Source organism: Pantherophis guttatus, chromosome 6 (assembly GCF_059756535.1).
Source record: "Pantherophis guttatus breed Tessera chromosome 6, ASM5975653v1, whole genome shotgun sequence".
In the NCBI taxonomy this organism is placed as follows: domain Eukaryota; kingdom Metazoa; phylum Chordata; class Lepidosauria; order Squamata; family Colubridae; genus Pantherophis; species Pantherophis guttatus.
The window spans coordinates 51,674,127-51,818,305 of record NC_142068.1 but is presented as its reverse complement, the minus strand read 5'-3'; the positions used below and the strand labels follow the sequence as shown (position 1 = coordinate 51,818,305).

Below are 144,179 nucleotides of genomic sequence, written 5' to 3'. Positions count from 1 at the left end.
GTGTTAAGGTTAACTTTGAAAGTCTGAAAGATCTGATTGATGAATATTGCCAATCAGAAGGTGAGGAAAAGAAAGAGATCAAGATCCAGCAGCCGGGAATTGTTAGGATTAAGAAACAGTGGGCTCTGGAAACCCGGGTACTCAGAAAAACTCTAAAAGTTGTCTATAATAAAAGGGTGCTCAAAACAGAGGATTATTGTACGTTACCTTACGGTTATTAATTATGATGAAAAACAGGGCATCATTTGTACATCCTTTCTCATGTATTATAAGCGGTCCTTCCAATTCGGGAAAATCTTATTTTATAAAACAAATGTTAGAACACGGTGAGCATGTATTATCTGAAATGCCTCAAAACGTTATATGGTTTTATAGCTGTTGGCAACCTCTGTACAATGAATTACTTAATAAATTTCCTAATATTAAGTTTATGGAGGGCCTTCCTGACTCTTTTGAAGCTACTGACTTGTTTCCAACAAATCAAACCAATTTAGCGGTTGTAGACGATCTCATGGCAGCCGCCGGTGACAGCGAGCAAATAGAGAAAGCTTTTACACAGTATGTTCATCACAAAAACCTTAGCATTATTCTCATACTTCAAAACCTGTTTTTTCAAGGTAAGAAAATGAGAACAATAACTCTAAATGCAAAATATTTGGTGTTATTCCGCAGCCCCCGTGATCAGATGCAAGTAGTCACATTGGCACGTCAAATGTATCCGTCTAACACGCGGTACTTTTTAGAAGTATTCCAAGATGCCACTAGCAAACCTCACGGTTATCTTTTAGTTGATCTGGCTGCCACTACTCCAGAAAACTTTAGGCTGAGAACTGGCATTTACCCCCCTGAATGGCCGGTAGTTTACACTGTGAAAAAGAAGAGTAAAAAGTAACAGCTGTATCTGGAGGGCGCACAGTTCATACAGGATGTCTGAGAGGTTGCGCAGAAATTGGGGGTTATTAAAAATCTTAGTAAAGGCAGGCCCGAAACAGAGAAAAGCCATCTTATGCAATGCTAATAATGACCTGGTGGGGGCCATAGCCGAAATAGCCCTGAACACTTTAAAAGGTAACCTGCCTCTGAAGCCTTCACAATATCGGAATTTAAAGAGAAAGAAAGACTGTATTAAAAAACTGAGTGATAGTAAGCTCTCTCTGAAAAAGAAGAAACAGGTTATTCTTCAGTCAGGTGGTTTTATAGCACCATTACTAGGGGCCGCTATACCATTGCTGACTAATTTATTAGTGCAGTAAACATGGAGCACGCAGAGAAAATGTATTTGGTGTCGAGGCGTGAGATGGAGCAGCTACGCGGTCAGACACCTACAATAGGTGCCACTACCGTTAGCCGGTTGGACGATGACATGCGGGCCGTTCTTCAGAGACCTGATCTAAGTGAAGATGACAAGATAAAACTATACAACACAGTGCTGCAGAGATTTCTAAGGCTGACCAGACAAAACGACTCTGAGAAAGGTATTCTGAATCTCATTCAGCCTCCAGAGGCATTTAAACAAACACCTGTTGTACCAGAACAGACACCACCTCTCTCGCCGCTGGATCCAACAACGCAGGAGATATTAGAGGGTGTGAGCACGCGATACAAGAAAAATGCTTCTCTTTTGTTGAACAAAATGAAACAACATCAAGACATTTTGGGTTGGGATGATTATGGAACCGTTTCCTACAAGGGTACAAAGGTGCCGGGGTCTAACATTGTAGATCTGGTCAAAGGGGTTTCTCAACACCGGATGCGTACTGCGAAATATTATCCTAAGGGATGGAATGAGTTTATGTCTGCAATGGCTGAGATGAATGTACCAACAGTATTGCTAGGTTCTAACGTTGTTAAAGAGCAACTCGAAAAGCTGAAAGAGGCAGGAAGTATTAAGACTGTAAGTTCTACAAAACCAATCTCTGCTATGTCTGCACCTGCTGCAAGTTCTATGTCAGACCGTAAAAGTGTTCTAAATTTTGGTGACTGGCTCCAATTGTAAACAAATAAAACACTGTGAAACATGCAATATTTTTAACGTTTAGTGTTTATTTTATTATGTACCATACATGTTTGCATACATTGGTAATTGTTGCACGTTCCAGAAGCCCTTCCAGGCATCATATTTACTACAAAATGCTTCACCATTTGATCATTTCTGACATCTTTGACAGAATATAGCTTTAAAATATCTTCATAAGGTAGCCCTTTAAAGCGTTTAACAAGATAAAATAAGCAATGCTGTCCACAGGTTATTGCCAGGGGATGCTGCAGTTGAAGCGGTTGATACGTGTACTTCTTAGCTTGCAGTTCTAAAAACCTCACGATGCCAACGGGGAAGTCAGAGTCGTCTGGAGCTCTTCCGTAAGAGTCAAAAAATTCACCATTGCTGTGTGTTGGAAAGTAGAGCGCCAACCAGTGTTCACCAGGTAGAGTATGGGGGTGGGTATTTACAATTAAACCGAAAGGTCTCTTGGAGATTTTTCTCTTGGGTAACAAATCACTGGGGTATACGCCTAGAAAGAACGCATTTCCAGACAACACACGTAGTATCTGCATGGTATCCATCCTCACATATAATCAAACAATACATTCCTTGTGTGGCTTATTTCAATAAGATTTTCAAAGATTGCATAGAGTATCATGTTGACGGTATTGGGGAGAGGTACAGCAAATCTAATCTCTTTCTGCTCTGAGGTTTCCGTTCTTGATCAGGGAATAGTGCTCTGAGCAGCCTTGATCGGGGCTCAAATCAAAACAATATAAAGTATAGCCATTGTTAAATTCCTCACGGTTGATTAGCACAGATCGATCTTTCATTGCTTTGCCAGACGTCTGTAACAATTGCATATATTCTCTCACAAAAAGGTTATGTTCATAATCAGGCTGCAGCGGTTTAGCAGGAATTTGTTCACCGTCACAATACAGGGCACAAAAGTTGACATTATAGTGCTGGAAATTGAAAGGATTTCTTTCATAATCACCACTAAATGCGGCATTGTCCACGAAACCAATCACTAATTGTTTAGGTAACTGCCCTAGAAATAGGTTTTCCTGGTTACACACAAGACTGCCTGCAGGAATGCTGTAAACTTTCATACCAACACGGTCAATAGGATATTTGGCGTTGGAGTTCAGCAGAGCCTCCGCATGTCCTAACCGTACACCAGGTGATACTTTTACACGCTTTACAAAGAGAGACGCTGCCAGGATCTGTACTTTGTAATTCTCATTACCATCCCTCATCAGGCAGAACTCATTTTTACTTCTTGAGAGTTTAATGTTCACATCCACACCGTTAATCAATAGTTTGTCTTGAAAAAACAGATCGCTATGCAAGGGGCCTAGCAGATCCCATTTACGACTGCCAGCTGTATGTCTAGCTCGTGCTCTGAAACCAGAGTTACCGGCGGCTGTCAGCAAGGTGTTCTCCATGAGCGTAGCATCATCCTTGTAAAAGCCACCCGCTGAAAACTGGGTCCCCAAAGCATCTCCGCTGTAGTTCAGAATAAGTTCAATAAGGCCTCTGTAAGCATAGCAGTGGTGACTCTGTGTAATCACACGATCGCCTAATGTAACATCCACCTGATTGAACAGTGACGCTATGGGGTAGTTGACAAGACTCACTCTTGCTCCGTCATCGATATCCGTGCCGTCAGCCTTCACAACCTTGCAGCTCACATACAGCAGAGTATTGTTTAAATCCGTGTAATGATCGCCATGTCCCGTTATAAAAAATTCCAAAGGGGCATTGGGAGTCAGCGCTGATAAAGGGGGGATCTCGATGTATGTGCAGTTTTCAATGCTAGTTTGCGTAGGCGCCAATTGAAAAAGATCTAGCTCTGATTTGACACATTCCTCTGAAGCCTCGTGGATAAATGCCATTTTATCTTAGAAGATGTTCTGTTTGTCACCGCGCTTCCTTCCTTGTGTACGTTTCCTCTTTGTATGACGTGTTTTTTTAACAACCCGCCTCTTTTTAGGAGGCATGGGCGGGCCAACAGGCCGTTTCTTCCTGATCACTGCCATGCCAGATCCCCCCTGCCCAATAACACGTGATACAAGCTGTCCTGACACGTCTCTGGCAATATTATTAGCCGCCGCTTTTACGTGAGGTTTAATGATTTCTAGGCCTCTCCTCAGTAACGGCATTGCTTTTCGAAAAAGACCCCGGAACAGGCCCCCTATACCGGTACCATACATAACGGGGGCTCCACGGAAACCGGGCAGCCCGTTTCCAGCCTGTGCCCTGTAATAGTCTACATATGCTTGAGGACTCCCGCACTTCTTTATCACGACCATCCTTCACTTTTCTGAGGCCTGAAATGAAGCTTAACAACGACCTTACCATGGTTAAAAGCTATGTTTTCATTCTGGTCCGTTTTGATTTCTACAGTAATCGTATCAATATAATGTTTGTTGACGGTAACATAATGCGGCTGCTCGTAGGTCGTCGTGATTATTTCGTTGTCCTTACCCTGCACAGGTAAACAACGTAGTAACGGCACATAGAAGTCACCCACTATCTGCGGGCTTACAATATCTGTATAAATATACAGCGTGTTGAATCCTCCTGTAATGTCCGTGACAAAGTTGCTTTTTTTGGTACGTACATGTGGCTGTAATCCTAATATTTTTCCAAGGCCTTCAGTGACTAGGATGCTGTAGGGACCCTCTCCTTTAAGTCTGATTTTCCGTCCAATTGCATCATACTTCACGATTACTTCTGGGGGGTCTTCGTCTTCTGTCATAACCGTGTTCATATTTTCTATTACTTTCTGGATGGTTGCATAGTGACCAGCTTTTAAAGGAAACTGCCATTTTTTTCTCTCATTAGCGATTTCAAAATATTCCTTTGCATTTAATGTATTCCAAGTGTGCGGATATTGTAACTCAACCAGTCCTACCTCCCATGATCCTGGAAGCTCCAACACTTTTGCTAGTCGAATAGTAAAGTTGGAACTTTTGTTGTTGGGAAATGCAGCTGCTGATGCATTGCTGGGCAGTGTAATATAAAAACCAGCCATGTCAAAGGTGCCACACTTCGGACTCCTTAACCCAACTGTTGAACTTCTCCGGCCACCCAGACCATTTAACTAGATATTCTCTTTGTTTTCCCCTACCTCTTTTCCTGACTATTTTCTCGATTCTGTAGACACGTTCTTGTTCGCTAGGAATCTTTTGCATCTCTTCTGGGTAAAAAGTTCCCTGTACGGGGTCCTCTGCATAATCCATTAATCTATATACAACTCTTTCACCCCTCTGAACCCGTTCTTTGACAATAAAAATTTCATCTGTAAAGGTTTGATGATATCCCTTTTCAAACCTGCCCTTTAGTCTGGATATTCTAACGTGATCCCCCACCTTAAAGGTTTTTAACTTTCCGGCTGCTTTAAAACTTTTTCCATATAGCCGTAGCCACACGTCTTTTTCATTAGATTGTTTCACCATGTTGGGGGCTGTCCTGATACTGCGATGGTAAGAGCCATTGTACCCCTGCATGAGAGCCGGTAAAACATCCACATACCTATGAGTATTTTTAGCTGTAAAATGTCTCCAGAGTTTATTTTTCAGAGTTCGATTAAACCTCTCTATAACAGCCGCTTTAGTTTCACTATGTGTGACAAAATGGTGTATGCCATAACGCTCCAAAAGTGTCTTCAGAGGCTTATTTAGGAATTCTTTTCCAGCATCTGTCTGTAACTTTCTGGGGGCCCTTCCTGATTGGAAGATGGTCTGGAAGGCTTCGGACACCCCCCGTCCTGACTTATCAAGTAAACAGACAGCCCAGGCATATTTCGAAAGTACATCGATCACTGTTAAAATAAATTTCAAACCGTTGTTTTCAGAGTCAAATCCTGATAAATCCACAAGATCTGCCTGCCATTGACAGTCAATGCAAGAAACTATTGTTGCGTTCCTAGGAAAATTTATTCTTGCAGGCTTATGAAGAGTATATGTATCTTGTCCGGAAAGCCATGTCTTGACACGTTTCAAGGTTAGGTTTTTAATGCGTTTCCGTCCTGCCTTAAATAGTGGGTCTACACCTCCATAACTGCCTGTGCATTCGGGTGTATAATACAACTCCTTTAGAATATTTTCATACTTCATTCTGCACCATTCGCTCCTTACAATAAATACACTTTGCTCTTTAGCACAAGCCTTTTATTTGTAATTTACATATCCTTTACCATTCTTCACTCGCAGAATAATAACCTTCATCACTAGTAGAGCTATAGTAATCATCATCATCATTATCATCATCATCATCATCATCATCACTATCTTCAAATTCTGTAGTCACCTCACAAATACAACCAACACGCCCACATTCACATACTTTAGCAATGTTAACTACATTTGTAATGTCTTTATTTACATCCTCTGGTAGACAAACGGGGTATTCGGTAAGCTTCAGAACCGCCTCATTAATACCATTATTAACAGCCGCCGTAGGCACGTTGGTAATGGTCTTCGTAGGGCACTGACAATCACCTCTCTCCTCTGTAGATTCTTCCTCACTTGAGATGCTTCTTAAAAAAACCAGACTCTTGTCATGTTTATATCCTTGGGACCTTTCTGATTAAATATAAAAAATATATCATTACTAAATCTAACAGCAACTTTCTCCATTTATTATATAAAGTTGTCATCAATAGCTGTAGTAAAAAGTCAATTTAGTTTCATTTACCTAAGTGGCCCTCTGCAGACTCTTCATCGGTTGATAAGTTTAACATTAAGGGGTCACTGTTGTTGTGACTATAACCCGGTACAGAACCTGGAAAATATATTAATTCATTACCTATCATGATGGTAACAGTGTTATCCTGAATTACACATTTGAATATATAACCAATTTTTTACTTACTCAGGCCTGTTCCTTGGACCGGTGATAAAGAGCATCTCTTAGTCATTCCCCATCGTGACAGGTAAGACCTGGTGTGATCGTTCACGTCTTCACGTTCTATGACATCCCGTACATTACAGCATGATAGACGGCATCCAAACAAAATAGGCCTGAAGTCCTGTAAGTCTTCATCAAACATTGTACAACATATTTTGTGGCAGTCATTCAGAATAGGCCTTGCCGCGGGCCATGATGTAGAAGGGTCTACAACCTTTTTATTATTTCCTTCGTCTTGCCCCATATTATTAAACGAGGCCTAGGCTTTAAGCGGCTGAATTGTCGCCCTTCTGCAGAGGCCCTCTTTTATCAGGCTGTGAACCACAGGCCACGCCTGGGACCTGTCAGAACATGCCATAAACAAGCTTGTCGCACGTGCCATCACGCTCATCGCTCCTCCCGTTATCTAGCATCCATATACGCAGCGCATGACCGCAGGCCACCCCCTCCCTGGGGCATGCCCCAACACGCCCTGGGGCCTCTTGTAACATACAGAGCATGCGCATAACCTCATGTTTTTATTCTTTATTCTTTCTCTTAATTTTATTTTTCCAGCCTTCTAGCCCTACCCGTTACCCAAACCTTTCGGAAATATATAAAAATAAAAACATTTTGCATACAAAAAGGGCTTTCTTTGCAAAAATAGTAATTTTATTTTTACACCTCTGCAAATGTAAAATCCTCTGAGAACAAAGAAAAGGATGTGTTCAGCTTCCAAACTTTACACCTGCAAACAGGCTCCAAGTCTGCTTTTTGATAATGCTTTTTACTTCTTGGTCTGCGTAAATATATTATTGTGGGGTTTGAAGCTCAGAAATGCTTCTGCTTTTTTGTAATAGAAGGCCGCGTGCTCGGCCTGTCAATCATTTTGATTCTGCCGATGGTTAGCCTTTCAGGGAGGGTTAGCCTCTTCCATGTGCTCGGCCTGCCAATCATTTTGATTCTGCCAATGGGAAGCCTTTCAGGGTGGGTTAGCCTCTTCCATGTGCTCGGCCTGTCAATCATTTTGATTCTGCCAATGGGAAGCCTTTCAGGGCGGGTTAGCATATTCCATGTGCTCGGCCTGTCAATCATTTTCTTTCAGCCAATGGGAAGCCTTTCAGGGCGGGTTAGCCTATTCCATGTGCTCGGCATGTCAATCATTTTCTTTCAGCCAATGGGAAGCGCCTCTGAATCAGAGAAACAACTTCATAGGCTGTTACTGTCAAGCTCCGCCTCTGCAAATATGGACCAATGAGAAGAGCCTCATATGCATAATTAATGTATCAAACTGAAAGGACTTCTGGGTCAGACGTGTTTGCTGTTTCAACAGTTCCGGGTGAAAGGCCCCCGGTTCAGAGAGGGGGTGGTGGTGTGTGGTATTGTCTCCGCACTACCGGTGAGAAGGTTTATGGGTCAAGTGGGAGTGGCTCACCATGATGTAAAAGTACTTCCGATAAAAAGGGCTTGTGGGTAAAGGGCACTGGTTATGACGTCAGTCCTCCAAGGTAAGGAGGGGCTGGGGGTGCTGTGACATCACAAAAGGGTGGGGGTGTTGTGACATCACAAAAGGGGGTGGTGCTGAAAACATAAACAAAGATGTCACACAAAGGGGCGGGGCTAAAAAAGGGGCTAAAAAAGTAAATAAAATGTCACAAAGGGGCGGGGCTAAACCTATAGTCAAAAAACGGTATGAACTCCTTACTACTAGCCTGAACTTAGAAATAAAACAGCCATGACACACACACACACACACACTCACACACATATAAATACATATAAACACACACACAGAGAGAAAGAGAAACATGCAGATAAAGGGATACATACACATACTGTATAAAATATACCTTCAAGACACTGTATAATATTAATAGCCATAACACTGGGATATTTTCCTGCCTATACTGTATGTATTGGTTTACATATGGATACACTGTATAAATGCACCTGAAATAATTGCAGATTTTTGGTGGTGGTTGTTTTCTTGCAGATTCTAAGCATGTTGAAATCATTTTGCTACTATAAATATTTAAAAGTATGCACAATTGAAATGCACTGAATTTGAAGCTATAGCCAGCTTCAGATTCACTGTGTTTCAATTGTGCATGCTTTTTAAATATTTCTGCAGTTGTTCTACTTAGCCATGAACTGGGCATCCAATCAATTGTAAAAGTAATCTGTTGACTTTATTGTAGGGAAAAATTTTGTGGCTCTGATTATCTTTGAAAAGAAATTACTATAACACACATGCCATATGGCATACAATTTATGTATTACTTATCTTACTAGATTTTACTAGATTTTCTCTTACAAGGTTTTCTTGGTTTGTCCAATCTTTTTATGGAAGAGTACACTTTATCTTATCTTATTATTTTATTATCAGAGCCTGGTCTCCTAGGAATCTGCCAGAAAATAAGAAGTTGCATTCAGTTTGCTAGATTATGCAGCATAGTCAATGTCATTTTTCATGCAGCATCTATAGCTTTCAAAGAAATGCAATAGAATTGTTCAGGTGAAACCATATACTCAACAAAGCATGGTATATTTTTCCTTTAAAACATACTCCTTAATAAATCTCTGTCTTTATCAGCTCTCATAAACTTCTTTGGAAGGACTAACCAATGCAAAGCATTTCACTGGGTAAACTTTCCTGTGCATATTAATAAACTGTACACTTAATGAAATTATATCATTTCCAGAATGCAAAATAAACATGTACTCTCTAACTGCACTGTTTGTAAAGGCAAACATGTAAAATATAAATAATACTTTTTAAAGGTCTCTTTATCGCTAATACACCAAGCAAAAGACCTTGGTGTAAGACCATTTGCTGTCTTGATTTTACATGATTTAATATAATGAGTATGTTAGATGTATAAGCTTTTCCTGAATGTTTCCATTCTTAATCCAGCAATATAGATGAATACATATTGTCTTGCTTGTTTGATAGAAAACTTTCACTACAATAAGATCTTCGTTTCTTTTTTAAATAAGAAATTAAGGAAAAGCAATATAACTTTGCTTAAGTATGAAATAAATCATATTTAAGCCAAAGCATTAAAAGAACTCTTCAACAGTTTTCATAACCAACTAATATTTTGTGAACATATATGTCTGGAGTTGGTTGTGCACCAGAGCAAAGTCAATGTGTAGAAACATCCTTTTTGTCTGAGCCGCACAGAAAGATTAATAAAGGTTTCTATCTGCATTGGGTTGGGGGGAACGGAGAGGGAAAGGGAAAGAGATTAATATATTACAATGAGCTAGGGGAACAATATCACTCATTCTGCACTCAGGAACTGGTGAGTGGCTTGTAGCAGAGATGGGCCAAGCAGAAAATGCAATTCAGTTGACAAAACAAAAACCAATAAAAAGAAAAATTACATCCATGAAGGACTCTGGAATAGAAGATAGAACTAAAAAAAGAACACACTATATTCCTAGCATAGTTTTTTTCCCTTCCATGTGCCTCTTGAATTAGGTGTAATGTTAGCTGTTTCTTTCTTGGTTATGGCACAATTTCAACAACAGTTTGTTATACTGCACAATATCTTACAGTATTGTTGTGAAATATTTCTATTGCTAAGAGCACTCGCATATCTCATGTATTGAGAGTCACTTCCAAAAAGGCAGGAAGGTATCTAATCATGTATAAGTCCTTTAAAAAAAAAAACAACCACAGACTCCTAAGCCCGAACTAAGTAAAGATTCTGCCAGATTTTGGCAGCATCTCTTTTTCTTAATGATGATGAAGAGGACTGGCATGTTTTGCTGAATTAATTTAAGCCTGAAGGTTAAAGAAGAATATCTAATGGTGAGGGTGACAGCTTTTGTTAATTCTCTCACTCCCAACATTCCTAAATGGCTTCACATCTGGCACAACCAAAAGAGGCTTCAAAAGTCTGTATCATTCTGAACATCTCCGAATGTCAGGCACCAGCTGGAGGTGCTTCAAGGCACGAGTAAAGTACAAGGCAGATCAGATTTATTTATTTTTTTAAAATAATCTTTATTTACATTTGTCATTAAAAAAGAAGACAACACACCAGATAAATGACAAACAAAACAACAAAACAAATAACATACATGCCTATAAGTAGTACCTTAATAACTTAATATTTGGTACAATATATCTATATTACATTCTGGGGGAGGCAGAACAACTTAATTTACATTTATAAATCAATTAGGTCTATCCGACCTGACCTTACTTGTATAATATAAATTCTTCAATAAATATGACTCCTAATCTAGTTTGAGATTATAGTTTTCTCTTTGATAGCCAAATATATAGTTTTTCCCAGATCAGATTTAGATTCATATGTACGCACAGAGTCTCTTTGCTCCTTGAAACAGCAAACCCCAAATGTCAATCTACTTGAAACAATCCTTCTTAGCAGTGAATTCCATTTCATAAATGTATATTTATGCTGCACATTCGATGTTGCCTTGAAAGACCTGGAAATTGTTCTTCAACAGATTCTGTAATTGTCTCTTCATTGGCTCCATCAAGTATACAGGAAGTCCTTGACTTAATGACCATAAATGAGCCCAACATTTTTGTTGCTAAGTGAGACATTTGCTAAGTGAATTTTGCCTGATTTTACAACCTTTCTTGCTGCATTTGCTAAGTGAATCACTGCAGTTGTTAGTAACATGGTTGTAAAATGAATCTGGCTTCCCCATTGACTTTGCTTGTCAGAAAGTTGCAAAAGGAGACACAGCAATAAATAATAAATAAATATATAATCAGTAAATAGTCAATATGAATCAGTTGCCTGGTATCTGAATTTTTATTACATGCCACAACCGTCATAAATGTGAAAAACGGTCATAAGTCACTTTTTTCAGTGCTGTTGTAACTTTGAACAGTCACTAAATGAACTGTTGTAAGTCAAGGACTATCTGTAATCATAAATCTGCATATAGTATAAAGTAATCAGACTGTTTCTATGCAGCAAGGTACAGTACAAGGGGACAATAGATCCCTGAAGACAGAAGGGAAAATTCAGGAGAAGATTTTCCAGAAGCCTACTTGAGTGTGGATACAGGCAACTTTTGTATTCAAGTTAAATTTAGTTTTGATATTTAAACAAACAAAACACTTGATTATTTCCTCCCCCCCCCGAAAAGGTTGCTGACTATTGCCTTCTTATTGTTATCCTTATTGTTTTTCCTCCTACAGAACCACTCCTCTTTATACTCTGAATACATGGAATACAATAACCTTCCAAATACCACAATCATTTCTAAAACATGTACATGACTTAAATACATTACAGAAAACCTCAGCATAAAATTAAATTAAATTTAAAGGACAAAAAAATAACCCAAGGACAGGGTCCAATTGCCTTAATGTGTTTACTGAAGTGTAGGGATGAAAATATTGCATTTCTATTCAAACTTTCTATTATCCTCAAGGGCAGCCTAACATAGAGTTCATTTACTGTAAGACAGGAAGATGCAAGTACAGGTAGTCAGGTTATTCTTGTGCCAGACTGCCATAGACATTAGATCAGCAAAACATATGAAATATCCCTAGTGTTAAGGAGAGATGTATTCAAGTTTTATATGTTTCCTTCTTCAGGGAAAATGGCACCCCAGTTTGTAAAGGATATGTTAATTAATTCTTGACAATTTGCAGCAGATTCATTTCAGTTTTATAACATTAATTCCACATGAGTGGAGTCTCACAATGCAGGTAGCCTTCTCTTACCAACTCCCTTCTTTAGCAATTTAAGATACAATAGTTAAGAAAAAACAACTTTGCAACCATTCCTCATATTTGCAATATATGCAGCCATATTACTTTACAATCAGCAGGTATTTATGACCATTGCGTTGTCCTGCGGACACATGATCACTATTTGTGCCCTTCACAACCAGCTTTTGACAAGCAAAATAAATCTAGAAATCAGTAGGAAAATTGCAATCCCTAAGGTGTTTTTTCAAGAGGCAACTGGACTTTCTGATTTTTTTTCTTTGAAGACATTTTGCTTCTCATACAAGAAGCTTCTTCAGCTCTGAAGAAGTACCTTTTGGGATAACCAAGACCTGGATGACTGAGAATCTCCATAGACAGGAAAATTGCAAGTTGCAGTCACATGGAGTCTTGCTTAATAATCTATGATGACTTGGTTAAAACTGTTAAAATTGTTTGACCATGTACCTTCTAAGAAAGTGGACAGGATGCTAGGTAATGAGAGCTCAGCCACCTGTGTTTTAGACCATGGCCCCTACCCCAGATGATAAAAGCCTTCCAAAATGCTATTTTAGATGAGGAAGTGGTACCTCAGCTTAAAGGAAACTGTAGTTTCCTCATTCTTAAGAAATCATCACTATATGCCGCTATAATAGACTATTTCTGTGCTGTCTCCAACTTCCTCTTTTTCAGGAAAGTTATTGAGACGGTAGTCTCACTGCAACTTCAGATGATTCTGGATGAAACAGATTATCTCGACCTTCTCAAACTGGGATTCAAGCCTAGATATGGGTTAAAAATGGCATTGGTTATGCTTTTCAATGATCTTTGGCAGGAGCAGGATAGAGATCATGTATCGTCTTGCATCTGTCCTGCCCTTGCTCTAAAGTGATCTCTCAGCAACTTTTGACACAGCCTTCTAGGATGGCTCTGGGATCTGGGAGTTGGGAGCACTGTGTTGTCCAAAAATGTTTCCATTCAGTGTTGATTTGGAGCAAGAAGTTCAATCCTTGACCCCTGTTTGCGGAATCCTGCAAGGGTCAGAGCTGTCTGAATTCCTGTTTAACAATTACGTGAAACCACTAGGGTAGATCATGGGTAGATACTGGGTAAAATATCATCATTATGCTAATGATACTCAATTGTACATCGCTGCCTGTGATGAGTTAAATGATGACACAACTGCCCTCCTGCTGTTGAGGTCCGGATAAAGACCAACAGGCTAAAATTGAATGGGGAGTAATAGATTAAAACTGAACCCTGGAAACACAGAGCTTCTTGGTTCAGGGCTCCTTGGTTCTTAGTGAATTACCATCTCTAGTCATGGATGAAGTTGCACTGTCCCAGACAGATCCAGTGGGAGCTCTCTTGAATTCATGAGACCTGCTCTACGCATAAATGGCAATTGTGGCCAGCAGGGCCTTTGCCCAACTGTGTGGTTTTGCCCAGTTATGCCCTTTCCTGGACCAATGTGCCCTTCTTACAGTCACCAACACCCTGGTCATCTCCCATTTGGAATATTGAAATGCATTCTACATGGGACTGCACTAAAAAGGGCCTTCTGAATGATGGCTTCCTCCCTATGGAATATCATTCACTTAGAAGTAAAATTAGCCCCTATCTTGTTGCTTTTATAGAAGGCCCTGAAGATGTTAGCATCTTGGCCTGGGGATCCCAGATTGATACAGAGCCAATGAAGTAATCAGTGAGAATATATCTGTTATCACTGCAACAGTGTGATGGTGGGAAATTATGTTTTGGATTTTAATTCTGTAAGCCATCAGGAGCCCTTGTGTTTGATTTGGGCAGCCTTATACATTTGTTTAATAAATAAATAATTTCTCATTTCTGAATGTTAAACTCCATTGAGTTCAAAGGCGCTTATTTCTAGTTGCATATAAGCAATTAGATTCAAAAACTTTTAGATATGCTTTTGATGACTTTTGATTTTATGCAGTACTTAGAGTCTCTGGAGAAAGCTAGTTTATACATCACATTAATACATTAATTATAACTCCAGTGATTAGTTCAACTCTGCATTAATACCAAAGGACACTTCACAAAATGGCATATCTATTTGTAAAAATTGTAAACTGAGATCATTTTATAAAAGGAAGATAAAGATGGTAGGCAGGTAGGTAGGTAGGTAGGTAGATAGATAGGTAGTTAGATCGATAGATCGATACATATGAGAGAGAGAAATAAAAGAGACCTGCTATGACTGATCCATGTATGTATATATATTCTGCAAATAATTTATAAAGACTTCTTATATTCATACCTTTAGTTTACATTTGAGTAACCTTCAATTTGGGATAGAAATAAGCAAATTTCGTGTGTTAGAACTGATAAGATGGATATTCATTTCACATTTTACACTTAAATTGCAAGACCTAGTGCAAAAGTGAATCATTCAATTGCTACCAATATTTGTCATTGGTAAGGTTACCCATGGAAACAATCTTCGATGTAACATGCTGAGAGATGCCAGTTTAAAGTGCTCATGTTAATTGGAATAAGTGTTAACATTAAAGAAATGCTAGACTTGCCTCAAGAGCCAAAATAATTAAGTGCAAATCTCACATCAATCACATTGTTTATTGTATTTCATTATTCAAGTTCTCAACCTTATTTGCTTAAAATAAAATTGGCTCATTAGTTTTTCTCCAGAAGAAAAGCATATCTCTGATTTCAAGGCAAAGAATCCAATAATTAATTCCTACTGACTTCCAGTTTTGAGATTGGAAAATCTTGGAAAACTGGAAGAGGGACATTGTGAGCATGGAACTGAGAATTTTCTGTAATCAAATTCTCCCAGTATTTGTCTGTTAATACTGATTCAATTTAGGACAGTTAAATCACTGTTCCAAATTTATTCCCCTGTATAATTGGAAAGATTTTTTCCCCCAGAAAGAAAAGCAGTGTACTTATCCTCACTGCTTACAACAAGCTGATCGGCTAGGAAAGAATTGCTGGAACATTTCATTCAAAATAGCAGAACCTTCTGTTTACATACTCCAGTCCAGTTCAAGCTCTAGCAAATCTTTAAAGCATTCCTCAAGCAACAAGGAACCAGAAAAAGTAATCTCAGCAGTCCAAATTTTGTTAAACTGTTACACAAAAACATTTTATTTGTAACCAGATTCATATCCTTAAATTAAGTATCACATCTGCTAGAAGTAGTAAGACCTATTTAAAGATGGCCTACCTACATACACTTGTGCCCTCTAAACAAATTTCACAAATATATTATTAACCTTTCCAACTGGGTGTGGAGTAGGCTAATCTCCATTAAATATGAAATTTTATTAGTAAGAAATCCCTGTAATCTACAACAATGGCAAGAATTTATTTAAAAAAATAATAAAGTTGGGGATAGATAGATAGATAGATAGATAGATAGATAGATAGATAGATAGATAGATAGCAGGGGTGAAATCCAGCACTTTCTGGATTTCCGCTACAGGTTCTGGAGAACCGGTAGCGGAAATTTTGAGCAGTTCGGAGAACCGGCAAATACCACCTCTGGCTGGCCCAAGAGAGAGGTGGGAATGGAGATTTTGCCATATCCTTCCCCTGCCATACCCACCAAGCCACACCACACCCATCAAGCCATGCCCACAGAAACAGTAGTAAAAAAAAATTGGATTTCACCACTGATAGATAGATAGATAGATAGATAGATAGATAGATAGATAGACAGACAGACAATAAATAAATAAATAAATAAATAAATGGCAAAAATAACATACAGAAATACACAATGAAAGTTCTCAGCATTCATCAGAAATCATATCAATTTCCATTATATCACCTTGGTTGAAAAATATATCCTACCTAGATGCACACTGCCAGTTGGTTCAAAATCTCTCATTAATATCTTTGGCCATTATTCTAATTCCAAGTAGAAATTCAGGATTCCAAAAATATCTACCTACAACCAAAATGATGAACAGGCCATTTATTTTATTTTATTTGGACAATAGTGAATGTTGCCCTTGAGATTAATTTCTATTAAGACTGATTTGCATAATGTTGACAAGAATCAGTACCGTATGTTTCTCTATCACCACTACAGGAAAAGATTTTTTCCAAAGGTTATTTGGAGATGGGGAAGGCAGGAGCAATTGCAGACTGACATATCCCAGACTGTCCAGGATAGAAGGAGAGAGAATGGCCTTCAGGGAAGGGCTGCTATCAAGACAATAATCAGATAAAAGAGTCCAAGGCAGGATGTAACCTGAGTAAACATCTCAGCAAGCTCCACCCTAGCTCCACATTATAGTGTTAATGTTGTTGGTTACTCCAAGACATTAGAAATCTAGTCATCAAATCCCATTTAACTGATAAAAGGCAGACAGATACTGGATGGTATGAAAGAACATATGTACTGAAATATATATTAAAAAAAGAAAAGGTGAACTCTGATCTGCTTCCCAGCAGGGATCAATCTGTCAGATGTTTTAGGAGAAATATTTCAACATGTAGAAATTGTTCATATCCTTTTAACAAGGAGAAACTCCTTTTCTTTTCTTCTCTTCTGTGATGGGTGAAAATTTCTGTGATGGGTGCAAAGACTTGCAGAAAATATTATAGTTTGATTGTTTGTTTCTAGAACCCTAACCAAGAGAGCCTTGGTAGTACAGGGGTTTAAGGCACCCTGTTATTAAGCTTATTAAGACCAGCTGCCTGCAATTACTGCAGGGTTCGAATCTCGCCAAGGCTCAAGGTTGACTCAGCCTTCCATCCTTTCTAAGGTAGGTGAAATGAGGACCCAGTTTGTGGGGGCAATAAGCTGACTTTGTATAAATATACAAAAGGATGAAGGCTATTGCTTAACGCATTGTAAGCCGCCCTGAGTCTTCGGAGAAGGGCGGCATATAAATCAAATTAAAGAAAGAAATTAAAAGATCAGTTAGAATCAAAAAAATCTGGTGGCAATATAGAGGCAAATTCTTATTGCACAAGTTAATGAATTATACTTGTCCCTTTTAACACCACTTTGAAGTCCATCAATAAAAGCTTCATACCAAGTTTTTTAGAAGTGGTTTGCTCTTTCCATCTTCTTAGGGCTGAAAGTGACTGGCCCAATTGGCTTTATGCCTAAGGCAGGATTAGAACTCAGGAACTCCCGATTTCTCGTCTGATGCCTTAACCATTACAGCAAGCTGGCTCTTAAAATGAGTATATGTTGCTAAAAAAATTTTTGCTCTGTGGAGTGATAAAAAAAAATACTATCAATTCTTAGTAGGTTTTCACATTCCTGGATCCAAGTAGCATACAACTAAGAATAAACAAACTGTACCAAGGAGAATCAAATAAAATCCCAAAATCCTTAAACTCACATGCAACTGTAGTGTTTGTACAAATAGTAGCTCAAAGCTACTTGGAGGGAACACTCTAAGTGAGCAATTCCATGAAGTTTCAATGATGCGTTTGGTTAGCCTATATACTGCTGATATTCAATTTCATGTTAAGAACAAATGCAGTTAAGGAGGAAGCAATATTTTCCCCTATCATTTGCCTACAGTCTGATATTTGTCTTGGGGAGGAAGGGAGGGAGGGAAAGGAAGGAAAGGAAGGAAGGAAGGAAGGAAGGAAGGAAGGAAGGAAGGAAGGAAGGAAGGAAGGAAGGAAGGAAAAAAATATTCTTTAATCCAGGAAAGTATTAAGTGTATGGATAAGATGTTCAGTGGAAAACTAAATGAAACAGTAACGGAGAATCCTGCCATGTTGCTGACTGTAATAAAGAAATTATCTGAGGGACTTTGAACTTTCCAAAAGATGAATAAACAAGAAAAATAATGGATTACTCTTACAACTCAACTCATTCTCTAAAGTGCCAGCTAAGCTTATCCAGTTTGCCATGAACAAAGCCACTGCCTGATTCTTCACTGTGTTTTATGTTAGTAAGTGAAAATGTACACATCATAGCAGCCATACCAGCTCCTAAAGCATGAGGTTGGCTCTCATTATAACATAAGTCAGCACATAAGGTGATAGTCCAAAATCATTAAAGTGCTGTAATGTCTGGCAATTTAGGACAAAATTGCTCCAAATATACTGACTTATGATGGCTTCAGATATCAGTATAGCATGCTGGCTTCATCCTTTTTACTTCTAAATGGCCTATAACTACATAAGCATGGGATATTCCTACTTGAAGTCTTTGCCAGCAGAGGTAAAGTTGGTGAAACAAAGTAGAGAGAGGCAAGACAAAGTTACACCAGAAATAAAACGGCGGGAGAGAAACTTTATTCTTACTGAGCCTGAAATCTAATTTCAGCATTTCCATCCTTTGAAATCTGCCTGTACTATTTCCCTGACAAAGAGGTGTCCCTTCAAAACACATTGGATCTCAGTTATAGTAAAGTATGTTGATGGTTTTTTTGCTGTCTGTTTCATCCTACCTCAAAAAGAGAGGGGAGAGAGGGGGGAGGATCTTTTGAATTGTGAAACCTAGAGATTCAAGTAGGATTAGAATAAAGGATTTGTTCATTCTCCCATTTATCCTTTCCTTATATGCTTATTGTATTTTATTTAGCATATGGTACTTACATGTTTAAATTGGTTACATTTCCCCCTTTCTCAAGCATTTTTTTTTTAATCTGATGATTGCTGAAACAATTTTCTGACTACAGCTATTTGGAGTGACTTATTAACATAATTGTTTTATTTCCTTGTAGCAATCTTTAGCTTCAAAGCTACTTTGAACCTGATTTAATCATACCCCCACGTTTTAATTCATTTAGCAGTGCCCTGACATTGCACTGACAAATTTTGTCAGTCAGATTTCAACAGTGTAAGTGGAAATGAGGCACAGGCTTTTAGGAGGCCTTTATCTCTCAGATAGCCAAAAATCAGTTATTCAAGCTAATTTCAGTCCTTTTTTTAGGTTTGGAGGGGCTTTTATCAGTGGGAATAGTACTGGGATTACCATATACAAAACTTTGGAAAAGATTCCAAAATAAAGAGCCCCCAAAAATGTTTAACCCCACATCCATTTTGGTAATACAATTACCTCACCATATGACCTCCAGAAAATTGAGGAGCCGAATTATACCCTTAACTCTCCCTGACCTTTCCTAAGGAGATAAAGGAACATGGAGGTAAGGTGGGCCTTCCTTCTTCAAAATGGGTCTCATTGCTTTCAGTGGACTTTTATAATTCCGCAAACCTACCATTTATGGTAGCAGTGCAAATCTAAGCCTATGTTCCTGCCTCAATGGCTATACCTACTTAGAACCCAAAGGCTACTCTCTAGCCTTGGTTACAAAATCATTCCAATGATTTAAGTGGATTTTGGCTGGATGGAGTCTGCTGAATCCAGAGCATGGTGCTCAGTGCATAAATCTTTGATGACTTTATAAGGATTGGAGAACATGTACATTGCAGCTGCTGACTTTCTTCTTGGGTACAGAAATTTGGCAAGTAGGTTTTATTTTCTGAGTGGCAGAAATATCTTCTGAATCCCCTTGCTGAGATTCACCGGCAGAGCTTTACGATAATTATACCACAACTGTGTATGTGGTTTTACACTGATTTACCAGACACAACTCTTTGGAGAGTGCTCAGTGAGGGAAAAGATTCCATCAGCTCAACTGAAAGAGCAGCTTGGAAGCATTTAAGCAATTTGAGCATTTAGCACAGGGCTCCTGAGTATAGCTAGAATTTTAAGCACAGCCACCATTAACTACCTATCTTATAAGAATGGCTTCTGCTGTGTAATAGAGTAGTTGAACCTTGCAGTTAGGGTTCAAGGGAACTTTAGTTAGACTTCAGAGTTAGGGAAGTTCGGATGTGACATTTAATAGGGACAGCATAGTGAATCCATGTTATTTTAATAAATTTGATAATTAATTTCTAACCAATACTGTTTTATAATCCTGTAGTTCCTTGTCCCTTGATTATAACTATATCCTGTTTTGTTTCGACCTTGCCCATGGAATGATACTGAACATGCCCACGTGAGCTTGATCTGGCTTTGCAAACCTGTAATAAATATTTGCAGATTAAAGGATTCTGGTGTCTTGCTTGAGTAGACAATGAACCTTAGCTTGGATCACTTGAGAACAGAGAAAAACTTGAAGTTGTAAACAGAAGAGAAATAAATTCAGAAGTTCCTTTTTACAGACTTTTGTTCCTCTTTTCTAGTTGATCATTTTATGTCTTTTGTAAATTATAAAACTGCTTTATATAGGTAGAGATAGCTTTTTCCTCTTTTTTTAGTCAAAGCCTTTTATTTTTGCATGATGACTTTTAGACTACAAGCTTGAAACCAGGATTTTTTCTCTCTCTTAATGACCTTTATAAGCTCTTCTGGAAACCTTTCTCAGCTGAATAGCAGAGTAAAAATGTTTTAAATAAATGAGTAAATTGGGAATTATGATTTAAGGATATACAGTCCCCAGCTCCCTTCATAGAACTATCATTTCCTTACAGTTAATTAATTAAATCTAAAGTCTTATTAAGAAATCAAGTATTAGTTTAGTACCAGGAACACAGTGGCATCTAGGAACTACAAGGAACAGACAGCACATAGTATAGATTGTAAAAATTACTGCCCCTAATTTTGCTATCCATTTTTCATGCAAATAAAATGTTTCTGGGCTAAATCTTACAACCCAAACAGAGTTGGGGGTGTCTAACTGAAATAACAGATCTGTTCTGCAGTTCTATCTTTTCTAAACACTACCAGGCATTTAGCTGGACGCAAGCATTGCTTTACTCCAATAATCTCTGTTTGCACTTGACCTAATTAGTCAGCAGTTCTTCAGCAGTTTGTACACTCCAGATTAGAACAGTATTTCAAGAGACGATAAAAAGGGATGGAACTGGAAAGGAAAAATATCAAAAACTCAAACATGATTTTGTCCCAATTCTTGGCCTTAAAGAGGTGCATGAATGGATTTGCTCTGCTATAAGAAAACACAATCATATCAAAAGCTTCTTAGAGCATAATAAAGCAGGCTATTGTTCTGTTTAACATGTGGTGTAACAATGATTAAATACAAGGGACCATGGCAATATGTGCTTGAAAAGGTCAGTTCCCATTTGCTGATTAAGTCTTGAAACCAAACACAGAGATGACAAAGATCTACCATGCTTCAGAGGTGTCAATTTTATTCATTTATTTATAAATCCATTATGGCTATTTCTGTTTACATGTTACATTTTCTTAAAAAGGTCAAATGGCATGGTATTCAGGGATTGTTATACCAGATACAACTTTGATTTAGAAAGATATTCCAGAAACCACTTTATTTTTCCAGTGTAAGGCATTTGTTTACTTGTTTCATACAGTACATTTAATACCAGAACCCTAAAAATATGCAACCCACATTCTCAAGCCAAGATCTTTTACAAGGCCAATTAACTTTTCCCTTGTGCTATTTCAGACCAAATGGCTAAAATTTACAGTTTATTTCACCATAAGTCATTTTTCAGATGATAAGAAGGCTCTCTGGTTTTCTTTCTGATAGGTTTCCGGAGACATTCATCTAATTGAGTGAAAGGGTCACCCCAGAGCTGGCAATACAGAAGCCATTTTTCTGCCTAAGAGCTCAGTGTGTAATCAAGGAATTTCATTAACACAGCCAGCTATATAAGAGTTGAGTATATTTCATTTTCTCTGTATTTACTTATTATCATAAAATTGTAACAGTTCAAAGAGTCATTGAAGCATCACATCTAATTCAACACTCTGCTGCGTATATGATCCTCTAGAACAGGGGTGTCAAACTCATGTCATCATGGCAGCATCACATGACATGCGATTTTTCCATTGGCTAAACTGGGCATGGGTGTGGCCAATGTGTGACGCATCTGGTTCGTGGGCCCGGAGTTTGACTGCTCTGCTCTAGAACATCTCTGAGAGAACACTATCTAGCTTCTGTTTGAAGACTTTTGGTAAAGAAGAAATTAGGGCAACCCTATCAGATAGACTAGACACCACCCAGATCTTGTTCCAATAAAATAGTTTATCTTGTAAGTCTGAATGTGCTACCTTCCTTTTTCATCTTGATGAAAATTAACGAGAGGGGAGCACTGTCTGAGACACTTTTCAAAGTACTTTGTTGGCCTGGGCTCAGGTTTCATTTATCTAAAGATCTTCCTTTTGTCCTTCAGGGCCATTCTGTTTATCTACTACATTCTATCACTTTCCATGTATCTTACTCGAGTCACCTACAGCTCATATAGTGAGGACGTTCACCTGACATCTAATCTGAACCTAGTTCCTTGTAGTTTTAAGCCATTGATTCTGGCTTTTCCCTCTGGCCTGAGTTTTAAGCTATTCTTTTTATATCATAAGGAAGCCATTTCAAAATATTTCCCTTCCTATTATGGATAGACCATTGCAAAGGTATTATTTGTAAACATATTGAAAACATGGTTCTCAGTTTCCTATGTAAATTTCGATCTCTGCTATCTGATTACTGTGTAAAATACTTTTAGCAGTTGAATACAAACCAGTTGTTACAAACCATAAGCGGATATTACAATATTACAATAGGACCAATCTGTAAGGCTGGAAAAGCCAGCTAAACGGTTTGCGATGTCTCTAACTGAAATCTCTTATTTAGCTCCTTCAAGGCATTAGAAATTCATCAACCTTCCCAAATTGGGGTCTCCAAACATGTTGGCTTATCTCTGGAATTCCCAGCCTTCATGAACAACTCTGCAAATTTCAGCCCAAATATAGCAGGAAAACATGAAATTGGGGACATATAAAATACAACACAATGCAGACAGATTGCCTCCATCAAAAAGAAAAATTTCTCCTTATCTATGTGTCCTGATTTTTCTGGTAAGAAGAGGGTATTAAAATTCCAGCATTTCAAATATCAGTTACAACAAATAGGGGAAGTCACACAGGCTTTGCACTTTTATTATCTTGTTTTACTGCAACAGGGAGAAAGTGACTCTCTCATTTTAAACTGAAGTCAAAGAAAAACTGTATATTGACCCAGCAGCCTGATTCACATACAGTATAAGGCCTGGCCTCAATCCTGCTAAATTGCAATACCTTTGCAATAGACTTATAATGGCAGCATTATTTTTGACTGTGTGCTGGTGTATTCATCCCCATTTCCCCATCACACCCCCATTGTTTCAGCCCTTGGATACTAATACACATTTTAGAAACAGCTCCATATAAATAGTATGAATTTCCTTGCACTGGAAAATGAGTCTTTTAAAAAAGAGATTTTAAAGTCTGGGTTAAAAACACTTTATGCAAACATTTGTAATTAACTCTTTAACCTTTTTTAAAAAATGAGCTTTTAGACAAGGTAATATCTTTGTTGCTACTAACTTATTTTCTTTTCCCTTCTCTATTAGCATTCTAGTTTTAGACTGACTAGGAGTGTCAGATTCTTTTTTATTATTATTATGTAAGAGATTGGATATGTATCCTTACAAAATGAAGGCATACAAGCCTGAAGACTGGATATCCATAGTGTTCCATAGAGTAGGGTGGAATTTTTTAAAGAAGGCCCTGTCATCCATATAAAAAACTGCACAAAAAACAAGAATGTATCGACTTTACAGCTTTAAAAGGAAGAGTTTTTCCAGCATCATCAGATACGAAGTACTTAATCAAATTGTAAATTTAACTGAATATGTTGTCATAATATTGAAAATAAAATTCTGATGTTTTCCGCTTCCCTTTTAATAATACTCAGTATATTTATTTGATGAGCTGAGAAAGTTAACTTGCAATAGGTATTTCTGGGAAAACAAACAAGGAAGATAGTTAACAAAGATATTTTATCCTATGCCAACATGATTTTTTACATGTTACAATTATTCTGTTCATTTTCTTTCTCCTTTATACTCAAGTATAACATTCACTATGTGACTAATCAAAAGAGTTCTATCATCCAATTTTGCAGCTGGAAAAAAAGATTTGTATGGTTTCATATTAGGTAAAAAGGGAAAAATGAACTTGTACATGAAAATATGTTTTTGTACAGGAGAGCTAGCACAAATGAAAATGTAAAAAAAAAAATCAGTGTGAATCAAATAGCATTGTAAAGTAAACAGAGAATTTCCTCTATGGTATCTATTTACAACTACAGAAAGAAGTAAATTGCACTGAACATATCTCAATGAAAGGATCACAAAGAAAGAATACTTCCTCTTAAACCTCTGAGTCTTAGAAAGCTCAGCTTTTTTGACAGTTCCTTTCTAATTGTGAAATCCTTCATATTTGATTCTCTCAATTGGTACAGAATAAGAGATACAGCCTTTTAACAATACTGCATTTTAAAAAGACAAGACAAACATGATTTTTTGAAAAAACAAATAGATAGTGAATACAATCAAACACTGGCCATTGTGTCAAAGCTTATATTACCAGTTGTTATATCCCAACATCCAGAACCATATTGGAAATTTTGGAATTTAATACTATAATATTTGAAATCGATGAGATGGCAGCAGGGGTCCACTCAAATGTGTATCTTTCTTTTGCTTTTCATATAGAATGTGTGTCCTCAAGAAATATTTAAAACAGTTTAAAGCTAATTTTCCTACAAAAGTTAAAGATGCACAGATCTCAAGGATGCAATATCGTAACGTCAGGGACCTTAGATGGAAAATAGAAAGTGCTTCTGAAAAATATGACTTACATTTTCCTTTCCCAGCCTCATTTGTTCAATGTGCTGAAATACATAGAAAGAACACACTAAAATAAGACTTTTGATCCATCCCTGGGCACATATCCTCTTGGGTTCTGGTTGTGCACTAATATTTTAATTGTTTTATCTCACCTGAAGCCTTTGAAGAGTCAATGCTCAGTAATTAGACAAGGTGCCACCCACTTCCAATATCCCACCAGAGCTGAACCTAAGACTTGCCTTGCAAAGAGATCCCCGCTTCACCCAATTCTCTTCCGGTTTATTCTGCAGAGAATTTTTTTAAAGGACCTCCTAAAGTCATGGTTGAAAATAGTATAGATGACAGGATTCAGGGAACTATTGCAATAACCAAACCAGAAGAAGAACTTGAAGAGGGTTTCAGGAACATTGCATCTCCTACAAACAGCAGTCAATGTGTAAGTGAAGAAGAAAGGAAACCAGCAGACAACGAAAACTCCAATCACTACTGCAAGTACGAAGGTGAAGCGCTTTTCTCGGTTCTGTCTCCCTCTCCATCGTGAAGCTTTGGCATTCCTATCCTCTTCTACTTGATTAGGCAAATGGTCCCCAGGCTTAATCTGGCAGAGTTTGGTTTTGCCCTTACTTCTGGGAAGCCTTTCTGCTTTCCTAGGCTGAGGAGTGTCATTGTGCTCTGAAGAAGATGTGTCCTCCAGGTCTATACCATTGACTTCTGATTCCTGGTTTCTTCCTGCCAATGTTGTCTTCCCCCCATTGAGCTTGGTTATCGCTTGCGTATCGTCTTTGTTATCCAACCCATTCTGTCTGCTCTCTACAGTCTCCCCTTGCTTGTTGAGAGGCACTCTAGACCTCCTTTTTGCAATCTGGTAGATACGGATATAGACCAGGATCATGATAAGGCAAGGAGCAAAGAAGGAGCCTATGCTGGAACAGATGATGTACCAGGTCTCCTTGTTGATACTGCAGCTGAGCAATTTGTTCTCAGGTTTCAATTCTGTTTGTTCGTGGAGCTGACTCTCAGGCTCACCCTGCTTTATAATGGAGATAAGAGGTGGGAAAGAGATGACCGCGGAGATGACCCAAACCAGGAAGATGATGCTTTTGATGCGGCGTGGTGTGCGCTTGAGGTTGTACTCAATGGCCTGTGTAATGGACCAGTAGCGATCCAAGCTGATGGCACAGAGATGCACAATGGAAGAGGTGCAGAAGAGTACATCCAAAGCCAGGTAGATCTCGCACCACACCTTGCCAAAATACCACTGGGCCATCACCTCATTGGCAAGAGAAAAGGGAATGACCAAGGTGGCCACCAGGATGTCTGCTGAGGCCAAGGAAACCAAAAAGAGGTTCTGAGGGGCCTTCAGCATCCGGCTGGTGAAGACGGCAATGATGACTAATACGTTGCCAAAGATGGTGACGATCATGAGCAGCGTGGCCAGGAAGATGAGGGCTAAGGTAGTGGGCAAGGGGTAAAGAAGGCCCTCTTTCTGCCCGCCCTCACTTCCATTCAAGCTCCCATTGCCATCCATGTGCTGTGGGTAGCTGTGCTCCAGCTGGAAAGTGGGCAGGTGGGCCAGGGAAGCGAATCCCCCTTGCTCTGGGTACGGGCTCTTCAGCTTCAACATTAACCCAGCTTCATGGACGTCACTTAAGACAGGCACACCCTGCGAAGAGGAGGAGGAGGAGGAGGAGATCCCGCACCTGTCTCCAGCGGGGCTGGTCCTTTCTGCAGGCACCGGAAAGCCACCGATTCCAATCAGGAGCGAGAGAAGCGGCTTGGCTCAGCTTCCATAACAGCCCCCCGCCTCCGTTTCAGTCTTCGCCGACCGGCAAGGCGACCGGGTCTCTCCTTCCTACCTTCCCCCACTGCCCCAGATTTTCTCTACAAAGTCCAGCCGAGGCGGGAGGGCGTCGGGGGGGGGCTCCTCAAGAGGCCATTCGCGGCAGGCGGAGCGGGAGTCAAAAGTTGCTTCTTACCTTCACCCCGCGAGAGGAAAGGCGAGGACGGGACCTCCGCGGGAGGCAGGCGGCGGAGAGGGAGCGGAGCAGTTCCCGCATGGAGGCGACGAAGGGCGCCGTTCTCGCCAATAAACCGCGCGAAGAAACGCCAGGAGGCAGCGGAGGGTCCCCGCCTCACACTCTCAACCGGGGCGCCGCCGCTCTACAAGATGCCAAGGACCGCAAACGGAGAAGGTTTGGGGCTGAGGGTTGGAAACGGGAGGCGAAGTCTCCTCCTCCTCCTCCTCCTCCAGGAAGGCAGCGCTCGCTCTCTGGCTGAAGCTCAGCCCTTCTGGGCTCCCGATTCACTTTATAGCCCCCCGATCGGCTCGGCGGTTCAGTGGCTCAGCGTCAGCGCCACGTGGGGGACAGCCCCCGGCGCTCTTCCCCGCCTCTGTCTCTCAGCCGCTCCTCCGGCCGATAGGAGCTTTTCAGCCGGTCGCCTGAGGCTCCGGTTTTTCTTTTTTCTTTTTTTCTTTTCCCGAAAGCAGCCGTCCCCTCGCTCGGCCTCCCGCGGGGAGTAGTCCTGCGTGGAGCACACGCCCACCCGCCAACTTCTCAAACGGCTCGCTCGCACCTCCACCTAACGCGGCACGCCTCCCTCCGTTCCTCAGCCCTCGCTGGAAAGGAATCGAGCTGCACACACGCAACTTCTCTGAACCTCCTTCCCGGTATTTACACCAAGCCTTTTCCTCTCTACTCGACCCGCTTCCAGACGTGGAAGTCAAAGCCCAGTTAGTACCGAAGCGGGAGGCGGGGAGGTGTCCGAGCAAGCAGTTGAATGGCCGCCGCGCCTCCGCTGCTCTTGAACACCCCCCCCCGCCCCGACCATAATTTGTTAGCCGTGTTTGAGCATTACACGTACGCGTCGCCCACTAATTGGGCATATGGTGCATCGCATCTATCGCCATCCTCTCCGTTCCCCCCCCCCTTCAATTTCATTTTAGTTATTTTGATATATTTTAACATAATATTTCAAGGATAAGGAGTTGTTTCCTTTCTTGGCAAATCACACCGGAAAACCATTAGGTAGAAGAATGAGGTTCTAAGCACTTTAGGTTAATAACATGAATTCAGGGTGTAATTGCACAGATACCTTCATGTACATATATGCATGTGTTGGAGGCTATTAATTTCAATATTTCCATGTTTATCTTCAATTGTTGAACAGGCTGATCTCTACTAACACATATGTTTCCCGATGCATCACTGTACAGTATTCATTGGGACTGGCCTGAGGAGATGTGTAAGGTTGTGCTATGAAGCATCTTGCCAGTAATTCCATCAATCATCAGCTGTGGATTGTACCTCACCTGGATAATGCACAGTAAGTATACGCCCTCAAAAGGTTGCTTACACTGTACAGTATACGATTCAGTATTTCCTTCAACAAAATGTTCTGATTCCTTGCAGCTAAGGAGATGAACCATAATTTAATATTCCGAGAATATATATATTTATCTCTCATGAATGCTTGGTATTCAGGCAAATCAGTCATAAATAGGCATATAGAAATAAACCATATTTACACACCATTCAAGAGGCAATAAAACAGTTAAGAAGAAAAAAAAAACAGAACATCCTCTCCAGAAACCAATACCCAGATAAACGGGGATTAACACCAGACAAACAACCAAGCAGAAGGCAATATTAAGTAGTTCCTAATAAAATAACTACCAATGAGAAAACTACACTCCCATCAAGACTGGCAGGGCAAGTTATTCTATGTAAACAAGGAGCAAATCTTACACTCAATAACCTTAACCTTAACTCTAACCCTAGTCAACTAATGAAACATTTGCTAGCAAACAATCAAGCTCGGAGGGAATCAATGATTCCACAGTTCAGTTCTAAGCTATATACATACATACATACATACATACATACATACATACATACATATTCACATTAACAAGAGCTCTGAATTTATAGCATATCATACTTCAATAATAAGATCATAACATTTTTATGCACATATGATCACGGTGCAGTTAACTGAAAATTTTACTAGTATTGTGAAATCAACGTTGTTTTGATACAGATTATCACCATTGAGTTGTATAGTACAAACTTCAGAAAGTTTTTCCAGTTATGCAGCTACCTTGGAGAAGCTAAAATAATTTATTTGATGATGCTGAATTTTATAAAATGTGAACCTGCTTAACTTCCTTTGGATTATAGTCTTTGTGAAATCAAGGGATTCAATACCTTTCAGAACTACTTGTCATGCCATAATTATTATCAAGCATACATATATACATATCCATCATTCAGTTCTCTTTGAGAGTAAGTATCTTTATATAAAACACACACAAAAACAATAACAACGTAATAATGAGCAAAAAATATTTTAAGACCATATTTAAGAGAAAAGGATATTTAAATAATTTTTTACATCAGTGCAATTTATTATACAGGCAATCTTCGACTTACAACAGTTCATTTAACGACTGAAGTTACAACCGCACTGAGAAAAAGTGACTTATGACAGTTTTCCACACTCACAACCATTGCAGCATCCTCATCATCATGGAATCAAAATTCAGACACCTTCTGATAAACAAAGTCAATAAAAAATCCAGATTCACTTAACAGCCTGTTACTAATTTGACAACTGCCATGATTCACTTAACAACTGTGAAAAGAAAGATCATAAAATGGGGCAAAATTTGCTTAACAACTGTCTCAGCAACAGAAATTTTAGGCTCAATTGTGGTTGCAAATCGAGGACTGCCTATACTCCTATATAATTCTGCACTTACACCATAGCCATGTGTTGGATGTTCAATCCTGAGCGGCTCAAGGTTGACTCAGCCTTTCATCCTTCTGAGGTCAAGTAAAATGAAGATCCAGATTGTTGGGGGTAATATGCTGACATTGTAAACTGCTCAGAAAGTGCTGTAAAGCATATAGAAGTATGTAAATCTAAGTGCTCTTGCTATTGTTGTGTTATCCTAGAAAATCCTGGGTCCATGCCCAATATGAGAATGCTAAATGAAAGACAGACCAGGGTAGAGATTGCACAGATGAAGGATACTAGGGGATGTATGTCTCCCACAGTTTGTGTAACTCCCACTTCCCTGACCACAGTTCTTGTAGTAGATAGGGAGCATTGAGTTATTTTCCTGTGTCCATACCTTATTGCCCTTAGCAATACCTTAGCAATTTTCTGTTATATTATTAGTAATTCAAGTTGCATTTTCTACAGGTATATATCAAAATAGCTGCTACAACCACAAGTTCCCATTTTCTTATGGATAGGTTTCTCTCCCCACCACCCCCTTTTTTTTTTTGCCTTTGCCCTTTTGCTCTTAGATTTATATATGTTTAATGTTTAAATATAACAAATTAATTGTATAATTAATATTAACATGACATCATACATAATCTCATAATTTTTCTTTTCTTTAAATTTCTTTATTTTTATAGATCTTCAATTTCATTCAGTCACAATTTTCTTGGCCTCCTCTTTTGAGTAGATCTATATATTCTTCTTTCATATAGTTGTGATTAAATCATTATTCATTTTCTGTCTATGAACCAGAGCATTTCAATGTACTTCTTCCAATGTGGTCACTGGTTTTTTAATCCAGTCCTCAATTTTTCAGTACTCATTCATTTTTTGATCTTATGACATTATGTGGCCATTTTTCATTACTGAATTTCAAAGATGCCTTGTCATATACTTCTTTTTTCGAGACCCCCATCAACATTTTAGAACACCTTTCAAAGCTGGAGCCCTTTAGACAGACATATTGGAACTGCAAGCCAGAGAAATTCCAGCTAACATAGTTAACAGTCAACTGTTTTTGTACTGTGGCTCAGCTTCTAATTTTGATTCCTTTTATGTGATAAGGTATTGATTATCATGTTATAACATCATAAATTTGCATTCAATATCCACAGTTTTTTTGTTTAAAATATATTTAAGGGGTAATAGAACTATCATTAGGCAAACTTGATATAGTATCTTCAAGGAAAGTATCTACAGATACTTGAATTTAATGTACATTCAAGTCATAATAGTAACGTAGCAATATTACTTTACATTAGAGTCTAGCAGCTCATGTTTAGTCCTATGAGATGCCATAGTAAAACCCTCTGTGTCCAATAAGTTTAATATGTTCAGATACAGATATCTAAGCATACATGAGAGCATCTGTGTTTACAATACAGACTCCATTCCCAGGCAGTTTTCTAGGAGCAAGCTTCAGTAAACTCGGTGGGGTTCTCTGTTTATTGCACAGTTGAGGTTGCAAAGTGCAATGAGCTTGAACAATTGTCTATTATTAGACCCAAAGCTGGGTTTAACCAAAACCAGCTTTGCAAAGACTGAAAATTGTAGCCCCAATTCTCTGAAGATTTGTTTCAGAGAAAACAAAGACTCTGGTTGATATAATGTTCCCTTTTTTTACATTTTCTACATATCAGACAAAGGCAAATTTGCTACTGTGCAATTCCAGTTTTGTTGCATTACAGGGAAGAGTCTGTATGCCAGGCTCACTGGCTATTTTATGACCTGCAATGATTTAAGTCAGTGCAATCCTTCTCAGGTGCCGGTAGTTTGTTTGACTTTTACATTTTAGTACTACCGTACTTTAAAATTCCTTGTTAATGTCTTGGTCCTTTCCATTTTTATATTATTTTCCCAAAGCCTCAGATACAGTCTTTGGTCTTTAGAAAAAAAGATTGTCTCTAAAATATTTTCACCTATTGCCTATGGTAGTGTTTCAGAATAATAATACAACTTGAAAACCTCATTATTGCCTAATCATTTACATCTTTCCCATTGGCTAACTTCAGCCTCTACCAGATGCTGCAGTACATTCTGAAAAATTTCATAGAATTGCACTCCCATACCCTTCACATAATAGCAAAGGGTTATTCGTTGATTTCTTGGCAATAGGAAAGTTACTTGGGTACATTATGACTGAAATGTCTGAAAAACAGTTGATCTTTGAAAAACAGAAACATCAACTATGAAATATATACATCATGATTTTCAAACCATTTATTGCTCTGCTTCACATAACAAAACCCTTTTTGGTATTATTTTTTTGTAGAAGATGTTTACATACTTGGGGATCTCCAAAACCTCTCTCTGTATGTCAGAAATGGAGTTTACTTTCTCTCAACGCATTTTCTCTTGTATGAGCAAAATAAGCAGCATAGACTGTTTTTGTGTATTATCCCATTGTTAATGTTGGCCCTGCTCTTAAACATGACTAAGTTTAGATTCCAATTATTGAACCCAAACATAACAATAAATATGATTTCATATAAAGCTTCATTGGTTTTCAGTCTGAGTGCTAATTCTTACTTCTAGAAATATGCTTTGAGCCATGGTGGTATATAAGCTTGCTCAAAAGATCTTATCTTCATCAAAAGCCCTGTATGTGAGAGAGAGAGGGAGGGAGGAAGGGAGAAGCTAAGGCTGATGAATGCAAAAACAAGTGTGTGTTGTTGTTTTTTTGCAATAGCCTTTGGAGCAAGGAATTCTGCTTTATCATTGCCTAACTTTGCCTAGAGAGAGATTGTAATACATGCTTTGTTCAATATCCATGCTTCATGGTTTGAAATTTTGCTTCAAATACCTTCAGTACCTATGTGTGTACATGTAATATGTGGCAGGTAGATATTGTTGGCTTTAGAATGTTATAATTCCTTCAAACTGAAATAAAATTAAAAACATCAATATATTTTTAAAAATTGATCCAAATTATTTTTACGTGATACATCACCATCACATAAACACATATACATGTATTTGACCCAACTAAAAAAAAATTGACCCAACTCAAAAAAAATAGATTAACTTTCTTCAATCTGTTATCCTCCAGATGTTTTAATCCATAGATGTTATCATTATTGGCCAGGTTCCATAAAGTCAATAGAAGTTGGTCTCCAGAAATGTCATTGTTGGGAAAGCTGAACTGGTTTTATATTGTCTGTTTCAAATGTTGGCACTGTAATCACACACAATATAGAATAGGAAAGGGGACAGTTGTGCCAAACTCTCCATGAATGCTCCTCTGCATACAATCTTGAAATTAAAAACAAGTATAGGTTTGTAATGAATCTGCTTGAAAACTAAGTATAGTCATTTGTGACTCTAAAATCTAGGGGGTGGAATGACTAAAAGAACAAATCTAATTTCCGTAACTTTGTATGAAAGAGGAAGAGGAAGAAGGGAGTGGTAAGCAAGATCTTTTACTTCTTTTTTTGATCTTCAGAAAAATAAAACAAATTCAGTAACTGTCTTGTTGAGATTCCTGAAAAAAAATCTTTGCTGGCCAGGATTGTTTGCATTAGGATGAAATGTTCCATCTTCTCAAACAAGCATTCTCTCAAATAGAAAGCTAGGGGAATTTGGTTTCAAAAGTTTAAACTGTTCTTTTGAGAATCTGTCTATGATCTACCAAGTGGTAACCATCAAAATGTACTCATGTGTCTTTTCCCATATACATCATCGAAAAATTCCCAGTTATTCAAGGTAGCGCATATTTTCATCCTTCTGGATGCTTTTTTCAAGCATTATGTATAGCATATACATACTAGCAATGATTACCTTACCTTTTGCCACTGCTCTAAGCTCCACAGTGAATGCTGTCAGCACATGTATATGTCCATTAGCATTATTTGTTTACTTTTCCTCCCAGTCAGAACAGATATACTCAAATCTCTTTCTACACTATCAGTCGCAACCACAAGAAGCAGCACTAAAATCAGAAGTCACGGCTAAAGCAGGTTTCAGTTTCTAAATCATGTGCTTAATGGATTTAGCAAGTCATCTGTGGATAACAGCCAATACATTGTAAGCAAAACATTCATAACCCTATGAACATATTTAACATCATTTTCCAAGCTCTGAGATGCAGTCAATCAGAAGCTATATTTACAAACTCAAGGGTTTTCTTTTCAATCTTGGCTTTTGAATGGTATTAATGATTTTACATTTGGTTTCCACTTAGTTTGAATTGTCTTTTAAGGTGATAGTCACTTTGTCATGTGAATATAAAGTTAGAGTAGACATTGAAAACATCCATAATCATAATGCTCTTTCATCTGGAATACAAGACTTTATTAACAGTATTAAAATAGAAAAACAGCCCAATTTTAAAGAGTAGTGTAGCTTTCACCCTTGCATTTCAAGTACCAGAAACTGAAAAGCATTCAGCTCCATTTCAACTCTATCCCATTAGTTGGTTTTATAAATGAGAAGTCATTAGCTTCAGTTCTCCCCATCTAAATGATTAAGTAAACCAGATCAAATAGCACCTTATATTTTTTCCTAATTCTACTTGATTCCCTTTTAGAGGTAAGTAAGCAGAGACCTTTGGACGTAGTACAGTAACACTTTTATAGCCACCTAGCATACAGATGGCATTGGGTATTATTTTGATAATAATAAAAAATAATGACTAATCACTAGAGCTGTGTACAATAAAACATTTCAGATGAAGTGTTTTGTATCTCACATAAGCCTGCAAAACAATGCTGCCACTATAATGAATCAAATCATTACGAGAGTTTTGTAGTGGCAGCACTATTTTTTTCAAGCTTTTGTGGAAGTCCAACAAACCATCTGCTTTAATGAAGAGCAGAGACCTGCTGCACTCATGCAAGTTCCAAAACAATTCTTCCAATTTGTTTTCATAGTGTGCACAGTGCACTACTGATGGTAAGACTTGAATATTAATTACAACACTTCATAAAGTACCATGAGGATAACAATGATTTGTCTAATGCAGTCTTTACAATTTTGAACCTACAATGATTTTTTAAAGTGATGAAAACTCAAAGGATGAATACATAATGCAGGGCTCGGTATCTTTAGATTATTTGAAAGTTATGATATTTTAATTACTTATTTCCACATATCTACAAATGGTGTATAACAGGCAGCTTTTCACCTTAGTCCTAAAATATATCCTAGTACATCATAATTTCAGAGAGAGTCATCCTAGACAGACTTTCCAAGTTCCAATTTAGACTTCATTACTAACCATTCTCACCTTCACCCAATTCCTGACCACCTTCCTCAAAAATTAGCATTTTCTTCCCTGTTATTTAGAGACATAACCAATGGAAGAGAACATATCAAGCTCAGGATTGAATTGTGGAGTCCTTGGTGCTCTCAAACTCAGAGAGCACCAAGGACTTCCTAGACATAGCCTCCAATGAAACCTGAATTCCAGAATCTCTATTCAGAAGAATCTAGCTGCATTGAATAGTATCTTTATATTTCCTTTCCCTTTTTTTTGTCCTTCATCAATACTTTGCCAAATATCTTGGAAGTTTTACTACTTAAGTAATTCTTCTGTTGCCTAGAACATAACAATTATAGAAACCACAAAGTTAGAAGAACACTAAGTCCTTCAGCCAATTCCAATCAACATCAATAACAACCTCAACAAGATCCAATTCTGTCATGAACATATCTAGAATTACAGCAATAGCACTTAGACTTCTATACCGCTTCCTAGCGCTTTACAGCCCTCTCTAAGTGGTTTACAAAGTCAGAGTATTGCCCCCAGCAATCTCGGTCCTCATTTTACTGACCTCAGAAGGATGGGAAGCTGAGTCAACCTTGAACCGCTCAGAATCGAACCTGCAGTACTGCATTCTAACCACTGCGCCACCACAGGTCTAAATGCCCATTTTTCCTGAGTTCTTGTATTTTCTAGTCTTGGTTGTTGTCTTGCAGATATTTCATAACCAGGTGAGATAATATGAAATATGTAAAGGGGAGTGGGGTTTGATGGATCTTTATGTTCAGTACTTGCTCTGCTTGTTGTGGTTGAGGTCTTGATTGCCTCTTTTATGTTTCCTTAATTAATATTTATTTGCTTCCCTGGTTGTCTGCTGCAGTTTTTTCTACTTATTTGGGCTTGCTTACCATTGAGGTCTATTGAAAAAAGGTAAGTCTTATTTAATTAAATAGAGCATTTTCCCAGGAAAAAAATACAGGATTAGAAATTACTCCTGTCCCAGTTTACCATCTATCCCATAAGCAAGAGACTTTCTTAGATCAGATTGACTAAACTGAAGTCTCTTCATAGATTGTTCAGTATCCATAATCTGTGCTATCATCAATCTGTGCTTGAGCATTTTTTGCTAAAGATCTTTTCCTCCCATAGTCAGCCAGTGTCAAATCTGAAGAAAGATTTTTTTTTTTTAAACTGAATTGGAAGGGAAATGATGAGAATAAGTATACAGCAACACCTAGTGTTTGTGTCAAGTTATTGCAGGTCAGTTTGCCATCCTTTGGAAAAAGAAATTCTGATCTTGCTGCTTGTATTGTGGTGAGAACATAGAGATCCTGTTACATCCATCTGCAGCTAAGGGTTACTGATAGTCTCATCATATGGAAGTAATAATTTACAGTCAGTAGTTCTTTTGGTTTCTTAAAAGCAAGCTGACAGCAATCGGCAGGTTTAATGTGATAAGAGCAAAAATGCATTATTTTTTAAATATACAACTCCATTTGAAAGCCTTAAATGATAAAGTATTTCAGGCAATAAAGAATCTTGAGCTAGAATTGAAGCTTAAGTACTTTGGTTGCCTGAACATATAAAAGAAAATGCAACCTGTATCCACAAAATAATTCATATAGAGAATTAATAAAGGACTTTCAGCCTTAATGGTTCCTTAACCACCTTAATGGTTTAAAGGTCTGAAAAACCTTTATTGGAGAGAACTGAGGAAAGGATGGTTTCAGCCAGATTCTAAACAGGAAAGATCCCTGCCATATTTATGAAATTTTATGGCCAAGACAATTTGCCCATGATCTCCCATATGGAATTTTGTTGTGTTTTTCATGCCACTTACTTTGACTCTTTTTTAAAAAATCACACAAAAATCTGTAACTGATTGGCTGCAGAGGGGACACTACACCATGACTTTGGATTGGCTCATCCAATCCAGTTGGAAGTTGCATACAACTTTTCTAGAACGACCTTGGTCAAGACAAGTAATGTTCTTTCAAAGATTGTGCTTCACTGCTTCTTTAGATTCAAATATTTCAATGTACCCTATAAGAGAAAGCAAAATATTTGTGTGTGTGCGTGTGTGTGCTACTTTTTTTATTTTTACAAAGAACTAAAAGTGCTGAAAATGTCCAACATCTTAGTCCTTTTCCCCACAACAACAACTCTGTGAGTTGAATTGGGCTCAGAGAGAATGACCAACCCAAAGTCACCCAGCTGACTTTCATGGCCAAGAGAGGAGTTGAACTCACACTCTCTTGCTTTCTAGCCTTCTGCCTCAACCACAAGACAAAATTACCATTCACCAGCTATTACTTTGGAGAGACTTACTTTCAGTGGAAGCCCCAACCCAAAGAAAAAATAGGATAATTTTCCATACACTCATAGGGGCTTGATGCACTCCTCCAACTGTTCCTTTTGAGGTCAGTTCATATTATCCAGTGCCATTCTTTGCCTCTGTCTCCAGTGTGTTCATAATAGATGCCAAATGAAATAGAGGACATTGTACAATTTTGACTGTCATGCCTTTTAATATTTTATTTTTTAATTTTTGGTTTTAGTATTTTTTTTTTAAATAGTCTTCGAAAATTGTATTCCACTTGCATATTGAGCTGAGCAAAAAAAGACTATAAATCACACTGAACCTTCCTTGTAGTTATTGTCTTTTTAGGCAACGAGTGCGCAGGAGCACCAGAAACCGAAAGAACAGCTGCCTGGTGTGCAAGCGTGCTGGCCACCTGATCTTCCTGTTTCTGGCACACATGAGCATGCGAAGACCAACTGGCCATTGTGCATGCATGTGCCGGAAACTGGAAGATCATCTTCCCAGCGCCCGCATGCAAACCGGGTGCCTGCTCTTTCAGTTTCTGGTGCTCCCAGGCTGGCCGGTGCACTGGAACCTGGAAGAGCAAGGAGAGCATAGCTGCCAGCCAGGATGGGTGGGCCAGGGCTTTCCTCCCTCCCTGCCTGAGCGGGCTTCTTGTGCAGCTCCAGACCCCGGCACCGATGCACATCCGCAGAGTGCCTGGGCAACTTGGGCATATGGGACAGTGGGGCAGCGTTTGCTGGCTGGGCCACCAGCCGCCACTCCCACTGGTCCTGCCGCCATGAGGGGCAAGGGGGCGGTGACGGTTCTCACGCTGCTGCTTCTGGTCGGGATGTTGGAACAGCCAGGAAGAAAAGGAGAAGAAGCTGCCATCGGGGAGGCGAGCTGCCCCAGGAGGGCCAGAGGAGAGTGCAGCATGGAAACGCCGCTGAGTGGTAAGAGGTGCGCCGGGCCAGCCGGAAAGCAGGAAGGTGCCGCCGACGGATAAGAGGGGGGGCTGCACTGCCTTGTTCTCGGTGATGGGCACTTCATCCTGGCCAGAGTTGGGATGAAGCTCTACCGCCTGCTGGCCCCCCAAACCGAGCTCCAGGAACGCCGACGCCCCTTACCTCTGAGGCCAGGAAGGGGCTCTAGCTTTCCAGTGGAAGAAGGCAGTATTCCCCGCCCAACTTTCTCTCCCTGCCCAGGGCTGTGGAACCAGAATCATCAGTGGGGATGATGATGGGGGCCAGGGGTGTGGGCAGGGAGGCACAAGGACCCCTGAAAGACAAGGCGGAGCCGGCGCATTCGCACCAGACAGCTGGTCTTTGTACGTGCATGCACACCAGAAACCAGAAGAGCAGGTGGCTGGCGTGCATGCGCATGCCAGAAACCAACAGATCATCTGTCTTTCCAGTTTCCGGCGTGCGCTCTCCTGTTTCAGCACTCGGTGCCGAAAAGGTTTGCCAACACTGTTCTAGATCAATTAGAATGTTATAAAAGGATTACACGGCCATTCTTCAAAGAAAAAGGAAAAGGAAACATTTTCTCACAAATATAAGTATTCATTTTTACGTTAATTTAACAGGTATAGTGAATGTTATAGATTAGAAATAAAATGGAATTAAATAATTTAACCCACAGTATGTCTAATTTAAAAAATTGTCAAGTGAAGTCTAATTAACAGCATTTCTTTTTCAATAGTTTCAAATGGTGATTTGTTTATATTCTCACTTTGAGCTTATTGTTTAACTATCAAAGCATTTGAATTCCAAAATGTGGATCTCAGAACTTAGTACTGAAAGTTCTTAACATCTGAGAGCTAATAAATTGTATGATTTTGAACAAGTAAAACTAGAATTATAGATTACAGGCTTTTTCCACTTGTGTTATGAATGTGAATATTCAAAAGGTGATTGTTCAATGGAAATCCTTCTCATCCACTTTATTCTCCAAATACTTTTTTCTGTCATTTTTAAATACTCTATACTATTTTCTTATCTCTTTCTCATATAGAAAGAGATGAGATGAGAATCAAATCTAGCAAAAGGGGAGGAAAGCAGAATAACGAATTTAGAGAAAAAAATATACTTGAGAGGAACATGCAATATTCTACCCTTTCGTCTACTGATATTTCCCTGCTTCTGATTTTCCATGTATTTATACATAGAGAACTGGGACTAAGTATTGTTCCCATGTCTTTTGATGTTCTCAGTGGCACTGATTTCAAAGGCATCTGAGTATCAGAGATCCAAGAAGCCTCAATGCAGTGTCTAAATCTATTACACATTTTGCATGCACAGACACCAACACATTCCTATTTTATAAGCATGCACATTTAAACTTTGATTTTCCAACAGCGATTTGCCTGAGACGTTAAAAAAAATAGAGACACTCAAAAACTTCTCTTTGACCTAAGGTATCAGAAAATATGCTGCGACAAGAAGATTCTCCTTAACCCAAACCCAAAACATTTCAAAATGAAACCTTTTAACTGAAAGCCGCACCCTTGTTTCATTTCTGTTACCAATGCTTGTCAGTCTTCTTTCCACATCTGTGTACATAGCCTTGTAAAGTCATAGCGGGAACCAGCAGTAAAATAATAAACATTGCCGTGCAGTTGCTTCTTTCATGAAGAGACTTCTTAAATGACTATTGATAGCTGTGGCATGCTTTAATTACAGACACAATGAAAGAGTGCTATCTCATTTCATTCAATTGTTGACAGCCTGTAATAGATTTGCTGGTACAATGCAAGCATGATCTAAACAAAATTTTAAGCTTATACCGTTATCATTACAAAGGAAGAAGCAATTTATCCTTCCCACTCACCCATTTCCAGACATACACACAGAAAAATACAATGTATATATATAGAGAGAGAGAGATTTATTGATTACATTTATATGCCATGCCTTTTAATCTGAAGTGACCCCTCTTCTCATTTTCATGTCTTAATTCTTTAAGTGAGGCTTTTTTCTACTCCATCAATTATTATGACCAAAGGGATAATTCCCAGGACATGAAGGGTGAATAAAGTTGCCTTTAAACAAAATATAAGTCTCCACTTAAGTGTAATTAAGTCTTAAGTGTAATTTTAAAAAATGATAGCACATGTTAATAACCCCTACAAGCAACTGCAGTTCTGACATTGAGCAAAATCCTTAAACCTCAGCAAATCGTATTTGTACAATTGGTATTGTGAAATGTTAATATTTTAATGATGTTTTTCTGAAGTGTGGCCCTTTTCTTCCTGTATTCCAGTTCCCAAAAGCCTTTCAGTGTCTGCAGTGAAAAAAAGAGAGGGGGCCAGTCTCATCCTTTTGTTGTCACACCTGGTCATGTGGAGCAAGGAAAATAAATTTGCATTCACTTGTATATAGGGAAAATGCCTTTAGCAATCCTCCAGCTGCATGCAGAACTGGATTTTATGTGTTAATTTGGAGGATCACACATTTCTTGCTAGGAAGTCTGAAAACTTTAATTGAGAAGTAATATAAGTAATGTAAGTAAGTTAGTAAGAAGCAGCACAAAAATGTCCATATTAGTTGCCTAAAGTAAATGCTGCAGGCAAATTCCTTAAAGAAATAAACGTAAGTACTATCTTACTATATTTATATTCATATGCTGTCTAGATTTGCCATAGCTTTCCTCCCCAGGAGCAAGCATCTTTTAATTTCTTGGCTGTAGTCCCCATCTGCAGTGATCTTGGAGCCCAGGAAAATAAAATCTCTCACTACCTCCATTTCTTCCCCATCTATTTGCCAGGAATTGAGAGGGCTGGATGCCATGATCTTAATTTTCTTAATACTGAGTTTCAAGCCAACTTTTGCACTCTCCTTCTTCACCAGCATCAAGAGGTTGTTAAGTTCCTCTTCGCTTTCTGCCATTAGAGTGATATCATCTGCATATCTGAGGTTGTTGATATTTCTCACGGCAATCTTAATTCCAACTTTTGATTCATCTAGCCCCACCTTTCTCATGATGTGCTCTGCATATAAGTTAAATAGGCAGGGTGACAGTATAGGTTTTCCCAGTTGCAATGTATGGCTGTGAAAGTTGGACCATAAGAAAGATTGAGCACCAAAGAATTGAGGCCTTTGAACTATGGTGCTGGAGAAGAGTCCTGTGAGTCCCTTGGACTGCAAAGCAATCAAACTGTTCAGTCCTAGATAAGATCAACCCTGACTGCTCCTTAGAAGGCCAGATCCTGAAGATGAAACTCAAAATACTTGGGCCACCTAGTGAGAAGGAAGGACTCACTGGAGAAGGGCTTAATGCTGGGAAAGATTGAGGGCAAAAGAAGAAAGGGACAACAGAGAATGAGATGACTGGATGGAGTCACTGAAGCAGTAGGTGTGAGCTTAAATGGACTCCAGAGGATGGTAGAGAACAGGAAGGCCTGGAGAAACGTCCATAGAGTGAAGGTGAACTTCAGTCAGATACAACGTCGCAACTAACAACAAAAACTCATATGCTGTAGAATATCTGGCCTCAAGCCCTGCCATTTCAGTATTAATTAATATGTCAGTTTAAGGGAGATAAAATGGTCACACCGATATAAAAACATAGAAAACCCTCAATCATGATGTTCTACTTAAATAGCATTGCTATAGTAGCAGTAAGAGCAGATGGCAGCCATGACTAAGAAGACCTTTGCAGAGCTCCACTTGATGCGCCAGTTACACCCTTTCCAGGACCAGTTGGTTGTTCAGACAGTCACTCACACCTCATGGCTGGGCTACTGAAATGTGCTGTATGTGGATATGCCCTTGAAAGCTATTGGGAAGCTTCAACTGGTCGAGAATGTCATGGCACAAGCATGATGAGCTTGTCTCAGCATGCCGCATGACATCTCTGCCTCATGAACTTCAGTCATTTGCACTGTGCTTTCTGGTGCAATTCAAAGTGCTAATTATTACCTATAAATCCCTAGGGCCTAGATGGCATAAGACCAACTATTTGAGGGACTTTCTGCCCATCCAGTAAAGTGGTTGTGCTCCAAGTCATCTTAATTAGACAATGTCATGTTTTGAGATGCAGGGCAGGGGTGGGTTCTATTTACCTTTACTACCGGTTCGCAACAGGGCCACGCACACGCTTTGCTCACACACGTGCTTTGCTCGCACACGCGCACGCGCTTCTGCACATGCGCAGAAGCTTCCTGATGACGTCCGGGTCAGTGGGCGGAGCCTCCCGCCGGTTTTACTACCTATTCTTGTGAACCAGTCCAAACCAGGGGCAACCCACCATTGATCAGGGACCACCTTCTCTCTATCCCTGCTCTCTAGAATGAGGTGCCCCTAAAATCTATAAGTCTCCCACCCTGATGATGTTCCAAGCCACCTTAAGAACCTAACTATGTTTGCTCTGTTGTTTGCATTGCCATATCATAATTATTTTCTAGTTACTTTTGTACTTGTTCTGGTTCTTTTTTTTTTAATGTTATTCCTATTGTAGTTAGACTCTGAGAATCATAGGGAGTTCAACTTGAATGAATAGGTACATCTAGAGATAAAATGAGACCTGCTTTACTTTGTGTTTATGTTTTGAGTTATGTAAATTGAACCAAACCAATAAAACTGATACTTCTTCACACGTACCCAGAATGTAACTCTCGGAACAAATGTTCACAGCTCTTTGATGTGAGATAAAATAGGGCTCGCTGATCTTTGCGGCCGATAGCTAAAATCAGAATTTTGCTAGCACACCATGGGCTCATAAACAAAATGGCTGCCATGGAGGAAAGTTTGCTTATTCAAATACACATCCCAGTGCAACACATATTCACCAGCCAGTCTCCATTGGTATGCAGCTATAAAAAATTTAAATAAATAAATAAAACAGCATACAGACAAATATTCTCTATGAATGGTTTACATCCAGAGTTTTCTGGACTAGGTTGCTGATACAAAGTAAATGCTAAGCTAAAGCCTAAAAAAAAAAAAAAAGCATAAGCTAATGGTATAATTATATAACTATAGGTCTCTCTAGTACTGTATTTCTCAACCTCAGCAAATTTAAGATGCCTGGTTTTCAGCTCCCAGAATTCTCCAGCCAGCTTGTGCCTATCTGTGGAAAGAACTATAGGAACAGGATTGAAAATCCATACATCTTTAAAGTCACTGAGGTTGAGAAATACTACTCTATAGTCGTGCAAAGACTGAACTTGATCAATAATACTAAGTCCAGGGTGAGACTTTAAATTTACTCACTAGCTTCATGCAATTATATTATACTGGTGTATTTGTGAGTGTGTCAATTTAAAAAAAAATGTATAAGAAATTAACACTTCATTTGTGTCTTTGATTTTTAAAAGGCATGAGCACTCTGTCTCTTTTTTAATGCCTATGATAGCTAAAAGGATTTATTTAAAATGGCATGAGAAATTCAGGATAAATTGCACGTGCATCTTTTGTCATAAAATAAAAAACAACAAACAACTAGACAGCATGTATTTAATATATATAGCTGTAGTTTAGTTGTGAGTCACCTTTTCTAATATTCTGGTGTTTCCAATCTTGACATTTTGCAATGAAGTAGTAATATTTAAATTTCCTCACATTAGCACCTGCAATTTTATGATTAAAAGAGATCTAACAGATGCATTGTGAAGCCATTTCAGAAATCAAATGGATGATACAACAGCATGTTGCAACTAGTTTCAAAGTACTTATTGATTTCATCACCTAGTAGTAAAACTAATGAAATTAGAATAATTCTGCCTTCCATTCTGGAACCTTGATTGCTATTTTCCCATTTGAACATATGAACCTGTAGATGCAGCCTCACTCTGCAAAACAGAGCTGAGATATCATAAAAATCTTGTTTTTGAATCTTCTCTTTAGATCTCATAGGAAAATATTTTAAATAGATTTGGGGCAGAGCCTAAAGTCTACTTTAGATTTGCTTCTCATATTGTTACAAGTGTGGCTTTCAAAGAGTTCATGATGGCTTTACAGTTGCAACTCCCATTTATGCACAAAAAGCTGTAATGGTTGAAGGCAGTGGGCCAGAAATTAGGGAGATGTAAATTCTAGTCCTGCTTTAGGCACAAAGCCAGCTGGATGACTTTCAGCCAGGCACTTTCTCTCACCTAAGAAGAAGGCAGTGGCATGCCACTTCTGAAAAGAGTTTGCCAAGAAAACTGTAGGGACCTCTCCATTCAGTTACCAGGAGTCAAAACTGACTTGAAAGTGCACAAAAATGTTCATGAAGGTTAATACATGGGTGGTACATTTTGACCTTGAAGTGGGCTGATGGCAAGTGCATTATTGCCTCAGTCTGAGTAAGCAATGCTGAGAGAAACCAGCAAGCAGGATGGTTGAGTGAGGCTTATGGTAGAGTTCAGAAGAAGCAGCATCAAAGCTGTAACATCTACTGGAAAACGGCAAAAAAGAGGAAGAAAAAATGTATAAGGCATTCATCAATGATTCATCAGTACTATCCACAGCAGGATAGGAAATATAGTACTCCTGAGTATCACAGTGACATTCTGTCCCACTTGCCTTCCTATTTAAATGATTGTTTTAATTTAAAACTTTGCTGCAAAACATCAATATCTAGTATCATCTTTAGATGCAAGAATTCTTTTGGGTTTCTAAGCTATTTGTTAAATGATACAAACAGTGCATGGTCACTGACATTAAATCTTCAAATTTTTTCCAATTGTAACAATGGATATAGAGAATTGAATCTGGAGTAATAGAACATAAAGTACCATTCCACCATTGATTTGGGATACTAATATCTGTGAAGTAAAAATGCAAACTTGACACTGCTTCCTTTCCTGAATGAAAGTTTATGTCAGCCCTGGAGGTCATCTTTTCTTTTGATGAACTGTTCATCAAGCAGATTTATCGGCTGCCTGGAATGCCCCATGCACTCATATCTGGTGATATCAGACTGGGGTGTCCAGTTCACTGCCAAGTTCTGGAGGAAGTTCCTGAAATCTGTCGGATCAACTCAGGGACCTAGTTCAGCTTTTCATCCGAGCATGAATGGAGCCGCGGAATGGACGAACGCAATGGTGGAACAATACATAAGACGTTATGTGGATTACTAACAACTGGGAGAATCTACTGCCCTTCGCAGAACTGGCTTACAACAATGCCGTGCAGCACCGGATTGACCCCCTTTCAGGTCACCAGCAGCATGGACTTTATTCCCATGTCCGAGCTGCTGAGAACCACCCTCCTCCATGACTGTAACCGAATGGATGGAGTCGTTAAAGAAGGGCTGGATGGACACTAAGAAAGCACTGGCGGAAGCCGCGGAAGCATACAAAAAACAAGCTGACAAGCTCCCTTCCGTGTGGGAGATCGAGTTTACCTATCAACCAAATACAATAAATTGAGATTACCTAGCAAGGAGCTGGGAGCTAAATTCTGAGGGCCTTTCCCAATAGTGAAAATAATTAACCCAGTGACAGTTCAGCTTAACTTCCCACGCATATTAGGGAAAGTGCACCCAGTCTTTCACTGCAGCCTGCTGAAGCCAGCAGTCAGTTTAAGATTGAGACCACAGACCCAACCAGCCCACAAGCCTATAGTGATGCAAGGGGAGACCCATTACAAGGTTAAGAGAATTTTAGACCTTAGATTAAACGGGTCAGTTGCAATATTTAGTTCATTGGAAAGGATACCCTTTGTCTGAGGCTACCTGGGTTAAGAGCTGGGATGTAAAGGCAGATAGCTTAGTAAAGCAATTCCATGATAAATTCCCTGATAAGCTAAAGGGTCCTCCTGGAGGAGGGGATAGATGGCTAGGAGCTGACTGAATTAACCACCTATGTTCCTCTCATTTCAGGACACTGTCATCAGTTGATGGAGGGCAGCCTGTCAGGCCTAGAGGCCATCTTTTCTTTCGGATCTTCAGGGCTGCCACACTTAGTCCATGGGAAACTGGGAGGGGGGTTTGCATGGAGTTGGTAGAAGTATTGAGCCATAACAACATTCTTTTCTGAAAGTCAAGGACATTCAACCTGGAGTGGCATGACCGGGAGGCATCTCCAATTGGGACAATGGATTGATTAGACCACATGATGGACATGTGGGTGCAGGGTAAGGGACTTGGACTTTCCTTTGGGTGGTGAAAACCTGGGAGCTTTCAGATTTGAGTTTTCCCAAATGTGCCAATATGACGTCTCTAATAAAATGGAACTTTGAGGAACTGCTGGCCTTGGAGTCTTCATTGTCGACCCTGAAGATGACACGTGTAGCCATATTTTCTTGTAGCCTTTGTACTTTTTTCTATTAGCTTTTAGGTTTGTAGTAACTGAATTTTATAAATATTTCACGCTCGCCACTTTCTAACTGTTGAGACGGGGGTGTAAAGATAAAGGGGGAATGTTATGTGTATGTGACATGCCTTTCCCATGGGAAGAAAGAAGACTCCTGCAGCTGGCTGAAGGTGGAGTTTGGAGTCACCAGGCTGTTGGACTGATAATTGATTGGAGGTTGTGACTCGGGACAAGTTTCTAATTTATGCTTTTATTGGGTGTAATTCCGGATCCGGTTCAAAGCCGGAATTACACCAAGTCTGTGCCAATTTAATGTGTTCCTAATAAATGGATTTGAAAAGGAAGATGGATGCCTTGGACTTTATTTTTTGGGACATGTTACTTGGAGGCTTGACATTCATTGGTTGGGGATGTTACTTGGAACCCTAACATTTTAATCAAAAAGGGTATGCATAGATTACCATCCCCCTAGGTCTGCATATCATGCTAGTACCTAAGTCGGTACCATGACACTAAGCATTACTTTCACACAACAAGTTGACAAACAGAAAACATGTTTGCTTTCCCCTTCTTCCAAAAATAAAGAACCTAGAAACACTATTCTCCAAAGCCCCGAAGGCAGGACAAAAAAAACAATGGATGGAAACTAATCAAGGAGAGAAGCAACCTAGAACTAAGGAGAAATTTCCTGACAATTAGAACAATTAATTAGTGGAACAACTTGCCTCTAGAAGCTGTTAATATTCCAACACTGGAAGTTTTTAAGAAGAGATTGGACAGCCATTTGTCTGAAATGGTATAGGGCTGTGATGGCGAACCTATGGCACGTGTGCTGGAAGTGGCACACAGAGCTATCTCTCCGAGTATGCCAGCCATTGCCCATTTGCTCTTCCAGGTTCTGCCACGCACATGCGCGCCAGCCAGCTGGTCTTTGCGTGCACATGCACACCAGAAACTGGAAGACAGGTGATCAGCATGCATGCACATGCCAGAAACCGGAAGCTCAGCCTCTCGGCACATGCATGTGTGCCAGGGAACTGCTCTTCCAGTTTCCGGCGCCCGCATGTGTGCACCAGGAAGCTGCTCTTCCGGTGTCCGGTGCCCCCCCACTCGCATGTGCTCCTGTTTCTCAGCACTCGGTGCCGAAAAGGTTCGCCAACATTGGTGTAGGGTTTCCTGCCTGAGCAGGGGGTTGGACTAGAAGACCTCCAAAGTCCCTTCCAATAACATTCTGTTATTCTGTTCTGTTATTCTTGTTATTATTAAAATACTATATTATTTATATTATATTATAATACAAATATAATAGTCTTTTCATTTCTAAGTGATGAGGTAATGCATAATGTTCACTCTTGGTTTAGTCCAAGTGAATGTAACATTTGCATTAGGTCTTCCTATGTGAGCAATACCAATCACTGCTAATTAAGGGGAAAATATGAATGACCCTCCCTATATATTCCCCATATATTCCCCATTCTGGAGACTGAATATAGAAAGTGTTCACACTTATGCAGGAAAGAATAATTTTAGCTTTACCACACCATTTTCTCTCATAATGAGCATTAGCGGCTGAGTCACTGCTTGAGATTTGGCTGAAGCTATTAGTCCCTTAAAAGGTTTATTGCTCCACAAAGACACAAATCAATAGGAAGATATTTCCTAACATAAAAAGACAACTGGATTCTGAAATAGCACTTTTCTTCCATCATTAACTCAGAAGCAAAATCTAATTCTATCAAAAAATATTTACAAAAATGTGTACCAATGGCACATTTGCAGGGCTCTCCATCTAATTCATTCAAAATTGGTAGACTTATAACAAAAGTCTGTTTAGGCAAGGAAATATCTCTGAAATAGTGGCCAAACAGGTCATGAACTGTTTAGTAGACTGATGGGATAAAAAGGTGAAACAAATTCCAGCTGATGTAGAAATACCAGAAAAACAAAAATTGTGGACAGAGATGACAGCCAAACTGGAAATACAAATAATGTCACTGTATTTATCTGCCATCGGTCAGGCAGATAAATGCCCCCGGAGATTCGGAGGATCCTGGACCTTACACACCTTCCGCCGTGCCCTCAAGACTCTTCTGTTCCAACAAGCCGGGCTGGCATGATTCCAATTCTTCAACTTTGAATCATCATTTTTTAAGAATGGGATTTTTAATTAGTTATGGGCCATATTGTTTAATATATATTTTAAATTGCTTTTAAATTTTATATTTGTGTGTTCTTATTCTGGCTGTACACTGCCCGGAGTCCTTCGGGAGAAGGGCGGTATAAAAATTCAAATAAATAAATATATTGGGAGGTGAACTGGTGGGGAGGGACTTGTGTAGTCATATATCATATGGATGGAGGTAAACTTTAAGTATGTGATCATGAATGCAGCTAGAGAGGGGTGTGTGCCATTTTTAGCTTTGATGGCAGTGTAGCTGTCTCTGAAAGCCATCTACTGGGAAATTACTGGGCTTCCTTGGGCAGTTGGTTGACCACTAAGAACAGAGTCCTGGACTAGATTGACTAGAGATACAATACAACAAAACACCTATGTACTGGTCTGTGTTTATTATTTTATTTTGTTCTGTATCTTATACAGCTAATTCTCGACTTACAACCACATTTATGTGCCAAGTGAAAAATTTGTTAAGTGTGTTTTGCCCCATTTTACGACTTTTTGCCATATTTGTTAAGTGAATCACTGTAGTGATCAATGAGTAAAATGATTATTAAGTGAATCTGGTTTCCCCATTGACTTTGCTTGTTGCAAAAGGGGATTACATGACCCTGGGACACTGCAACCATTATAAATGTGAGTCAGTTGTCAAGCATCCAAATGTAAATCACATGACCATGGGGCTGCTGCAATGGTCGTGTGAAAAATGATGTCACTTTGCAGTGCCACTGTAACTTCAAATGGTCACTAAGCAAACTGTTGTAAATCGAGGACTACCCGTATAGCAGAAAAGGAAAATATCCTTTAGTTTCCCATTGTCTTAATGCATTGTCTTGTCTTGGTGGAGAGCAATCAGTGGCAAAGAGCTTTATTTTGCTATGACAGCATAGAAGTAGAAAACAGATGAGGAAAAAAATGATTGTTTCTCAGAATATTTTCAGGTAGTCTATTGGCCACTGTGAAAAACTGGATTTGTTTGGATGGAGGTAAAGAGATAAAAGATAAATGAAAGGGAAGAAATATAAGTTACAAATAGAAACAGGTACTTCTGAGGCTGTACTGTCCTATTTTTTCTATTGAAATTTCTATTGAAATAACATGTTCCTTTGCAGTCAGGGTGCATCTTAAAACTGAATCTGTTTTTTCCCCCCTCATCTCGTTTGCTGCATATTCATTCCCCATCATTATATAGGTGACATGGTGAAAGAGAGCGAGAGAGATTAAGAAAACTTCAGATTTTTAAAGACTATTCGTCCTTTTAGTTTCCAACATGTGACATTTAAATGATAAAATACAAAGTTGGTGGGTGGATAGATAGGACATGAATATTAATTACCCATGATATATTGCTTTATTTATTAATCAAATTTATATAGCCACTCATCTCACCCTAAGTCACTGGACAGCACAGAATAAATAAAAATCAAGAATATAAAAATAATAAATATAAATTGAAATACCATAATAATAAATATCCTGAAATATGGAAATTACAACCCATAGAAAGACATAAAATGGTCCCCTCAACAATGGAGTCATCTAGATAGATCTCTAGTTCTATGGCAGCCCCACAGCTGGTCACATCACCAGGTTTAAAGGGCCTTCAGAATATCAAAAGGAATGGAGGGTTTCAAATCTAACTTTTGGGGACGGAAAATATTCCACAAGGCAGGCACCATAACAAAGAAGGCACATCTTCTGGGACCAATTAAATGTAGATCCTTAGCTGAAGGTACCCACAGCATACTTCCTCTGCCAGATCAGATGGGGTGGGCTTATGTAAGCAGAGAAAGGCAGTCCCTCATGTTTCACATGGCAGAATTTTTTGATATTTTTCCATACCATAAGTTCATATGTGTTACGTTCACTATTGCTTTCTAAGAAAGATAATAAGCATCGACCAAAATCATAAAGTCATAGCTGTTTTCTGAAGGTTCATAGCTGAGGGTTAAGGTAGCATTTCTCATATTCAGCTAACATATGCCCAAAAATAAATACCAATTACTTTCTCCTAATGGCACCAGGTTCAGCAGAGTAGCTATTAAATTAAATCAAAGATCATAAATGAATGTATGCTTCAGCACGATTTCTAAACATATTCACAACAGCGAAGAAATTTGCACGTACAGGTAGCTACTTGCAGATTGAGATCCCAAAGAATGCCATAAAAATGTATATGGAAAGAGAATGATCTGCATGATATTCAAGGGAACCATCACCAAATTATATTTATTCCCTACCAATGCTGATAAAAACACTTATGTGCAGGCTTCTTTTCAAATGTTGTGTATTTGAAACTTAGAAACGAAAGAGATAATTAGGATTTTTTGTTCAGGTCTGAAACAACTCTCAGTGGGGCTAAAACTTGCAAATCAATCTCCCATGGTAGGAACAATAAGTTCCTTGTTCCTACCTTATTCGTATCTAACAGCTAGACTTTGAAGGAATGTAGATATTAAACTTTGCCACAAATTATTCAAGGTCTATAATACTAGCCAGAATATCATGTACAGCTATCATTCACAAACAAAACTCCAGAGTTTGGAACATTAGCATTAATTATTTCACTCCAAATCAAATTTGCAGCATCATGCAGAATAGTTCATATTAAGGTATTTATCTAAATATAAACTGGAACAGAATAAAAGAAAGGAACTGTTGAACTACAGTGCTAAAAGCTTCAACCCTTTATAAAACTTCTTGGAAACAAGAAGCTAAACTTAGGTTTCTCTTAGCTTCTTCAATTATCACATTAAAGCAGCATGCTGGCCAAAGTAATATAACTAATTTAATCATGAAAAAATAAGCTGATTTCTCATTTTTATCCCAAATTATCATTATATATTTTCTAATCATAATTCCTTTGCATTTAGCACTCTTCTTGCCAGACTTCATTCACCACCGTTTAATAAATCACCACAGTACTCCTGCGTTATCTTTATTATATAACAGTAGCAGTAGAAAAAGTTAAAGAATTAAGTTGCCATCCAGAACTGGAATAGTGTAGAGATAAAAATATCATAATTAACACCAGGTATTGTTGGTTTATTTCAGCAGCTATAAAAGTTAAAACTAGTCTGCATTTGAGACTAGTAAATGAAGCAAATGAGAAGTAAATGAAAATACTATCTAAAAAGCAAATAAACTTTTGAATTCTCAGAGAGTGTTGCAAGAAAAGCAGTGAAGGGCTTATTTATATATTCTATAATACCGAAAATTTTGTTCAAATAAATTGTACTATCTTCTATCATGTTCTTATTTAACCTTGAAGTAAGGTTAAGCACTTTAAAAATCATATCAATTATTTTCTATTACAAAATAAAACCTCCAAAATTTAATATGTAGTTCACTCAAGTAGCTTGGAATGCATATAATCTACAATGCATTGGGGGGGAGGGGGGAGTTTTGTATGTTTTTTTTATGTTTGGTTACCTCCAGGAAAAGATGCCCCATATTTGCAGCATATGAAATATAAAATGCAGTATGTACCAGATATCAAAAATATTATTCCATCTATCAAATATTGCAATCCATGCAAGATTGAAACCATCTTTCCACGCTTTCAATCCACCAGCATATTTTGTGTGGAGGGGAGAGGGAGAGAAAACAGGAAGTAAAGGTTTTAAACCAACAGTTCCTTTATAAAAGTTCAGCTTTTTATCTCTCGTGCTTATTTCAGACAAGAAGAAAAGATTTGCAGGTTACAAAGAATTCTGAAAAAATGATTCTAAACTGCAAAGTATCAACTGCAATGTTGCAGTTTTTAGACAAAATTAGACTTGTTTGGTAGAAAATGTCCAAAAGACTCAGCAGTCGCTTCTTTACAAACATACTATTTATAATGAATACATTGATACAGAATGAATTATAAAGAAAAGCAAGTCAATATTTTATAGACGTAACGATCAACATTACAATAATTCAGAAAGTACATTTGTGTCGGCTGTTTTAACACGCTTTTATTATCAATTCACAAATTATTGTGGACTCATAGAATCAGGCAGAATTATGTATTATTCTGCTTAAGACTGCAACACTGAAATAATAAACAGAATTTTCAGATCTTTACTGAATAAAAAAAGCCATCAGATTTTTCTTGCAGATATTATCATTGTCAATTGTCCTACATGTGCCTTTTAATGTTGGTATATTGTGCAAATTACTGCCAAGTGTATACCTAATTAAAAGCAAGTTCTGACATGCTGATTAAAGATACAAAGTTAGTGCAATATTGGCTTTATAAATTTCTTTTGCATTCAGAATTTTGAATAATCAGAAAAAAGTCCCATGTCCCCTGTCCCCCGATATGTGAAGAATATAAAACCATTCCAAGATTCAGTTTCAAAAATTGCCCAAGTGAAACATTCCATTTTAAATTTTGCTTGTCTTGATTGCAAGTAGATCTCTCTTCTTAGAAATGTCTGGCAAACTATTTTAGGGTGCAAAATTCTCTTCCAAACCCAGTTTTTCTGCTGATGGCTGTCCTCCAAAATTAGGGGAGAGTGATCCATTACCTTGAAGATCTCACCTCATAGTCAAAATGCCTGAGATTGAGATGCATTCCAGAAGAGCAATGGGAGTTCCGGTGGAGATTGGCCACAGCATTGGAGAAAATCCTGTTTTTCCAACAAAAATTCATTCATAATCATACAGTATCAGATTTGCAAAGATACATTTTAAGAACTTCAAATTATTAACCAGATGTTTAAATAGCCATCAAGGAAGTTTAGGAAAACCTTTTAAGACAATGACACTGTTTAATTCTTTTTCTTTAACTTGTTCCTGAATGTAGCCTGTTAGTTTCTATTAAAATTCTAAGTATGATCTACAACAAAGACATATAAACTCATTTTGAAAAGACAAATAGTTCCAATTAGTATTTCTATTTTCTAATTTATTCCTAGGTAGTAGGACTGAATTTTATATTTCTCAAAGTATCATGAAGAAAATGTTTAATTGTAATAGGCTACTGCAATAGTGCAAGTGAAATTGACTTTCTGTTCTATTTGCTATTAAAATCCTATTAGCTACTATAGCACCCCAACTTAAGACTCACCCAACAAAGTACTGTATATGATATTGACAACTATGCAATTACATGCAATTAGGGGAGACTTCTTTTTGTTCCATAGGTATGAAAAGGTGTGGAACCTTTTTTTAATCTAAGAGCTGTACTTGACCTTTGAACAACATGTGGAAGACATTACTCCAAAATTGAAGCCAAAACAAAACTTAGATTTAATAATTTAAATATTTTTGATATGATCATTTCCCATATATTTAATAACCTCCTTCTGCAATATTAAAATTTGACAGCAACTGTTGAAACAGGGCTGAGGCTTTTTCCAGATATATTAAGAAATTTACTTAGACATTCTGAATAAAGGTATGGCTGAATTCATAAATATTAAGCCATAATTTATTTGGATTAGGGGTTGTTGAGCAGAGACAAAACACAGTCTCTATTTTATGAGTCCAGTTGGTTTCTTTTTGCCAACTTCTTTCCAATAACTGGAAAAATGGGTAAACCACAAAAACAAAGGCAAGCCATAGGAGGTGTGAGCTTTAAACTCAAGTTCAATTTCGAACTGTATTTTGTGGAAAAAGACAGTTACTGTTTCTTAATTGAGATAGATTTACTAAACCAAAAATTAAATCCAGATATAAAGCTTATTATTATATACAAAGCTTATTAAACAAGTTGAACAAATCTTCATTATTGGAAGATATGTATTGTCTGCTATCAGAAACTATCAGAGGCTTGGTTGGATACATCCTAATGTTTTACCAAAAGGTGGATGAGTATTATTACAAAATCTACAGGTAGTCCCTGCTTAATGACTATTCATTTAATGACTGTTCAGAGTTACAAGGGAAAAAGGGATTGATGACTAGTTGTCACACTTATGACCATTGCAGAATCTCTGAGTTATATGATCATGATTCAGGTGCTTAGCAACTGTCACACATACACCACAATCACAGCATCCTGCAATCATGTGATCACCATTTGTGAGCCTCCTATCTGGTTTATGACAACCAAAATCAATGGGATAGCTGGATGGAGTTCTAAGTTATGGCCATATCATGTCTTGCTTAATGAATACAGGTAATTTGCTTAACAACTGCAGCAAAAAGATCAGAAAATTGGGTGCAGTCGTGTGATGCTTCAATTAACAACCGCACTGCTTAACAATACATTTTCAAGTCCCTATTGTGGTTGTAAATTGAGGAGTACCTATATAGTAAACGGGAAAGTAAAATTCTCTACAGATATAGCCTTAAATGTTTCAGTAAAAATCAAATAATAATAGAACTTCCGTTCAAATTTGATGGCACCAATACAAGAACCTACTTTTCAGGAATCACAAATTCAAGTTTCTAAGCAGGAATTGGGAGTATTATGATTTCTGTTCCAACCATCAGAATATATTTCACAATATAATCTAATATATGATTTATATTAATAAATCATACTATGCTGAAGCAGGTTTCACTGCTTTTTTAAGATGTTTTCAGTCTCTTTTTTTTAAAAAAAATCAGTGAATAAGTAAAAAGAATTTCTAACATGCAAGTGATTTTTTAAAGAAAAATAGTCAAGTAATCATTTCAACATGAACAATTACATCAATATATTTACAGATTAAACTATACATTTAATCTGCCACAATTCCACTAAGTGATAGGTGAATCCTGCCTACTATGAGTGTACTATCCTACTTTTAACTCTGTAGAAATTTACTGAAATATTTTCAATCTTTCCTAGAACAATTTTAACACATGGCTAAACTCTGACTTTAAGAAGAAAAAGAAACAATTCATTGGAAGAAGATTATTTCCACCTAAAATAAAAGTGCGTGTGGACAACATATTAAATATACACATACTAAATAAAATGGAACAAGTTTACAGCTTCAGCAAAAAGTAGATTTTAATCTTTTAACCACCACTATAAGCATCTTTGTATTTTAACACTTCAGTATTCAGACAGATTGCTTGTAGTCAGCTGCAACTATACATCATTATCAACAAGTATCTAGGTTAATTAGATATTCATATATTTACTTTAAAGTAAGTGGTGGAAAATCGATGGTATGAATTCTGCTATACTGGTTAATAGAACTGATGAGATTGGATTCCTTTCTCCACATTAGTTTCCTGTTGACCTATGGTCTGAGTTTCTCCACGGAGTTTCCCAATATCTGAGAGACAAAGAGGGACACTCTTACGAAAGACACTGTTATCAATTATCTTTTTTTTTTTTAAGCAAACAATTCCAAAGGCTGGTCAAATTCAGCAATTCCCTTGATGAGATCCTTTTAAGCCTGCTTCTATCTGTCCAATTAGATGTGTGTTCAGTCTGGTTCCAACCCAATAATATTTTGCAAATCCACTGACATCTAAAATAGCCCTTTAAGGGTTTATATCTGTACCTGCCTTTCTTAAAGGATTACTTCCTTGCCAGAGATAAAATTAATGAATGCTAAAATTCATGTCACAGATGAAGGCAGTAAGTTATGCTGACTCAATCTGAAGAAACATCCACAACCACTAAAATCAATGGCTCTTACAAAACAATCTTGAGAAATATTTACTCAGAGCTTATTAGTGTTTATGAATGAAACCTTCAGTGAATTGTGTTGATTTCAACAGGATAAGTAAGTATATCTAATGATCTCTGGATTGTGCCTATCAAATAGACATTAATATCAAAATTAAAAATACAATTTTTTTTCCATAGATGAAAAAATTATCTTGACATCTATGATATATAATTTAAAGAACACCCTCTTTTTAATTCTAGTATCCCTTAAGCAAACCCATCATAATCAATTGACACTGAAACAAATTTATCTCAAATGTAATTGCTATGTGAGCATCCAATTCGAAATGGCAGTAGCAATCAAGTGCAGGAACAAAAATCACTGCAGCATCATTAGCCCTTTGTACAGCCCTGAAAAAGACAATAAACCGCATGTTTTCTATTCAATCACTTAATGGTTTTCTATTGAGCAATCACATTCTAAATACAAATGAAAAAATGTCCTTTTTTTTCCAAACAGACCAGTCTTTAATACTGAGATTGATAGGATGAGGTTAAAAGAATAAATCATGGTACTGAACTGATTATTTTGAAGCAAGTGTCCCATCTTTACAGGGAAAAGTGCATTTAGTTCAGCAGCAAAACAGCACAGCATGAAGATATTGTGCTTTGACGCAGACACTCCATAATAATGGGAGGATGTACAAGGCAAGGCAAGATATAAAACCAGAGTTAACATTGTCAACCGACCATAAATTTTACGTATACTGCAGGGTTTCAAAAAAGACACATTCATTAATTGCACAAAGACCAGGAAAAACCCTTACAATTATCTGTTTCATTTCAGGTCCATCATTGACGCAATACTAAATCTTAACAGAACATGATACTTTTCTACAAATTTGTCACTTCTTTAAGTGAAAAATGTTGCTTATGCTAAATGAGGCAACTATAAAATAATTGCTTCTTCAGTATGATATGCTTATAACTGATGAATTCAAAGGAACTCAAGCTTCTGTTGGACTTATTTTTTTTCACTAACTAGTTGTTTATATTTTTGCAATAATACGAATCAGTCAATAAAAAGCCCTCAGCAGAATAATACAACTTCTAGATTCAATAAAACAGAGTAAATCCCACCCCACCCCCAATCCAGTGACATACCCTGACTGTAAACATACAAGACCATTTGTTTAAAACTTAAAATAAGTTAAAGGACTTTCCAGAATAAAGGAAAATACAAATAATTCCAATATTTTTTTTGTCACAAAATGTGATCTACAAGGAATGACAAAATAATTTGTGTGACTAAATTGCTTTTTATCCAACAGGAAAAGGCTTGATTTAAAAATATTTTCCCTTAAATTGATCAGCAGTTAATTAACATTGTTTTCAGTGAACTGGTACCCCAAATTATCCAGATAACCATCAAATTCACTAAAGAAAACTTTAACAAGCATTTATAATGGGAAAAAAATCTAAATGGCTATGTTTCCTTTATGAGCAGGAATACATACGTGTGGTCTGAAATTTGCCTGTTTTATATTATTTATGTTTTATAATATAATATACAATCTATATATTATATTATATATACACACATACACAATACTAACAGTGCAGTTTGCATTTAGTAGAGTGTATGGGACAATCCATCTTTTATCCACACTGGGCATCATGTAGCCTAGATACTATATACATAATGACACCACAAAAGCCATTTATATTTTGTACATCATCGGGGAAGATATCAGTCAGACCATGGCTCGATATGGTCCTTGCATTTTGAGAAACTGGATGATAAAGGAAGGTCCACCTGCAACAATCTGAGCTGGAAGGGTACTGAGCGGACAGTTCTCAATGCTCATTATAGATAGTTTGCTGCAAAGAGCCAGTTCAAAAGGAAGGCTGTTTAGATGTGGGTTGTCATTTAGATACAGTTCTTCCAGATTCTCCAGTGTACCTGCAAAATAATGAGCATTTTTGAAACCAAATATATTAGTCATAAAATAACAATAAGTGATATAGAAATTACTACTGGCTAACTTGTTCTTCTGTCCGTTACCTAGAATAGCAAACATATCATCCTTTGCATCTAAACAGGTTCACTGAATTCAAAGCACATTTCTAAGTTTGCAGTAACAGCAGTTTTTAGTGCTGGCATGAAAATAAAAATTAATATGAATTTAGAAGGGATAAAGCCAATGGCGTGCTAGAACTGGCTTACACTGGCTCATGAGAGCAGATTGTTAAATTTTGGGGAATTTGCAAAACTTGACAGCAGACGTGACCTATAACATCTAGTGTGCCAATCAGTTGTTTCACAGTTAGTGGCACAGCACAACAATACCAATGAACATGGCAAAGTTGGTTTTTAAACATTTACCAGCATACTACTGGATAAAAACCCTTATTACATTTCTTCAACAACCTAAGCCTGCTTTCAGCTAGAAAAGTATCTTTCCTTACTGACATCCCAACTCCAAAACCTTATTTTAAGAGACCACATTAACACAAATGACAAAAATTTTCAAACAGACTTGCAAATTCTAACTTATATTTTCAAAACATTGTAATGAATCAAAATCATGTGTGTGTTTGAGAAACTTGAGTATATTATGCTGTGCTAAATGTCAGAACTGATATTAAATAGATCTTAAATATCATGATTATTTCCCATGCTGTGTGGGAATCTCAAATTTTTTTCAAGGACTGTGTTAATTGATAATACATAATGAGGATAAGAGGTTGGGCAATATTGATGGGGGTTTTTTCCTGAAGACTACAACAAATTATGCAAGTTAGAAGCAAAACTAGTCATATGCAAAGTGAAAAAAACAGCTTGGCAGGCATGGTAGAATTTTAAAATACTACCTTTGTGGTTCTTACATTGATCTTATGAGCGGAAAATATCTTAAATATAACAAATACTGCCAGATGCTGACTTACCTTGAATATCTCATATCTCAGCAATATTTCCCAACCTCAGCAACTGTGGATTTCAACTCAGGATTCCCTAACCATCGCCCAGTGTTGACTGGGGAATTCTGACAGTTGAAGTCCACAAAGCTTAAAGTTGCTGAGGTTGAGAAACACCATATCAGAAATACCTTATCAATACCAGCCCATGAATTTATGGATCATATCTTACCAATTTCCTCAGGAAGTTGTGTAAGGAAGTTTTCTCCCAGCCCAAGATGTGTCAGATTGATAAGGTGACCAATTCCTCTAGGAAGAGTGCTCAATTGATTATTTGTTAGGATCAGTCTCTGTTTAAGGAATATATAATGTAATCATAAAATTAATATTTTCCACTAAAGAATTAACAAAAGCAGGTATCTTTTTATCATTAGAACAACAGCCTTTTTCTCCAACTGTCAACAAATAATGGCTAGATTTGGGGCTGCATTACTCCAAAATATTATTGAATATGACATACGAACCAGAACTGTCAAATGTTCTGTAAAATAATCTTTCTCATTTTTTATTTATTACTTTATTTATTACTCAGTATAAATTTTCACTTTTTCAACTCTAGGGCACTCAAAGCAGCTAAGTTTACAAAAGCACTAAACATGAAAGTAACAAAAATTAGAAAACCTGCTAAAAGTTCTGATTGAAGAGAAGGGCTTTACCTTCTTTCTTAAGGCTGAAAAGGCTGGGATTACATTTTATGCAATTCAAATTTTAAAATTATTTTTTACATGTATACAGTAAATTCTATAGCTAGGGAGCAATTGAGCATCTTTCTTAATTTCTCTTCCTTATGTGTCAGTAGGGATTCCCACATAACACAACAGAGTGCTCAGCATCCAAATGGCAACTAATTTATACATGGCAGTTTTAAAAAAAATGACATGAAATCCAGTATGGTATAGTGGCCGAAGACACCAGGCTAAAAAAAATTGACAATCAATCAATCAATCAATCAATAAAAAAGGCAGGAAGACATTAATAAAAGGTAAAGGTAAAGGTTTCCCTCGCACATATGTGCTAGTCGTTCCCAGCTCTAGGGGGCAGTGTTCATCTCTGTTTCAAAGACAAAGAGCCAGCGCTGCCCAAAGATGTCTCCGTGGTCATATGGCTAGCGTGACTAAATACCAAAGGCGCATGGAACGCTATTACCTTCCCACCAAAGGTGGTCCCTATTTTTTTACTTGAATTTTTACGTGTTTTTAAACTGCTAGGTTGGCAAAAGCTGGGACAAGTAACGGGAGCTCACCCCATTACATGGCACTAGGGATTCGAACTGCTGAACTACCGACATTTTGATCAACAAGGTCAGCGTTTTAGCCACTGACCCACCACATCCCTTAAGGTATTTATATACACTTTGAATTGGACAAAACATACTATACCATGTAATTATTTTACCTGTAGATCCCTAAGGTATGCTATTTCATTTGGCAACAATTCCAGCTTATTTTCCTCTAGATCCAATTCTCTCAGTTTCCTCAAATTTCCAATGCCATGTGGGAGGTTTCTTAGGAGATTATTTGACAAAACAAGAACCTAAAATAAAATTAACAGAACATTGAATGAACTGGCAGCTATACATTAAGTAATGGCAGAATTAGCTACATATTTTTAAAAAATAAAGAGAGCTAGAGACTGTTCACTATTAAACTTTAATGCCATATTGGCTCCAGAAAATATGACTTGTGAAATAAATAAATATTCTTTATTGGGCAAGAATGAAGAAAACATTTTTATGGAAACTATAAGAGTTTCCTATAAAAGGAAAGATATAAAAGATATATGGAAAAGTCTAGATTTTCACATTCCTGTCAATAGATGTTTAATTTTATAAGAATGGTTTTTCATTAATAATTTAATTACAAAAATATTTAAATTATTTTGTGCAAGTAGTAAAGATTTTTTTTAATATATTCTTTTATCTTTTATCCTACAGAAAAAATAGAAAAAAAGGGGGCAGGGCAAAGACATGAGAAAGGAAGGCAAGTGTTTACAGATGCCAATTACAAGGAATGCAAATAAGGAGAGATTAGATAAAATGATTCCCTCCATCAACCACTTCCCATACTCACACACTCAAGCTTGAATTCTTTCTGTTAGAATTCATATAGGAAGTCATACAACACATGCATTTTATAGTTTTACCATGAAAACACCCAATTGAATATATGGGTAGTTGTCGACTTACATCCAATTACCCAGTGACCATCTGACATTAGAGTTATTTAAAATATGGTTTTGATATTTTGACCCTATCCCTGTGGTCATGTGATCACATTTTAGACCATGGTCACATTACCACAATTTTTTTTTTGCAGCAAACTGACGTTTACTTTCAGTTTCCAGCAAAAACAAACAAACAAACAAAAACCGCTGAGTGGGTACAATGAATTCGCTTAATGAACACTGTGATCATTGAATAACCACAACAAAAAATGTCATAAAATTAAGCTTAATGACCACCATGATTTACAAACATAATTCTGGATTCAATTACAATCATAAATTGAGGACCACCTGTATATCACTATATATTCACCATACAGGAAAATAAAAACTTGCAGTTTAAGATAATATAATAGCTATATCTTTTCTGTTATAATGTGCACAGCATAATTACTCTGATGTGAGACAAAACTGGTATAAAGTTTGTTTAAATAATCTTTCCAAAATTAAATTGCTTCAGAGTATATTTGCTAGTTTAATGATCAATTATCAATAAATACATCAAGATTGGTCATGTTTCTTAGAATTTGTTTAGCTGATCTTCTATAATCTACTTTTTACCACCTCAAGAGAAACAAGTCCAGATACATCCTCAGGAATTTTGTTGAGCTGATTTGTAGCTAAATTGAGTTCTACCATACTGGTCCATGTCCCGAAATCCAGGGGAAGTGATGTCAGCTGATTGTCCTGAAATTTAACATAACATAATAAATAAAGTTTTGGGTTTGTTTGTTTTTTTAAATTAAGGATGATAAATTGTAAATGATATTCAGTTAAAACAGATAAAGAACATAAATGTCACTATTTTCTCACAAAGAAATAATCATTACAAGGGCTTGGGGTTGTTTTTTAAAGAAACATTCACAATGCAATTTAGTCAAGGACAGGACGCATTCTACATCTTCAAAAGAGAAGGCCTGAGTAGTATCAATGTTAATTGAATGTCCTAATGATTCTGAGAAAAGAACCAGTTTAGTATAACTGTAGTCTTATCACTCATATAACTGCAAGTTGTCTATGTTAGCTTTTCTATTTTAAACCATCAACAATTTAAATTAAATATGTGCTACAACAACATTTAGCTAGATTTAACTAAGAAATAATCTAAATAGCACTTTAATGTTTAATTTATTTGTTTTAGTTTTAACCAACAGACTTTTCCAAAAGGGCAGTCTAAGCTTTGTACTTTTATGGAAAATACTCCTCTATGTTTGCAACTTCCTAATTTCAACATCGTTTATCACTACGTAAGAAAGCCTTTATACTGTTGATACTAGTTTTACAAACAATCCTAGTAAAGTTATCCTACAATATCAGGTATCCATAGTATCTGCCACAATTTTCTTTGGCTGCACTTTCATACGATATTTTACTTTACAGTAGAAAATTCATATTCCTGAAACAAAGCCTCACCTTCATGTTCAGCTTACTTAATACTTTTGCTCTAGAAAAAATTCCAAAAGGAATTTTGTTAATGCGGTTATGTTCCATATTGAGAGCGTAGATAGTAGAGAACTGTGAAGGGCCACCCACAGGGTAAGATTGAAAACAGTTCCTTGCCAGAGTTAGACTAGTCAGATTCACAAGACTGGATAAGAGACCCTGCAAGAGCAAAGTGAACAAATCAAATTATATACTTTATGTACTCTAATCTCTTTGTACTTGAATAGATATTTTTCTATGCGCAGCCTAGATATCATAGTCTGTTCAAAAAGAAATGTCTTTAAGAGTGATGCTTTCTGCTTTTGGTAATATTTTTAATAGCTGTAATGTTCGCATTTCTGACAAGTCATACCATATGTTAGCCATTTGTTAAGTATTTAAAAAGACAGCTCAATCTCTGAGAGAGTTTACCCCCTTGCAGACAGGTAAAGTTTTATAAAACAAAAATTAAGTCATTCTCCAGAAAAAAATTAAGCTTCATGTCCCATATAAAAAAGGAAGAGGTGACAGACAAACTTGCCACTCTTTCGAATTGCCATATTGTCACAGGATTCTTGTTACAATTCTATGAAAACTGAGGCTATTAGGGAAGATTTAAACCTTTAGCCAAGGAAAACATATTATCTTTGCTTGAATTTTAAAATGTATAACTATAAAGGATGCAGAGATATTAAGCATATGAAACACTAATCATTTATTTACAGTATGTCATTTTTAAGGAGAAAATATTATTCATTCTAAATGCAGGGTAGGATATCCAGCCATTCATTCCAAAACTACAGTGAAAACTTTGCATAGCTGACTTTTCAGATGAATCTTGAATGTTTCCCAAAACTAGCTCAAAGCTATACATTTTGAAATGCACTAGCATTTTAAGAATTAAAAGTTGAATGTATTATTGTTAAAAGTATCCCAATATAAACAATTTATTAATAGAATTGGACAACCACTTTTTCCAGCTAATATTTTAAGACATGTTTACTCAGAGGGCATTTCATCATTAAAAACTTAGTGTGTTTTGCAATTCTGCAGTTTTCTTTAGAAATGCATTTTCTTTCTTCTGCAGCCAAAGTGATATGTTTAATGGATTACACTACTTCGCTAATAAGTGGCTCTTTTCAGGAACAGTTATAAATTATATACAGATCAGCACTTAAAAATGCAAAATTCTATTTGTTAAGGGTGTTTTAGACTGGGAGCCCATTTATAAAGCAATCTGATTTCCAGTCAGTTTCTTTTGTATGTTTAATTACATACACTTAAGTAACTTCCATAATGTTCTTGGGACAGGAGATTAATTACTAAGCAACTTTTTCCCATTAGCAAAGTCTACAAGCAATATTTACTCATTCCCAATCAGTTTTAGTATTAATAATTTATATGACATTTGATGGATTTCAGTGCCTTATTTCTAGATCATTTCTTATTCAATGCCAATTCCAATCATTTATATCAACATTATATCACTTTGAACTGAAATATTAAACCATATTTATTTGCATTATACAGATGTGTAAGTAACTTTACAATCGTCATGTCAGATTTCTTCTTCCAGATTATTTTTTGTGGACATTGAATGCAAATAAGTAAATTCACATACTGTATTTGTACTTTCTGATTCTATGCCCATAAACTGAACAACTACCAGTTCTACTCAAAGAATCATGTTTGTAACTAAGAAACAGAAAATTATACCTAGGGTCAAGAACACAGAGCTCCTAATGCATTTGCAGAATAACCTAGTGAATTCTTGTTTTATATATAAAACACACACACACACACACACACACACACACACACACACATATATATATATACATATATTCTCGTCTGGACTATTGTAACGCTCTCTACATGGGGCTCCCCTTGGGGTACACCCAGAGGCTCCAACTGGTGCAGAATGCAGCCGCGTGGGGGATTATGGGAGCGACGGGGCGCTCCCATGTGACTCCTCTCCTGCGCGAGCTGCATTGGCTTCCGGTGGACTTCGGGTGCGCTTCAAGGTGTTGGTGATCACCTTTAAAGTGCTCCATGGCTTAGGGCCGGGGTACTTACGGGACCGCCTTCTGCCACCAATTGCCTCCCACCGGCCAGTTCGCTCCCACAGAGAGGGCCTGCTCAGGGTGCCGTCGGCCAGACAATGTCAGCTGGCGACCCCGAGGGGGAGAGCCTTCTCTGTGGTGGCACCTACCCTTTGGAACAATCTACCCCCAGAGATACAAGTGATCTCCGACCTCCGGACTTTTCGTCGGGCCCTAAAAACCTATTTTTTTCAGTTAGCCGGACTGTCCTGATTTTATTGTTGGTTTTAAAATTTGATATGGATTTTAATTGATAAGTTTTAAATTACGGGCCAAATTTATTTAATTATTTTAAATCTATTTAGCTTTGAAGTGAAGATGATGGGGGACATCTCCAATCTCCAGAATAAAGCTGTATCATTTGTAATAATAATATTCCATAATATTAATATTGGAGGACCAGTGTTAAATCCCAAGATGGGTATCTGTGGACCACTGGCGGCCGCAGGTTGGTAGCCCCTCTAAGGAAGGTTCGAACTCTCCGATCCAAAGACAACGGACTGTCAGGTGACTTGGACAAAACAGAGGTCAAGGCAGCTACCTGCCGTTTCAAGGTATTTGGCGCTAGGCCGCTGTCTAATCCGTCCTGAAGAAAGTCAAGTAGAGCGGGCACGGAGGCATCGGCCGGGTCTATGTTGTGTTTGCGGCACCAACGACAAAAGGCCTGCCAGGTAGCCTCGTAAATCCATAGAGTCGAGGCCCGGCGGGAGGCTTGCATGGTGGCAATGACTCCTCCTGACAGGTTGTCCTTCCTCAGGAGGGCCCTCTCAAATGCCAGACGGCCAGTTGGAGCCACTCCGGTTCCGGGTGTAGGATGGCTCCCTGGCTGAGAGAGACCCTGTCCTGGGGAATTCTCCATGGCCGAGATATTGACAGTTCCAGTAGGTCCACATACCATGGTTGTCGTGGCCAGTGCGGGGCGACCAGAAGGACTTCCGCGGCCTCCGACAGGATTTTGCGCACTACTCTGGGAATGAGAGGTATCGGAGGGAAGGTGTACAACAGGCCCCGGGGCCATGGACATCTCAGGGCGTCCGTTCCCTCCGACCCCGGACTGGGGAATCTGGAAAAAAATCGAGGCAGCTGTGTGTTGCAGGGGCTGGCAAACAAGTCTAGTATAGGGCGACCGAACTTGGTCGACAGCATCCGGAAAAGGGCTGGATCCAAACGCCACTCCGAATGATCGATTTGAGAGCGGCTCAACCAGTCTGCCCGAGTATTGTCCGTCCCGGATATGTGTTGAGCTGAGATGGAGAGAACGGTCTCTTCCGCCCAGGAAAGAAGGGAGATCGCCTCGTCCAGCAGTGGTTTGGAATGCGTCCCACCCTCCCGATTCAGGTGTGCCTTGGCCGTGGTGTTGTCGGTCAAGACCAGCACGTGATGCCCCTGGATGTCGAGATGGAAATGTCGAAGGGCCAAGTGGATGGCTCTCAGCTCCAGCCAATTGATATCGTGTTGTAGGTCCGAGGTTGACCAAAGACCTTGGGTCATCTTGGTGTGCAGATGGGCCCCCCACCCCAGTAGACTCGCATCTGTTGTCACCGTTATCCTTTCTGGTTCCTGAAAGAAGCATCCCTTCGAAATTGCGGGGGAAGCCCACCAACGGAGGGATCAGAGGACGGGAACAGGGAGCCTGACCTTTGAAGTCGAATTGCTGCCCAGGGACCTTTGATGGGGCAGAAGGAACCATTGGAGGGGGCGAGAATGGAGACGAGCCCACGGCACTATGTTGATACATGAGATCAGCTTCCCGAGGAGTTGCGACAATTGTAGGATAGAGACTGTCCGGGAAGACTGAACCTGAGAAATTGCCGTGGCAATGCTGAGGGAACGATCCGGTGCCAGAAAGACGTGACAGGAAGCCGAATCTATGATGGCTCCCAGGTGCTGAATACGATCGGTGGGCTGAAGATGGCTCTTCTCTATATTCAGGGAGAAACCATGCCGTTGAAGAGAATCTCGAACTGCCTCCAGGTCTCTGAGGGCTCTGTGGTGAGAGTCGGAGAGGATAAGGATATCGTCCAGGTAGCAGAGGACTCTGATGGGAATGAGCCGAAGGGAAGCTGCCACAACTGCAAGGACCTTTGTGAATGTCCTGGGGGCAGACGAGAGACCGAACGGCATGGCTCTGTATTGATAGTCCTGGTTGTCGTAGGAGAAGCGCAGGAATCGCCGATGGGAGGGCCTGACCGGAATATGGAGGTAGGCCTCCTTGAGATCGATGGAAGTCATGTAGTCGGCTTGTCTGATGGCGGCCAAAATCGAATGAAGAGACTGCATCTTGAATTTGTGATAGGTGATCAATTTGTTTAACTCCTTTAAGTCTAGGATCCCCCTCCAGCCTCCGGAGTGTTTTGGAACTAGGAAAAATATTGAATAGAAACCGGTCCCACGATGTTCTGTGGGAACGGGCTCTATAGCGTGAATGTCCAAGAGGTGATGTATTTCTGAGGACATCAGACGCCTCTTTTCTGGGTTCCTGGAGACCGGGCATTGGATGAAACGATGAGGGGGACAGGAGGAGAATTCCAGAGTGAGTCCTAGACGAATGGTTTGTAGGACCCAATTGTCCGTCGTAGTTTGAGACCATTGGTTGAAGAAATGATGCAGGCGGCCGCCAATAGGATAGGGTGCGGAGCAGTCATTTTCCTCTCCGGAAGGGTCGGGAGGCGCCTCCGCAAAAGGGGCGTTTGGAAGACTGTTGTCGCCTGGTGCGGTCCCGAAAGGACTGTCTGTCGGACGAACGGTCATAGGAGAAGGAGGAGGGACGATAGGTGGAAGCATTGCCGGGCCCAGGATCCGCCCGAAAGGAGGGACGCTGGGTGTATGGTAAGTAGCGTCGATCCGATCTGCGATAGGAAGAGGGCATGATTTTTCTTTTGTCCTTATCCTCTATGAGGATAGGATCGAGTGCCTCCCCGAACAACCGGGATCCCTTATATGGAGCAGAGGCCAGCTTCCATTTGGATTTTACGTCCGCACACCAATGCCGAAGCCACAGGAGACGGCAGGAAGTAACGGTCGATGCCAGGGAACGCGACGCGAATCTGGTTGCTGCAAGAGCCGCATCCGCGGAGTATTCTGTGGCTGCCACCAACTTGTTAACGTCCTGGTGGAGGCGCCGATCGTCAGGCGGGAGTCGCTCCTGAAGCTGGCGAAGCCAGATCAGGGAGGCCCGGTTGAAAAAGGAGGCCGAGGTGGCAGCGCGTATGGCCCAAGCCGCAGTCTGGTGGGCCTTGCGGAACACAAGTTCGGCTCTCCTGTCCTCAGAGCGCAGACCGTCCGCGATGTCATTGGATAACACCGCAGAGGACGTCAAGGCTGCGATGGGAGCGTCGACCGATGGGAGCTCAAGCAAATCCTGCAAAGTGGGAGCTGAGCAGAAGAGCTTTTTGTCAATGCCATTGGGGGCTGCAAGTGCCCCCGGCTGGGCCCAGGGCCGCTGGACGGTTTCAGAAAATAGTTGTGGACAAGGAATGAACTCCTGGTCGGGATGAGGGATGGCAAAAAGAGCTTCATGAGGGTTAGAGGATTTCTCAGAGTCTGGTACGGACTTGGAAGATGCCAGTTGCGTAGTGGCAATGGCTTTGCGGAGAAGAGCCTTGAAGAGGGAAGGCCGGAAGAGGCCTGTGGACGAGGGCTTCTCCGGTGGTTCGTCCTCGTCTTCCGAGAGTTCCATATCGCCCGCCTCATCACCGTCAAATTGAGATTCGTCACTGTGGTCGGACTCCTGAAGTGAGTAATCCTCAGGATCAACAGTGGGGCGATGAATTGCAGGTCTGGGAGGTTCCGGTATGTATGACAGCGAAGATCCCTGAGGATAAGGGGCCTGAGGAAAACCTCCCGCCATCATCCTAGAAACAGTGGCCGTGATCATCGCTTGAATGTCATAATAAGAGGGTGGAGGGCCTTCTGGTGGACGGAGACCTGCCGCGGTGGGCGTAAACGTAGCCTCAGGTGCCGTTACCGGATGCAAAGGCTGGTAAACTGCTGAGGAAGTTGAAGGAATTGTAGGGAGTTCAAGCTGAGAAGGGTAGATGAACCCCTGATTAGGCGGTTCGGCTCCTGTTGGTAGTCCTTGAGACGGGTCCGGATGAGGTAAGGGCTCAAGAGAAGATGATGCAAGTTCCTCCCCAGAACGACTGACAGGGGGTGTGGGAGGGGGAGCCTTGCGTTGTGCCTGTTGAAACTGGCGTTCAAGAGCCTCGTGGCGTCGTTTAACGGCCTTATCCTCAGCCGAGGAAGACTTGTGGCCTTTAGAAGAAGCTGATTTAGACTGGCGTGAAGACTTTTTTGACGCCTTTCTTGGTGCCTTCCCCGACGAGCGGTCAGAGGTCTTAGGCCGAGGTGGAGATTGGCCTTGTTCCAGGTCGGAAGAAAGGTCTGGATCCGCCATGGCAATTTTTTTTTTTTAAGGGGGGGAAGGATAAAACACACACACACCCCTTGAGAAGAGATTCTTTTTAGGGCAGGAACCAACTAGAAATGAAGACACAGACGTAGGGTCCAGGTAAGTGATGAGGGAGAGGAGGCAGTAAATTAAATGCCACTTGAATGGGCCAACAAAGTTCCAGAGGGTCCAGTAATGTTGCTGAGGCCTGGTTCAGAGGAATGCTAAATGGCGGCAAACACAAAATGGCGGCCGCGCGGGAAAAAACATCCTGTAGGCCTCGTCTCCTAATTCGCGGCAAGGAGGGCCTCTCTGCAGCCGACAATGAGCCGCGGGGGTGTTAAAATGTCTCCGCGGCTGAAGGAGACGTCCAAATGCGTGCGAGCGCTAAAGAGCGCTCCAAACACCTCTTGAAGGGCCTGTAAAGGGTGGTCGGGAGCAAGCGCGGCTGGAGCGCGATGGCGGCCAACAGATCGGGCCGCAAAACAGTCTCCTGTTGTGTGCGGGCGTTAATGAGCGCTCCTAACGGCTCGTTAAGCTGGCGTGTGATGGCGGCAGAAGGATCGGGCCGTGAAGCAGTCTCCGGCTGCGTGCGGGCGCTAACGAGAACCCCTGATGCCTTTCTGTTGCCGTCCAAACCGCTTTGATCCGGCGAGGCTAGGGAGCGTGGGCGGCGGAAAAGACGGGCTGCGGCAAGGGAAGGGAGGCCTCCCGATCGCCCCAAAACAAACAGCGCGCAGAGATGCCGAATGGAGGCAGAGCTCGGCGGCGAGGGCTATAAAGGGCACACAGTGGGCACGCAGGGATGCCGAGATGGGAAGCAGGGCCCTGCGGCAGATAGAGGCCCAGGAAAGGCATCTGAAGGCCAGCGCCTTCAGAACGCCGCTGCCCTTCGATGTAGGAGGTTGGCAGACGTAAAATAGTCAATTAGTACAAACTCACAGTGATGAAGGTGGAGATGTAGAAAAACAATAAACTAAAATAAAGAAATTAATAAAATGTACAGAAGAAATTGTAATGAAGGAGGAAGTCCCAAAAAGCACTCATTCAGGCTGCACTGAGTGAAAGGAACTGAGCCTCAGCCAGTCCCTAGGGGAGGAGTCAACAGTTAATTTAAAGTGACATGCACTCAGTGTTTCAGGCTACCTGAGGGATATTACCCACGCTCTTGGATTCTTCCAAGCAGCGCGCCAGAGAATAAAGCTGTATCATTTGTAATAATAATATTCCAAATACTAATTTGGAATAATATTCCAAATCTTGGTTTATAATTTGGAAGCATTTGCTGAATATTTTGGTTTATTTTAAAAAGCATTTAATATTGCCTATTTTAATGTTTTTAATGCATTTGTAGATTATCAAGAAATCTGCATGAAATTGAGGTCAACTCATGAAGAGGATTATAATGGCTACTAAATTTGAAAATTTTTGTAAATTTGATTTAGCTTCATTTAGAAACTACCTATCTTCCTAACAGAGAAATCTTAAGCAGTATAAATCTTTAGATCTCAATCATTCAGTCTGTCTTTTGGCAATGTTAAATAAATCAAAAGCTTCTTTCTTTTTCTGGCACATTCCTTTTTAATTTTCAAGATTAAACTAACATAATGAAGCCAGAATAGAATCAAGTGGTTTCTACATTTAATAAAATAAGCAAATTCTGTCCTCGAGACTTTTGCTTAGTATTATAAAATTTATGATGAAGAAATTTTTATTTTACTTTACTCAAATTGAATAATTTATTTTTATTACAGGAACTCCTACTTCTCAAGTGTCTTACCTCTGGCAAAGTAGAAATAATGTTATTTTCCAAATTTAACTCATCAAGTTTACTGCACTGTGCTAGAGTCCTGGGTATTGCTGAGAGACGATTATATCTCAGACCAAGGCTTTTCAAAGTAGATAGATTTCCTGAAAAAGAAACAAAATGTTTAAGAATCTTATGTTTAGAAACTCCTACTAGCTGTATTTATTCTTGGGAAAGGGTAAGTCCCTCTTTCTCTTTTATTACTGTTTATTGGAAAAGGCATACACTTTTCACACATATAAGCATTAGGATAATTTTCCAACGTATAAATACAACTCTAACAAATTCATCAGTATTTCAACAATATTCCATTAGTCAAGATAATTTTCCACCACTGTGCTTTGCTTTCATTTCTGGCTTCCCAGTAATACTTTAAATGCCTACTTCTAAATGTTTTGTTTCTTTTTAATCATTACTGGCTGTCATCACCACAATACTTTAGAGCAATTTACACATTTTTAGATTACAAGAAAAGTATTTCCTTATGAGAGGAGGGGCAACATTAATAGCTTTCAAAAGCAGGGAAACAAAAAAGCTTGCAAGTGAACGTCATGCCAAAAGCTAATTAATGAAAGATCTTCCATTGTCTCCTGAAATTTTTTGCAGACACAGAAAATTGCTTCTGAGTGTATAGATATTATTTAGTGCAATAATGAGTACTGGGGAAACACTCTCAAGGTAAACTATTTTATGTACAAAAACCTTAGTTTCACTCATGTGATTCAGGTAATTAAAAACTCAAGATATTAATCAGTTTTAAAAAGTACCAATGCCAAGACACACTACCTAAAAAAACTGTAAATTCTGGAAGCACAGCTAAAAGTAAGAGAAAAAAATTAGACCTGCCAGCTCATAGCACAACTCTTAACTTTAAAATGTGTCTGCAGATAAAAGCTGCACTAAAGCACAGATCTTTCATTCGAGGTACTTTAAGAATTAGACAAAGGAATATGTATCGGTAAATTTCTCTCCTCCTCCCCCATACACAAAAAGTGGGGGTTGGAGAAAGGAAAAGCAAAGGAAAAACACACCCAGAATCTTAGCAAAAAGATGTTCATGACACATTAGACAGACCTTGCCTATTTTGACTATTGGTAGTCAACTAGATTGTCTACCAAGATTACAGATAAAAGTCTAGTACTACAAATGAACTAAACCACATATATATGTAAACAATGGAACTTCATTTTAACAGACAAATGGGAAGGAATGGTTTGTTGTTCATAAATGTACACTAAGTACATTATTGCAGCAACTTACATTTGTTAAATACAATATTCAAATGGTGTCCTTTTAATTATTTGCATAATGAAATAATTACCCAAATGCTATAACCTGGTCCATTGCATGAGAAGGTCTGCTAAATAAACATTTTGTTGTATTGTTTATGCCTGAACTAACTTATCTTACCCTTTCTGTTAACAGAATGCTGCACAGAGTATGGGTAGTAAATTAAAATTAAAAATTAAAGCTAGTATAGAAGGTTTTCCTTATTTTACTAACTCTGAATGATTCAATTCACCAAATAATGATGGCAACAGTGATCAATATATATGGGCCCATAAATATATGGAAAACTTATTTAGAATGTAAGAGAAGTAAATGCTAAAATGAATGAATTCATGCATGCGTGATTGATTGAATGAATTGAATTAATCTGTATTGAAAGAAATGCAGTTATGTCTTAGCTTGAGAATTTTAAAAAAGGATATAACCAACAATGTTCAGATCTAGTGGACAGATCTAGTGGACTGATGAAAAAATTCATAGGAAAATATAAGAGTGATATTAATTTCTGAATGAAGGATAGATTCAGACACAGAAAAGTGAAAGAAATGAGTGAAAAAGAACAGACACGAGATTAGATAACTCCATGTAAAAAAAACAACTGTGCAAAAGTATGATGAAAGACATTCTATGCTATGTATACAGAAAAAAAGATAACTGCAAAGAATGTAGTCAAAGAACAAGGAACAATTTTAAAAGACGCAACAATACTGAGAAAGTTTGATGGGAGTTTTAAAAGTTTCAGAAATGGAGGAAAACAGCCAAATGAGAAGGCGCCAATAGAATGAATGGAATGACAAATAAAAATTATGAGATGACTTAGGGTTAACTGATAGAAGGTAATGCTGGAAAGAGTATTGTAAAGGTTTGCATAAAAGGATGATTTGCAGAATGGAATCAAAATAAATGAAATCAAAGTTACTGTCCTTTACAAAAAGAAAGTTAGAAATGCTGCTAAACCCCTGAAAAATACTAAAGTTGCAGCTATAAATGGGCTACCTGGCAAAATGTTAAAATATAAATGTGGTTTGTTTATAGTGGTTGTGATGCTTGTTTAACATGATTATAAAGCCTTCTCCTATGCCCGAAATGGGAAGAATATAGTTATTGTTCTCTTATTCAAAGAAAAAAATAACAGAATAGAAAACTTAGATGAATTAGTCTTGTATAGTATATCACAGAAGTGAGTACACCCCCTCACATTTTGTAAATATTTAAGTATATCTTTTCATGTGACAACACTGAAGAAATGACACTTGACTACAATGTAAAGTAGTGAGTATACAGCTTGTATAACAGTGTAAATGTGCTATCCCCTCAAAATAACGCAACGCACAGCCATTAATGTCTAAATTGCTGGCAACAAAAGTGAGTACACCCCTAAATGATAATGTCCAAATGGGGCCCAAGTAGCTGTTTTCCCTCCTTGGTGTCATGTGATGCGTTAGTGTTACAAGGTCTCAGGTGTGAAGGGGGAGTAGGTGTGTTAAATTTGGTGTTATCGCTCTCACTCGCTCATACTGGTCACTGAAAGTTCAACATGGCACCTCATGGCAATGAACTCTCTGAGGATCTGAAAAAACAAATTGTTGCTCTACATAAAGATGGCCTAGGCTATAAGAAGATTGCCAAGACCCTGAAACTGAGCTGCAGCATGGTGGCCAAGACCATACAGTGGTTTAACAGGACAGGTTCCACACAGAACAGGCCTCGCCATGGTTGACCAAAGAAGTTGAGTGCCCATGCTCAGCGACATATCCAGAGGTTGGCTTTGGGAAATAAAATGTATGAGTGCTGCCAGCATTGCTGCAGAGGTTGAAGTGGTGGGGGGATCAGCCTGTCAGTGCTCAGACCATACGCCGCATGCTGCATCAAATTGGTCTGCAGGGCTGTCGTCCCAGAAGGGTCATTGGTTTTATCTGATATGCTCCTTTTCATTGGGTGGAGATAGCATCCAGGAATGGGGTGACCTTGTCTGCTTAGCTGATTGGACCAAGTCTGTTAGAGCTCTTAGCCCTGTTGCTAGGGCTCCCCAGCTTTTGGCAAAGACAAAGTGACAGACTTGATGTGTCTTGCTCAAAGATCCTTCTCTTCACGGACCAAGGATCAGACGGTCTTCAGGGTGGGGCTGGATGCTATCTCCACGAGAAGGAAGGTTATCATGTAAGACCAACATCTCTTCTCCATAGTGGTGGAGATATTATCCAGGAATAGAATAGAATAAAACTTTATTACGGTCATCAACCAGCAGTAGACATACAATAAATTAAAAATAATACTGACATTAATCATGAATAACAACATCCCTGTTATGAAAATACATGATCTCTAACCATTAAGGTCATTCCCTAATTTACATGAGTGAAGAGCCGATAAGTATGTAAGTAAATGTATTTTTCCAAAAATTGTTATAGATATCTCCAAAAAATTGGCACCAGTTGACATCTATAATTCTGTAACAATTTTTTATTTGATTTGATTTATATGCCGCCCTTCTCCGGAGACTCAGGGCGGCTTACAATGCGTTAAGCAATAGCGTTCATACTTTTTACAAAGTCAGCTTATTGCCCCCACAAACTGGGTCCTCAATTTACCTACCTTAGAAAGGATGGAAGGCTGAGTCAACCTTGAGCCTGGCAAGATTCGAACTTACTAATTGCAGACAGCTGGAGTTAAATTACAATGCATTAGTCTGCTGAGCTATCTGGGCTCCTGAGCTATCCAGGCTCCTGTCCTTTTCTTGTGGACATTGCAGCAACACAGAATTTTGCCACTGCACGCGTGGTGGATAGCATCCAGGAATGGGACATACCAAAGCTGTCTTGAACTGGCAACCCTTGGTGATGGCCGGGGACATCCGCTAGGGACCGGATTACCTCCATCAGGACTCGGACCTTGGCCTGTGACCTGCTCTTGCCTGACCTCTGAAAAGGTAAAAGAAACCATTGTAGATCTCTGGTGTGCAGGTGTGCCCATGGGATGATGGAAATAGTGGACATCATTTTTCCCAGGAGCTGTGAGAACAGGACCAAAGGTACCATTCTTTCTCTCTTGACTCGACCTGCCAGGTCCCCAAGACTGGTCTACCACTCCTGCGACAAGTAGACCCTGCACGCCATACTATCTATAATTGCTCCCAGATGGAGCAGGTAGGCAGAAAGTGGCTGTTCTCTATATTTATGGACCCATGGTGTTGCAGTACCTGGATAGTGATCTGTAGGTCCTCCTGTGCCTGGAAGCTAGATGAGGACTGTATCAGGATATTGGCCAGGTAACACTGGACACGCACGGGCAGGGCCCGAAGATGAGCCACCAATGCAGCTAGTAATTTTGTGAACGTCCTTGGTGCTGATGAAAGGCCTAATGGTAGGGCCCTATACTGGTAATGGTGACCCACATACTGAAATCGGAGGTATTGCCAGTGTAGTGGCAAAATGGGCACATATAGATAGGCGTCGGTTAAATCAAGTGACTGCATCTTGAACCACTGGTATATAAGATGGCAGTTCAGACTGTGATCCCCAAGGGCGAAGCTCTGGCTGTCAATGGCATTGTTATTGGAGTGCAATAGCTCCTAATTTGGAGTCCGCAATGTTTAACTTCACAAAATGGAGCACAAAGCTCCTCGACGAGCTCTCTTGCTGACAGCCTTGCAATCAAACACTGAGGAGCGCGAAAGCTCCTATGCCTCTCAGTTATCAGGAGCGCGAAAGCTTCTCCGTCCAGAAATCTGACAGGTTGGGAACGCGAATCTCTGCTGGCTTTGCTGTCAATTTTTTGGGAGCTCAAAAGCTCCTCTATCCAGAAAACTGACAGGTTGGGAGCACAAAGCTCTGCTTTCAGGAGAGGTTCATTGTCACTGGACCACATCAATGAATAGCTTCAGCGAGGGGATGACCTCAGCCACTGCTGTAGACTTGGAGAAAAGTGGATCCAATGGATTGGTCGTGCCCTCCATTTCTGGCTCTGCAGAGTGAGCCCCAAGTCGGGCTGAATCTTTCACCTTAAAAGGAAGCGACTTGAATAGGCCATGCTGGAAAAATACAGAAAAGGGTGGCTGATCGAGAATTAGGCCATCAATCATCTGAGAGGTTTAATTCCCTTGTCTCTCCCGCCTCTGAAAGCAGAGACTGGCTCTTTTGGAAGGGAGCAGAAGAGCATGGATCAGGAATGGTTGGAAATTCCCCTTGGAATTGGGGGGCCCGGCATTGGCTGGTAGCCACAGAAAAAACAGAATCCCCTGAGGATGCATGCCTATATTACTGCATTCCTGCAGATATGCCCTGCCTGATGGCTCAGCGATAATTGCCTGCATATGTTCTGGAATTACTGATTCTGCCCCCAATTCTAGGCGCAGGCCAGCTGCTGTTGGCATGAAGGTGGCCTCAGGAACAGCTCTGGCACTTTTGTAGGGTTGCTCACAAATCCTTGCAGAGTTTTGCAAGTCTGACATTGAGTCCCCATAACCCTGCTTTGGTGACATGCAATAAGGAGCAATGTGGAGAAATTTGATCTCCAGCTCCCCCTGGGGACAGGCGAATGCAGACCATTGGACTGGCTTCGCTCGTCTCTGAACTCTGACAGTTCCCTGTCAGCTTTGGCACAAAGTTTCTCCAGGGATTTATCCCTATGCTGCTTGTCCTTTTGGGCTGCCTTAGAGCTTTTAGTAGCCACTGCAGTCTTGCCTTTAGCTTTGGACCTGCGGTCAGATCTAGTTCCTCTCGCCGTCTCTTTGGTGTCTGTGTTTTTGCAACTGTTGCCCCTGCACTGCTGTCAACTACCGCTTTATCCGCCATTTTGAACACTCCCCTTTTCACACCCTTTTCTGCCCCCTTGGATAAGGGCCGTTAGGGCTTCTGGAGCACAATGCTTCTCCTGGATGTTAAGGAGAGCTCCTGGCCAGGGATATAAAGCCTTACTCTGGCTGAATGGGAGCGCAAAGTTCCATGCGTCTCGGCAGCGCAGCTGTTTAAATTTCAGTGCTGTGGCTCCTTCAAAGCAGCAATCTGCAGCTTTTGTCAGAAGGGGAGCATGAAGGTCCACTTAATTCTGTGGCACAGCTCCTGTAATGGGAGAGCTACCGCTCCAGGCAATATGCCACGATTCCGGAGCTAAAGGGAATGGGAAGCTCCACACCCACTCATGATGGCATCTGTGAGAAGCACAAGGGTGTCTGTCACTTTAAAATGCCGGGCGCTGCAGCACAGGGCTCTTCTCGGAGTGTGAAGCTCCTGCAATGGCCGCCCGACTCCAGCAATGACGGGAGCGCGAAAGCTCCACTATCCGGCCTGTCAGTCAAATTGGGAGTGCAAAAGCTCCTCTGTCAGTCTTAAGGTCGGGAGCATGAGAGCTCTGCTGTCCAGCTTCCCTGGCTGTCAAATTGGGAGCGCAAAAGCTCCACTGTCTGATAGCAAAGGTTTACAGTCCTGACATGACAATCCTGGGATTAGCTGTGTGGAAGAGGAACCTGACAGCCGAGAAGACCACTTCCAGCGGCTCGAGGTGAAGCCCTCGCCGCTGAGGTGACCCCAGTAACTCAACCAGATGTTCGGGAGTCAGCTGGGTTAAACACTCATGAAGATTGAAGAAAGCGATGAAGAAAGGATCCAGGAATGTTCCGGTCGAAAGGTTTGGAGAAAAGCCTTGACACGTCTGTCCTAGCTGAAGGACTGAGTCAAAAGCTGGGGAGCCCTAGCAACAGAGGCATGTCCTAACAGCTCTGACAGACTCAATCCAATCAGCTAACCAGACAAGGTCAACCCATTCCTGGATGCTATCTCCACTACTATGGAGAAGGAAGCCTCTTTTAAAGATAACACACAAGAAAGCCTGCAAACGGTTTGCTGCAGACAAGCAGACTTAAGACATGGATTCCTGGAACTATGTCTTGTGGTCCGATGAGACCAAAATAAACTTATTGGGTTCAGATGGTGTCAAGCGTGTGTGGCGGCAATCAGGTGAGGAGTACAAAGACAAGTATGCCTTGCCTACAGTCAAGCATGGTGGTGGGAATGTCATGGTCTGGAGCTGTATGAGTGCTGCTGGCACTGGGGAGCTACAGTTCATTGAGGGAACCATGAATGCCTACATGTACTATGACATACTGAAGCAGAGCATGATCCCCTCCCTTCGGAGACTGGGCCACAAGGCAGTATTCCAACGTGATAACGACCCCAAACACAATTCCAAAACAACCACTACCTTGCTAAAGAAGCTGAGGGTAAAGGTGATGGACTGGCAAGCATGTCTCCAGACATAAACCCTATTGAGCATCTGTGGGGCATCCTGAAATGGAAGGTGGAGGTGCGCAAGGTCTCTAACATCCACCAGCTCCATGACATCGTCATGGAGAAGTGGAAGAGGACTCCAGTGGCAACCTGTGAAGCTCGGGTGAGTTCTATGCCCAAGAAGATTAAGGAAGTGCTGGAAAATAATGGTGGCCACACAAAATATGGACACTTTGGGCCCCATTTGGATATTATCACTTAGGGGTGTACTCACTTTTGTTGCCAGAAGTTGAGACATTAATGGCTGTGTGTTGCATTACTTTTAGGGGACAGCACATTTACACCGTTATACAAGCTGTATATCCACTACCTTATATTGTAGCCAAGTGTCATTTCTTCAGTGTTGTCACATGAAAAGATATACTTAAATATTTACAAAATGTGAAGGGATGTACTGACTTCTGTGACATACTGTAGAGTATGTGCTAAGGTATTTGGTAGAAGTCTCTCCAAAAATCTATGGGACCTAACAACAAGCAATAATTTGGAAAATTCATTGAAACCTTATTCTATGGAGGGGATACCCTGATTAGATTTTTGTAGTCACTACTATTTGTGACAAATGTATGAATGTGAGAAAGAAAAAAGTTTGAAAGAGAAATATAGTATAGTTGAAAGTATATATTTGAAAGTTAGATATAAATGGTGAACAACGAGAGCAACTAGAAGACTTAGTTATTGGACATCTTCAAGAACATCTACTCCAAATAGTATATTCCTGTTCAAAATGAGCCAATGGACAGTCATTCTGTGAGGCCCCATTCTTCAGAAGATATATCCAAGGAACCTTCTCGGTTATATTTTTTGTGTTTTTATTTTATTTTATTTTTATGATTTCATTCAGATTGCATTTTTAGTGTGTTTTATTATAAACCAACCAGAGAGCATCAGTTTTTAGACTGTTTTTTTAACAAAAATAATACATTAAGTAAAATCGCTCTCTGAGTTGGACATTCCTCACTTTCCTAGAAGCATATGCTTTTCTGCTCATGAAAACTAATCTTTCTTTCACTAAAGTTTTAACATAATTACAAATAAGCCATCACCAAGGAGAGTTATCTACTTCAAAGAAAAGAGACATGTGAAAGAAACATACATTTTTAAAAATACAAGTAACAATACAATTTCAAAACCATTTACATAAAATATCAAGTAATTTTATTACCATTACCATATTAACTGTATCAACTACTATCCTATTTGTAATACATGAGTATGAATACCGGATCTATATATTTATTATAAATACAAAAATAAATTGAATATTGTTAAGAATGAAAGGGGGGAATGATAAAGAATAAAACAGGTATGTATCTAAAACAAACAAGAAAAACAAAACACCAGAGTAATAATACTTTAAAAACTGAATAATATCACCCTAACTTATATATCCAAATCCTAACTGGGTATATCTGAATTTATCAATTCTAACCAACAAAACAATACTTCTATATTGAAAAAAGAGAGGTTGACTAAATGATTTTTCATGCTTCTCAATGCCTTATGTTTACTACATACTATCCAGTGGTGAAATCTAAAATTTGTTACTACCGGTTCTGTGGGCGTGGCTTGGTGGTGGTGGTGGTAATGTGACTGGGTGGGCATGGCCAACTTTTTTTTTTTACTTTTTACTTTTAAAAGCATTTTTTCTACAACCTCTTCGGCCGAAGAGATTCTTAAAAAATGCTTTTAAAAGCCTCTGCCAATCAGGCAACTCAGCTGGGATCATCAAGAAGCTTTTAAAAGCGACTTCCGGTTGGCTCCGCAGACGTTCGTGGATGGTCTCCATAGACCGCCAGCCTCGCAATCTCGTAAAACCGCCCTGACAGTGCTAAACAGCTGTCCGGCGGTTTGAAAAAACTCTCCTTCGGAAAAAGAAGAAGAGGAGAGCCGGAGGGGGTGGGTAGAGCTCCCAGAAAGCTCCTGGAACAAAGCCAGGGGCTTGGAGGGTGAGAGCTCCCCAGTTTAGCCCTCCCAACGCTCCGGATCTATGGCGACTCTGCCCAGGCAGAGCTAGATGTCGCGTCCAATTCTGCCAGCGAAAAGTGAGTTGGATTGATTGTTAAAGAAGCAGACAGCGGAAGCAAGAGAGCAAGCATTTAGAAGTAACAAAGCTTAACTCCGTGTATACACTGTTACAAACGGAACTTTCTTGAGCTGGAGGCTGGAGAAGACGCCTTTGTTATGAGCGGAGTGGAAAGTGAAAGTTAGTCTGGATATTGAAAGTGGCTAACCTAGCTGAAATGGCTAAAATTTCAGCATATTTGAAGGACTATAACCAAGAAAAATATATACTGGAATGGAGAAAATGGATTGATTATATTCAAAATAAGTATCAGACTAAAAAATATCAAATAGCTTATGAGTGAATGTTTAACTCTAGTAGTATTATATCCTTGAAGTATTATATTAACTATGGTGGGATTAAGTATTTTTTTTAAGGGGGATATGACAGTTTAAAGGATAGTTAAGCAATTTAGTTTATTGTTAATTGTTAATTGAAATACCTTGCGTTTTGCTCTGGGAAGTCAGGGGGGAGGGGGGTTGGGTGGGAAAAGGGGTGGGGGAAAATTGTTGTTTTTGTAAAACTTTTCAATAAAAAAAAAGAGGCTTTTAAAAGCATTTTTTCTACAACCTCTTTGGCCGATCACGCTGAGCCGCGTGATCATCAGAGGTTTTTTTTAAAAAAAAACTTTTAAAAGCAATTTTTCGGCCGAAGAGGTTGTAGAAAAAATGCTTTTAAAAATAATTTTAAAAAAGCCTCTGATGATCGTGTGGCTCAGCTGGGCATTGGGGGGGGGCAGGGATTTTTAATACCAGTTCTCCGAACCACCCGTCGCCATCGCTACCGGATCGGGCGATCCGGTCCGAACCGGGAGCATTTCACCCGATACTATCTGTGATAACTTCACTAAGGCTGTGAAGTGGCTTATCGTTCCTTAAAATATAGCAAGCAATACAGGTAGTCCTTGACACAATTGAACCCAACATTTTGTTGTTAAGTGAGAAATTTGTTAAGTGAGTTTTGCCCCATTTTACAACCTTTCTTGCCACAGTTAGTGGAGTGAATCAGTGCAGTTGTTAAGTTAATAACCTGGTTCTTAAGTGGATCTGGCTTACTCATTGACTTTGCTTGACAGAAGATCGCAACAGATGATCACATGACTTTGGAACACCGCATAAGTATGAACCAGTTACCAAGCGTCTGAATTTTGAATACATGATCATGGGGATGCTACAAAGGTCATAAATGGGAAAAATGGTCATAAATCACTTTTGTCAGTGCCATTGTAACTTTGAAAAGTCACTAAATGAACTGTTGTAAGTCGAGGACTACCTGTACATGTTGCTTATCTATCTTTATATACAATCATAACAATTCTTCTCATTAAATAGCATTTCAAACACAAAAACCAGCCATTTCTACTTTTACAGACTCAGCAACAATCTATCAAGTCTGGTCTTGTTTGTCATATGACGGATACTTTGCGAATCAGAGCCTGAAGCATTCTTACTATGACTATAAATGTTTGTTGCTGAAAAAGAAATGCAAATCCTTGTCAACTGGTTTCTAAATCTCAGCATGTTGCTGAAAATATTTTTTCATATCAGTCTCAGGCTGAGGGATGTGTCCATTAGTATCTGATAGTTATTTTCTAGGAATACTCAGGCAAAGTATTATTTAAAGGGAAAATACCTGTGACCTATCTATCCTCTGTATTGTTTTAGGATTTATGATGGAGGGGAGGGAGAAACCAGAAAATCCTGATATTGGCAGGATAGTCATAACAAACAAGCTAAGCTTTTGCTGAGGACAAGGAATTGCTCATACAAAATTAAAAATTGTATTTTGCTACCTAGCATAGTATTAGTAATCCAGAAAGAGACTAGGTACTAAAATAACAATGAGGCCAAAGCAAGATTTTGCTCAAGTGGTTTAAGAGTTATCTCTTTCCTATTTGACCTGGATTTGTTCTGAAATAAAGAGCTCTTTTATTATGCTTTTTTCTTTTTTCCTTAAAGATTCAAGGTAAGTATAATTTGGAATCAAGCTCAATTCTTGATGACTGAACTACATGTTTTCTTGACATATAAGGTAACACTTTTGCTTTCAACCACTTTTGGGAAGGTTTTTCCAGGTCCTACTTCAGCCAAAAGCCCTAATTCCCAGGAACTCTCTTTGAATACTAAAACTAACCCTGCACGGCTTCTGAGATCACAATTCGTATACATAGCTGCTAAAAACATCTATGTCCAGGCCAAACTTCAAACAAAAACAATGTATTGCTTTGTATTCATCAGTTTGAAAATACTGAGATATAAATTCACTGCTGGCAAGAAATGAATCTATTCAACAATATTTTATATAAATGTGCATATTATAGTTTCCTCAAAACAAACAAAAATACTCCATCAACCTCATGTGAAAATGAAATGAAAATATTTTAAGTACAGAAAAAAATATCCAGAAACTGGGAATTGAAGTTGATAGTATTTTCCAAACCTATTTTGCAATCACTATGTCTTACTATATAATTTATAGATTTTTCTACATTAACTGTTTTTTCATCTATGAAAACTGCAATATTTTAAATGGATCTTACAATGCAAATCCATGCATGTCTACAATAATAACCAAATTTTAAATGAACTTATTGCAAATGATCAACAGGACACTTATGATCAAACTGTTCATTTACATAATAATAAGCATATATGAATTGTTAGTTTGTTTATATAAATTTTAAAGAAAAGAGCCAGTTTGGTGTAGTTAAGATATTGATTTAGAAACCAGGCAATGGTGAGTTCTAGTCTATCTGAAGGCATGGAAAGCCTTAGGCTAAGAGAAAACCGTCTCTTAGCCTAACCCTATTCAGGGTGGTGGTGGTTGTTGTTGTTGTTGTTGTTGTTGTTGTTGTTGTTGTTGTTGATGTTGTTGTGAAAATAGGAAAAGGGAGAAGTATGCCTTGAGTTGTAAAAATAAAGGCAGAATATAAATCTAATAAATGAATTATGATATTTTTACTTACCTATAGTGTCTGGAAGATCTAAAAGTTCATTGTGCTGTAGATCAAGTTTGGTGATCTGTGTGCAATTGCCAATCTCCTTTGGAAGATGTTCAAGCTGATTGTGGGCTACATCCAGTGTTATGAGGTTACACAACTCACCTAACAATGAACAAAATCACATTGTTTGAGATTTTGTAGCAAAACGGGATAAAAGCTTTTTCATTATTTAAATAAATAAATTTAAGTGTTTAATATTGTCATTTCATCTGATAGATCACAAAGGATTATAGATAAGATTAAGAACACACAAACAATATAAAGACACACATCAAGTAATACCACTTTTTAACATTCTTGAATATTATTGCTTGCTTTTCACATCCCATTCCATTGTATGTTCTGCTTGCTCATTTTATTAGAATTAAATAAATAAAATAATTAGGAATTACTAGAATTTATTTTTAAAAATCCAATGCAGCAGAGGTTGTTGTTCAAACCGAAACACTTCAACTGAGTTTTAAGACTCTGTACTACAGAGAAATTTTGTAGGAAAAGACATGTTATTGTGTACTGGAGTTCCAAGATATATATCTCTCCATGGTTTCATAAATTCTTGTAATAATGAGGAAGTTGTGTACAAATAAATAAAATTAACATTTCTATAAAATAATTTGTGGTAAAGGGAAATATTGGGTTAGAGAAATGCTGCCATATTCAAATTATTCAATGTATAATTTAAAAAATTTAAATAATTCATATTAATGGCCTAACAAAACCAAAAAACACCTGCCTTATTTTATGTTAAGTATTATTATTGTATTTTATTTTTATTATTGTATTTTATATCATTTAAGATTTTAAAAAGAACAACTAAGACAATAGTATTTGAAAAAGAAACATTTTGCAGTGTTCTTTTCTTTTGCAGGAATGCTTGAAGAATTCAGATGATCCCAAAAAGTATTAAGTATTCTTAAAAAAGATATCCAAACAAGAGTACAAGCAAGTTATATAATTAGAAATTATACACACCAACTTATATTAGCTATACTGAGCATCAATAAAATAAACAGACAGAAGTCCTGTGTCAAGTATCAAACAAGAAAACTAATAATCACTTGCCAATACCTGATAATTTAGCCTTTTTAAAATTGTTCTGCAGAAAACCAGTAAGAATTGTACCTAACAGAACAATCCATCAATTAGCTGGAATCCATCAGATGTCCAGGATAAGCCGTCAGGAATGAAAATAATGTCTAATTTGACACCTATGGCAAGGGACTAATTATACTGTTCCTCATTTTCAGATCATGCACCATTTGTTCCAAAGTGAACACTAAGTCTAATGAGTGATTCACCCAGGAATCAAAGTTGAATAAAGGCTGAGATAGAAAGGTAATGGAAAGTGAACTCTGGAACCTGAAATCTTCTCCATGTCACTAGCTCTTATTTTGCATCTATTTACTTTCTCTTCCTCTTTTTCTCCTAGTGCCCATTTTCTCAAATTCACCCCACACAAATCCACTTCTCAGACAGAATTTCTTCCTGCAGCAGTTCATTTGATGGAAAATAATTCAAACTTCATAAACAATATATAAAATAGCCAATAGTCTTGGTTTGACTGTTAATTTGGTCTGTTTTTTCTTAATTTTAAAATTTTTAAGCAGATTGACATTTTAATGTTCCTCATGATAAAGCCTGCACTAAATCATATAGGGAAAATACAGACTGTTTTCAGAAGCTAAAAAAGTGTACACAAACTTGAAGTAGTCAGAAAAACATATAAAATTAAGCCATATGTATTAGTTTCACAATGACTGGAAAAAACAAACAATTTTTCCATAATACATTAGGCTTAGAAATTAGCAGAAATACTTTTATAGTTCCAAAGTTTTTAACACGGTACCCTTTGCGGCAAATGTATGAAGTACCAAGTATTATATTAATTTGCTATTCTTGATAATAAAGATCAAGGCCCAGTAACACTTTATTATTACTAAGCTGTCATGTCCAGGTGCTAAAAAGCTCAGGAGGCAGCACATACAATATTAGAACCCATTAGTCTGAACTGAAATATCCCTTGGCATATTGGGGAAAAACCAATCTCCCTATCGTTTGGGAAATATATAGGCTAATTAACATGTCAACTTTTGTTGCCCTTTCTACAAGCTAACCTGAATTTAACAATTCAGGCATATAAAATTAGATTAGATTAGATAAACTTTTAACTTTTGAACTGAGAAATTATGCAAGTTCAGAATCCTTTGAAGATGTCTAGACATATACAGGATAATATTAAATAATACAACAGAGGAGTTTTACAATAAAAAATCAATTTCAGGAAAAATGCATCTAGCAAAAATTTATTACAAAGGTGTCTGCACTAGCCATATACAGTGGGTCAAAAAAGTATTTAGTCAACCACCAATTTTGCAAGTTCTCCCACTTAAAAAGATAAGAGAGGCCTGTAATTGACATCATAGGTAGAGCTCAACTATGAGAGACAAAATGAGAAAACAAATCCAGACAATTACATTGTCTGATTTGGAAAGAATTTATTTGCTAATTATGGTGGAAAATAAGTATTTGGTCAATATCAAAAGTTCATCTCAATACTTTGTTATGTATCCTTTGTTGGCAATGACAGAGGTCAAACGTTTTCTGTAAGTTTTCACAAGGTTGGCACACACTGTTGCTGGTATGTTGTCCCATTCCTTCATGCAGATCTCCTCTAGAGCAGTGATGTTTTGGGGCTGTCGCTGGGCAACATGGACTTTCAACTCCCTCCAAAGGTTTTCTATGGGGTTGAGATCTGGAGACTGGCTAGGCCACTCCAGGACCTTGAAATGCTTCTTACGAAGCCACTCCTTCGTTGCCCGGGCGGTGTGTTTGGGATCATTGTCATGCTGAAAGACCCAGCCACATTTCATCTTCAATGCCCTTGCTGATGGAAGGAGGTTTGCACTCAAAATTTCACAATACATGGCCCCATTCATTCTTTCCTGTACACAGATCAGTCGTCCTGGTCCCTTTGCAGAGAAACAGCCCCAAAGCATGAGGTTGCTACCCCCATGCTTCACAGTAGGTATGGTGTTCTTTGGATGCAACTCAGCATTCTCCCTCCTCCAAACACGACGAGTTGTGTTTCTACCAAACAGTTCTACTTTGGTTTCATCTGACCACATGACATTCTTCCAATCCTCTTCTGGGTCATCCAAATGCTCTCTAGCAAACTTCAGACGGGCCCGGACATATATTGGCTTAAGCAGGGGGACACTTCTGGCACTGCAGGATCTGAGTCCCTGGCGGCGTAGTGTGTTATTGATGGTAGCCTTTGTTACGTTGGTCCCAGCTCTCTGCAGGTCATTCACTAGGTCCCCCCGTGTGGTTCTGGGTTTTTTGCTCACCGTTCTTGTGAACATTTTGACCTAACGGGGTGAGATCTTGCGTGGAGCCCCAGATCGAGGGAGATTATCAGTGGTCTTGTATGTCTTCCATTTTCTAATTATTGCTCCCACAGTTGATTTCTTTACACCAAGCTGCTTCCTATTGCAGATTCAGTCTTTCCAGCCTGGTGCAGGTCTACAATTTTGTTTCTGGTGTCCTTCGACAGCTCTTTGGTCTTCACCATAGTGGAGTTTGGAGTGTGACTGTTTGAGGTTGTGGACAGGTGTCTTTTATACTGATAACAAGTTCAAACAGGTGCCATTAATAAAGGTAATGAGTGGAGGACAGAGGAGCCTCTTAAAGAAGTTGTTACAGGTCTGTGAGAGCCAGAAATCTTGCTTGTTTGTTGGTGACCAAATACTTATTTTCCACCATAATTTGCAAATAAATTCTTTCCAAATCAGACAATGTGATTGTCTGGATTTGTTTTCTCATTTTGTCTCTCATAGTTGAGGCTACCTATGATGACAATTACAGGCCTCTCTCATCTTTTTAAGTGGGAGAACTTGAACAATTGGTGGCTGACTAAATACTTTTTTGCCCCACTGTAAAAAACCACCCGTACTAAACCTGAACCAATATTTCCAGTTATAAAAACACCTTAAATCCGGTCAAACACACACCCATATTTCTTTCTTATTTTTTCATGCTTAGTCTGTTACTCACTATCATTTATCATTTTTCCTCTCTTCATTTTTGCTGCTTCAATGTAATAGAAAATTTCATACACAGATATGGAAAACATTAGATCTTAAAAGAGGGAAATTTTCTCCATTTTTTCTTAAAAGAACCTACATTTTTTATTGTAATCTATTGTCAGGATTTTTCATTTTAAACTATTCTCCAAACTATACAGAGAAGAAAAAAATTATGCCATCTATGCTATCAAATATGTTAGATAGTCCATTTCTTTAGCTCAGAAGTCAGCAATGCTATGCCCATAAACACAGGTCTGTTCTTATACATATCTTCAGCCCTCAAGTGACTCAACTTGCCCTGTTTATAATTTTTTTTTAAAATCCTTGCAATGGATTTGTTTCAAAGTGCAACAGTGATTTCTAGTCATATCATCTTACATTTGCACAATGTGTTTGGGAGTAAAGTGGAACTCGTCAAAGCTTTAGAAGAACCAGGGAAAAAATTGTGCTGGAGGCAGGGTGCAGTTTGGGAAAAGATTACAGTGAACTAAGGAAATCTAGGTAGGAGGAAAAGAGAAATATTTCACAGAGGTAGAATATTTGGTTGAGAAATAAAGAAACCATTCTTAAAAACCATATCATATTCTTACCGTACCAGCCAACTATATGTGAGATAAGTTGCAAATCTTGAGATTGCTTGAGTAGTTTTGCTGTTGCCTTTGGGAAAATAGATTTCATACTATCTAGCTAATTGAGTATTTTCAAAAGAAACTACATAAATGGCAATAAGACAAATCCCAAAAATATCCCGGAGTTTTAATTCATGCCGTTCAATCCTGAAGTAAACAGTAGTTTCAAAATCAAAATTTTAAAAATGGATATGTATCATGGGGGGACACAATGGCTCAGTGGTTAAAGATGTTGAGCTTGTCAACTAAAAAGATGACAGCCTGGGTTCAAGACTTGAATACCGCACAACGGGGTGAGCTTCTGTTAATTCCCCAGCATCTGCCCACCTAGCAGTTCGAAAGCATATACCGTATTTTTCGGAGTATAAGACGCTCCAGAGTATAAGACGCACTTTTTTTTTCTTTTAATTTATATGCCGCCCTTCTCCAGAGACTCAGGGCGGCTTACAATGCGTTAAGCAATAGCCTTCATACTTTTGTATATTTATACAAAGTCATCTTATTGCCCCCACAATCTGGGTCCTCACTTCACCTACCTTTGAAAGGATGGAAGGCTGAGTCAACTTTGAGCCTGGTGAGATTTGAACTTGCAGTAACTGCAAGCAGCAGATGTTAATAACAGTGCTTAGTCCACTGTACTACAGGCTCTTTTGGGGGGAGAAAAAAATTAGAAAAAAAAAATTCTGCTTGAGAGGCTCTCCATTTGAGAGGCTGAGTTTGCAGCCTCCAAAACCTCCAAAAGGGTGGGGGTAGGGGGCTGGGCGGGGCTACATTCGGTGTATAATATGCACCCAAATTTTTACCCTTTTAGGGGGAAAAAAAGTGCATCTTATACTCCGAAAAATACGGTAAATGCAAGTAAATAAATAGGTACCACTTTGATGGGAAGGTAACAGCATTTCATGTACATCAATGTATAATCACACTGGCCCATGACCACAGAATGTCTATGGGCAATGCTGGCTTCCTTAGCCAAGAAACCATGCTGGCTCTCTAGAATTGGATACAACTGGACAGCTGAAACCTTTTCATTTACCTTTTTATGTATTATTTCAAGTGAAATAAATCTATGAGACAGTAATTAAAAATTGCCATTCATTATAAATAGACTGTTGAATATGTGGTAAATTTTAATAATCTCAGAAGGATGGAAGACTGACTCAACCTCGAGCCCCATCAGGATGAATTCCAGAGTGTGGGCAGAGTTAGCTTGCAATACTGCATTCTAACCACTGTGCCACCAAGTCTTAATTAGTATCAATATGTTTTAATTGCTATAACTTTTGCTCATTAATAGCAGATATACAATAATACCAATGTAGACAAGAAATAAGCATTTCATACAGGATTTTAAGAAGTCTTACCAATTTCTGCAGGGAGTTGTTTGATTTTGTTCTCCCGTATGCTTAGCATGGTGAGATTGGATAAGTTCTTGATATCCTTTTCCACTGAAGTGATACGATTAAAGCGCAGATAAAGTGTAGTAAGGGAAGTTAGCCTATACACCACAGGAGGAATCTCTCTCAATTTGTTATGCCGTAGATCAACCATACGAAGCTGTTTCAAGTTACCAAGGGAGTCCGGAAGGCTGGTGAGTGAGTTCTCACTTAAGGCCAAAGTTTCCAGATTCACAAGACAGCCTACCTCAGCAGGTAGTGACTGTAACTTATTTCCATATAAATAAAGTTCCGTCAACTGGGTTAACTCTTTGATAGATGATGGGAGAAGATGTATAGACCTCTTAGCCAAGTCCAAACGTACTGAATTTTCTTCCCGACATTTGTTTAGCTCTTTGATCACCTCAGCATTACTGGATTTTTTACGGGCACCTGGAGCTGGGTTGGGCCGTTTTATTGTGTTGTCTACTGAAAAAGCCACGCCTGGCTGTGCACTACTAGAGTCCTTTTTCCCATCTTTGGCTTCCTTCCCTTTGGTCTTAGATTCTCTGTCTTTACTTTCTTTCCCAAATCCACCGGAGGCCTTGGCCTCTTTCTCCCTTTCTTTTGCTGAAGACACTTTGGGATCTTTCTCCTTACAATCTTTTTCTTTTCCAAGACTACTACTCATTGTTCCTCAGTTTAATTAATACCACTTGAAATCCAACTTGAATTTTAGTTAACAAAATCCAAAAAAGAAATTAAGAAGATTCATTCACTGTTGATATACAAGGAGGTTTAAAAGACAAAAGTGTGGCCTAGAAGTAACAAGTGTGGTGGCATAGTAATTATCTGCTACATGTTGGATCCAGACAGCTTCAGTATCAGAAAATTTGGCTACTGGTGCTTAGATAGTCAAAAAAATCTTCATTAGAAGTTCTGTAACATAAGGAGAGAAGAGAGACATTAATACACAGATGCTCTCAAAACCCCATGTTGATTTGCTCTGCAAAAAAAAGATATAAAATCACAGTTCGTAACGATTCTTCTTTAATTGTTTATAAGGAATGAAAGATATATTTCCCAAAACTGCACTAATATAAGTTAGGATTGCTATTCTAATTGCATAAAAACCAAAGATCTTAACATAAGTAATCAGCTGACAAGATATTTCAATGAGGCTCCCTGCCTTGCTCTAAACTGGTGTTACGTGATAGAATGCTCTGATATTCTGGAATGTAGCTGTACAACAATCACTTTAAAAGTACCATAAATTGAAAATCTGGAAGATTAATGCAGATTTGGGGCCCCACAATAACTCTTGTAATTAAAAAAAACGCATGGAAAATTTATAAAGATAAAAAAAGAAGTTATTTTAAATATACTCTTGACAATTTAGCATTCCCTAATCCCACTTAGATTTTATCCAGCTCTACAAAAAAAAAGTTAGTTTTATCCAACTCTTCCTTTCTAGCTTTCTATCCCACTGTCCACACAGTTTTCCTATATCCTATCTAGAAATTGTTTCTCAACCTTCACAATTTTAAAATCTGAGAATTTCAATTCCCAGAATTTCCCAACAAGCGATGGGGAATATGTATTTTAAAGGTACCAAGGTTGAGAAACTCTGCTCTAGAAGGTTGGAGCACCAACATGAGTACAGGTAGTCCTTGATTTACAACAGATCATTTAGTGACCATTCAAAGTTACAACAGCACTGAAACAAGTGACTTATGTCCGTTTTTCACTTATCACTGTTGCAACATCTCCATGGTCATGTGATCGAAATTCAGATGCTTAGCAATTGGTTCATATTTATGACAGTTGCAGTCCCAGAATCATGTGATCAAAGTTTACAACCTTCTGATGAGCAAAATCAATGGGGAAACCAGATTACTTAAAAACTGGGTTACTAATTTAACAACTGCAGTGATTCACTTAACAAGTTGTGGCATGCAAAGTCGTAAAACTCACTTAACAAATGTCTTACTTAGCAACATAAATTTTGGGCTCAATTGTAGTCGTAAGTCAAGGACTATCTGAATAGCATGAGTTATCTCCATTTCTAGATATACTGAGACAGGGGGACTCTTCCAAAACCAAGCAGAGAGATTATTCACTTACAATTTCTAGCATTCAAACTTAGACACAGAAAACTTTTATTGTGAATTCCAGTTTAAAAGGAATCATAAATATCATTTAAAAACTTGGATCATATGTCATCAATTTATTGTTAGCTTTTGCAAAAAAAAACCTTGCCATTTCCTCCAAAAAGATGTTAATATTGAAATATATTTATTTATCATCTATTTATTTATCTTCCACAACCCAGATAGTGTCTGGACAATCTGCAATAAATTAAAAGAACAAAGTACTAAAAATTATATATAACTAGTGAAGAAAACAACAGAAATCAGCTGCTGAATGCCTTCTGGAATTACATTTGGCTAATTTTCAAAATGCCTGCAGAATGTAGACATTTCATACTTGCAGATGGAGAATAAAACAATCTGCACTGATAAGCCTAGTCTGGGCCTATGAACCTTGCAAGGCTACTGGGATACCTCCAGAATATGCAGGTAGATACTGCTGAAAACAGAATCTGAAGTAGACTTTTTAATTGATCCTGCATTTTTTCCCTTCCTGTTCATAAACAACTTCTTCTGGAAATGTATCTACAAAATGGAATTTGAGAATATTATCTAATTTGCTAGACCCAGGGTCAAATTAATCCAGTTAGAACAGGATGATCAGCTACATTCCATACTATTAGCAATGAGTGCACAGTTGAAAAAGCTGAACAACCAGGAAAAAAATCTATGTGGATGGCACATAATCATCAAATCAAACAGAATCTGGATGCAGAGTCTTCCTTTGCATAAAGATCAGTCTGTTATTAGATCAGAAATAATATTTTCCCTTCCCTTCCAAGAAATGAGAATGGGAATAGCATACAGAAGTAAAAAATGGAAAGATAAGAACAGAATATATTCCCATTAGCCTTTTCTTAAAAAATAGGGAATTACAAATGAATTATTCGCAAGATAGCTTCTCCAAAAACTATATAGTCCAAAATTATTTTTTAAAGAAATCTAAGCACTTAAGATGCACTACTCAGACCTCTTTTAATAAATACTAAAGCGAACTGAGAAAAGGGATTCACCAACCTTAATGAATGAGTTACTGTCATATGAAGAATACAATAAATGTATTTTTATGAAGCTATAAATTTTTATAGTTTGTTTTATGAAATCTAGATACTGCACAAAAATTAAAAGTTTAATCTACTTGGTAAAGCATTTAAAGTTAAAATGGTGCATTTCTTGTTAAAAATATTTTAACTCAAATACAATTTCAGCAAGTAATGTATCTGAAAGAGACATGGAAGGAAAACAATAATTATTTTCTATTATTTCAAATCACAAGCAAGGATGTGGATTCTTATATATATGATAAATAGAACTGGATATAATATTTAGTAAGGTCTACACCTAAGCAATGGATAACAAAAGTTAGAAAAGCAGATTAAAAAAGCAGATAATCTATGTCAGGGGTGTCAAATTTAAGGATTGGGGGCTGGATCCGGCCTGCAGAGTGCTTAGATCTGGCCCATGGGGCCGCCCTGGAAACAGTGAAGGACTGGCCCGGGAGCCTGTTTTCTCTGGCAGAGTGCTCCGGCCACTATAGGCACCCCTGACAAGAGTGATGTCGAGATGGCCATGCCCATCCTGACCATGTCCACTCCGGCCCCCGAGATCAACACAACCTTGATGCAGGCCCAATGAAATCGAGTTTGACACCCCTGATCTATGTGATCATCTCTGAAAGAGGTTCTTTTGTGAGCTACCATAGAATTGCTTAGATATCATAGTCTTGTGTTCATCTCAAAGCTTTGTAGGGATACATAACACTGTAAGCTTCTATAGTATGAGAAACACCCATCAGAAGTGTAATTCAAGTTGAAGAAGATTTGACTTTATTTTTAAAATATAAAGATACGAATAAAAAGATACAAACCAACATTTCTAGAAGACAAAACCGTATTACTAACAATTTAGGCATTAAAAGGTAACACACCCATAGCACATTTTGTGTTTTTAACATAAAATGCAAGATTTTTCCTGGTACCTTTTTTTCTTAAAATATAACAAGTTATTTTTCATCTTCAATAAGCTGGTCAGGTCACTAAATTAATACATACCACACAAGATACTACAGTCCAAATTCTGTTTCTGAATTTGCAATTCCAAATTTAAACTTAATACAAACTTCGGTTTTAGTGAATGTATTACAGGAGGAAGTATATAGTCTGGGTCTAAAAAATTTATTTCCACTTTAGATTTATGAACTAATCTGTGAAGTATTTAGAGCGCAATCCTTTTATTCTGCACTACCTCGTTTCCAGCAATTGGAAACAGTTTGTACACCATCCCATGTGGTTTCTCAGCACGTACCATTTTGACTTCTTTATCACAGTTGTCATGGTAATCTGTGCTGCATTACAATTTTGCATAATCTGTTAAATCTTGAAAGCCATAAATTGCTATGAGTGATGGTCTTATCTACCATCTGATAACACCCACATTACAAAAATGCTAGCACTAGTGACATATTTGTTGATGGAAGGGAGTACATGAAAAGGTTGACTGGAAGCCAAGTTGCACCAATTTGAGTTTTTTTAAAGCAGACACACATTCAAGAATATGATTAGCAAAATGAAAAACTGACTCACACAAAGAGACTTCTTCCTTAACATGCATTTCTAGATTTCTGGATACAGCACAGTTGATTTCATTTTTCTCTTTATTCCAGAGAGATAAATATAAAAAAGGCAATCTAGATCCCAGCAAAGACTTATCCAGCACAATATTCTTTAATTAACTACTTAACACCTAGGTATCTACATTGAGCCCACAAAATAAGGAATGAACACCACAATGAACTCTTGCTTTCTTTTCTACCAAAACGTTACATGAAACATTAGCAAGTTAGGCTTCCAAGTGATCTTTAAAGGCATCACCATGTGGATTGTGTTGCAATAATCCAGGTGGCTAATTATAAATAAAGATATGAATCACTGGAGCAAAGTTGTCTCATCCCAGGTGGAGTTGCAACTGGCACCCTAGTTGAGGCAAAGACAAAGGTCCCTCTGCCCACAGCTTCTGCCAACTTTTTCAAGAAGACCCTGGAGTCATGGACTTCCTGTTTCAGGGATAATGCATACCTATCCAAAGATACCATTGGAGCCACCAAGAAACTCTAAAATGAACAAACAGTAATTCTTTCTTGCTAGAATTGTATTTTAGCCTGTTCTCTCCAATCCACACTCTCAGCATCCAGGCACAAGGGCACGGCCACAACGCCACCAGTTTGGGCCAGATTAATAATTTATCAAGTAGCAAACTGATGGAACCAAACCCTGAACCATTTTCAGTGGCTTCATGTCAGTAGTGAAACTGAGCCGGTTCTATCTGGCTCGGGTGAACCGGTAGCGTCGGCAGGAGGTTCCGCCCACCCACCTGGATGTCATCATGTTTTTGATCCTCTGTGCATGCGCCGAAGTCCTGTGCATGCACAGAGGTGTCACACGCAAGCGAGCGCTTACATTTGCAAACTGGTAGCTAAGGTAAGTAAATTTCACCCGATTCATGTATATGTTAAACAGGAGGAAAGGAAGACTGCCTCTTCTTGCATCCACAAGGAAGTAGCCTCCAAGCCAACTTCTCCTCTCCTACTCCCATTGATGGGAACTTTCCACTGAGGAAGAAGCAAAGTCATTGCAGAAAGTGCCTTTAATCTCCAATCCCAAGTGGGTCTAAAACGTTACCATGAGCAATGCTTCTAAAGGCCACATTTTAGTATGTTTTAGTGTCTAAAAGAAATAGGATAGGTGCACTTCTCCCATCCAAGTCTACAAAGGTTATCCACTGTGCAACCAAAGCTCTTTCCATCCCATGCCTGAACTCTGATAAAAGATCCAAATAGACCATTTCTTTCAGGATGTTCAGTGGCTGGCGTCTCACTTCTTTCTGAACCTTTCCTAGAAAAGGAAAGGTTGAAGACTGATGGTAGTTGTCTATGAGTTACTATGAGATGTTTTAGGAGTTGATAATATACCATGAAACATGTTTCAGTACGTCATGATTCATTAGAAGAAAGTTGATGAAATACCATTTCTTGAGCAGTAGCCATTTAGTCTAGTGCAACAAACCAATAATAATCCATTATCATGGATGCCAAAAGTGAAATGGAATGTTTCTGTCTTCAGACTTCCACAAAATCACACAAGTCAGCACCTTACTGTGAAGCTCAGCAAATTCAGATTTATATTTTAGATGCATGGACATGCATAGGACTGTGCTGTAATCAATCACATTAACTGCCTTTCTAGCTGACTGGCTACCATTTGTCTGCTTCAGTGAAAAATGCTTTTAACGCATGTCAGATCTGCCCCCTCAGCAATGTAAAATTTCATACTTTCATCACTCCACAAATTCTATCCATAACTGTTAAAGAATCTGAGAACAGATTGATTTTATTTCAAGAAATAAGAAAGACCTTTCAGTTCAGTTCTGAAAAAAGAAAGACAATATCCTTCCATTAGCATACAGCCAAGTACCTAGACTCATACCCAATTAACAGTTGTGCCCATTCAGGTCTATGCAAAGAATACTTTTTTAAAAAAGGACAGTGTTTATATAGAAACATAAATTAGTAAAAATCCTGTAGGATTTTCGTACTAGGAATTTTTTGGATCATAATCTGTAATAAAGCATGGTTTTTACACACGCTATTCAATTTTTGCTACAATAAACCAATATAACTATCATTTTTGAGGAAAAAAATAACTAAATTGCAGGACAAATATTTATAAAAATCAAAAGAATAAAATCAAAACAAAATTATAAAATCTGTATTCTTTCTAAATGTTCATTTTACACAGCAACCAGTCATGGTGAATAAATAGAAGTGTTAAAATGTTGGTATGCATCACAAGGAGTGGACAAATGTCAAGAGAAAAAAGAGCCCTATAGCAGATAGCAACTATTAAGCATTATTTGAAAATGTGTATCTTTACAACATTGATATCCAACCTGTGATCTGCATGCTAGTATTGCTCCATGTATGACACATATACATTGTATAGAGACAGTTATGTTAGACACTGTGCAGAATTAAAGAACATATAAGAGTTGGAAAACATTATTATTGTAGCATGAAGTCACAGGTATTTTTCCAGTATTGTTCTAGAGGCAATTTTAATGTATAAATGTCCAAATAATTTCTGTTACTATTGTAAAGTTGAGAAATGTTTTTTAAAAACACAGAACAATAAGCACTCCTAAATGATTCTTATCTAAAATTATTATTTAAAGTAACAAACACAGTTAAAATCCCTTTACAATAAAAACATATTCAATCAGTAACAGACATTTAAAAGACCCATAAATAGACATGCACTCTGCCAAATATTGTCATTTAAAATTTAGAATTTAAATTTCATTTTTTTTAAAAAAAATAAGATTGCAACATACAAAAGTGCAATATTTGAATTCCTGACTACATAATTTTGCTATGTAAAGATGCAAAGATATGAGAAGAATCACAACTTTATAAGAGATATTGTAACTAAAGAGAGGAATGCCTAGCCATTTGTTTATAAATAAATAGTTCTTCCTTACAAAAATACTGAACACAATAAAATTTGAATATACTGTAATTGAAGCAAGCATGTTTGCAGGCTTTTTATTATGAAATTTATTACTACATGAAATGGTGAGCGTGAAAATGATTCAAATTCAGTTACAAATTCGGCTTATATTTGTTTCCCTGGATAAAAAAAACTGCGGAATGAATTGTTTTGAATAAACCTATCCAAAAAATAAAGATACATGAGAGGGAGCACTGTTAGTACAGTAAACAAGGAGTTTTGGTAATGATATTTTTAAAAGTTGAATACTGAGTATTATAATGCAAGATTTAAAAATGCCAATCAGCTTCAGTATGTTTGAAATAGAATTTTAAAGGCATTTTTTTTTCTACAACCTCTTCAGCTGAAGAGGTTGCAGAAAAAAATGCTTTTAGAAGCCTCTGACAATCCCAGCTGAGCTGCGCGATCATAAGAGGCTTTTTTTTTAACTTTTAAAAGCATTTTAGAGGTTGTAGAAAAAATGCTTTTAAAAGTAAAAAAAAAAAAAAGCCTCTGATAATCATGCGGCTCAGCTGGGCATGGGGGGGGCAGATATTTTTGCTAGCGGTTCTCTGAACTATCCGCCACCATCGCTACCAGATAGGGCGATTAGGTCTGAACTGGGAGCATTTCACCCCTGGTTAAATGTGAATATCATTCTGCAATCAAAAGAACTCTGAAATGATCTAGGAAATAATCTAATCTTTCTCAATCATTAATAATGGTTAAGCAATGAAAGATGCAATAAATACAATGTTGATGACAGGTGTCCATCCTGGTCTTGATTGCATGCTGCCTCCTGTCCTTTCACTTGTTCAAACAGCTCTTACCCTAAGGATATCTCTTCCGGCGTTTAGCTGAATATTAGTTTCCTGCCATTTCTTTTAAAATTCTTTTATCGTTTTCTTATTTACTGTCACCAAGTCAGACTCCTCTATCCTTTATTATGCATATCTGCACACTTCTCCTTGTATGTGTTCCTCTGCACAAATTGCAGACATGCTGATTCCATCCAGATTTGGGTCTCCTGATTTTTTTTTTCTAAAATGGAATCAAAAGCATTTATAACAATGTTTAACTGAAACTTCTCAGCAGTTTGGTCCATTAATCAGCACTCAATGTCTACAGCTGCTCAATGGCACAGAATCAGTTTTCTTCAATCACACTTAGTTCTCTCTATTTTTATTCTCTACAAGTCAACAGCATGTTGGAAATTAATTATGTAAAAGGGTCAGAATTCTGTCATCCATCTGTCTATCAGTAAGATATACTGATGAGAGAAATACAAAGGGTTCACAGACTTTCATTATTACCCTTTGAAATTTGAACAGAACAGGACCACTTGAGGGGGGGTGGGCAGCCACTAAAAGAAAAATCACATTAAAAAATGGACCAGATTCAGTTATCACCTTTGTTTTTATCATCAATTCAAAATTTTTAAATTGTTCACTGCTCAAAGTCATTTGAATATGTTAGCCTATAAATGTGATTTATAAATAAATAAACCCTAGACAAAAAATAAGTACTAATTCTTCAAAAGCCTATAGGAGAGGTATTTGAGCAGAACCTTAGAATATTATTTATTGTGCATACTTCCCCTACCAATATAAGCTGCAAAAATCTATAATGTTATATAGTTGTGATTTATCAAAACAACCCATTCCTGGATGCTGTTTCTACCACTATGGAGAAAGCTTGACAACAAACACCATTTAAACACAAATATATGCTATTTGACAGGAAAAAATTATATTTGTTTTCTGAGAATGGACATTGGTCTTACCTGATACGTCCGTTCTCGTTGTAGGGAAACGTCTGTCACTTTGGGGATCGACAGTTCCATGCAGCATGTGACCGAGTCCTATAAATTAACATAGCTCCACCCTCTTGGTCCAGTGTTTCGGCGAGGACGTTGTGTAGACTGACGTGTCTCCCTAGAACGAGAAAGAATTAGTACACCTCCCACCCCTTAGACCAATCAGGGAGGGCGTGACAGACGTTTCCCTACAACGAGAACGGACGTATCAGGTAAGACCAACGTCCATACTCCGTAATGAGGGAAACGGCTGTCACTTTGGGGACATACCAGAGCTGAATGTCCTCCAGGGCGGGAGAAAGAAAAACCGGATCTGCCGAAGTCATGGGCGATGAACCGCCTGCAGGACCCGGCGGCCAAAAGCAGCGTCCGATGAGGCAAAGGTATCCACCCAGTAGTGCCTGATGAACGGCGTGAGAGATGTCCAAGTGGCCGCACGACAGACTTCTTCCAATGGAGCGCGGGCCCAGGCTGCGGAAGTTGCTGCACTCCGGGTGGAATGCGCTGTAATCCAAGGGGGAACTGGCAGACGGAGACACTGGTAAGCCGTCGCGATGGTGGCTCGAATCCAACGGTCCAGAGTAGGTCCAGAGATCCGAGTGCCAATAGAATCTGACTGGAACGATATAAACAGGGCTTCCGTCTTACGGAAGGAGCTTGTCCGCGAAATATAAATCCGGAGGGCTCGTCGTACGTCCAGAGTATGCCAGGAACATTCGAGGCGATGAGACGGACGGGGACAGAAGTTAGGAAGGACCAATTCTTGAGTCCGATGAAAAAGGGAGTTCACTTTGGGTAGAAAAGCCAGATCAAGGCGGAGAACCACTGTCCTTGTGGAAAATACAAAGGTCCTGGCGAATGGAGAGAGCCCCCAACTCTGAAATACGACGAGCCGAGGTGATCGCCACCAAGAACAACACTTTGAACGACAGAAAACGCAAAGAAACCTCGCGGAGAGGCTCAAATGGAGAGTCAATAAGAGCCCAAAAGACGGAGTTCAAATTCCAGGTAGGAAACCGGTGGACAACCGGAGGTCGCAAATTAGTCGCTCCATGCATGAAAGTTCTGATGAGCGGATGACGGGCGAGAGTCTTTAGAGCCACACGTTAAGACCGTAGAAAGAGCAGCCACCTGCCGGCGCAGGGTAGACGGAGCCAACCCAGCATCAAAACCCTCCAGAAGAAAGGAAAGGACCGCAATGACAGAAGTAGTCAGGGGATCCACCGTGTTCCGCCTACACCAGGAGGAAAATGCGGCCCATATCGCCTCATAGATGAGCATGGTAGAACCACAGCGGGCAGCCTGCATAATGGAGATGACTCGCGGGGGAACGCAGGCATCGGTTAGAAGGCGCCGCTCAGCCTCCAAGCGGTCAATTGGAGGCCCGACGGATCCGGATGCTGGAGCGCCCCCTGGGAAAGAGAGAGAGAGGCCTGAGGAATGCGCCAGGGAGCTGCTACTGACAGGGAGCGAAGATCCGCATACCACGGTTGACGGGGCCAATGCGGGGCAATGAGAATCAGTTCTGCCCTCTCTTCCAGGAGTTTCCGAATCACCTTTGCCAGAAGAGCAGAGGCGGAAACGCGTAGAGGAGGCTGGACGGCCAGGGACTGCGGAGGGTGTTTGTGGCTTCCGCCCGAGGGTCCGGATAACATGAGAAGAACCGAGGAACCCGGCGGTTCGATGAGGAGGCGAATAAATCAACAACAGGCGTCCCAAACCTGCCGACGATCTTCTGAAATAGGGCCTGTGGAATGCTCCATTCTCCGGGGTCCAGGACGTGGCGACTGAGGGCATCCGCCTGAACGTTTAAGGCCCCCGAGATGTAGTCTGCCCTAAGGGACCGGAGGTGACGTTCAGCCCATAAACCCAGACGCAGAGACTCCGTTAGAAGCAACCGGGAACGAGTGCCCCCCTGCCTGTTGATGTGGGCCTTTGTGGAAATGTTGTCCATTAGGACAAGGAGGTCCTTGCCCTCCACGAGATGCTGAAAACGAAGGAGAGCTAGACGGACCGCTCGCAGCTCCAAAAAATTGATGTTGTTCCGACGTTCTCGCACCGTCCAAAGGCCCTGGGCCTGATGGTGAAGAAGATGGGCGCCCCAGCCCAGAAGGCTGGCATCGGTCACCAGCGACAGGCGGTGAGGTTTGCGAAAGAAGCTGCCTCATGCGATGGCGTCTGAAGTTCACCACCGAAGGGACGCGGAAACTTGCGGGGACAACTGAAGGAGGACGAGAGAGGAACTGCGGCCGGCTCGTTGGTGAGGGAGCAGAAACCACTGGAACTGTCTGCTGTGTAATTGAGACCAGGGAACTATTCCAAAGGTGGAGACCATTTTGCCCAACAAACGGGAAAGCTTTAGCGCCGAGCAAGAACCCTCCCCCAAACACTGAGAAGCCAGTGAAGAAACACTGACCTGGCGCTCCGGGGAGAGGGAAACTATAGAAGAAACCGTGTCAATAGAAGCCCCCAAGTGGATAATACAGAGACCAGGATTAAGCTGGCTCTTGTCCCAATTAATCGAGAAGCCATGAGCCTGCAATATGGACAGGACAGAAGATAAATCCCGTTGGGCCGAAGGGGAAGAAGAGGACAGTACCAAAATGTCATCTAAATAAAATTGCAAACGTATAGAAAGGGTCCGAATATGCCCAATGAGGGCAGCCATGATCTTAGTGAAGACCCTCGGAGCAGAGGACAGCCCGAAGGGAAGAGCCCTATACTGGTAATGCCGTCCCAAAAAACTAAAACGGAGATACTGACGGTGGGAAGGAGCAATACGTATGTGAAGGTATGCCTTGGTTAAATCTATAGAGAAGAGCCAATCCCCTGGACGAATACACTCCAAAATGGTGGACAAAGAATGCATTTTGAACCGGTGGTAAGTAACGTACCGGTTCAAAGCCTTCAAATCTAAGATGGGACGCCAACCCCCCGAGGACTTCTTAACAAGAAACAAACGGGAATAAAAACCCTGGCCCCACTGCTCCCGAGGAACTTCCTGGACGGCCCTAATGTCCAAAAGATCGGAAATAGCCGAAGACACTAAAGCTCTCTTAGCAACATCCCAGGAAACGGGACAGGGAAGAAAAACAGAAGGAGGAGGGGAAAGGAACTCTAGATAAAGCCCCGACTTAATGGTAGACAGGACCCAGGCATCAGAGGTAGAAACCTCCCACTGATAGAGAAAAAGGGACAAGTGTCCCCCAATGGGAAGAGAATTAGCGGGATCTACGTTGGAAACGACCCCTGCCCCCCGGAAGGAACGCTTAGGAAAGAACCTATTTCCCTGTCTAACCTGGGTATCCTGGGAGTGGGCTCTCGCAGGAAAGGGACGTTGGTAGCGGTATTGGTAAGGACCAGAGTCGGGAGCACGAAAGGACTGGTTCCATGGGAGAGCTGAAAAACGAGAATCAGAGCGTCTGGAAACCGAGAGAAGAATCTTACATCGGTCTCTAGTCTCCACAAGTAGAGGTTCCAACGGTGGTCCGAACAAAGAGCCTGCAGTATAGGACACGGAAGCCAACTGCCACTTGCTTCGCATGTCGGCATTCCAGTTGCGTAGCCACAGGAGGCGACGCGATGTCACGTTGGAACTTAGGGCTTTTTCCGCAAATCTAGTCACATTTAGAGTGGCGTCCGCTGAATACTCAAGGGCCGCTGAGATTTTGTTCAAATCCTGACGAGAACGCGCGTCGGTAGGCTGAATGCGGTCCTGAAGTTGTTTGATCCATAACAGCGCGGCTCTGTTGAAGAACGAGGCCGATGACGAGGCCTTGATGGCCCAGTTAGCCGCCTGGTGCCCCTTGACCAGGGTCTTCTCAGCCCTGCAATCTTCCGGATGCAAAGAGTCCTCCGGAGGACCAGCGGGATGAGAGGAATTGCAGAGAGCCACTATTGGGGCATCCACCGGAGGAGGCTGCAACAAATCCGAAAGGGCGGGAGCAGAATTGTACAGTCTCTTGTCAAGGCTATTTGGACTAGGGCCAGCCCCTGGCAAATTCCACTGGCGTTGAAGTACATCTAAGAAAAGCTTGGGAGCCGGGATAGTCTCCGGGTCGACCGCAGGCTCCGCAAAGACAGCTGAAGCTGGATCGGGAATAACGGAATCCAGTGGAACAGAAGAAACATTGCCCAAACGAGTAGTCACTATGGCCTTGCGTAACAAAGAACGAAAAAGTTGCAGCTTGAAAAGCCCAATAAAAGGAGTCTGATCAGGAACCAGTCCCTCGTCATCAGACAGGGCCGAATCAGGAACCTCATCCAACTCAGACAGAGAAACGTGGTCTGGAGATGCCACAGAATCCACCGGGTCTAATTCGGATACAGAGTCTCCGGCTGGGTCCGGTTGATGATGTTGTAAAAGATGAGGTTCAGGAGCGGGGTTGCCCTGTTGTAGACATTGGGCAAGTCCTTGCTTAATGACCCTGGCTAGCATGAGCTCAAAGGCCTCTGGAATGGGTGGAGCAGACACCACGGGAGGAGCCAACGGGGCTGGATCATCCCTGACTGTCCCTTGGGGAGCCTCAGGATCAGGAATTGTTTGAAACAGAGGCTCAGCGCCAGGCAAATGCGGCGGTTCAGCCGAAATCGAACCATCTGGCGAAAGCTCCCGGGCGGCACTGGACGCCAGAGATGGAGCGGGTGACCGAGCTCTTGAGAGAGCCACTGGAGTGCTAGGATTGGCCTGTTCAACGTGAGACTGGGCTTTGGTAAAGGCCTTTTCGATGGCCTTGTGGCGCCGCTGCTCATCCTTCGAAATTGCAGAGACAGGCTTGGTATTTTTGCCCCGATGGGATTTGGGCTGCTTAGGAGAGGGACCCTTCAACGGGTCATCTTGGGCAGGTTTCTTTGAAGCTCTGCTCGAATGATTTGAGGCAGACTGATGCCTAGCCGCCATTTTAGAAGAAGCCCCAGCAAACCAAAGGTCAAAATGGCCACCGACACTAATAACAATTAGCCGCCGTTGTCCTGAGACGTAGAAAGGGCCAAACCCCAGCTCCGAAGTCTATAGCAACGATCGCTAGCTCAGCGATCCAGGTGGCAATAGGCAGATCGCTAGCTCAAGGCTATTACTGCGATCGCGGCTAAACTAAGCAATCCGGGCTGTCAGTCACTTCAAAAAAACACCGCCAGCCGAAGGGCTGTTAAAGCGGCAACCAGGAGAGAGAGGGAGAGCCGAAGCTGGGAATGAGGCTCGATCGCAGACCAACAGGCCGAATAGCGATCCAGGAGCGCTCTCCTCACCGGTAAATAGCCGCGCCAAGTTCAAAGAGTCTTACCCGATGGCTGGAGACTTCAGGCGAAAAGCGCGCGCAAAAGCGCAGCTGCGTTCAACCCGATGGCTGAGGGGAGTGCGAATCAGCGAAACGCAGCGCTGACAATCGGGATAGCCAAAAAAAACAAATAAAAAACAAGAAAAAGGGGAGTAAGAGTCCAAAAGTTGATAAACAGGAAAAATTTAGGCTGCAGCAGGAGACGAAGGAAACAGCTACACAGGGAGACACGACCGGTCAGCATAGACCGAGTCGAAACACTGGGCCAAGAGGGCGGAGCTATGTTAATTTATAGGACTCGGTCACATGCTGCATGGAACTGTCGACCCCAAAGTGACAGCCGTTTCCCTCATTACGGAGAATACTCTGCATAGGACCAGGCAATCTTATAAGTAGCTTGGTTCTATAACAATAAAGTCTTTAAAGAAAGGAAAAGAATTGCAATCACTAGCATACTAATGACAACCAACTTAAACAAATAAATAATAAAAAGCATGAAAAACAAATTGAAACTTTCAGGATTTCTTCTCCAAAATCACTTTCTCTTTTGGAAATTGCCTATCAACTATTCTAAAGCTATTAGAGATGTCCAAAATGACAAATTTGAGAAGTTTTCATTGGGTAAGTATATCTTTGACTTTGAACAAAGAAAAATTAATTACAAACCTAAGAAATTAAAGAATTTGAAATAAAGAAAAAGTTCAAGGTTTTTTTTAAGGGTCCAGATAAATGTGGAGTACTGATTTTTACTATAAAATTCTGGAATTAACTATAATAAATAAATAACTTCTTGGGTTATTTTGGCCATCCTTATTATTGTAACAAAAAGAAAAATATTTGTAGCTCAGGGTTGAAATAAGGGGTCCTAGGTGCTCTATGAGCTTTGTTGTTTTCTTGCAAAAAAACAACCAAACTCAGACAGCATCAAGGATCCCTCAGTCGTAACAAAAGGTAAGTGATGATTTTAGAAAGTGGACACGAGAATAAACTAAAGATTAAGCAGAAAGAAAAAGAAACAAGCTTGGGACTTACAAAATTGCATAAAACTTTACAGCATCAGAAATATTAAGAGAGATTTTTGAAAACAGAGCAAGAAAGTAGGGTTTTTTATATTTTGTATTATTTTTAAAAATAAGTACAACAAACTAAATTAGAACAAATAAAATGAAAAAAATTTTTTTAAAAACTAAAAGAAAAGAAAACAGAAGAAACTAGGTAAAAAAAGAACAAGATATAAAGAAAGCTGCTAGAGACATAAAGAAGTGGCTTCTGATATTCTTCACTGCAGTTTTAAGTACAACTGTTAGACTGCAGTACTGTCTCAAAATTAAAGAGATTATTTTAACTTCTCTCTCTGAAGTTACATCATGACAGTGAGGTGCTTCTGCTGAGCCTCCTTCTCGGTCAGATCCAATTTGAACTGAGCCAGCTGTTTTGCCAACTCTTTCTCTTGGTGACTGCTTAGCCCTAACAACTGCTTCCTGTTGGGGCCCTAAGGAGCCCGGATGGGAAGGCGAGAAGTGGCTGGCAGGGGAGGGGTGTGTAGAGGCCAGCTAGGTGCACCTCGACGTGAATGACATCGAGTTGATCATGCCCACCCAGTCCCATGACCACCTAGCCATGCCCACCCAGCAGGTCATTAGGCAGATCATATTAGTAGTCCGTGGGATTTAAAATTATGATTTTAGTGGTCCGAAAGTTGGGGACCCCTGTTCTAGACAATTTCTGGTATCATGTACCAACCATACATCTTTTTATAAAAATTCTCTTTAAGTTTGTAACAATGTAAATTTCAATCCTTTTAACTATATATAATCAAAATTCTTAGTCCACTTTAACAAACATGTTTACCTGTTCCTCCCGTTTTAAATTTGAACTAAAATTACATATTTTAGCAATTCTATATTTATCATCAGTGCACAATTTTGGTTCAAATCTTATTTTGCTCCCCATATTCTTTTTGTCCAATTTGAATCTTTCTGATAAACATAAGTGGGAAAATCATTGACAACGATTCTGCTATTAGTTGCTCTTTTGATTTAATCTTGAATTTTCCTTGAATAAGTTCTAGTACATCAACCATATGGAATTGAGCCACAAGTACAATATCAACACTGTCAGCAATAATGTTTGCTTCTAAGGCTATATTGTTTAAAAGGGTTTAATGAACAAATGATAGACATGGAACAAATTTTATCTGACAAGATGAAGAATGTGAAACTACAAATGTCAGGCCAAGAAATTATTTTGAAAAGGATAATTTACTGTTATCCTTATCCGAAACTGGCAAAGTTTAAAAACTAAAAAGGGAAATGTAAATGATAAACCATTTGTAACAAATGATCCGGAAAATGTTTTCTTACTAGATTTACAGAAGAGTATTCAATGTATCTGTGTGATGGGATAAAGAATTGAAGAGACATCAAATCCTACAACATTTCATTGAATTAAAAACCAAGAGTGAAATATAAAGGAAGGAGTATGAGGCAGGTTTATTTAAAACATACATTTTATGGATTTGCTAGAGATAAGGTATGAGATATGGAAGCAAGAGATATCTGTTTAATTGTATAGGGGTGAAGAATTGGAAGTATATCTCTCTCTCTCACACACACACACACACACACACATATTCTTTCTAATCTTTTTTCTTCTGTTTTTCTTTCTTTCCTTTCTATTTCTTTTTGTATTTTTAGTTTGTACTAGTTTTTACTACTGCAATTAAAATTCTTAATAAAAATTATACTCCAGAAAAGGGATTTCTTCTACAAAATAGCAGAACCTGGTGTTACTTTCTGCATGCATCCAGAAAGAAAGAACTCCCATTGATCAAGTAGTGTGATCAATGGTATCAAAAGTCCCAAGACAGTCAGAAGTAACATCATCACATTATAATTCTTTCCAATGAAAGAAGGAGTCAAATCCAGGTCTAATTTGCCTAGAAAGTGTCAAGCCAAATCATTCCATCCAAGTTGCATGGTCACTATCTAAGCCATTAACATAAATAAATTGAAAATACTGATTAATGCCCAATAGCTTTATAAACTGGCCAAGTCCAATAATCTTAGATTCTCAAACAGCTTCTTTTAAAATGGATCTAAGTAACAGCAGAAAGAACATTCTCCACTTTCTCATAGGGTAAATAATGAAACTGATCGAGACAAATAGTAGGAAATGGTTTTGTTGAAAGCAACATCAAACTTTGTACAAATCTGAGTGACTTCATCTGCAAAGAAACATGTAAACTGCTCTCAGTGGAGTTCAAATCATTTCAGATTATTGTCCTAAACTATTAGATGTTGGGCTACTTTCCTAAATTTCCTGGATGACAGGGAAGAAATATATTGTTTTTTCTCCTGATTGTAAGAGTAAATGATAATGTCTCAATTTTTCTACGAGGAATTTTCTCTAGACTTGCTCCATATTCACTCAAGTTGCTTGCCATATTTTAGTGTCTGCAACTGCTATGAGTAACTCAAAGTGCTACATGTTCTAACATGGACTAGGAACATTGAACAGCACAGTAATAAGCACCTGGAATATGTTGTAATTTCTTATCAAGACCTAGGTAGTCAGCCAGTTTGAAGAAAATATTCCCCATAGAACAGCCTACAATTCAACAGGATCTACGAGTTTCCTTATTTGGCCCTCACCCTATAGAGGAGTCCAGAACTCAAGAGATAGTGGTCTATCCAATGGGAGTCCTATACATAATAGGAAAGAACTCAATCAAGATTATGATGTGCCTCATGGGTGGGTACCAAAATAGTCCAAGAAAAGCCTTTGGAAGCTATGAGATCGTGAACTGCATCTATTAAGATAGCCAAACATGAATGTGCCAACACCAATTTGAAGAACACCTGTTGCAAAAAGATAGCTTCCTTATTAACTATTGCAATATCCCCTCTCACTGATGTACCTAATAACTAGTTGATGATGTGGATCCAACTGCTCCCATCATGCCCTGCCAGGTCTCCGTAAGAGCTCAACATCTTAATTTACTAAAAAGTAAAAAAAAAGGGGGGGGGATTCTTTTATTAGAGAATCATTTGACTTTTAACAGATCCTTGAACAGACACCGAAAACTAACTCCTGTAATATAGAAAAGGGCTACAAAACTCATGCTCATTGACTACATTATTAAAACTCATAAAGTCAAATGAATCCTAATTCCCTCATTCTACTATATACTATACTAATTGAAAAGAAGCACCAAGTTTACTGGAGGAAGATATTAAACTTCCAGATCTTCTTAATACTACTCAGAAACTAAAACAAAATTAAACAAGTCAGTGATTGCAATCTCTAACTTAACAGCAAAAACTCATTTGCAATTAAACAGATTTGTATCTTTGTACTCGCTCATAAGTAGGTGTATTTGATCATTACCATATTTTCATTCTTTGTACTTGGACATTTATCTATAATTTGTATATTTTCATTGGAAAAACACCCAAGCATACTTCAAAAGCAACATTTTCACTATGTCAACATAATTTCCATTAAGTACAAAAAGAGATTAAGATTTGTATCTTGTCTGAAATGCATTTCAGCCCTTGGAATTTCATGACTTGCATAAATGTATATTACACAAGTTTTTCAACTAAAGCACACCACAACTTGCTACTCCACAGCATTACCAGCACAAATTGCGAAATAACTGTCTCAAGCCAAGTTCACTTCACGCATTTCTTCGACATAATGTAAGTTCCTAGGGCAATTCTTGCTGTCTCTAAATAATATAGGAACACAGGCAGAACAATGGCACTGAATTAGAAGTCAGACTCTGCCTTCCTATTCCACAAGGAGGGAAAGCCATCAAGAATGAGAGTAATGCCCCTCTCCAACAAATACAATTTTTTTTGTAATGAAGTTGAACAGTAAAAAGTGTGATTCACACTTATGTTATAAAAATACTACGATTTCTAAAAAACATTACTTTAAAATTATGAGTATAATAAAAGTTTCTTTCTTTCTTTTTTTTTTTGAGAAGTTTCATTGGGAGGAGCCTTGCTGGCGCAGCAGTTAAAATGAAGTATTGCAGGCTAAGTCTGGCCACTGCCAGTTCGATCTTGACAGGCTCAAGGTTGATTCAGTCTTCCCATCCTTTCAAGGTCAGTAAAATGAGGATCCAGATTGTTGGACACAATATGCTGACATTTGTAAACCGCTTAGAGAGTGCTGTAAAGCACTATGGAGTGGTATAGAAGTCTAAGTGCTACTGCTATTGCTTTCATATTCTGAGAGTTGCTTTGAATTGCGAGATGAGCAGCACGTAAATTTGATATAATTTTCAAATAATATATATTACCACATAAATCTGCTGATATTCTTTTTTTTTCTTTAGTATTTGACATTTATATCAAACCTAAAAGACATTACAGGTAGTCTTTGATTTATGGCCAGTCATTTAATGACCATTTGTAATCGCTATGGCCTTGGAATTGGTGCTTTACTAGCCACCATAAAATGTCACACTGAGGGTGCCCTTGTCACATTACTGCATTTGGGGCACTTGGCAATCTGTTTGCATTTACGACCGGTTGCCAAGTGCCCTATGATCATGTGATCACCATTTGCAATTTTCTCTGCCAGCTTCCTCAGAAAGTCAATAAGGAAAGCCAGAAGGGGAAGTTACAAGTAAAGGGGATACTGAATTTGAGGTCCATTCCTCCAGCACATTAAGAAATGTCCGTCCATCCCTCCATGCAGGGAGGGCAAATCCTTCCACGTCCTAAAGGACACCTTAAATCTGGCAAAAATGCTAACTAACAGCAGGGTTCTTGTGATCATTCTCCCCAGTAGGGTGGGGAGAGGCCCCAGGCCCTCTCTCTATTAGCCTGCTGAATGACTGCAACTGGAACAGCCAGGATTGCAACTCTTGAACAAAGCGGTCACATGGTATCTCATTTAACTACTGTTTCACTCAACAACCACGACAGTGGTTGTTTCAGTCCAACTGTGGTTGTAAGTGAAGAACTACCTATATCTGTATGCAAGTTCTTAGTAATCCTTAAAATTCCATTACTTCAACCAATATCATAAATATATCTATGATAAATATATACTGATGTTTGGCAATGTTCTTCCTCATTTTGCATTTCATATGTTTCTTTCACACCACTTTCATTTCAATTCCGTTTCTTGTCAAAAATTCTAAAGAACTAGTATTTTTCAAACAAAATCTTTTGCATTTACAGCCTTTTTTTGAAGCTAAGTTATCCCTTCAGAATTCAAGAAACTAACAGCTTCATACATAGGCATTTCAACTCACTAAGTGAGCGAAGATGCTTATCACCATGGAGACCTTTGCACACTTTCCTATGTTCCCATCAGAACTAAAAGTAGCATTTTTATATATTTTCAATTACATTCTAATTAACCAGTTTCAAAAAGGGAAACACCACAGAATCATCATGGCAAAATAAATCTGTGCTTGTAACTCCATGTCCAGTTATTTTTGAGAAAATAAAAACAGGAGTTGTTCTGAATGATAGATTCTTTTATTAGATTCCTCTATATGTCTTCATTAACTCATTACATCATGGTTTACTAAATAATTGGATTTGCAAAACACTGACTAAAATTGTTTTTAGTTTGGTTTATATAACACATAGATGCACAAATTAGCCAAGCATGTTAAGTCACTGATTAAACAAAGATTAGAAGGGACTAATATAGTTATGCTTAAAATAGTATGTGGTGCCTTCTCTTCATTGGCAACCACATCTAAGAACTTTAGTTAGCCTTCAATTTTCTCAACCATAATTATTTTGCAGTACCTCTGATTAAACATAGTAAATGTCCTTGTCAAACAACCAAATAAAAGTTCTTCATCATACAGAAACTAAAAGAGATTGGTCAGGGTGGATGTCATAGCTGTTCAAAGTGTGTTAACTGGGGAGGAGGGAAACATTACAAACAGAACAGCACATACATTTTTGTGAAAAAGTGTTCAGCTCTTTTCTATTCTTAGAAATGAACATTACCAAATTATTATGGAGTTTTACAGAGAGAGGGAGGGAGGGAGGGGGGGCAGGCAGGCATAGTTTTTTTTCTTTTCATTGCTTTTTCCCCAAGTGCTTGTCACCCGCGACTGATTTTGGATAGAGATAGAGAAGATAGAGAGACAGAGATAACAGCATGAAAAGAATACCATTCCTATCAATTTGGGGATATTTTGGCCAGTATACCACAAGCTCAGCAAAAGTCTAGTTTTACCCCAAGCATGTTCTCTGTGTTCCATGCAAATTAGAATCTTTAAACAAAAGACTACCTTGCAAACCAATCTTTTGCACCCCACATGCCATCAGTTTGAAGGCACACGAAGAAACTATAAGTTGAAAACACTGAAGTTCATATCACTATTCAGCCAAGAAGGTCACTGGATAAACATCTTTTTGTTGGTTATTCAAAGGGAAGGGATAAAATTGATTGACCTATTCTCACACGGCATAGCAAGGGTTCAGATAGGAAAAAAAAACATTAATACTGTGCAACCCTGCCATCTCATATCCTGGTAATATAATTCTGAATTGTTTATATATTGAATATGCATAGCAGACATTCTTTTCTTTTCAAACATAGCCATAAGAGCTCTTGCTGAATAAACAAATGAATGCGGTAGCCAGGAGCATATTAATGGGGCAGTTTTATGGAAATCAAGCATTAATCTTTAGTGTTATAACGCTGGTTTTATTCAGATTTCCCAATTTTTAGATATAAAGTTTGTACACTGTTTTTTTATCATCTTAATCATTACCAGGCTACTGTTCGTTTAAAATTTAGTTTTCATGACCATTCTCTTAAAAACAAAAGTTAGGGAGAAGTTAAATACTAGGGGGAAAATATATCACTGAAAACTATTCCACTGGATACAAACAACACAAACATATTAAAAACCAAACCTAACAAAATAGTGATATAGTGATTTCTCAATAAAACAAGCAATTCTTATTCATATAACAGAACATAGTTTTTCTGCAGCAATATATTATGGGAATGAATAAAGGGGAGGTATGAACACAAACTATATCAGGAGAATGCCAATATTCATAAAATATTTCACATATTTTACATACGACTGAGATTTCAAAAAGTATGTTATGTTAATTGAATAAAATGAAAACAGTAATATTAGACACAGGGGAGATAGAAAAAAATGAACATAAAGTTTTGTTTGTGTAAACATGAGAAAATAACCAAAAGCTAGGGCATGCGCAAACCAAGAAATTCTTATGTTTCAAACCTGGAACAAAACAATAATATTTTATGGGTTCTACTTAACTATTGTGAGTCAGCCATGATTTGACACAACTGAAATTTGGAACTCACTCTTTTCAACTGTTGTTGATGTCACACCTCACCTGCACAGTTCATACATGGTACATTTTGCAGATCCCTACTAAAAACCTAAAACAGAATTATGAAAATCTGAGAACAATTGCACTTTGGCACGTTAACTACTGAAAAAGTGGTTATTCTTTCCAAATTTATTTTGTTTCAATAGTTTATGTAGGTATTAAATTGCAAAAAAAAAAAAAAACCTAATATTTATTGAATAAAGAAGTAGTCTAGAAATTCTGCCAATATTAAGATATAAAAATACTTTGACTTAAATTTAATCCAGTATTATCAAAGCTATGATGAATATTAGTTTTTCCCAGACATAATAATGGGTTACATTTAATGGTCCCATTCTGCTGATGGAACAATGTCCACCAGCAGAATGGATTCTCCCTATTCCAGTTATTTGTTTATTTTATTTATTTATTTAGAAAAATTATATTGCCGCCTATCTGCACATGGTGATGCAAGACGGTTTGCAGGACATAAAAACATAATATAAAAGAAATAAAAATAATAATAAATAATAATAATAAAATAATAACCCTATCACCACCTCGGCAACAACACACATTTATATCAGTCATTTAATGGGCTCCATTCCACTCTGGGTTCCCCATGCCCACGGGCAGAATATCTTCAGGGCTTTCCGAAAGAGTGTTAGAATGGGGCCCAGTCTAATTTTCGAAGGGATTATGTTCCAGAGGGAGGAAGCCATCACAGAGGTGGCCTTCTTCTGGGTCCTGCCAGATATATCTCCTTAGGGGATGGGACTCACAACATTTCTTGCCTCCCTGCTCTAGTGGGTTGGGTAGATATGACCGGCAAGAGATGATCTCTCAGATAACCTAGTCCCAACCCATGAAGGAAGGGCTTTAAAGTTAACAAACCAGCACCTTGAATTGCACCCGGAAGCAAATCAGCAACCAATGCAGCTCCCGCAGGACAGGTAATACATGTGCACACCGAAATCTGCACAAAATCATGAGGGCTGCTGCATTTTGCATCAACTGGAACTTCCAGATGCTTTTCAAGGGCAGCCCCATGTAGAGCGTGTTGCAATAGTCAAGACAGAAGGTGACTAGGGCGTAAGTGACCGTAAGTAGGGATTGTTGGTCCAGGAAAGGGCATAACTGGCATTGCAGAAGGACATAACTGCAGTTGCAGAAAGGCATTCCTGGCCATGACTGCCACCTGCTCTTCAAGAATGAGTCATAAGTCCAGAAGAACCCCCAGATTACGTAATGGGTCTATTTGGGGCAGTGCCACCCCCCAAGACCAAAGGTGGCAATTCTCCATGGACCAAAGAACTCGAAACCCAAAGCCACTCGGTCTTGCCAGGGTTCAGTTTCAACCCATTGCTCTCCATCCAGCCAATAACAGCCCCCAGGCACTGCGAGAGAGAGATCATGGCATTGCTTAACTCATCACGGGCTGAGATATACAGCTGATTATCATCAACATATTGATATCTCAGTCCATGGTGATGGATGATCTCACCCAATGGCTTCATGTAGATGTTGAATACGAGCGGAGAGAGTACCAAGCCCTGTGGGACCCTGCAAAGCAGTGGGCAAGGGCCAGATCTTTCGCCTATTAACACCAACTGAGAACCTCCACAGAGGAAGAAAATGCACCAGGATAGCACAGAGCCCCCTGCTCCCAACCCCCGAAGTTGCTCCAGAAGGATACCACAGTCGATGGTATTAAAAGCCGCCATTATTTATGACCACTAAAGCAGAGCATAAACCAGGATTGGGTGAAAAAGAAAGCAAGATCCATTGCCACATAGAAATTTGCTCATACAACAATGGATATAGATCAAAACATAAGAAATGAATTTTCAATTTAAACAACTTATAATAAAAGATCTGAAAAAATGGAAATCTGTTATGAAAGTATGCTTAGCACACTAATAAATCAAAACAGAATGGAAGCTTGTCAGAAGAAGCAAAAAGAAAAATTTAAAAAAAAGAAAAATTACTATCCTAAAATGCTACCTAAACAAATAAAGATGGCATAATCCTTATAAACAATTCAATACATTTGATATAATACATTTGATTACTCTGCCACATTCTAGTCTTACATGAAGGGCAGCATCTGGACTGCTCAATTATGAAGTATCTTCATAAATTAAGCTTGTATTATTCACTCTGTGTTATTCATTAGTGCTAATTTCAGATTTTGACTGATGTAGAAAAGAATGAAGAAAATTTTGTACCATCTACATGCCAGGAACACACAAGTATTTTGACAGACATTTCAACTAAAAAGGTCCCAGAACATCACCTGAATGAATCCAATGTAGTGAAAAAATTGACAATCTATAAATTTTTAAAGAATTCTTATTATCAACATTTATAGATATGCAACAAGAAAAATCCAGTTACTTTTATACACTGGATTACAATATTATTTTCATCCACTTTGGGAAGATCACACTATAATCATTATTTCATGTTTGCATCTATACAACCACACTTTTTACCCAAAAATAATATTACAAGGAAAAAAAAGAGCTGGATAGTTGTCTTCAAAAGCTACATGTACCAGTAGTAGTCACACAAGTACTGTTGACGAACAATTGTAGCTAACACAAATACCACCTAAGGTGGGATGAAGTCATCATGTGTTATATAATGCTTCTATGATAGCCTGCATAAATAGCATCAAAACATTGGATTTGATATTTGCTTAGTGAAACACAGAAATTGTACATGTGATAAAAATTTTGAACTAAAGTAATGATGCTATTGGACAGATAAATACTGAATAATACATAATAAAAACTGAAAATACATAATTATGGCTTTCATCCAAAAAATCAGATAACTAAAACTATATAGATTTACATATGACAGAATATATGTCATATGGGAAGTGCACTTAAGTGTAAAATTAATAATAGATGCCCAGTTAAAAGCTACTTCCCCAATTCATTTACCCAGCAAAGCGACTGCCTTTTTGAAAAGTTTCTATTGTTTTATGGTTTTCAGTATACAGATAGTTCTCAATTTATGGCCATAATGGAACCTACCCATTACTATGCTAAGTACAATGCTAATACATGACCCATTAGACATACAATTGATCTGAACAGGCTGAAGAGTAGCTTCCAATGTAGACTAAAAATCTAGTGTCATACATTTGAATGCCCATAAAATAAAATTTTGCTTTTCCCAACTTTTTATAACAAATTGCTTACTTTCCATTTTCACACTGCATCTGGCCTTTATTTACAAATTGTTCTGTTTGTTCCCAGGTTCTTTGTTTCTCATGATGCTCGTGCAGTCTTCATAAAGAGGACTTTTTATCATATTTTTTTTCAGTCTTCATAAATAGTATCAAAAGTATCTTTTACACGTACACCTTAAGGAGACTGCAGAATCAGAAGCTATACTTGCAGAACACTTGGGAGAGATTAACAACTCAGTATATATTTTGAGAAAACATGTTATTGCTTACAAGAATCTTTCAACTTGATTTATAATTGTATACCTGAAAAATTCTATTGAAACTCATTCCCAGTTAAAAGTGCAGAGGATTGGAGCCTAACATTTGTTGGTAGCAGATTCCAAACTAAATACAGAATTTTTTTACATAAACAAGAGCTAGACACTAACTTGAAATCTTAGAAGTTAATGTCTGTTATTAAAGAACGAGAAGAAAAGAAAAGAGAAGAAAACCTGACCATGAAATCTGTCAGTTGCCCAAATCAATTTACTTTACAGATTGCAAAACATAATTCAGTTTTTCTTCTACTATAGCACGGGTATCAAACTCGCCGTGTCACATTGCCATCACGTGATATTTCACAACATTTTTCCCATTTGCGGAGCTAGGGTGGGTGGTAGAGTGGTATTCAGCTGGTTCGCACTAGTTGGACGAACCATTTGCAGAAATTTGAGTGGTTCGCCAAACCGGTAGCGACCTCTGGCTGGCCACGCTCCTGAACCAGTTGCCAGGTCCCCGCTCGCTCACCCTGGCCTCCTGATGCTCGCTCGCCCCGCCCACGTGTTCGTTGCTGCCTGCCCGCCCACCCCAACCAGCCACTACTTGCAGAATCTAGTCACATACTTCTACTCACTATTACAGGCAAAGGTAAGGCTAAAAGGCACGGGCCAGCAGGTGGGCAGGGGAGGGAGAGCTGGCGGAGGGGTAATACCAGCAGCGGGTGGACCAATGCACGCAGAGAGGGGAGCGTGCAGGAGATCGCAGCACCGGAGCTCTTCCCATGTGTTTCCCCCAGCCAGTCGGGCCTGCGAGGGAAGCATGCGGGAGATCGCGGCACCAGAGCCCTTCCCATGTATTTCCCCCAGCCCACCTGACCTGTGAGGGAAGTACGAGGGAGATCCTAACTGCAGTTTACTCGTGACCAACATTGGCCAGAAGAGGCAGGGAGAAAGGCCAATGGTGCTCATGAGCAAACTGAGGCTCCTAGGGGGGATCAAGCCTCCCCACTCACAACATCTTCACCTGTGGGCATCGCTGGCAGCCACTTCCTGCGTCAGGAGCACCATGCTCACGAGTAAATGTGCTCACGAGTAAACTGCAGATTAGAGGCAGCCAGCAGATCGCTGGCTTACTTGCTCTGCTGCTCGCTGCCTCCTGCCTCCATGCATCGAAGAGGCCGAGCAGCAGCAGGAACAGCACAGACCTCCTGATGCAGGAAGCAGCTGCCAGCAATACCCACAGGTGAAGATGTTGTGAGTGGGGAGGCTCTACCCCCCTTAGGAACCGTGAAGTGCTTGCCATCCATCTGCCATCCGCCAAGCCTCCTCCCACCGCCCTTCTCTTCCTCCTCACCAGAAGCACTCGCAAATGATAAGACATCTGTTATTTTTGGAGAGACTGTGGGATTGCCCCCATCTGGTCTTCAGTACCTGGCTTGTTGGCCTCCGGACATCAGATTCCCACCACCCAGCACCACTTTAGAGGTTCCTTCCCCCCCCCATGGACAGAGGGAAGGAGGGAGGGGGAGAGAGAGAGAGAGAGAGAGAGAGAGGGAAGAGAAGGGGGAAGAGAAAGAGAGACAGACACAAAGAGAGGGGGAGAGGGAAAGAGAGAGAAGAGAGGGGGGAAGAGAAAGAGAGAGAGGGGAAAAGGAAAGAGCGACAGACAGGAAGAGGAGAGGAAAGAGAGACAAGAGACAGAGAGAAGGGGAGGGAAAGGAAGACGAGAGAGAGGGAGGGAAAGAGAAAGAGAGAGACAAGAGACAGAGAGAGAGAGAGAGGAAAAGAAAGAGACAAGACACACAGAGAGAGAGAGAGATGAGATAAGTAAGAGGCGATGAGAGAGATGGAGAGATGAGAAATAGAGAGGGAGAAAGAGAAAGAGATGAGAGAGAGAGGGAGAAAGAAAGAGAGAGAGATGAGAGAGAAAAGAGAAAAAGAGAGAGGAGTTGACAAAGAGATGGAGAAAGAGAGAGATGAAAGGGAAAGAGAGAGGGAGAAAAGAGAGACACAGAGAGAGAGACATCTGTTTAAAAGAAAATAGAAAAATGGCTCTTTGAGTGTTTAAGGTTGCAGACCCGAATTAGGCAAACACCATGGTCGTTAAGTGAACCTTGTGGTCATTAAGCGAACACTGTGGTTGTTAAACAAGTCCATTTTCCCCAATGGTCATTTTTTAAACGGAAACCAGAAGGCTGTCAAAACTCCAAAAACAGGTCAAGTATCTCTGGGGAGGTCAGTCATAAATTTGAATACTTGCTAAGCAACCGGCCATTAAGCGAGGACCACTTGTATTTGGTTTGCCTTAAGGGTTCAGAGCTGTATGGAATCTGGTTTTATTTGACCCTTTGGGGGATTGCAAAAGGTCCGGATGCAGGAATCCTCGTACGGGGAACTAGGATCATGACCACCTAACCATACCCACCCAGTCACATGACCACCAAGTCACACCCAAAGAACCAATAGTAAAAAATTTTGAATACCACCACTGGTGTAGCCTGCATGTGATGCATCTGGCCTGGAGGCTGCCAGTAACAGTAACAGTAGCATAGTTGGAAGGGATCTTGGAGGTCATCTAGTCCAACCCCTGCTCACGCAGGAGACCTGTATTAGGGATTCGAACTACCGATCTTTCTGATCGACAAGCTCAGTGTCTTAGCCACTGAGCCACCTAGTCAGGCCAGTTTGACATACCTGTACTATAGGCATTTAGACATGTGGTTTTTAGATTCATGTAAGACTATTTTCAAAGGATTCTGATCTCTGCTGAACTTGACACCTGCTATGTCAAGAAAACCATCCTATTTCATATTTAGATAATCTGATACTTCAGATATTTGGGTCTACAAACCTCATAATCCTGAATATTGGCCATTCTCAAATATTATGGAAATCAAAATACTAAGGGCATTAGATTCCAGCTTTGACTTGTAGCCCCTCTCAGCTTCTCAAACGGGGATTTCAGAGGCTGAAAAAAGTATCGGAAATGAAGCTTCAGAAAAGAAGCCCCCAAACAAAGCTTCAGAAAAAAAGCCTCCAAACAGAAAGGAGCCCCCAAACAGAGCTTCAGAGGCTTTTTTTCTGAAGCTCTGTTTTCGGAGGCTTTCAGAGGCAGAAAAGAAAGTTTTTTCTGAAACGGAGTTTCAGAAGTTTCAGAGGCAGAAAAAAAAAGCAAAGCACAAAGCTCACAACCAAGGAACCTGTTGCTAAAATTCACCTCTGGAAACAGCTGATTGGGGTTATTCCAGGAGGCCAATCTACCCGCCAATCAGCTTTTTTCTTATTTACCTCCCCAAAAACTAAGGTGCGTCTTATACTCTGAAAAATACAGTAATTAATAAAATTGCCCTTTCCCAGAGTAAACACAATGGGGAGGGGGGATTTACCCCATTAGTCTAACATATAATAGACATTGTACATCATGGAGGTGTAACCCAAACTATCCCAAAGCCTGGAAGAAATACCAGTTTTTAAAGATTGTCTGAAGGCTTGCAGAATTTAGGTGATCCAAACCATGAGGATGTTATTCCAAAGGGAATTCAAGCCACAAGCACTGTGGCAGAAAAAAATCCTAAGTCTCATCAGATGCCCTTTTTTACAAGGGAGGCAAAAATAATGGGAGAGATGGACCCATAGATAGCCAGTTCCTTTCCCATGAAAAGCTTTGTGGGCGATAACTAACACATGAAATGAACACCTTGAAGCTCATTAGTAACCAAAACAGCTCATAGTAGACCATGAACTAAGATGAACCTATAATTACAGGCAGTCATCAACTTACAAAGGCCATTGGGATCAGAACTTCTATCCCCAAGTGATGCGGTCATAAAGTACAATATCATGTGACTGCATTGCTTAGCAATGGCAATTCCTGCAGTCCTCACTGTTGTTGTTAAGTGAAAATCGTGCTGTTAAGCAAGCATCTACTTGCAACTTCCTGCTGACTTACAACAACCAGTGAGTGGAGAAGCCAACAGTAAGTTGGAGGTCCAGGTGGCTTACAAGTGGACCAGCAGGCAGGTAAGTGATGGTTAATGGATGAAGGAAAAAAAGGTTGCATAGGTGGCCGGAGGAAGTATGGCATGAAAGCAGCGGGGCTTAGGGTGGCTTCTGCTCTGTGGGAGAAGGTGCCCAAATGATGGGGAGATGCAGTGTGAGTGCAGCAAGACTGTGGGTGGATGCACAGATGAGAACATTTATCTGAGCAACTTGCAATCTTCCCTACTGGCTTCCCAGAAATCACATGATTGCAGGATATGTCAACGATTGTTACGTGCAGGCCAATTGCCAACCATCCAAATCATGATCACATGACCATAGGGATGCTAAGATGGCCAGAACATCAAAATCTAATTATAACCACCACTCATTCAGTGCCATTGTAATTTCAAACAGTGGTTGCTAACTGAGGACTACCTGTATTCGCAATGCTGTAGATTTGGAGTGGTCTTCAAGGACAGCCCTCCATAGAGCACATTGCAAAAGTTCAAATGCAAAGTGGTCATGGCATGAGTGACTATGCGAACAGACTTGCAGTCTGGGAAAGAGCACAATTAGAATATGAGATAAATCTATGTGTGAAAGTCTTCTTGTTGCCACCTCTTTTCAGCCAAGAGCTGTGAGCGGAAGAGGACTTCTAAAATGACATACCAGTTCTGTCTTCACCTAATATTAAAGAGACAATGAATAGGTGAGCCTTTGGAAAGGGGCGTTGGTCCTACCTGATACACTCCTTCTCAGGGTGTGGGGAAGATCATCCAGGAATGGGTAATACTCTGCTTCTCTGCTTGGAGACTGAGTAAATTTTTTCTTGGTCACGCCTCCTTTGCCTGGCTGCTCCCCAGTTCGATGAAGGCGCAGTGATGATAATGAAGAAGATGAGGCTCACAATCTGCAAAAACAGAAGCCCCTGTTGGCCAGCAGGATGGGGCTGGATGATCTTCCCCACACCCTGAGAAGGAGCGTATCTTCTTCATTGTGTCGAGGAAGATCATATAGGAATGGGATTTACCAAAACTGGTTAGTCATACGGGAGGGAGCAGTCTGGTCCGAAGTCCCCCGTGTACAAGCGCCCCGGCAGAATCGCCTGGCCAAGAGTGGCCGAGCCGCGGAGCGTGCATCCACCCGATGGCATGGATTAGGGATGGGGAAGACAAAACGGCTCTATCTATGTACCTGACAGGAAAACATACATCCCATGCACAGGTGTGAATGCGCCTCGGGTGGCTGCAGAGCGATTCATGAGCTGCCAGCAAATCCAAAGAAGGCAGACAAGACAATGCCCACTCGATCCCAAGGTCCGAAAGGCAACAGACCGACCTTGGTGCTCCTGGAGGACATCTGGAAGGCAAAAATACGAACCCCATCTCCCCCAAAGAAGGGCTCCGTAGGGAAAGCGGTGAAACTAGCAGTCTGTCAGGCTCTGCCAGGCCATCCGCAGCTTCAGAGAAGCTGTGGCAGAACAGTCGCGGAAGAAAGCCATGTGTGGCCGTGGCAGAATGGCCACGGAAGGAAACTGTATGCGTATGGTTCCAAAAACACACCAAGGAAGGAGAAATGCTCAATCTGAACCGCAGGCTGTATCAGGCTGGACACGCTGATGCCCCCCCCCAAAGCAGACAGCGAGCCGTTTGGTCGGCTTGGAGCCACTAACCTTGGAAACCTGGGCAGGGGGCCACCATGTGGAAAATACCACTGGAAGCCACTCTGCCACTCAGTTCTGGAGGTAACGACGTCCTGAAGATGGCAGCCATTCTAGACCCCCTTGTTCGGGCTGGTGGCCCGGTATTCCCGGGGGGGGGGGTCATCGGCTGGGATGATACTTCCCCAACGTAATTCGGGTCATTCTAGCCTCCGGGGGGGGGGAATTCCACCAGCGGGCACTGACGACTATCCCACTCACTCTTCACTTCAGACTCCGGCTTGAGCATTGATCTGCACACTGGATCTATTTCATGTCAGCGATTTCTCCGCTGGGGAATGCTTCTCGGACGGACATCTAACTCTCTCGGGGGGCGGGCGGTGGTCTCCTGTCTCCACTGTGAACAGAGGGCTGCAGATCTGGGCAGACTGGCTCACGAGGAGCTCTCTTGCTGCGGCTGTGATGATGCTGAGATTCGGCAGCCGCTTTCCGCATATAAATCAGGCAGGCCGGCTCATCATGAGTGTTCCTGCCATGGCCCTTTTGGCGTAAAAGTGCTCTCTGCTATCAGTGTGCCTGGATGAAACCAGACAGTGACTGAGCCTCTCTCTGCCATAGCAGACGAATGCCAGGGACTGCCCGTTGGCAGGCAGTGACTCCCTCCACTAAACATGGGACTGGCAAGGGCCTTGGCTGATCCACAAGCCAGCAGGGAAGATCACCAGCGAACCGGTAACCCCCCGGATCGCTCCCCAGCGATCACCAAGCCTTGCTCAACAAAAAAAAAAAAATTAATAACTTTCCATCCTGTGGAATGAAGAAATACAGGAATGGGTGAGCCTCTTTTTGTCAGTCTCAACACGCTGGAAGACCGAGTCGAACTGGGGAGCACCCAGGCAAAGGAGGCATGGCCAAGAAAAAATTTACTCGGTCCCCAAGCAGAGAAGCAGAATATTACCCATTCCTGGATGATCTTCCCCGACACAATGGAGAATAGAATTCTTCAGGTGGAATATCACTACTAAAAAGTCAATTTTACCAATCAACACTTAACCACATCTTTGATAGGAGAGGCACCTCTTCCAGACCCCTAAGTAAAAACAAGAACATATTCCTTTGGGAATCAATCCAAAACAATACAGGGCTTTAAAGAGAAAGAACCAAATCTTGTATGATGCTCAGAAAGAGACCGTAGGAGATGCTAAGTAATAGCAGTCTTTAAATACTAATGAAAAGTCAATTTGAGATTGACTTTTAATAACATACTATGAAAGTCAATCTCAGATATTATAGGTTTGAAATGTATACAATGTAGTTACAGCTGATGAAATACTCCATGTTTGATGGAAATACCTTCATGCTATCTGCCAAATTCAGATTTCAGGATGTTATACAATAAAACAGAGGTAGCTGTGACTGGTTAAAAATGCTGAACTTGTCAGCTGGAAAGCTGACAGCCTGGGTTCAAGACCCAAGCGGCCTGCGATGGGGTGAGCTCCTGTTACACTTCCCCAGCTCCTGCTCACCTAGTAGTTTGAAAGCATGCAAATGCAAGTAGATAAATAGATACCACTTTGTGGGAAGGTAACAGTCTTGGTGTATAGTCATGCTGGCTGTATGACCACAGAAAAGTCTTCGGGTGATGCTGGCTCTCTCAGCTAAGAAACAAAGATGAACACCCACCCCATGGGTTGGACATGACTTCACCGGGGAAACTTTTACCATTATACAATAAAACAATAGTTATAATCAAAGAGAGCAGCCAACTGGAAAGAACCACGATATGATATGCCTGTCTCTGTTGGCTCATCATATGGGCAAACTTCCATGCCAAAATGCAACAAATGCTTTACACTAGGTTTGCTGAAAAAGAAGAGTGTAGATAGTTTGGTTTTCATAAGAAACTTTCTGATCGAAGACGAGGGGTTATGGATGTTGAGTTGACAACAGAGAAGACTCTGAGAAGGATAGGAGAACTGCAACTGAGGTAATGGTTGGCAGGACTGACTTAAGCAGTTCCAGCTTTTGAACTGAATGCTTTTAATTCTTATTAAAACCACTGATCTTCAAAAGCTGGAACTGTTTAAGTCAACTGTTTAGCTAATAAACCTAAACTGAACAGGGCAGTGATACACAGTTTTGTTGGTATGAGAGAAACACATGCATAGCTAGGAAAGATCCAAAGACTCAGTGAAGACTTGAAGAGGAACAGGCACCCTAGAGACATGTTTACACACTGCAGAAAGCCTTTGATGGAGTTGAATATAGTACAAGAAATTTTAACAGCCAGAGAAAACATTTACCTGCCAACCTGACAGATAAAGTACAGAGACAACCTTGAACAAAGAACGTAAGAATTATTAAATGTCATCTTAGCTCTTGGAAGAAATAAAGGGTAGAAAGAAACTTGATACCGCTTGGTATAAGAGAAGTAAAAGGAAACTCTGTCAAGCTTTCAAGATTTTATTATTAGGTATTTCCTGAGTTGACCTACCCTGAAGAATTGACATTAATCTTGAAAGCCATCCTAGACTCTAAACAGAGACACATCAAATCTTATTTTGGTTATGGAGATGGCATCAATATTTGAGGCATCACACTGCCAGCAGAGGAACTTGCTAAAGTATTATTGCAACACCAATAGCAAGTGAACATACAAATAATAAGCCTGACAATCTAATGATACAACTAGCAGAGCATTTGGAACAAGATTTGCTTCAGCCAGGAGTAGGTCAACAGCCTGAAGTCAAACCAATACTTCTTTGCTGAGAAATCAGAAGGAGTCCAGGATCATTTTCTGACTTTCACAACTCAGTGTTAATTGCTTGTGCTGGGTCAGCTAGCAGAATTTCCTAGAGTGCTCCAGGGGTCACTTGTTCTAGAATGCTGAAAGCAGGGACAGCCAAATGGGCTGTGCCCTTAATTGAAGGCAACGATTCACCAGAATTTCACATAGAGATTTAGAGCTTCATTTTATATTTCCATTAGAAGAACAGCAGCAAATTGAGAGATTTGCAAACTGAAACTTGGCAATCCCAAACTTCACAGCCAATTTTCAATTACGTTATATGCCACAAAATGGGGTGGAATGAACTTCCTATAATCAACCAGTTTTAGAGAGGACTTGCTGAGGGACTAAGAGATGAATTAGTATGACAAAGCATTTTTACCATTTGTATACGTCTCTCCTGATCATGGACCTTGGCAATGGTTTTGAAGCTCATTCCCGATTTATCCAGATTTTAGAATATTCTTTTTTAATTGGGGTATGATTTACTTGCATTAATCTTGTCATGAAAACCAGAGTTTGATAATGACAACCTTCTGAGTTTTTCTTTAAATAACAGAGAACTCTTTAGCTTATAAGTAACAAATAATTGCCTAACGTCCAATTTATTTCATTAAGAAAAATGATTATCCTTGGGCTTCACATATTTTTTTCCAAACATATACTATTGGCTCAATATATTGGACAAGGCTTCCGGTTGACATCACGACAAGATTGGACACAAGGAGTGGGTCTCCACGCTCCCGTGCCAAGTTCTTCCTGTTGATGGGCTCTGAAAGGAGCCAAAGCCACCCTGTAGGGGCGGTGAAGCAAAGAGAGGTGCCCTGTGAGGTTGCAGAGAGTCACAACTCTCCTGACTGACCCGGGGTTTTCTTTCCCTCTCAGCCACGGTGAGGAGAAAGGCAGCATAAAGATGGCTGCCACGAAGCTGGAACAACCAGGGTACAACTAAGACTGGGCTGGAGCAAAGTAGGTGAACAGTGACTGGAACTGGGGGAGAGGATTCCTTTTCACTTAAAACCTAACCCCAAGGACTAATTTAGAACTATTTGTTAAGAATTATTTGTTAAAGCAGCGATTAAGCACACTGAGAAAAATACCAAACCAGAAGGAAAAGACCTAAAGAGAGAAAAACAATAAATTTTTAAAAATACAGAAAATTGGACTCTTAAACTGGGAAGACGTGGTAATGGGAAGGCATTTTAAAATGTTGGAATTATTTACTTTAAAAACCTATCCTGCTTCTATAATTGAATTACAATTAAAATTACGATTATATAAAAAAACTGAAACTAGACTGACTAGTAGCAACACTGAAATTTAAGTTGCGAGTGCGCCATCTGCTGACAAAAGGAAAATATACAAGTCTGGGAATACTTACATGAAGGATTGTGAAAATATTTACTTGGGTTATATCGAACTACCCCACAACTACTAGAGATTTAAGTATGAGAATAAGGAAGTTATTTAATTAAAGCGACCTCTGAATGTTATGCTAGAAGATTGAACCTGTAAAAGGGATGTAAAGGGGCTTTTGATAACTTCTAAGACTATTTAAACAGAACTGATTGATTACCTATGGAATACAAAGAACTGTGATTAGTGTATTTCTTGAAGGGCAGCTTTAGGTCTGAATAAACAGTTCTTCGACTACTGGACAAAAGTGGGATTTTTTAAAATAAAATAAGATGATTCATAAGGAAGAAATGAGTGGAACTTAATGAATGATTGTATCTTAATACAAATAGAGCAAAGAGTGAAATATGGGAGGAAAGTTAAAAATGAACATGATTTAAAGCACCAAAGTGGGCGAGAGATGTTGGATAGAAAGAAAATGTCTTTTAATAAAAGGGTGACATGATTAAAAGTTAGAATAGATAGAAATAAGAGAAAGGGGGAATATTAGTGCATGCTTTTTTACATAATAAAATAAAAGCAATAACAAGAGGGAAGCTTAGAAATTGAATGGCGGTATTATGTATGTTCAAATAATATGGTGAGTGGCATTAGAGCAGTGGCTCTCAACCTGTGGGTCGGGACCCCTTTGGGAGTCGAATGACCCTTTCACAGGGGTCGCCTAAGACCATCAGAAAACACATATTTTCAAAGGTTTTAGGAATAATTTTATTGTTGGGAGTCACCACAACATGAGGAACTGTATTAAAGGGTCGTGGTATTAGGAAGGTTGAGAACCACTGCATTAGAGCAATATATTAAAACATGGAATAATTAAATGATAGACTACAACTTAATATAAATGTGTATTATTAGAATTATATAAGTTGGTTGAATGTAATAACTATGATTAATTGTATTAATTTTATTTATATTAGAATGTATGATACCCAGGTACTACACTGTTCATGCATTGATATGTATATGTAAAATTAAATTAAAAACTTGGACAAAATATATATATATATATTGGACAAGGTCCACTATACTGTTTGGGCGCTGTCCATTTAGCAGAATCTACTAATGTGATGTTGGAATGTAAATGAATCTCTGGCCCCTCTTTTTTTAAATTAGTATAATCAACAGCAAGGGGAAGTGCCTTTATAAATTGAAGATAAGTTATAGCTCTCCATGTATCAATTTATTTTTGTTACATGGGATCCGCAATCAAATTCTGTGTTTTGAAAAACTTACAATATTGTAAAGTTGCTTTTAATTGTTCTCAGAACATATATTTCCAAGAAAAAAGTGTCATAAACAATTACAACTGCAGGCTGGTAGAAATCCAACATTTACACTGCATTCTTCAGTACAGATCAGTCTAAGTTGAAACAGTTCTGTAACAGCAGGAATACTTCATGACATGTAATCAGTGATAAATTGTTTATAAACAAATGTATTATTTTGCAGTGCTCCCCGTACTATTAGACATAAAGGCCCTTTTCCAGAAATTCTAAACATCTTTTATAAATTTTGAAAGAAAATATACTGTTCCTCTTTCAATATAAACAGGATTTCCACTAAACCCATTATAGCTTCAGATACACAAATTACTGCCACAAGTGATAAACATTTATAATTAGATTGTAAAGTGACTTTGATATCATTTAGAGTTTTGCCTAAATGAATTACTTGAAAATCAACAGACCTCCAATATGATGGACTGCGGAAAGAGCACTCTAGTTTTAGTTTTCAAAGAACTTCATTTTTTAGTATGGCTGAATTACTATGAAGTACCTTTTGGACCTCAAGGTCTAACACAAAAAAGGTCACTCAGCTCTGTAAAACCTGTAAGGGGAAAGGGCCACATTGATAAATTAAAAATAACTGTGGGCTGCAAAGGCGTATCTCTACCACAACAATCAACTGTTTGGCATCTACCAGAGTGAAGCAGCTCTGAACAGGCAGCATGAGTGAGGCTTGGAGGCATTGGAGGACCTTGGCACCATGCTATGTGGCACCATAGCATCAAAACCTGACACCATGTTTTTCAGAGTGGTGGCAGATCCTTCCCAGCAACAATGTTTAGTGGCAATGATTTTTTTAAAAAAATGCTGGCAGTATACAGACGACCGCTTGTGGACAGCATGTGGTCAGCAGGCTGCATACTGTACAGGCCTAGATACTCTTCCTCAAGGGAGAAAGCAAGGCTCAGAAAAACTTACTGTACACGGGAATTCCTTCACAAGAATTTTAACTGTATGGATCTAACAGTGTCAAACCACACATTCTTTCTTAAACATTACCTTCCTTGCCCAACTAAGAATCTTACTGACTAGAATAATGTTCACAATATGCACTGCAGCAGTATTACTGTTCTGCCGTGACAAGGGGGGCATTCGCACAGGTTCGCCTTGTGCGCCAGTTACGACCCTTTCTAGACAGGGACGCCTTCCATATGGTCACTCATGCTCTCATCATCTCTCGGTTGGATTACTGCAATGTGCTCTACATGGGGCTGCCCTTGGGGTGTATCCAGAGGCTCCAACTGGTCCAGAATGCGGCCGCGCGAGTAGTTACGGGTGTGTCCCGTTACTCCCGCATAACACCACTATTGCGCGAACTGCACTGGTTGCCAGTGCAGTGAAGCCGGATTCGCTTCAAGATGCTGGTACTTACCTATAAAGCCCTTCATGGCATGGGCCCGGGGTATCTGCAGGATCATTTCCTACCGGCCTCCCACCACCCAGTGCGCTCACATAAGGCTGCCCTCCTCTGGGTCCCCTCGGCTAGACAGTGTCAACTGGCGGTCCCCAGGATGAGAGCGTTCTCTGTGGTCGCACCGACCCTTTGGAATGGGTTGCTCACCGAGCTCCGGATGGGCCCCAACCTCCGCGCCGACCTAAAGACATGGCTTTTTCATCAACTTCCCTGATCTGTTGTAGATTTTAACTTGGGGACTGGGGATTTTAAATTGGTTTTAATATTATTTAATTCTTATTTATTGTCGGGTTTTTTTATTGTTGTGAGCTGCCCCGAGTCCTGCGGGAGAAGGGTGGCATATAAATCTGACTGACTGACTGACTGACTGACTGACTGACTGACTGACTGACTGACTGACTAAATAAATAAATAAATAAATAAATAAATAAATAAATAAATAAATAAATAAATAAATGTTTCAATGGAACCTAGATTTTTTTTAAGATTGGGTGGCAAAAGCCATATCTTAAAATGCCCATTTGTTTAGTGCCTCTGAAAAGGCTAGGCAAGGTCTTTTGGAAGTACAATAAACCAGATCTTTTAGTGGTACTCCAAATGTTCTAGGGCTGCCAATATGGCTTCCCTGCGACTGAACAGGCAGAAAAGTAGTCAAAAGAGACTTGCCAGAAAAGGTTCGTGTTCAGCATTCCCTGCCACCGAATAGGTCACAAAGGATCAGGCAAAGGAGAGATGATCTTTTTGCCTTTTTCCTTCCCCTTCCCCACAGAACAGAGATAATGGAAAGAAAGATATCAAGCAAATACAGTAAGCTGTTTGCATAGCTCACCGATGGCTCCCAATCCTTGGGCTGCCAGCACAATCTCTAGGTGTGAAAGATCAAGCAGCTTACTCTCTGATAGAAGAGAATATTTGTAGCTCAGGGTTAAACTGTGGCATCCTTGGTGCTCTCTGAGCTTGGTCGCATCATCACTGCATTGGAATCAGTTCACTGATTCTTCAGATTCTTACTCTGAAGCTGTTGCTTTGCAAGCTATACTTTATAGATGATCACATGATGTTCATTTCTCTTGTTAAATCAAGAGAAAACACTAAGGACCCCACAGCTTATATTCTTGTAATCCCTTTCTCTCCAATCAATCGTTTCTGCAAGTGAGGGGGAGGGAAAAAAAATACAATTCAGGCATGGAACAACATGCACTAACTGTTAATGAGATTATGCGACTATGTGATAATGCAAAGGCCATAAATGATCATAAATGAGCCATAAAGTTGTGTTTTTAGCATAATAATAACTTCAAATGAGTTAAGTTTAGTGCTTCACAGAGTGGTACAAAGCAGCTGCCTTGTGAGAAGCTCCAAATTCCTGAGACTCCAAGGGTGAGTAGTAATCACCTCTTCTACAAAGCCCCAAATACCTTGGAAGCTGCATCTCAGCCACCCTCACTGCTCTGCTCTGCACCATGTCAACTGACCTTCACCCTTTTCCTCTTCCCACAAGGTTGCCCAACCTTGTGCCCTTGTACCCAGCCTTGTGCCCTAAAGTTACTCAGCTACAATGTCTTAAAATACTTCTTTTCCCATGCTCCTGGATGGTGCTAGAGTACTGGAACTGGCTTTGTAGTGCCCTCACTTTCCCAAGGCTCTGTGAAGAGTACAGCTCTTCCAAAGCTAAGCAGAGCACTGTAGGTTCCAAAAAACAAAGTTTTTCTTTTTTTAATTATTCTTTGTAAAGAAGCAGGCTGGGCATGGTTCCTAATCTCAACAGTTTTAAGACGTTTTGGCTTGATTTTCATGACTTAAAACTATCAAGTACATATTCCCACAAATCAGCTTCAATGGAAGAAGCCATTTCCATTCCTAAGAATAGCTTTGCTTAACAACCATGTGATTCACTTAAGAAATAGGGTTTCTTGTTTTACCACCATTGTAAAAACAAGTCTAGTCGCATTATGCCTCTATCAAAATTTTGTTGTCATGAGAAGACTACCTGTACTTTAAGGACAATGACATCAGCACTCTAATTATTGGAAAATTCCTCAATGCATTTAAGATTTTACTGGATTCCATATATTTCCTAGGGAAGAGCTACCTAATTCAAATTATAAAGCTACTGATGCCTTAAGTTCAAATTTAATCAGGAATGATCTCACCATTGTTGAACTTTTCTACCTTCAGGCCATCTTTACACACAGGTAAAAGGCCAAAAGTTTATTTTGTCTTATGTGTGAAATACTCCAAAGATGAATCAGGGTAGCCTCTTTGTTACCAATGGAACCATGATATCACAGTATTCTCAATGTAAATGGCAAAATCTCCTAGAAGCATCTTTGATGTTCAAGCATCATTTTAGAAGACATTGCATCTAGAAGACAGATGTAGGCTAATTATTTTATTCACAAGCAATTTCCCTACAAGTGCCCTTGTGGATTGCTACTATGTGCAGGCCCTCAAACCAACTGATACTGAAAAGCTATCATTAAAACCCAGACTCAAACAAGGAAACTCACTAAATGATTTTGGATTAGATATTGTATTTAAACTGTACCTTGCTTGATTGTGAGGAAAATATTAAGAGTTTATGCCAGGTGGCAATATGTCTCCTCTCTTGACACCCTTCACCCTAAATTCAGGAACTTGCTTATTGCTGTTTTATTGTAAAGACAGAAGGCACATATGAGCAAACGGTCTGACTTCTGCAGAACCTAAGTATGTATGTCTACTCTGGGATATAAATTCGGTATCTTTTCCTCCAGCCTTTTTGAGTGAATGAAAATTTGCCCATATTTCTTCTAGGCTTAAGATTGTAAAACAAAATATATGCTCAATTATTGCATAAAACTTTGGTAAAACATAAGAAACACTGCTTTTTACCTATTTAGCTTCAGCTAATATAGAGTATCAAGTACATTGCCTAAAATTATGGAGCAAAGGCAGACTAGAATATTATAAAATAAAGCCTTGATGGTGCTATATTTTAGCAAGAATACTAAAACTGCTATGAACCACAAAAGTCACAGCTAAACCTTTCAGCCTTTGTTAGTGTGCAACAAGAATTTGGGAAGTATAGCTTGGTAACACCAGCTGCTCCTAGTTCTCAAACTCAAACCTAGATTTGGGGTTGAGTCGCCTTGACTTCCTAGTCTATAACTAAATAATAAGTTGAGTTTATTATGAGGCACCCTTGTATTCTATTGCTTCACCACTCTGCTGGAATGATAAAGTTACCTCCCAAGATAACAAATTTCTAAAAGCAAAAAAATTAGCACCAAGAACAAGCACAAGAGAACTTGCTCAAAGATTTAATGTTATGATACGTTTCAAATTGTCTATGAATCTTTTTAAAAGGCATCATTTCTTCCTAATATGTAGTCTATTATGACAGAATCATAACTGACAAGTGAAAACCCTGTAAGTGCCAGCAGTAAGATTATCTGCTGACCCCAGCACATTGTAGGGGAAATTATTAGTGCTCTCTGTCTGGCAGGCTATCTTACAATTCCACTTGAAGCCTCCTCAGAGTATACAAACAACCTACACCAAAAGCAGATCTCAAATAAAAATATGCAAGTTGCACATCCTAGTAATTTCATTGCAGGAATACAACTGCTGCTGAAACATTTGAAAACACATCATAATTAACAAATATATTTATATGACTTCAGGCATTTCTGAACGATCTGCTATGTTTGTCATTTTAAGTAGTCCCTCACACAGTAGAATAAGCTGATAATATAATCATGAGGGAAAAAATTAAAGATTTCTTCAATAATAAAATGCAAGTGCAATAACTATATTATGTATTTCCCAGGAAAAGTGTACTATAGATAGGAGTGCTAAGTGGTATTTGTAGATTGCAAAATGATAACACTATTGCATCTAGTTTATTTTAAATACACTTTCAAGAACCATGTTACGTATTGAAGTTTGTAAAGCAAGGCAGTAGTACTGTTGTACTTATGGATGATATAGCCATTTTCCAAATCAAAGGTTCATTCCTCATCCATCTAAGGCTGACATGAGGTGCCCATTTGTTAATATTTTACTTGATGTAGGAATATAGCTAAAAAACCTGAAATTTTCCTTTTAAAAAAAGCAGAGTTGTTGATCCTTTCATCTCGTTTTAGATTTTAAGAGAGAACACTGGAGCCATATTTATGATATCTTTTCACAAGATTATCCTTTTGGATCCATTTTCTCCAATAGCTTTTTTTAGGATGTTGAAAATTACAGTGCATACCTTAAATGTTGGCAATTACCTTATCTGATATAAGCCATCAAATTAATTATATACAAAGACAGGGTAAAAGAATTATGAAACAAAGCTACACTCACATTATGTATATTCACAAACAGAATTTTTTCACAGATTAGTGCACTGGAGTATGGCTTCACAAATTATATGCTTATGTGAAGGATCATTTGCAATCTTAAAGAACCAACTTAAGACTGCAATATTCCTTATTCTACATTTACAAAATCAAAAAATTATAACGAAGCAGAGTTTTACATGCATTTTAGCATATTAACAAACTTTACTTCTGATCTTGACTCACACGAGAAAAATAATTATCTGTTTATAAACTATACGAAATACATATTCTTGTAATTTGGAAATTGCTTCTCTGTTTTTATTTTATTGCAAATACCCAATGCAGTGTCTTACCTCAAAGCTGTTGCTTTTCAAACTATTCTTTATAGATGATCACTTCATGTTCATTTCTCTTATTAAATCAAAATAAAATCAATAGATTTATAAAACCAATTTGCATGTTAACGTAGTGGTTAAAACATCCAATTAAAAACCAGGAGATAGTGAATTCTAGTCCTGTTTTAGACTCTAAATCAGCTGGGTGACCTTGGGCCAGTCACTCTCTCAACTCTAGGAAAAAAAGGTAATGGCAATCATGTCCAAAAAATCTTGCCAAAAAAACTAAAAGGACTAGAATAGAAACAAAATATAAGGCCACAACCTCCCCTCCCACCAACTAATTCATCTGACATTCTGTACATATATTAGCTATTTTGTTGCATGTTTATTTTTCAAGATATAGCAACACATTTAGTTGTGTGGTTAGTTGACACATTTTCAAAATTCATTAAAATACAATCACAAGCATGTTTTTTGAGCCCTTGACAAAAATTCAGTAGAAATCCAAATATCATTGAAGTATTTATATTTAAGATAGGGCTAAATATATTGTATAATGTCTAATATTAGAATTTAATATAAATTAAAATCAAGGCAAAACAGAAAGAACATTTTTTCCTATTAAAAACTACAAAGAACTAATTGTCAACTTTGGAAGTCCCCAAATCATCTTTAATCAATATTTTTCCTAAAGCAGACCATGAAGTGCATTTAAAATATATTGTAACTACTATTTTCTGCAAAGCACCATTGGTTATGTATGTAAGTACTTAATAAAAATGATTACTTCAAAGTCCACTTCAAGTTACATTTTGAAATTTATATGATACTGAACTTTTGAATTTACATACAAATGATTATTTTTAAGTATATATACAGCATGCATTCATACATTGCAACCTGTGTAATATTATAAATATATGCTTAATTATTTCAAATTATTATTAGTTATTTAAGTCTATAACTGCATATGTTTCAAAATTTAAAAGAAGTCAAAAACTACTACTAAGTATCCCAAGCAAAACTGATGAAAGAACTACATTAAAATTGAAAAAGAATTATAAATCTCTGAAAGATAAGAGCTGGTGTTAAAACTCTTCTCTTTAAACAACTGCCATTCAAAAACCCTAAAATAATGTATTCTTTTTCCAGCCTTCTGTAAGATGAGTTACAAACTATCAGTCATAGTTTCCTTTGGTATCTTTCTGAAATTATATATAATATAGGTGGATGTATTATGAAACAGTGCACATATCAGCAAAGCCATCTGCAATAATAAACCAACAAATGTTGCAGAAATCCAGTACAACAATCAACATGCTTGCTAGGACAACTGAAAATAAGCTGATGAAGAAATGCAATATAAAAATTTATACAGCTTCCTACAAGTAAGATAGCATGTCCGACGTTAGAGGGAAAATAAAAATAAGCCTTTCTGCCTCTTGCAAAAAACAGTGAATAAATAACAACAATGCTAGCATAAACCATGTTTTACCACAACTGAAGAATAAATGTATCAATTTATACTATCCTTTCTCAATCTGATGCCCTGCTCACAAAGTCTCTATGCTTACCCCTGGAACCTATCTGCTATTCACTAGCATCCTCCCCAGTTTTCTCCCCTCCAGTCCCCGCCTTCATATATGCCCTTTGCCAATAAAGACCATCCTCATGCTCTTTACCTTGTCCGGACCAGTAAGGACCATGGGTGCTTGGTGGCAATGTCTTTTCTTAAATCCTAAATTGCCACTGAGCTCCAACCCTGGTCTCCAATCGGCATAGTGGCAGCAGGGCCTGAGAGTTAATAGCCCAACACAACTGGACTGATGGGAATGGAGAAACCTAACCAAGGTACCTCACATTATAGGTGCCGTTTAAACGCAAATAATCCAGCTCTCAACGGCCTGGGCAGCCTGCGTTTGGGGTTTCCTGCTTCTTCTTCTGGTAGCCACCTCCTCCATTGTTGTTGTTGTTGCTACTACTCGTTCTGCCCTGTGCCTCTGAAGCCCAGCCCCTGCCTTCGGTTGTCAGCAGCCACCGCCTTTCAGCCCAGCCTAGATCAGAGGCTTCTCCACCTACAGACTTGCAGCAGGCAGGAACGCAAAACGGCAGGTCGCACGAGGGGGAAAAAAAAAAACAAAAAACCCCAGCACATTCCTCCACGACCACCGCCGCCGCCTCGCCAGCCCTTTCCATCGACACTCGGCCCCACAACCTGAATTTCAGCCCCGGGTTGCCCCCTGAAACAACCGCCACTTCTTCCCCGCGGGCCCGACCCATCGACCTGGGCTCCATCTCGGGGCACAGGTGCAGAGAGCCTCCCCTTCCCAAAGCAGAAGGGCCCCGCTGTCTCTTTTGCTCTCCCCACCCCACCCGCCTCTCAGCACCGCCTGCCTCGCTTGCGCTCTCCCCCTTTTCAGCCCCAAGATCGCCCCGCTTTTTTGTTTTCTTTTTTCCTCCCCCGGCCCTAGACGGAGCCGCGTCCGCCTAAAAACCCTCCCAGCCCGGCCGACGGCCGTGCCCATTGTCTCCTTTCGCTCCGGGCCCAGCCTCGGAGACCCTCCCAGCACCCAGGAATCTCTTGCTCCCCGCGCACCCGCGGCTTTCCTTTCGTTCTCTCGCTCGACCTTCGCAGCCGCGCTGGCTCGAGTTCCGCTGGGTCGCCCCAGACATTCCTCCGCTCCGCGCCTGGGCCCAAACCTCCCTCTCCGTCTCCTGCAATGGCTTGGCGGCGTCCCCCACACTCCCCTCCCGCCCTCCCCAAGCTGTTAATCCGCCAGACTCCCTTCGCTTCGCCTCGCCTCTCCTCCGCCAGTCTCCCGCCCACCCGCCCGCCTCCCTCCATGTATCCCAGTCCTTCCAACAGCCTTACCCCCACCGACGGCCTTCTCTCCGGCGTTTCCTCCTTGCCTCGTTCGCCTCACATTCCAGCCGCAGCCGGAGAGCTACTCCCTTCGGCGTCCGCTCCTACCGCAGGCCTCTTTCTCACTGCCCAACCCCTCCTTACCAAGAAGGCTCCGGTTTTTCCTGCCGGCCACCGTCACCGCGTACCCAGGCACTCGTCACGGGACTCCCTGCCCACAGACCTCCACGGAACCATAGAGAACAAGGGCGGCTGGAGAAGCCGCGAGTCGGATTTGAAAGCCGGGCGCCGCCATATTGGTTAGGGGCGGAAAAGATTTACAATAAGTTGCTTTGTGGCAACGGACGAGCACAACTGCGGAGATTACCGAGGGAAAACGTCAAAAGAGAAAGGTGGCAAATGTGTGCGTGAAAGGAACTTTTTCACCAGAAGTGGCAAAAGTGGAAAGTCGTAATAAATCATTTCTCAACTTGAAGATCAACCTAACGCCAAAAGACTGCAATTTTTCTCCCTTGGGTCCCCCTAAAAAAGGAACATTTATCGCACAACGCCGCGAAGATCGTCGTGCCAAATGCGAACGAATAAACACCCTCGGCTCGTGCCAGAAAAGGCCAGATCAGGGCGCCCTCCCGCCTTCCCTGTTCGTCGCCTGGTTTGGAGTCGAGCCGGGGGTCTCGAGCGCCATGTTAGTGGGGAGCGAACAGCATCGCTTCGACTACATGCCGGATTCGCTTTTATCTCGAAGCAGCGCCCGTAAAAGAAGTGGGCTCGGCTGTAGAGTTCCGCTCATCTCCGGCTTTCTAAATAGATCGATTGGAAGGGAGAGGTCGTCAGCTCCCCCTTCCAATCCATTCTTTAGAACAGAATAGAGCTGGAAGGGACCTTGGAGGTCTTCTCGTCCAAGGGTCACCAACCTTTCAGACCTCAGGGACCACTAAATTCATAATTTTAAATCCCGCGGACCTCTAATATGATCCGCCTAATGACCGGCTAGGTGGGTATGTGAATGGGTGGGCGTGGCCAACTTAATGTCACTCGCATTGAGAGGCGCCTCGCTGGCCTCTACTCGCCCCTTCCCTACTAGCCACTCCTCACCTGCCTGCCTGGGCTCCTTGGGGCCCCAACAGGAAGCAGTTGTTAGAGCTAAGCAGCTACCATGAGAAAGAGTTGGCAAAACAGCTCAGTTCAGCCCAGGAGGAGGCTCAGCAGAAGCACCTCACTGAGGACTAGGAGCATAGGCTTTTCAAGCAGAGGGAACAGAGGGAAGACCTGTGGGAGTGCAAGGCCAGGTACCAGCGCCTGCAGGCTCAGCCGGCTGAGATGGTCAGCCAGTTCCAGGCCATGATGCTGTCCCACTGGAACAAGGCCCTCTGGCTCTTTGCCACCAGTGGCACTTCCCTCCAGCCTTTGCCCCAAGCCCTGCACCAGGAGGCTGAAGCAGACCCCGAGTCAGAATTTCTGACCCCTCCCGACGCGCACAAGGGGAGAAGGGGAAGACTCTCTGCAGCAACACGAACATTCATTGCACGTATCTGTCCCAGGGGCCATAGTTTGAGGACCCCTGATTTATATAAAATATTTATATAAAAAATGCAAATAATTTTTCTGCGAACCACCAAAATTTTCTCGTGGACCATCAGTGGTCCATGGACCACCAGTTGGTGACCACTGTTCTAGTCCACCCCCTGCTCAAGCAGGAGAACCTATACTATTTCAGATAAGTGATTAGACACTTCTTAAAATTCTCCACTGATGAAATACTCACAACTTCTGAAGGCAAGCTATTCCTCTAGTTAATTGTCGTCACTGTTAGGAAGTTTCTTCTTAATTCCAGGTTGCTTCTCTCTTTGGTTAGTTTCCAACCATTGTCTTGCCTTCTGATGCTTTGGAGAATAAGTTGACTCCCTCTTCTTTGTGGCAGCCCCTCAAATACTGGAATACTGCTATCATGTCATACCTAATTCTTCTTTTCCTTAGACTAGCCAAACCCAAATCCTGCAACCGTTCTTCAAATGTTTTAATCTCCAGGCCTTTGATCATCTTAGTTGCTCTCCTCTGAACTTTTTCCAAAGTCTCAACATCTTTTTTGTAGTGTGGTGACCAATAAAGCCATGAAGAATTCTGTTTAACCTTGAAGCAGCGCCTGTAAAAGAAATGGGCGACCATGACGAGTTCAGCTTGGATCAGGCTTCCTAAATACGCAGGGGGGTTGATAAGGTTGTTAAGTGAATCTGGCTTCCCCGTTGACTTTGCTTGTCAGAAGGTCACAAAAGGTGATCACATGGTCTTGGGACACGGCAACCGTCCTAAACATGAAACCAGTTGCCAAACATCTGAATTTTGATCACATGGTTGTGGGAATGCTGCAAAGGTTGTAACTGTGAAAAAGAGTTGTCACTTTTTTCAGTGCCGTGTTGCTTTGAACAGTCACTAAACGAACAGCTGTAAGTCAAGACTTTCTGTATGTCTCTACTAAACATTTCTCTTTACATGTGATTTATAGCCACACCATTTAGGAAGGCCACAACCACTGTTTTTATCAGGGTTTCTTCTCATATTCATAAGTATTTGTTATACAAATGTTTTATATGTACAGATTTTCTTCCTACAGGACTGTAAGAATAATCACCACCATCGTGTACTACTTCAAGACTCTTTAAGAAATAAATGAAGCGACAAAGGAAATGTGTTCTATTTTCATTGATTTTCTGAAATTTGTATATGCTGATCTATGATCAAAATAAAATTTCTTCTGAATTGTGAAACATTTTGTGCAAGTATAGAGTTGTATATTGGTTGTACACTGCAACAAAAGCAGTAGGTTGTACAACGCAACAAAAGCAGTAGGTGATAGAAGTAAAATGTGAGAATGAAATATTTAGTGAATGGTCAATATTGAGCAGGGAATAAACAAGTTTAGGTAATCTCTTGATTGTTTAATGGGCAAATGTACAGGAATGTTTGTGGTAATTTTAGGAGTTATTTGAAATTTCTGGAGCTGTGCAAGATATAAATCAATAAATAATGGCAGTAGAAGCCACTAAACTGCAGTTTAGCAGTTTAGACTGCTAAACTGCAGTTATAAATGCACTTCTAAAAATCATGCAAACTTAATCTTATTGTATAGAATTGCATAATTATTAACATTCTTGTGCATTATTTTTTTAAATAAAAAGAGGAAATTTTTAATGAAAAGAAAGGGTGTGAAAACAACACGATAACTTATATACTATTTTGTGATTACTTGCTTGTTTTAAAAACTTGTATTATTCTTCAATGCGATATATAGATAACTATTGTATCTGAAGCCACAAGAGGGCAGGCTATATAGATAGATACACATCGGAGCTTAACCAAAATTCTTATTTTGGGGGGAGGGGGAATATATAAGGAATGTAAAACAACTATGTTTTTCTGCATGCAGAGTATGTCAAATGATTTAGAGTCAGTTATCAAGCTTTTTTTTTTATAAAGCCAGAAGGAATTACTAATTCTGGGAATTCTTGATGTTTGAGAATGGATGGATGGATGGATCTAAATATCTCCTATTCTTTAAAGCAGTGGTTCTCAACCATCCTAATGCCACGACCCTTTAATACAGTTCCTCATGTTGTGGTGACCCCCAACCATAAAATTATTTTCGTTGCTGTTTCATAACTGTAATTTTGCTATTGTTATGAATTGTAATGTAAATATCTGATATGCAGGATGTATTTTCATTGTTACAAATTGAACATAATTAAAGCACAGTGATTAATCACAAAAACAATATATAATAAACGAGGAAGGTCAGCATGCATTGGTAGGAGTGAGTTGCTCATAATTTTTCTTCCTCTACTGTACAGACTGGTAGAAGGATTTTTATGTTATGCCTACTCGGAAACTGTGTAATGCAATGTCTTAGTTTAAAAAAGAAATTGCCCACTATTACTGGGGCTCCATATAGTCTGGTATGCATCAAATAAATAGTATCTGAACGCTAATAGGTTGTAGACAACATGTTGGCTGGAAATATTGAGAGTTTTAAGTTGTACACCAGGATCTAAAACTGAAAAAAAATCTGGAAAAACGCCATTGTCTAATATAGCTAAGAATCTTTGTTAAGAACTAGCAAAAAAAATTTTTCATGACTTACTGGTAAAACTGCAATAAAATTTAGAGGCATCTCCAGAAGTTCATGTAACATAGTAAAGCATTATGTTTTCATTGCCATAAATAGTTTTTAAAGTATAAAAATATTGTTGAAACAACTTTTAAGAATGTTTAAATTTTATAGTAAGTGGGTGTTGGTACTGTTGGTTAATCTTATATGCTCTTGTGTACCCTGAGTTTAGCACCAACTGAACAAAGACAGGAAATAAACGTTTGACCTCACCCTTTCCCAAATTGCCTTAGAACTGCCACAGATGATTTTGTGGGCAACTTGAAAAGTAAAATGGAATCATTCTGAACTGAATAGATACTTCTAGGAAGGGAAAAAGTCAGATTTCTATCATTGGCATTATCATTTGACTTATCTGAGGAAACAAACAAAAAAGTGATATTAAAAGAGAGTTGATTAATCTCTTACATTTGTACTCCTGAGTATATGAATTTGAATGTTTGGATTTTTTTGCCCAGATGTCAAATGCCTTAGGGCATTACTATTTAATCTAAAACTGATGAAAGAATATCTGATGAATTATTAACATTATTATTATTAACTTGATTAACTTGATTTTTATTTTGAATATAACAATAGCACTAAGACTTATAGGGCCTGGTGGCTCAACAGACTGATAGCATTGTGATTAACACCAGCTGTCTGCAATTACTGTAAATTCGAATCTCACCAGGCTCAAGGTTGACTCAGCCTTCCATCCTTTCTAAGGTAGGTAAATTGAGGACCCAGTTTGTGGGGGCAGTAAGCTGACTTTGTATAAATATACAAAAGTATGAAGGCTATTGCTTACCGTATTGTAAGCCGCCCTGAGTCTCCGGAGAAGGGCGGCATATAAATCAAATTTTTAAAAAAACTTATATACCGCTTCATAGTGCTTTACAACTGTCTCTAAGCAGTTTACAGAGTCAGCATATTGCCTCCAACAATCTGGGTCCTCATTTTACTGACCTGGAAGAAGGATGGAAGGTTGAGTCAACCTTGAGCTGGTGAGATTTGAACTGTCCAACTGCTGTCAGTCGGCAGTCAGCAGAATTAGCCTGTAATACTGCATTCTAATCACATATGTGCCACCACATATGGTACAAAACCATAATTTACATAGGACAGCAAGGTGTAATTTTTGTATAAGAATGAAAACAAACTGAAACAGCAAAATATTTTAGGATATTGTACAACCAAAAAGATTTATCAATACTAAGACAGCAACAATGCTACTGATGATTATATAAGCATTTGCTGCATGTTTTAATAGAATGCTAAATTTTACTTTAGATTTGGCTGTATCAGTTGAAGGATACTTTTAACATAAGACAGAAGCCAAGCTGGATTCTTGGCCAAGCTTCCTGTATCAGAGTGTTCTTAATTCTGCAGGCAGTTAATCAGCATTCAAGCATATTGTAAGGCTTGGCAGCAAGTTAATTCCTTTTCAAAGAACTCCCTTTAGTTGGGTTCATTTAACCAAAGACAAAAAATGAGTACTTTCATTATTTAAGAAGCTTATTGCTAATTCTAGGCTTCTTGGGCAAAATTAGGTTTGACCAAAACATATTTACTGCACTACTGTACATAGGGGACTTAATGAATTATAGGGTGGTTCTATCTGTTTGCATTTGAAAGAGCTCTCCCCACTCCCTCTCTGTTTAGATTTTACTAGATATGGTTAGTATTCTCTGGCATGCTGGAATGACCTCTAGGTATGAAAGTTACAAGCAACTGCCTTCTCCTACTTTTTAACACCTTCTATATTGAATGTTGAATTTAATATATTTCTATATCATATCCATTATTATACACCTTAAAGTAGAATGATTAAAGTATAAATTGTATATATAAAGTATACATTGCTCCTAGAAGCATGAAGCTGAAAACACCAGCCTGAAGATGACGAATGAGACTTCGTCGAAACGTCACCAAGACACTTCCAATTTATGCGGAAGAAAACCCGAATAACCAAAGACCTACATTAAAGTATAACTATAAACAAGTCAGGTTAAAAACTGTATAAATTATTATTTGTAATTATAGAAAGTGTATATGTTTATATGGTATTTTTTATTTTAACTGAGATCCACATACAGCATATTTTTAAAATAAATATATACCAGGATCTATAGAACAGATAAATTGCTGTCAGTTTCAAACTGTGACCTGCCTCTTCCTGTAGTTATTACACAGCTGTTAGAAAACACTCCCCTTCATGGATTACTGCCTTGTCGTGGCGAAGTCAGACTTGGATCTATCTTAAGTAGAACCATTTGGATTGTGCTCCACATGACACTTATGGCATTCCAATGCTACAAAACAACATGCATTTTATAAGACATTAAATACAGGAAATCTTCAATTTATGATCACAATTGAGTCCAAAATTTATGTTGCTAAGTGAGATTTGTTAAGTGAGTTTTGCCCCATTTTACAACTTTTCTTGCCATATTCGTTAAGTGAATCATTGCAGTTGTTAAATTAGTAACAGTTGTTAAGTGAATCTGGCTTCCCCATTGACTTTGTCAGGTCACAAAAGGTGATCACATGACCCACGGACACTGTAACTGTCATAAAGGACTATCACCATCAATCGTCACCAACAACAGTCAGTTCTCCTACAACTGATCCCATCCCATTGGGCCCACCACCTCTGGTGATTACAGAAAATGAGGTGCAATGTCTATTTCACAGACAAAAGTCAGGAAAAGCAGACAAGATAACTCCTTCTTGCTTAAAAGCCTGTGCTGACCAACTGGCCCCCATCTTCACCCACATCTTTAATAAATCACAACAGATGTGCTAGGTTCCTTCTTGCTTCAAATGCTCTACTATCATCCCAGTGCCGAAGAAACCTTCCATCAAGGAACTAAACAACTACAGACCGGTTGCTCTAACATCTGTAGTTATGAAAACCTTTGAAAGGCTAGTGCTGTCCCACTTGAAAACCATCACGGATCCACTGTTAGAGCCCTTGCAATTTGCCTACCGAGCAAACAGATCGACAGATGATGTTAACATAACTCTGCACTACATCCTACATCATCTTGAATCTCCAAAGACCTATGCAAGAGTCTTCTTTGTAGACTTCAGCTCAGCATTCAATACCATCACTCCAGCTGTACCAGACCACACTTGTAAATGGATCATAAGCTTGCTAACAGACAGGAAGCAACAAGTGAAGCTAGGCAAAATCACATCAGATACCTGTACAATTAGCACAGAAGCCCCCCAGGGCTGTCTGCTCTCTCAACTTCACTTCTTTCTATACACCAATGACTGCATCTC

General features: G+C 39.4%; 4 protein-coding genes across 13 annotated transcripts in view; 1 reads left to right on the top strand and 3 right to left on the bottom strand.

Moving 5' to 3' along the window:
* The window catches only part of LOC117657823 (uncharacterized), an 8,054-nt gene extending 7,623 nt beyond the window's left edge, over nt 1-431 (top strand). Inside the window, exon 6 of the mRNA XM_087872891.1 lies at nt 1-431. This exon is cut by the window's left edge and continues 3,615 nt beyond it. Coding sequence (XP_087729017.1) covers nt 1-221 — 221 coding nt within the window. The 3' untranslated portion in view covers nt 222-431.
* Nucleotides 432-2,006: 1,575 nt separating this feature from the next.
* On the bottom strand, nt 2,007-8,580 carry LOC132712626 (uncharacterized protein F54H12.2-like). Of its 2 annotated transcripts, none has more exons than XM_087872892.1 (3): nt 6,863-8,580; nt 6,686-6,772; nt 2,007-6,573 (listed from the first exon to the last, which is right to left on the bottom strand). In XM_087872892.1, exon 3 carries the CDS (start codon nt 3,877-3,879, stop codon nt 2,671-2,673), a length of 1,209 nt encoding a protein of 402 aa, XP_087729018.1. In that variant the 5' UTR covers nt 3,880-6,573; nt 6,686-6,772; nt 6,863-8,580; the 3' UTR covers nt 2,007-2,670. The 2 variants fall into 2 exon arrangements, with proteins under 2 accessions (XP_087729018.1, XP_087729019.1); XM_087872893.1 differs by having other exon boundaries at nt 4,727-6,573.
* Nucleotides 8,581-21,685: 13,105 nt separating this feature from the next.
* On the bottom strand, nt 21,686-27,720 carry ADRA2A (adrenoceptor alpha 2A). The gene has a single exon (XM_034440096.3). The coding sequence runs from the start codon at nt 26,824-26,826 to the stop codon at nt 25,462-25,464; it is 1,365 nt and encodes a 454-aa protein (XP_034295987.1). The 5' UTR covers nt 26,827-27,720; the 3' UTR covers nt 21,686-25,461.
* Nucleotides 27,721-52,850: 25,130 nt separating this feature from the next.
* SHOC2 (SHOC2 leucine rich repeat scaffold protein) lies at nt 52,851-137,049 on the bottom strand. 9 transcript variants are annotated; one of them, XM_034440094.3, is made up of 11 exons: nt 136,757-136,966; nt 90,094-91,044; nt 83,980-84,117; nt 71,349-71,479; nt 63,068-63,256; nt 62,219-62,341; nt 60,827-60,964; nt 59,604-59,721; nt 58,269-58,415; nt 55,975-56,111; nt 52,851-53,525 (listed from the first exon to the last, which is right to left on the bottom strand). In XM_034440094.3, exons 2-10 carry the CDS (start codon nt 90,794-90,796, stop codon nt 56,023-56,025), a joined length of 1,776 nt encoding a protein of 591 aa, XP_034295985.1. In that variant the 5' UTR covers nt 90,797-91,044; nt 136,757-136,966; the 3' UTR covers nt 52,851-53,525; nt 55,975-56,022. The 9 variants fall into 9 exon arrangements, with proteins under 9 accessions (XP_034295985.1, XP_087729016.1, XP_034295981.1 ...); XM_087872890.1 differs by lacking the exon at nt 136,757-136,966 and adding an exon at nt 98,626-98,837; XM_034440090.3 differs by lacking the exon at nt 52,851-53,525 and adding an exon at nt 99,579-99,729 and having other exon boundaries at nt 55,823-56,111; nt 136,757-136,892.
* Between the last annotated feature and the right edge of the window lie 7,130 nt (nt 137,050-144,179).

Coding starts and splice junctions, on each gene's coding strand:
- SHOC2 (XM_087872889.1), bottom strand. CDS start 90,796: ATGAGTAGTAGTCTTGGAAAAGAAAAAGATTGTAAGGAGAAAGATCCC. Junction 63,257..71,348: donor TTATTTCTACTTTGCCAGAG/GTAAGACACTTG, acceptor TTGCTCTTGCAG/GGTCTCTTATCCAGTCTTGT. Junction 56,112..58,268: donor TCCAGCTCAGATTGTTGCAG/GTGGACCTTCCT, acceptor TTTGTCTCTCAG/ATATTGGGAAACTCCGTGGA.
- ADRA2A (XM_034440096.3), bottom strand. CDS start 26,826: ATGTTGAAGCTGAAGAGCCCGTACCCAGAGCAAGGGGGATTCGCTTCC.
- LOC132712626 (XM_087872892.1), bottom strand. CDS start 3,879: ATGGCATTTATCCACGAGGCTTCAGAGGAATGTGTCAAATCAGAGCTA.